The sequence below is a fragment of the Artibeus jamaicensis genome, unplaced genomic scaffold (assembly GCF_021234435.1).
Source record: "Artibeus jamaicensis isolate MK-2021 breed Jamaican fruit bat unplaced genomic scaffold, CSHL_Jam_final contig_518, whole genome shotgun sequence".
Lineage (NCBI taxonomy): Eukaryota > Metazoa > Chordata > Mammalia > Chiroptera > Phyllostomidae > Artibeus > Artibeus jamaicensis.
In genome coordinates this window covers 4,854,997-4,978,667 of record NW_026521870.1, presented here as the reverse complement: position 1 = coordinate 4,978,667, position 123,671 = coordinate 4,854,997, and the positions used below count along the sequence as shown (strand labels likewise).

At 37.4% G+C, this 123,671-nt stretch overlaps 1 protein-coding gene across 1 annotated transcript; it reads right to left on the bottom strand.

Moving 5' to 3' along the window:
- Positions 1–20,547: 20,547 nt before the first annotated feature.
- Positions 20,548–98,953, bottom strand: GNAI1 (G protein subunit alpha i1). The gene is made up of 8 exons (XM_037133293.2): positions 98,561–98,953; positions 50,544–50,586; positions 50,310–50,451; positions 40,327–40,484; positions 36,409–36,537; positions 29,269–29,398; positions 28,046–28,199; positions 20,548–20,909 (listed from the first exon to the last, which is right to left on the bottom strand). The coding sequence occupies exons 1-8, from the start codon at positions 98,676–98,678 to the stop codon at positions 20,719–20,721; spliced, it is 1,065 nt and encodes a 354-aa protein (XP_036989188.1). The 5' UTR covers positions 98,679–98,953; the 3' UTR covers positions 20,548–20,718.
- Between the last annotated feature and the right edge of the window lie 24,718 nt (positions 98,954–123,671).

The following is a 123,671-nucleotide window of genomic DNA, read 5'->3' as shown; positions in this document are numbered from 1 at the left end:
GGAACTGCTCTTGGGAGACCTCAGCATGGTGCTGTGCTGGCCTTGGGGGCAGGGAAGTGGAGTTAGCTTGTAGTCTCCTCTTACCTTTCTAACCCAGTCCACCTTGATATCTGTGGTGCAGTGGGTTGCTGCAGCATCATCCTAATGTTCTAGGACTTTCTCATTGGTGCTGTTATATCCACCAGATGCGAGAATAACTTTCGAAGACCTTTCAGGGTTTCGATCTTATTTTATTGGCCAAGCTTAACCTGCTCAGGGGCGAACTCTCGGGGTGTTCAGAGGCACGGTGCCCAAAAGGGCTGCAGATGAGAGTCGCGCTGCGCGCTTACAGCTAAGTCCTTATATAGGGCTGTTTGCTGACAGAGACCGTGCGTGGGAACAGGGTGGGGTTTCAACATTCAAAGCTAAGCAGATTACAATCAGCCCGTTTCGCTGTGGTCAGGCTATGTTCTCAATTTCCCAGATCTCAACAGTGCCTTTCCCCCAAATAGTTGTTGGTTGTTATTCTTGTGAGGGAGAGCGTAGTTGGGTGTGATCTATGCTGCCATCTCGGTGACATCAATCCTGCACTTTCAAAAATTCTTTTTCATTGGAGATTAACCACATTGTCTATAAGTGGAGCTGGGAGCTCTATTTTTCTTAAGAGGTTAAATGCCTGCCAACTGTCTTTTACAATAACTAAACAGAAAGGGCATTTTTGTGAAAGTTTTAAGAGAAGGAGAAATAACATTTAATTAGAGCATAGGGAATGTTTATGTACCTTGTTAGGTAAATTCTTGCCAAACCTGAGACAACTCGTGGGGAAGGAGCCCTGGGCTGGGGCTGCCAGCTGAGTATGTGAAATCTCCTGCTGCTCAGGAGGCAGAGTGACTATGGATTTTGATTATCAGCACACTTCTGCCAAGAGAAATCACAAGGCTAAAGGATAAAGCTGGAGTTTAAAAAATTAGGTAGCAAGGTTGATGCAGCTTCTTCTTCATGGAAAAGTACTGCTCCAATGTCAGCCATGATGTGAGTAAGTAAAGCTAGTGCATTGTACTGATCTAGTGATATGAAGGTTAGAAACGGAATCACCAGAACGAAGATAGGGCTTGTATTAGTATAAGCATGATGGTTTAATTTTAATAAATCGATCCCTTCAAAATTAGATTTTTTGATATAAAAATATGGATATCAATTTATATGACTCTTAATGCCTTTTTTGCACACAATCATTTAATCAAATGATAAGTTGATATAAAACCTAGTCTTATTCTTCATAATTGTCAGAATATCGAATCATTTAGGCTCTTCCAAACTTAAAGAAGAAATTAGGCACATTTCTAAACTGTGTCTTGATAATTTTATCTAATTACAAATGACATTATCAACATAGTTCAATATACTCAATAGTTAACCTTTATTTGGTGCACATTGTGCCAAGTAGAACATTTTCATATTTCTCATGGAAAAATTTATACATGTGTGCTCTCAGAAGAAGTACAGCAAAAATATGCACATATATAATAAGCTTTCTCAGATGGTAATATTAAACTAATGAACTCAAATCCTGAGGGAAGTTTAAGACTCTAGAAAGCTTAAATTTTACAGATAAACATGTGATTTTATTAAATCTTAAAGAACAGATGTGTTTATATTGTAGTCTTCTGTCTTTATCAAAAACCAGGAGATGAATCTAAGGCCTTGAAATATTTGTATCCTGTCCTGACTTCAGTTCTGCAAAATACAAAATTCCCATCCTCCTCCTCAGCTCCAGTGAGCTACTCTTCCTGGAAAAAGTTTGGAATCTTTTTTAATGCATGACTGCTTGGTCAGTCCTGTGGGAGGTATGGAGGAAGAACGGAATTTGGCTGGGGGAGTTGAAACATATTAGAAAACAAGATACAATACAATAACAATATTAAAGAAACAACAACTAATGTGATTTGGCTAAAGAACACTAAAAGAGATGGGTTAGTAATTTTCCAGTACACTGATGGATCTACTCTTACTTTGTGTATTGGAACTAAGAATAGAGATACAGCTAATTTAAAACCCCAGTTTTAGAGAATTTATTTTTAAAAGTATATTGCCCTCTCTTATGACAGCTGACAGACTTGAAGTGAGAATGAAACAGACCCATGCCCCCCCCCCACAGTAAAGACTAAGTGATATCAAACTGAAGCGTAAGCATTTTAGAACTAACTAGAGCAGTCGTCAAATACTAGCTTTTTACTTATGATATTTCCTTCTCTAAAACTTGGAGACTTTTCCTTTAAGTGCAAATAGAGTCATAGAAGAAAAAAAATATTGTGCTTTTCAAATAGACATATAATGAAAGATGCTTGAGTATTTTATATATTCCAGTAGGTAAAATGTAAGAAGACACAGGTGAAATTAAAAAATATATATTTAGTTTAACCCAATAAATCCAAAGTAGTAGTTTAATATGTGCATTCCTTTTTTCTATAAGTCTTTGTATCTCTGCGTGCATTTTGCACTAGCAGCAGGTCTCTGTTTGGACTGGTTAGTAACATTTCAAGTATTCTGTAATCACACATAGGTAGTGGCTGCTGTGTTAGTGCAGCTCTAGTTGGTGAGACAGTGGATTAATGCATACACACGCTTCTTTACTGAAGGACTATTCATAGCCATTGCCATGCTGATATACACCAGGCATGCTTATTAACATCTGCTTAGGCAACACCATTTGGGACCTGCTGAGCTACTCCATGTGGCACTCTTAGGCATAACTTCTGTAAGCCACTGGATTTTGAAAACAGAGCTAACAAATAATTTATAGCACTGGATCTGACTTCCATCTCTACCACCAGTTAGCTAGTAAATATTGTATCACATACTGAGCATTTCTTAATTTGTCTGCTCATCCGAAAAATGAAACTTTGATGCCTAAATGAGGGTGTTTAGTAAAATACCATGAGAAGAACCTGGCACACATAGGCACTTGGGGAATGGATTTTGTATGCACTTTCTCTATGTAGTTATGATATTAGAAGGCACACAGTGTCTGTAATATATTTGAAACTATATGTGAGTTCATGGTCTTGAAAAAAACTCAGTAAAATTTTTCAGGGGACCCAAGTGAGAACTGTGTTGTTTTATATGTGCACACAGGAGCAGAAGATCGGGGGGGTCTCAGAAAGAAGAAAGGAAGAATGGGCACTTTATACCAGCTCTATGCTTTCTTCTCTACCTGCAGTAAGAGAAAGTCTTTAATTATTAGACTTTAGATGAGCTGCCCTTTTAAGAAAAAATACACAGTTAGAATTAATTTGTAACCTACTACAATATGAAATTTAAGAATGCAATGAATTGTATACCTAAGCCTGAAAAAGTTCTATTTATTAGAGGTTAATTGCCTTATAAAGTAGATTGGTATGAGAAACAGTCCCTTATATTGAAAGGCACTTATGTTTTGTTTTTTTTTTTTAAGGGAAACATATGTTATACTCCAGTGGAGAGCTGCGAAGGCAATTCTGTATAAACAAGATATATTTTTCCTGGAAAGGGCCACATTTTACAGAATTGATGATTCAGAACTATTTATTTATTTCTTTCTTAAATGAAAACATATTTATTCATAAAAAATATAATTTTAAAGCTGAAAGGACCTCAGACATAAATCCTTCTTCCACTTTTATTTTTATTGAGATAAATTTGCATACATCATATTCATTTCAGCTGTACAACATAAAGATTTGAGATTTGTATATATTAAAAAATGATTACCAGGAAAAGTCTATTTAACATCAATCAGCATACACAGTTACAAAATTTTTTATTTATTCTTATGATGAGATCTATTAAGATTTACTCTCAGCAACGTTCAAATATGCTGTACAGTATTATTAAGTATAGTTGCCATAAGTGAGCTGCATTCCTAAGACATTTATTTTATAACTGGAAGTTTGTGCCTTTTGATTACCTTCACCCATTTTGCCCAGTCCCCATCCTCTGCCTCTGGAAACCATATTTTGTTCTCTTTATGAGCTCATTATTTTGTTATTTTTTAAGATTTCATATTCAAGTGAGATCATATGGTATTTGTCTTTTTCTGTCTAACTTACTTCACTTAGCAAAATGCCCTCAAGATCTGTGTTTTCATAAATGGAAGGATTTCCTTCTTTTACATGGTTGAATGATATCGTTATGAACTTAGACATATACATATATCACATTTTCTTTTCCCATTTATCCATTGATGGACAGTTAGCTAACTTTCAAGTGTTGGCTGTGATAATGCTGCAATGATGATTTCCACCAAGATGGAGGCATAGGTGGAAGCACTGTATCTTCTCACACAACCAAGTTTAAAAACAACAAAGTTTTAGCAATAAAAATGCAGCCAAACCACAGAAAATTGAACTATACGGAAGTCTGACAACAACGAACCCTTCAGCCAAACCGGTAAAAGGGGCAGAGCCAGCAGCAGAGCCAGCAGCAGAGCAGGATCGGGCAGGAAAGATCCACTGGACCACCCAGATGTGCGACCCAGGTGCGCCAGCAGCCGTGGGCGGATCCCAGGTGTGGGGTAGCGGGTGGACTCACTGAGGACTGACCGAGGTCACACATTTGTGCGCAGATAAACCGGCAAAGGAGTGAGCAGTGACACAGACCGTGCAGGCCCCAGAGGCGGGAAGCAGCAGAGGGGACCACTATTGTCCCTCTCTGACCCTGCCCCCACATACAGCATCACAAACCAGCGACCTGGGTGGCCCCGCCCTGGTGAACACCTAAGGCTCCGCTCCTCATACCTAACAGGCACAAACAGATCAAAACATGGCTCAAGAACAACTCAGAGCCCCAGAGCTAATAAATCTAAGCGATGAAGAAATAGCCAAACTTTCAGATGCACAGTTCAAAACACTAGTGATCAGGATGCTCACAGAACTGGTTGATTTTAGTCACAAATTAGAGGAACATATGAAGGCTAAACTAATTGAAATGAAGGGAAATACACAGGAAACCAATAGTAATGGAAAGGAAACTGGGACTTAAATCAAAGGAGTGGACCAGAAAGAGGAAAAAAATGACCAAACAGAAAAGAATGAAGAAACAAGAATTCAAAAAAATGAGGAGAGGCTAAGGAACCTCCAGACATCTTTAAATGCTCCAACATCCGAATTATAGGGGTTCCAGAAGGGAAAGAGGAACAGCCATGAGTGGAAACCTTATTTGAACAAATAATAAAGGAGAACTTCCTCATTCTGGCAAAGGAAATAGACTTCCAGGAAATCCAGGAATCTCAGAGAGTCCCAAAGAGACCTTACAGGCAAGAAGGGGCTGGAAAGAGGTATTCCAAGTCATGAAATCTAAAGACCTACAGCCGAGATTGCTCTATCCAGCAAAGCTTTCATTTGGAATGGAAGTACAGATAAAGTGCTTCTCAGATAAGATCAAATTCAAGGAGTTCATCATCACCAAGTCCTTATTATATGAAATGTTAAAGGGACTTATCTAAGAAAAAGAAGATAGAAAAGATGAACAGTGAAAGGACAGCGAACTCACACTTACTAAGAACCACACCTAAAACAAAAGCAAACTAAGAGGACAGCTAGATCAGGAGCAAACCATAGAAATGAAGATCACATGGAGGGTTAGCAACAGGGGAGTGGGAGGAGGGGAAGGGGGGAGAAGGTACAGAAAATAAGTAGCATAGACGGTAGGTAGAAAATAGATAGGGGGGAGGGCAAGAATAGTAGGGGAAATATAGAATCTAAAGAACTTGAGACACGTGGTCATAAACTAAAGGGGGGGAATGGTGGGGGAGGGGTGTGCAGGGTGGAGGGGAATGAAGGAGGGAAATAGAACAACTGTAATGGCATAATCAATAAAATATATTTAAAAAATAATGCTGCAATGAACATGAGGGTATAGGTGGTTTTCCACACAGTGTTCTGTTTCCTGCAAATACAATATTTGCAAGTGGAATTACTGGACCCTATGGTAGTTCAATTTTAAATTTTCAGAGGAACTGCCACATTTTTTTTCATGGCAGCTGCACAAATTTACATTCTCACCAACAGTGCACTGAATTTTCTTTTCTCCACATCCTCCCCAACACTTGTTATTTTTCTTTTTTTGATATAATTGCCATTTTAACAGGTATGAGGTGATAGCTCTTGTGGTTTTGATTTGCATTTCCCTGATGATTAGTGAAGCTGAGCCCCCTTTCATGAATCTGTTGGCCATTTATACATCTTTGAAAAAATGTCTATTCAGAGCTTCTGCCCATTCGTAAATCACACTGTGTGTGTTTGTTTTGTTGTTGTTTTTGCTATTGAGTTGTGTGAGTTTTTAAATATATTTTGGATATTAACCCCTTAGCAAATATATAGTTTGCAACTATTTTCTCTCATTCCATAGGCTTTTTTCATTTTGTTGTTTGTTTCTTTGTTGTGCAGAAGCCTTTAAGTGTGATGTAATCCTACTTCTTTATTTTTGCTTTTATTGCCTTTGATTTTGGTGTCATTCCAAAAAATTATCACAAAGATACTGCTGTCAAGGAGCTTACCACCTACACTTTCTTCTAGGAGTTGTAAGGTTTCAGGTTTCAGGTTTAAATTTTTGATACAATTTGAATTAATTTTTGTGTGCCATGTAAGATAGTAATTCAGTTTCATATTTTTGCACGTGGCTATTCAATTTTTTCAATAGCACGTACTGCAGAAACAGCCTTTTCTCATTGTATATTCTTGGCTCATTTGTTGTGAATTAGTTGACCTTATATACATTGGTTTATTTCTAGGCTCTTTATTCTCTTCCATTGATCTGTGTCTGTTTTTATGCCAGTACCATACTGTTTTGATTGTTATAGCTTTGTAGCACAGTTTGAAATCAGGAAGCATGATGCCTCCAGCTTTGTTCTTCCTTAAGATTTTTTTTGGTTATTCAGGGTCTTTTGTGGTTTCATACAAATTTTAAGATTGTTCTATTTCTGTGAAAAATTTCATTGGAATGTTGATAAGACTTGTATTGAATCAGTAGATTGCTTTCAGTCATATCCTTACCCAAGGATATGTTTACTGATTTTTTGAGGAGGGGAGAGATATCAATGTGAGTGAGAAACATTGATCGGTTGCCTCCCATACGCTCCCTGACTGGAATGGAACCCACAGCCTAGTTATATGGCCTGACCAGGATCAGACCTGCAACCTCTGGTATACGGGACAACGCTCCAACCAACTGAGTGACCAGGCCAGGGCATGGGTATTTTAACAATATTAATTTTTCCAATACATGAGCATAAAATAGCTTTCCATTTGTTTGTGTATTCTTCAATTTCTTTCTTTAGAGGGTCTTCTTGACAACACAGGAAAGAATTACAGATCAGCAAGTCTATTAGTGTGTAAGCAGGGTTCATTAGTGTTACATTCTCATGGAAGAACATGGGCCTTCCTGAGGTCAGGGTGGAAGGCGTAGGTAGGTTCAGGGTATAGTAAGGGCAGCAACAGCAGGGGTGGCAAGAACATCTGGTTCTTTGTTCTGAAGACTTGTACAGTTGACAGGATGGGGGTAAAAAAGTTACATATTGATTGATGGGTAAAGGTGGTACCAGCTTTCCTAGGGTGGGGGACACAAGTACGCAAACTTGGGTATGTGTTGGGGTCTATTTGCCCAAATCCTTATCTTGCTCCAGACTCTATTTATTCATCTTGTTGTAAAACACATATGTGACAGGAGGCAGTTAATTAAAGTTAGGGCAGTTACCCAAAATTATTTATGGGCTCTTCCTGTAAGCATCAGGAAAATCGTAAAACAGATAGTGGCCAGAGGCATGCAATTAACCAAAGTTGTTTTATGGGCTTTGGGCACTGGGGACCTCCTCCTCTTCCTTCTTCCAGGCCGTGGTGTGAATACAAAGCTTCAAAGGCTTTCTTTGCCACGTAGTGAAAACAATGCATAGAATTTCAAGGACTTTCCTCCTCCTTGCCTTGGTTTACTATTCATCCTACCTCAGTGATAAAAGGCATTTCCTGGCAACCAGGACACTAGATGCTGGCCAGCATAAGCAGCTCAGTCTCAGAGTTCTTCCTGTGCTGTCTCCTGCCTCAGTGGTAACCAGTCCCATGCAAGCCCTGCTGGCCACAAGAGACAGATGATCAAACAGGTGTACACTGGATGGCAACCACAAAAACTGGGACAGCTGATGCTTATACAAGCTTCCAGCCAGGAGATACTGTGACTCGAGTTCAGGAAATGGAGAGTGCAGAGAAAGAGCATGCCTTCCAAGGTCTGGAGAGGATTACAATTACCCCTTAGATATGTGTTTAATTAGAAACCTGTCCCTAAGGATACAGCAATGAAGATAAGTTAATACGCCTCTTTCACTGAAAGACATGGCACCTCAGTTTGTTCCTCTTGCTGTGCTCTGGGCGGGGTAGCAGGATAAGAGCTCTTTCTCTGTTTGTTACAGTTTTATGGAAACCATGAGTACAAACCCCACTGGCCACTGCTGCCAGGTGTTCTACATGTGTCCACTTGGTGGCAACTACAAAAATTAGGGCCCCAGATAATGTATAAGCTCCTTTCCTGGAGACGTCAGGCAGTCTGAGCAAGGCAGAGGCAGAGCATTGCTGGCCTCCCTCCATCCATGGAGAGTATTTCATATGTGTGTTAAGTTAGATGTTTACCCCTCAGGTAGATGCTTTAACATAAGTAAATAAAACTTCTTACACTGAAAGTCCAGGGGCTTTTCATCCAGCTGCTTCTGCACTGGGCCCTGGAGTGAGTCAGTGCACTTGAGCCCTTTAAAAAGTGTTTCCTGAAGGTCTCATGGAGGCAAACCCTTCTGGATTTCAGTGCTGGATGTTTGAGGGGCTCATCTCTCAGAGGAAAGTCTTAAAAGTTGGAGTGTCTGATGTGGGCTTCAAACCCTTTGTTCCTCAGGAGAAGTTCAAGGTTTTGAGTTCTCTCAGGATTGTGGGTCCCTGGGGGATATATTATGGTGAGACTGTGTCTCAGTTTCTCCTGCCCTGCTCTGTGTGGGTTTTTCCCTCATTCACCTCATGTGTACAAGGCGCTTAGCTAGTTCTTCCCCCCGCCCCTGCAAAGAAAACTGTTCCATATGTAGCTGTAAATGGTGTCCATGGGAGGAGCGGAGGTCAGCATCTTCCTACGTTGCCATCTTGAACCAGAATCCAGTGCTTCTTTATTTAATAAAAAAGTAAAGCTAAAGTTGTCTGGAAGTAACTTTGACTTCATTCCTTTTTGATTTTCAAAAGTAAGAAAGGGGTCGCAGCAAAAATTACTTTTACAGAACAGAAAGAGTTCATTTTCCTGGCACTCGCAGAGCCAAACACCAGACACTGAGAACTGCACTGGAGAACTATTGACTATTTTGTTATGAGTGGTGCCACCCAGGAGAATGGAAAGCTAGTGCCCCAAAGCCCAGACTCCCTGATGGCCTGCAGGTTACAGATTATGAAGGCAAAATCCCAGGACACTGTGAGTTAGCGTTTTGCTGGCAGCCAATTGGTGGGAGGCGAGAGAAGGGCAATGAATCATTTCTTCAGGCCTTGAGGACAGTTTAGAAGTCATTTCTAGGTCCCTCCCTGGTTTCATGGGAGAGGAGCCAGGGGGTTGTTTCTTTTTGGGGGGGGGCTCAGGAGCTTAAACAAAACTCAGGTTGAGATGTTATCCTTAGCCTGCCAGAGGCCCAGACCTTGGGACCATCAGTCAGGTCACGGCTTACTGTCTCCTGCTGCTTTGGGGATTGCTAACTGATTTTCCAGGAGAAAGGCTAAGTCTTTCTGAGGTGTACAGACACAGAGAGAGATGATTTCTAGAGAGAGAATTTAAAGGTAATTTTAATCAAAATCAGAAGGCCCTTCATTTTCATTAAAGTTTTCATAGAAAATAATTAAAATTCAAGAGTGCATAACAGAAAATTCCAGGTAATAGCCAATTTCACACTGGCTTATTTTTCAAGACTAGATTTATACTACAATTGCACAGACATCTGTCAATTTAGTAAAAATTAACTGTTGTAGATCTAAATTACATTCTTAAATCTTGGTAAGATAGAGTATACATATTTAGAGTTTGTGCAGGAATACAAATAATTTTAAGAACGCTTTCATAAATACTGCAGTGGCAAAGGAATTTCTTTGGTTTTTGTATCTTAGGCTCTGAAGAGTCCTACCTCAGGTACTTCCTGTAGGTGAAGCCCCAACATGCAATTCAGGAGAGAGCAGAACTTTCTTTTACTTGAAATGACACTCTAGCACCTGCTTTAATAATAGCTGAAATCTGCCTTAGTGGATCTTCTAAGCATGCTTGGCTCCTCACATTTTAAATCAATTAAAATGCACTCTTTGTTTAAAGAACCACTTTGCAATGGCAGTGTTCCCATTCACTCTGTTGGTATGGAGACCCAGGACGATGGCCGGTACGTCAAAGAAACTGGAAAGATCTGGACTTCCATATGGTGCCCGGGGAGGTGTGTCACATGATAGGACTGCCCCAGGCCAGGCCTCCTCAGCCCTGGTCTGCAGGATGGCAGCAAACTCATACTTGCGCATATTTGGGTGTCCCTGGACTGTGCTGAACTGTGTTTCATAACTGTGAAAGTAACTAAAAAAGTCAAAGTAAATAATAGCAGTCACAACAGACACCAAAGCAAGCAATCACTGGTTAAGAGAAAAATGCCCGGGAAATAGGCCAATGGAGTTGTGAAATATAAAACTCTTGATATAAAGGCAGTTTAAAATAGAAAGATAGACTTTAAAAAGAAACTGCAAAAGAAAATTTCCAAAACTAACTTTAAAATGGCATACATTTCCCATATTTTTGGTTATATTTAAATAACTGACAAGTGTCTTGATTATATGATACATTTTTCCCTCCTTCACATTTTCCTATATTAGTATCAATGTGAGACACTCAGAATATTTAATTGCAAGTTATGACAGATATTTTGTTTTTGAGGCATTTCATCTAAAACTCATATCAACAGTTATTTAAGGTTGCTTATGGTTTGAAAGCACCCCCCAAATTAAATAGTCTTCATAATCAAATAACAGTAAAAGTTATTGTTTACCACATGCCAGGGTCACTTCTAAGTGCTAGACATGCATTGCGAACTTACTGAATACTGACAAAAGCCCAAAGGTTAATGGTCTGGTTATTTCCTAGTTTTTGAGATGATGAGAAAAGGAGGCAGGGCAAGATTAACCAACTTGCCCGAAGTTACGCAATTGATAAGACATTGGAGTCAGAATTTGTACCCAGATTGGATGCAGAGCCTAAGCTGAGAGCACTACTTTATACTTCCGTCTGAAGTAACACGCTCACAATGACAATGCAAACATCTGTAACATCGATTACAGTGGCCATTAAACTCATTCACACAAGGCACCGCGGGTGGTTCCACACAAAACAGATTGTGTGAAAATGTTCGTGATAGTTTGTTCCTTAAGTAGCTTCAAGTCTAATGGGTGTTAAAGTAACATTAATAGCTTTGAGATAGAGCATAATAGGTATCGTGTGTCTTTTTAAAGATTTTGTATATTTTAATTAATTTATTTTCTAATTGAGATATGATTGACATAGAACATTATATTAGTTTTATATTAATCATCATTAACAATGATTCAATATTCGATATTTTGAAGTGATCCCCACCCACAGCAAGTCTAGTTAACATATGTCACCATACATGACTACAAATGTTTTTCTCTGATGATGAGAACTTTTAAGGACTTCCGCCAAGATGGAGGCGTAGGGTGGAAGCACTTCGCCTTCTCACACAACCGAGTTTAAAAACAACAAAGTTTTAGCAACAAAAACGCAGCCAAACCACAGAAAATTGAACTACATGGAAGTTGGACAACAACAAACCCTTCAGCCAAACCAGTAAGAGGGGCAGAGCCAGAAGCAGAGCGGGGTCAGGCAGGAAAGATCCACAGGACCAACCTGGGTGCACTACCCAGGTGCACCAGCAGCCGTGGGCGGATCCCAGGTGTGGAGAAGTGGGCGGACCCACTGAGGGCTGACCATGGTCACACATTCATGCGCAGATAAACCGGTGAAGGAGCTAGCGGTGGTGAGACGGACCGTGCAGGCCTCAGCGGTGGAAAGGGGAAGAGAGAACCTTCATTGCCCCTCTCTGACCCTGACCCCACATACAGCATCACAAACCAGCGACCTGGGTGGCCCCGCCCTGGTGAACAACTAAGGTTCTGCTCCTCATACATAACAGGCACAAACAGATCAAAACATGGCTCAAGAACAACTCAGAGCCCCAGAGCTAATAAATCTAAGCGATGAAGAAATAGCCAGTCTTTCAGATGCACAGTTCAAAACACTGGTAATCAGGATGCTCACAGAAACTGGTTGATTTTAGTCACAAATTAGAGGAACATATGAAGGCTAAACTAATTGAAATGAAGGGAAATACACAGGAAACCAAGTGTAATGGAAAGGAAACTGGGACTCAAATCAAAGGAGTGGACCAGAAGGAGAAAAAAAATGACCAAACAGAAAAGGATGTAGAAACAAGAATTCAAAAAAATGAGGAGAGGCTTAGGAACCTCCAGGACATCTTTAAACACTCCAACATCTGAATTATAGGGGTACCAGAAGGGGAAGAGGAACAGCCACCAGTGGAAAACTTATCTGAACAAATAATAAAGGAGAATTTCCCCAATCTGGCAAAGGAAATAGACTTCCAGGAAATCCAGGAAGCTCAGAGAGTCCCAAAGAAGTTGGACCCAAGAAGGAACACACCAAGGCACATCATCATTACATTAGCCAAGATTAAAATGAAGGAGAGAATCCTAGAAGCAGCAAGAGATAAGGGGACAGTCACCTACAAAGGAGTTCCCATCAGACTGTCAGCGGCTTTCTCAAAAGAGATCTTACAGGCAAGAAGGGGCTGGAAAGAGGTACTCCAAGTAATGAAATCCAAAGACCTACATCCAAGATTGATCTATCCAGTAAAACTTTCATTTAGAATGGAAGGACAGATAAAGTGCTTCTCAGATAAGATCAAATTCAAGGAGTTCATCATCACCAAGCCCTTATTACATGAAATGTTAAAGGGACTTATCTAAGAAAGAGAAGATAAAAAATATGAACAGTGAAAGGACAGCAAACTCGCACTTATTAAGAACCACACCTAAAACAAAAGCAAACTAAGAGGACAGCTAGATCAGGAGCAGAAACACAGAAATGAAGATCTCAAGGAGGGTTAGCAACAGAGGAGTGGGAGAAGGAGAAGAGGGAAGAAGGTACAGAAAATAAGTAGCATAGACGGTAGGTAGAAAATAGGGGGGAGGGCAAGAATAGTATGGGAAATATAGAATCTAAAGAACTTGAGGCACGTGGTCATAAACTAAAGGGGGGAAATGGTGGGGGAGGGGGTGTGCAGGGTGGAGGGGAATGAAGGGGGTAAATAGAACAACTGTAATGGCATAATTAATAAAATATATATATTTTTAAAAAGAGAGCCAACCAGAATAAAACCCCGCCATATTCCCTGCTTGGACATGACTTCTCTGGCCCCACTCTGTGGACCAGAGAACCTCGCCTGGGTGCACAAACCCCAATAAAGTTTTATACTGCCTTAAAAAAAAGAACTTTTAAAATCTACTCTCCCAGAGATCTTCAAATATGCAATACAGTATTCTTGACTGTGGCCACCATGCTGTTCTTGACATCCCTATAACTTGTTTTATAGCTGGATATTGTACCTTTTGACTACATTTACCTACTTTGCTCATCCCCAACCCCCACCCCAGCAACCACCAATCTATTCTCGGTAGGATTTTTTTTTAGATTCCACATATAAGTAGGATCATACTGTACTTAGTTTTCTGCCTTATTTCACTTAGAAAAATGTCCTTAAGATTTTCTTCTTTTTAGGCTAAATTACACACACACATACACACACATATTCTATCTGGGAAAAGTCCAGCCATTTATTAAAATTATTATTATTTTTATTGTTTTTAAAATACTGTTGTCTCCAGTTTCCCCCATCCCCTACCTCCTGGCCCCACCACCCCAATCCCCACCCTCAATCCTACCTGCCTTTGGCTTTGTTCATGGGCCCTTTACATATGCTCCTTAATGTCGAGAATGGTTTGCATGATGTAGATGTTACCTGGCACCCAAGGAGAGTAGACTGGAATGCGCATGTGGGAAAAATGATGACTTCACTGTACTAGTCAGTCGGGGGTGGTAAATGTCCTTGTGTGGCCCTTGCAGTCAAAATGACAGAGTAGAACCCTGGCTGGGTGTGGCTCAGCATATTGAGCACCAGCCTGTAAACCAAAGAGTCGCCAGTTCAATTCCCAGTCAGGACACATGCCTGGGTTGTGGGCCAGGTCCCCGGTTACGGACTTGTGAGAGGCAATTGGTTGATGTTTCCCTCACATGTCAGTGTTCTGCTCCCTTTCTCTCTCCCTCTCTTTCCATCTCTCTAGAAATAAATAAATAAAATCTTTTAAAAAAGTGTACAGCAATGAATCTGCATCAGATTTTGAATTAAACTCAAACATTCCCCCATGGAAACTTCAGATGATTCCAAAGGCTGCAGCTATGGGCAACTGGTGATTGGCAGCTTCATCATGTCATCATGCCCACTCATGCATCACATCTTGTGCAGTTTTTTGATGAAACATCAAATCACCCAGGTGACTCAGCCCCTCTACAGCCCAGATTTGGTGCCCTGAGACTCTGGCTTTTCCCAAAACTAAAATCATCTTTGAAAGGGAAGAAATTTCAGACCATAAATGAGATTCAGGAAAAAATGAGGCAGCAGCTGATGATGATTGGAAGAACTGTGTGAGGTACTAAGGTGCTCTTTGAAGGGGGCTGAGGTGTCACTGTCCCGTGTACAATGTTTCCTGTATCTTGTATCTTCTTCAATACATGTCTCAATCTTTCATGTTACATGGCTGGACACCTTCTGGACAGACCTCATATTACATGGTCGGTATCAATTCATCTGTTAATGGGCACTTAGGTTGTTTATATGCCTTGGTTATAAATAATGCTGCAATGAATGGGGGTGCAAATATTTTCTCTACATATAGTTTTTGTTTTCTTTGGATGTATTACCAGAAATGGAATTACTGGATCATATGGTACTTCAATTTAAATTTTTTTGGAGTCTCCATATTGTTTTCTGTAATCAATTGACTGATGTACATTCCCAACATACTTGCACTTATTTGTCTTTTGATAGTAGCCATTGTAACAAGTGTAAGGTGATAGTTCATTGTGGTCTTCATTTACATTATCCTAATGATTAGCAATGTTGAGTATCTCATGAACCTGTTGGACTTTTAAGTCTTTTCTGAAAGAAAATTTTATTTATTTTTAGGGAGAAGGGAAGGGAGAAAGAGAGAAAGAGAAACACCAATGTGTGGCTGTTTCTTGCATGTCCCCCACTGGGGACCTGGCTCACAACCCAGGCACATGCCCTGACTGGGAACTGAACCAGTGACCCTTTGGTTTGCAAGCCAGCACACAATCCACTGAGCCACACCAGCCAAAGCGGGACTTCTAAGTCTTTGAAAAATGTCTACTCAGATCCTCTCACTGACCATTTAAAAATCCTTGCTATGAGTTTTATGAATTATTTTCATATTTTGGATATTAACCCCATAGCAGATACATGGTTTGCAAATATTGTCTATTTTGTATTTTGCCTTTACATTTGTTGAAGATTTCCCATACTGTACAGAATTCTGTTTAATGTGGTCCTGCTGTTTATTCTGCTTTTATTGCTTTTGCTTTAAGTGTCATTCTAAGAAGAGCCATCACCAAAGCTGTCAAGGTGCTTATGACCTATGGTTTCTTCTAAGAGTTTTATGGCTTTAGGTCTCTGTTCTAATCTTTAATTCATTTGGATTAATTTTTAATCTTTTAATTTTTGTGTGTAAGATAATGGTCGTTTCCCCAATAGCATTTATTGAAGAGGCATTCCTTTCCCCATTTTATGTTGTTGACTCCTTTGTCATAAACTAATTACCATATATGTGTAGGTTTATTTCTGGGTTCTCTATTCTGTCCCATTGATGTATATGTCTGAATTTATACCAATACTGTACTGTTTTGATTACTATAGACTTGCAGTATAGTTGGAAATCAGGGAGCTTGATGCCTCCAGCTTTGTACTATCGTTACTTTTATAGTTGACCCTGAATAACATAATGCGGGGCTTCCAGTTACCTGCCCACACCACCCCCTGTGCAGTCAAGTGTCCACGTATAAATTTTGACTCTCCCAAAACTTAACTACTAAATTCCTACTTTTGACCAGAAGTCTTAATGGTAATACAAATAGGTAATTAACCCATATTTTGTATTTCATGTGTATTATACTATATTCTTACAAGAAAGTATGCTAGGGAAAATAGTAAGGAAGTCATAAGGAAAATGCACTTAATAGTATTTATTGGAAAAAAAAATCCATTAGTAGACACCTGCAGTTCAAACCCACATTGTTCAAAGGTTAACTGTACTCTAAAGAAAGTATTATGGTTCAGATAAACTGTGAAACTGGGAGCTGGGGTAGTTAAATGGCTATGTTAGACATTTCCTGGGATTAAAGTAACATTCTTTGGAGTTTTGCAACAGACAAGAAGTCACAAGCCATAGGTTTGAAACCTCGATCTTATCCTGTTCCAGCAAATTATCTCCTCTGAGCCTTTTCTGAACTATCTCACAGTTACTATTGGTTTTCAGTAAGAATATACGCATTTTAGCCAGGACTTTTCAGTAAGAGATGGACCTAGACAATGACATCAAGCATAAAAGTTTTGTAAAACCAGTACTAAAATTAAGGCAATTTTAGAAACCAGAATGGCTTTATGAACCTTAGGAATAGGAATGGAGACTATGATTGCTTCTGTGTGGGTCACTTGCCCAGTGACAAAAGTACAGGAGTGGTCAGGACCGAGCCTGTGGACAGGAAGGTGAGAACTGACAGGCAACCAGAAGTGTGCAGTTCCCAAAGGGGCAGACTAAAGGACGGATACCATTTGAGTCTAAAAAAGACATAACAGCATAGTTCAGTGGATTGAGTGCGGGCCTGCGAACCACACAATCGTGGTTCAATTCCCAGTCAGGGCACATGCCTGGGTTGCAGGCCAGTTCCCGGCAGGGGACTCACGAGAGGCAACCATATATTGATGTTTCTCTCCTTCTCTCCTTCCCTTCCTCTCTAAAGATAAATAAAATCTTAAAAAAAAAAGTTTTAAAAAAAGACATAAGAAAGTGCTAATACAAAAAATAATAATAAACAAATGTATATTCCCCCCATGTTCTGGGCATTGTTTTACTGTATCAGGTGGTATATAGTATAATGCTTGGAAGAAGGCCCAGGCTATGTGTTGGGAACCGTCCTGCCTGGTTTCAGGAGCTGCAAACTCACCAACAGGTAAAAAGGCCCCACAGCTAGGGGACCTTAGGACCATAAGCCACTAAGGATATAAAACTTACTTTCCCAGGAGGGGCACAGCCTCTGCCCCCTTTACTTCACCCTGCTTGGCCCCTGGAGGGTGGCTGGATAGTCAATGATGGGTAATATTCCTCAAGGAAGAAACAACCTAAGACAGGCACAGTCACGAAGGGGTCGTCAGTGAAGGACTTACAGGATTGTGGAGGAGGGACAAAAGACCCTCACCCCTGGGCTTTGTCATAGCCTGAGTTCTCATTCTATCTGTAAAAACTCTCCTAATCTCTTGGCTGCTGTCTCCCCTGCCTGATTCAGGCCTGAAACAATGCTGAAGGGGATGCAGTCCTGTGGTGGAATGGTGGTTCCTGGCGGGGAGGAGTGATCAGGCCTAAGAAAGAATGCATAAAGCCCTGTGAAACCTGCTTTGCTAAGAACATACTTAATTTTAATGTTAAGGGTCCCAGTACAAAAGAAGTTCGTTTCCCAAGGCTTTACAGCTGATTGGCATCACCATCTACGAGACCCTTACTCAAAAGGACCCCCATAATCCCAGAAATGTTATCTGTAAACCACACCTTTCTTTGATGTGCATCCCTAAGCAAGCTAAACTCGATAAAAACCTGAGAGAGGTTTGACACCTTTCTCCTCTGAGAGACTGGTCAGCCTTTCCTCCCCAAGCAGATCATGTCTTGGTAGACTTACTCTCATCTGTGGAGTCCAGGGGAACTCTGTGGGCAAAGCCCCCCACAGCCAAAGCACTATTTGAATGTAGGATAAGAGTGGGTATTATAGGCCCGGGTGATGAAGGGCCTTAAATGGGAGACTAAGTTAGATTTGATTTTGACAATCAGAGCCTATGCAGGTTAACACACAGAAGATACACAGGCACAATTCTGTATTAGAATAACTAACCTGGATTAGTGAAGGGAGCAATGGGAGGTGGGGCTATCCTTAGGAAGCCATTCAAGTCAAAGTTATGCAAGGACCTGAACTCAGTAGGTGGTCATGGGGATAGGAAGAAAAAAATAAACCAATCAACTAGTCAACCAGACATCAGGCAGTGGGAGAGTAGAACTGTGAGCAATGGTGGCTGATTAGAGATAGAGATGAGGGCTAAGAGATAGCGTTCCCTACAGCTAAAAAGCTCCACAGTGAGCGAATAAATGAATGATAGAAGGTATGAGCAGGTAAGATGGCAAAGTCGGGGGTGAGAAGGAGAATTCTGGCAGGCAATTCCAAATGTGACATCATGTCTCATCAAAAAAGTTGGGGCAGCAAAAAATCTTCTAGAACAGATGAAATTGCAAAAAGCAGATAAAAAACAAATGTACATATTACAGGCTGATACTTCAATCCGAATGCAAAAATGTGTGTTTAGCCAACAGGTTTATAAAATTTTAAAAATTTAAATTTATTAGGATTTATTAGTAACACAATTACACAGAATAAAGTTTAGGAATTCATCAATTATGATCACCAATATGTGCTTCTTTGTGGCTTTTCAAACTGTATTCCTCATGATTCAAATTTATTCAGTATATTTGAATTTCATACATAGCTTCACAATATGGATATTACAGTTCTCCCATTGGTAAAATTAATAAAAACATATCTTTCATGAAAGGCACATAAAGAATCTAAACTAACACACTTAAGGAACTTTGATAACTCTGAATTTCTTTACATTAGAGAGAAGAAAAACAAATTCCAAGATGAAACATATAAATGTACTTTGTGGTCACTCACCCACACACATGTACACGTAGTTCAACAAATACACTTCGACAAAATGACAGCACACAACTCAACTCAGAAACTACTTATCCACAGAGCTCACTGACAGGCTTTTTCAAGATGAGTGAAAAAAGGCAAGTAGGGTGGGGAATAATGTTCATTTTCAGAAACGAGGTCACAGGACATCATGAATAATCAAAAGAAAAATGACTACTGAAGTTCAACAGCTAGCTGATGGTAACACTTATGTGAGCATACATATAATCACTGACTTTATTAAATACTGTTACTCATCTTCTAAGTGTAATTGCCTGTTTCATTCTCAGAAATAACAGCAAAATTTAAAAAGAAATAATATCAACTCAAGCAAGGAGGAAATTTGAATAACTGAAGGAAAAAAGTAATTTTAATATAGTGTGATGATTAAATTTGAAACTAGTTACATATGAACTAAAAGCTTGCATTATATCAGCAGCAGAACATTTAAAGATCTTTCTTATTATCTTCCAAACAAAAAGCTATCATATATGCTAGGTACAAGGGAGTTCCCAAAGGAAATACACAAATGAATGTCTCAAAATTCATTATGCTGACATATTTTTTACCCAAAAATGCTCTCATTGTCCACCTAAACTTAGTTATAAATAAAAAGGTAATTATTTAAAGTGTATAAAAATTAATCTGGCACCACCTTTAAGGCAATGCCTGAATACCATCCAAATATTAAAATTCAAAGTGAAAACAAACCAACTGAATAAAAATTAGGTATTTATAAGTCTAAGATAGTATATCCTCAAAATATAAAATTTTAGTTTTTCAAACCAAATCTAACACAGAACCAGATTAGCATGCAATCTTAAAAGAAAAAAATAAAATACATACAATGTTTAAATAATCCAAAGGCAGATATATTCATCCTCTTTAAGAATATTTCAATAAAGCATTAAATTTAAGGAACAAATCATGTTATTAAAATAGTCTGTGCAGTGTTTGTACAAATAACATTTTTATGATTACAAGATTATCAAGATAAGGGCTTCAATGTTCCCTAATATTAATTACTGTATTTAAAAACTTACAGGGCATGAACATAAATAAAACCGTTTAAAACTGGAAAACACGGTAATAGTCTGTCACTGACTACAAAGTACTTAGTATTTCTGTTATTTCCAAAGCAATCACACTAGAATTGTAAGCTGCCGCTCTTACAACCTAAAAGCAATGTGGAAACCCATAATGTGGAAAACCAAAGTTATAAATACATGTATACATACATTTGCATATTTACACTTACGCAGAAATCCTCAATACACTAGAGCCCAGCGTTAACACTGCCCTTAGTTTCACACTGCAGGACCACCTTTCACACTTAAAGGTCTTTTTTTTTTTAACTGAAAGTTAAAGTTTTTTTAACTTTCAGTTAAAAAAAAACATAACAGAACAAATTTGGTCAGGTCCAGATGTGTTTGCTGTATACTAACTACACTCTGTGTTGCTGCAAGACTCTAGTCTAAAGAGATCCACATGTAAGTACTCATTTGGTTTGAAAATACGTTTAACCATTCACTGCAAAACTTAGAAGAGACCACAATCTTTTAGATTATTTTTTATGATGACATCTGTTACAGCATCAAAAACAAACTGCACATTCTTAGTATCTGTGGCACATGTGAAGTGGGTGTATATTTCTTTTGTGTCCTTTCTTTTATTGAGGTCTTCAAACTGACATTGAATATATGCAGCTGCCTCTTCGTACGTGTTTGAGCCTAAGATGAGAAGAGGAAAAAAACAAGTTAAAATTAGTATACTGCTAGGAAAAGTGGACCTTAAATATTGAACTCAGTTTCATTTGTTTAAAATATTTGGACTCTATAACTGTATTTTTCCTTGTAGATTAAGAGAAACTACTTCTTCTAAATTAAAAATACCCAATGTGAACTACCTTTAACTATGTAAGTTACCCTTAAAAAACCCCTAAATCTTCGTCCCTGCCTCAGTCTCCAAATGCCAGGTCCCCTCCTTTTTCATATTCCTAGTGCTCTACATCCCAACCACTGAGCTCCCTGACAGTGGCCTACTATTTCGGTTACAGTCTAGTAGCTGATCAAAAAATGCTGGCTGGCTGCTGATCAGTATTTTTACTCCCTTTTCTATACACACATTAATGAGCATTTCTCACTCATTCTTCTTTATTAAAAATTGTACAAGGGCCCTGGCTGGGGTAGCTCAGTGGACTGAGTATGCGCCTGTGAACCAAAGGGTCACCCGTTCAATTCCCAGCCAGGGCACATGTCTGGGTTAAAGGCCAGGTCCCCACTTGGGAGTGTGCCAGAGGCAACCACACATTGATGTTTCTCTCCCTCTTTCTCTTTCCCTTCCCCTCTCTCAAAATATTTTTATAAATTGTACAAGAGTCTACAGGGTAGTTTATGGCTATGAGGTTACAAAAAGTGAATGATATGTTCCTGCTTTCAGGTAACTGAGTAAAGACTTCTGAGTACAAAAACCGGAAATTCTCAGGCAGTATGTAAAGGTAATCACACACATGCTCTGTGACCCAGCAATCCAATCTGTAGATGTGCCCTTGACATATAACATATAAAGACTTTTAATAGCAGAACTTCTAGTTTAGGCAACAATCCAGGTAATAAATTCTAGTATATTCATAAAATGAGCTGATGTAATCAGAAATAAGAATGAAAGCACTATTGCTACACACAATAACATGGATGAGCTTCATTAACATACTGTTAATCGAGTAACACCAGGTACAAAAAGACAATACACTCTATGATTCAAATGATGATTAGAAAACAAAGTTTGATAACCATCAAAATTAATCAATGACGATAAGTCATAATAATGGTTACTGTGTGTATGTGGTGGGAGGGGCATAATGGGGCTTTGGGGAACCTCAAAATGATCTGAATGGTGAATATATCAGTATGTTTACTTCTAAAAATTCAATGAGCTTCACATTAGTGTTGAGTGTTTATGTATCTATGTTTTTTTATGTATATATGTATTACTTCATTTAAAACAAAATTGTTAAATCTCTCTTTTGCAATAATAACACATTACTGGTCTGGCTTTCAAGGTCTCTACTACCCAGCCTGCTCAAAGGATCTGCACTGAGACCCTCCCTTCCCCATCCCAGGCTCACCTCATGCCATGAGGACCCAATATTCAAACTGCCACTTGTGTGACTGCAGCCCTTTCCTCCAATTAGTTCCCTAGTTGTCTGCATATCTTAGCTACAGTAAATGTGCTGTAATAAACACAGGCATGCAGACAGCTTTTTGAACTGATGTTTTGTTTTCTTCAGATGAATACCTAAAGGTGGGCTTGGTGAATTATGTGGTACTTAATGTTTTTAAGAACATCTGTAATTTTTTCCATAGCGGAGGCACTAATTTACATTCCCACCAACATAACAGTGTACAAGGATTCCCTTTTCTCCATATTCCTGCCGACCCTTGTTATTTCTTGTCTTTTTAATGAATGGCACAGGTATAAATTGATAGTTCACTGTGGTTCTGATTTACATTTCCCTTTTGATTAGTGATGTTGAACACCTTTTCATGGACCTGTTACCCAGATGTATGTCTTTTTTGGAAAATATCTATTCAGTTTCTCTGTCCATTTTTTATTGCTTTCTAAGATTTATTTATTTACTTATTTACTTATGCTATTTAGTTGTATTGGGTTCTTTATATATTTTGGATGTTAACCCCTTGGCAGACAGATGCTTTGCAAATATTTTCTCATTCCATAGGCTGATTTTTCATTTTGTTAATGCTTTCCTTTGCTGTTTGGAAGCCTTTTGGTTTGACATAGCCCTACTTATTGCTTTTGGTGTCAATCTGAAAAATCTTCACCAAGGCTGATGTCAAGGTGCTTACTACCTGTTTTCTTCTAGGAGTTTTATAATTTCAGGTCTTATGTTCACATCTTTCATCACTTTGATTTAATTTTTGTGTATAAGATAGTGTTTCAGTTTTCCTTTGCATGTGGCTGTCCAGTTTTTCCAACACCACTTCCTGAAGAAACTGTTTTTTCCCTAGTGTATATTCTTGGCTCCTTTGTCACAAATTAATTGACTATATATGTGCTGGTTTGTTTCTAGGCTCACTATTCTGCTCCACTGATTTATGTGTCTGTTTTTATGCCAATACCACACAGTTTTGATTACTATAGCTTTGTAATACAGTCTGATATTAGGAAGCATTATGCCTCCAGCTGTGTTCTTTCTCAAGACTACTTTAGGTACTCAAAGACTCTTGTGATTTCTAATACATGTTTTAGGATTTTTTTTTATCCTCTATGAAAAATTCCACTGGGATTTTGATAGAATTGCATTGAATATGTAGATTGCTTTGGGTAGGATGAACATTTTTTAACAATGTTCTTCCAATCCATGAGCATGGTATCTTTCCATTTATCTGTGTCTTCAATTTCTTTCATCATTATCTTACAATTTTCAGTGTATAACAGCAATTTGGTTAAATTTATGCCTAGGTATTTCGTTCTGTTTGATGCAATTATAAATGGGGCTTTTGATTTCTTTGACAATTCATTACTAGTACAGAAATGCTACAAATATTTGTATATTAATTTTGTATCCTGGAACTTTACTGAATTACTTATTAGTTCTAGTAGTTTTGTAGTGGTTGTCGTAGGTGTCAGGGTAATGGTGCTCTTATAAAATGAGTTTGAAAATACTCCATCCTCTTTTTACTTTGGAAAAGCTTAAGAAGAAATGGTATCGTTTCTTCTTAAATATTTGGGAGAGTTCACCAGTGAGGCCATCTGGTCATGGACTTTTATTTGTTGGAAGGTTTCTAATTACTGATTCGATCTTTTTACTGGTGATACATCTGTCTAGATTTTCCATTTCTTTATGATTCAGTCTTCAGAGGCTGTACATTTTTAGGAATTCACCCATTTTTTTAAGATGTCAAAATACATTTTAATTATTTTAAAGTTGCTAACGACCATATATTTCTACAAATAAAATTCTAGTTTATTTTATTATATCATATTAGGGTTGGTATTCTGGAACTCTAAAAAGCACCAGTGTTTTGTTCAAACAGAAGGTAATGCAACCACATATCAAAAATACAGGGACAGGTTACAGTAAGTTTATAGCTATTCATATGGAAAATAATATAATAATAAATAATAATACAAGAATAAACTTTATGTTCTGTGTAATCGTAACTGTAAATCTCCTCTTGCCACACTCTGTTATGTGTTTGGAAAACAGCTTTCATTCCATGCCTAGCTCAATTTCATGTACACGTATGAGGCCTGCACAGAAAGTACACAGCCATGTAATGTTAAAAAAGAGACATTGAAGAAGATACAAGATACAAGAAAAATTGTACATGGACAGTGACAACTCAGTCCCCTTCAAAGTAGGCACTGTAGTACCTCACACAGTGCTCCCAGTGTCTCTTCCACTGTTCAAAACACTGCAAAATCCTTCAGCGGATTTGCCATCAGTTGCCCCCTGGTATTTTCCTGAATCTCATCGATGGTCTGAAATCTCTTCCGCAAGTTGATTTTAGTTTTGGGAAAAGCCAGAAGTCAAGAGCACCAAATGTGGGCTGTAGTGGGGCTGATGATTTGACGTTCTGCTGAAAAACTCTGCACCAGAAACGATGCATAAATGAGCACGTTGTCATGAGGAAGCTGCCCGTCACCAGTTGCCCATAGCTTGTTTTTGTCATATTGCATCTCTCAACTGATAACATTAAAGTAGTACCCCTTAGTGTTTGGCCTGGGGCGTATACTCAGGATGAACAATACCTTTCCAAACAAAACACAGTTAACATGGTCTTGATCTTGCTGTGACTCTGCCACACCTTCTTTGGTTGTGAAGAACCAGGCAACTTCCATTGGGATAACTGGGCCTTCATTTCTGGATCATAGCCATTGACCACAATTTATCTCTCCTTATGACCTTCTTGAGGAAATCTGGTTCACTGATAGCAGTTTGAATTAGGTCATTAGCAACCGTAGCACCATGTTCTTTCTGTTCTCATAGCAGAAGTGGTGGACTGAATTTTGCCAGGACATGTTTCATGCCAAGATCCTTCACCAAAATCTTGGACACAGTAGTTCTGGAATCCCCAGATCAGCTTCTAGTTCTCACACTGTCAGTCACTGATCTTTGTTGACTGCAGCCCATACACGTTCAACATTCTCAGGTGTTGTACTCGTTGCAGGCCTTCCAGAACATGGATCACTTTCAACAGATTCTCAACCATCTTTGAAGCATTTGTGCCACACTTTTCTTTGCACTGCACTCACTACATAGTCTCTGAAAGCCTTTTGAATCATACCAATAGTTTCTGTGCAGGAATGTTTAACTTAACACAAAATTTGATGCAAATTTGTTGTTCTATTTAGTCATTTTGAATGTGATGGCCACACAGTACACATGCTCACTCAATGATGTCTACCAGCCCCACTGACTAGAACAGTGAAGTCATCATTGTTCAGGCATGTGCACTCCCGTCCACTCCTTGGCTGCCAGGTTATATTGATGTTGTGCAAACTGTTCTCATTATATTAACAATGAACTGGACTTTTTCTGGACTGTTGCTCAGTGGGTTTGTCCCAAGAGCAATAAGATTTATGAATGAACTAATAAGCACATTCCTCAGTCTGACTTTAAATCTTAAGAATGGTAAGGATGAGGGTTGGGGGAGAATGTGATAAGTATTTTCTAACATGTGATAGAACTGTCCTAAATAAAGCTAAGTACAGATGATAATATGATTAAAAATGGAGTATGGGAGGTTGATGATATAATTCAAAGGGAGATAAAGAAGAAAAACAAAATATACTTAGCTTAGTTTGAGTCTCCAGTGCTAAAAAATACATGTACATGCTTAACAGAGTAGTTGGAAATGTAAGCCCGGTGCTCTAGAGAGAAACTGGAGTTGACAACAGAGTTTAACATAGTGAGAATGAATAAGACCATGGAAGAACAGAGTGTAAAAGAGTACAGATCTGCAGCTGGAATGTGGTGCACTGCCAACATACAGATAAAAAGAAGAGGAGAGAGATGCAGAAAGGAAATAAGCTGAGTGGTTGAAGGCTATATCGGGTTCTTCTACAAAAAACAAGAGTCATAAGAACTTAAGAGTTAAGGCTGAAGCAAGAGGCAATTGAGTCAATAATTAGGGCATGCAGTGAAGATTAAATTATTACACCAACACTGGGAATATAAGGGAATTACATGACATCTCTTTGTTCAAACTTCCGAGGTCACTGATTCCTATTAACTTGACAACATAAGGAAAATTCTCGCATGTAAATTTCCTTTACCAGGTGGTAAAGAAAGAGCTAACAAGTTTATTCCTTGTTGCTCTGAAATCCCTGTAGGTATGTGATATTTATGGATTCACTTGGGTACTCTGGTAATATTAGCACAAAACGGCCACTCCGTAATAGAGAGTGACAAAAATAAACTGAAAGATGAAAGTAAGGGCAAAAACTAAGCCACCTTGATTCTGGATAACTTCAATCTTGGAATTAATACTATAAATAATTTTATTCCTAATAAGCTCTAAAATGCTTCTGAACAAGGTGACTTACAACACTATGACTTTCAAAAATAAAACAAAAGTTTTAAACTAAGAAACTATGAAAACATTTAAAGTATACCTTTGCAATATACAAAGCAGGGCTGTAATAATTAATGTGCTTATATTTATTGAAGAACTACCTCCCACCCCCCAGTTCCACTGAGAACTTAATTAAAGTTAGACTGGTGGTTAATGATTTGATAGACTTAGGTCTTGTCTTAGGTCACAGGGCTGTTTTAACATCACTTATGAAAAGGCAGTAAATACTTATTGTACAATTTACTCAATACAAGACAAAATCTTTGTTTATAATCAAATTCTTGAGACTTATTTTAAAACAAGAAGGATAGAGATAACTTGTATAAACTAGCTAAATTAACCAAACTCTTCAAAATATTTAGACTTAAACATACTATAAACCAGTGGTGGTCAAACTTTTTTAAGGCACAGTTCTCTTCCTTAAAATCAAGTCTTACTCCGATGAAAGCTTAAGTTACTCTGTTTCAGTGAGAGAGAAGTTGTGTCCGTGTGTGGGGAGGAGACACGTAGCTCCATTCCTTGTTCCCACTTTCAATAACAACACTCCAGGAAATGTGCAAAAGCTAAACTAAACCACCGTAATACTTTAGTCCTCTTCTGATTTTAAAGATGGGGGGAGTGAGACCCAGGTGATTAACTGTCTTGTTCAAGATGAAGGAGCTAATCATGGAAAAGCCAGGACTGTATCTCACGTCTCTTTTTTTTTTACTGCAGACCACCTTCCATAGTAGTGAAATCAGAGTACCATTAATTAATAGAATCCCATGGATTTCCTGTGAGACATTCCCTGACTGCTCGGTTGTTAGCTAATTCACAAACTCTGTTCCATGCCCCCCTTTGTTTACTGTTCATGTTACTTTGTAGCAACATGTTGCACTGTCATTGTTTCTTTGTTTGTGAGTACGCTGGTCTTTGAGATTGGACGAGGGACAAGACATGTCTTATTTCTTGTGCATCACACAACAGAACTTGACACAAGATCTGTTACTGTTAACTAGATAAAGAAATCAATATTGTCAATTTATGAAGATACGAAGTCATCACAGAAAATTACTTAACAGCTTTTCCATAAATGTTATTTTCAGTAACCTAATCCATACCTCAAGTAATTACTTGTGCTTGAATGTAGTCTGATAAGTAATTTCTCTTAAAGGTAAGAATTATTAAGCTGGGGCATTCAAATCAACAAATGAAATCTTGCCATAGGGAAACTTTCACTTGGAAATGATTGACTTGACCAGTTGTTTACAGAAAGTTTTTTTTACCTGCATATTCTGGATAGCATATAGTGAGAGGGCTCTTTTTGATTTTTTCTTCGAAGAGATCCTTCTTGTTTAGGAAAAGTATAATAGATGTTTCTGTGAACCATTTGTTGTTACATATGCTGTCGAACAACTTCATGCTTTCATGCATTCGATTCTATAGTAGAAAAGATACAATCAGCTTGTCATAATGACAAGGATTTTGAGAAATACTACTTAAGAAATAACAAATGTTATAACAAAACAGAGCTTAATTAAAAATAGATAACATACTAGAAAAATCCACTTCTGGCATTAAAGAACAAGCACACTGTGGTTTTAGGGGAGACGGCATCTGCATCACTCGCTACTCTGGGCCTCCAGCCAGCGTTCGCCAAGCGCCCACTGTGTGTCTCTGGGCCTGGGCCTCTCCTGCTGCGGGACCTTGCAACCCAGGCACGCCAAACGTAAATATTTGAAAATATCTCAATATTAATGAATTTAATGAAACTTCCACTAATTGATAACTGGAGGTTTTAAAGGCTACTAAATAAAACTGAATAAGCTGAGGTTCAGTTAGCCCAACACCCTGAATATAAAAGTATGCTAGGGAAGGAAACTTCCACTCCTGACTCCTCCTTCTAGTATCTGTGGTTTCAAAAAGGGCACTGATGCACTTCACAGTGTCCAAATCAGAGCAGTGGATGTATGCTGATGCACTGTACCTGCTACACTGTGACTACAAATAAATGATTAAAAAAACAGAAAACTGACATTTCTATCATTTTCCCAGTTTGTACTAAATTTAAAACAACAAGAGTTTTGTATTTCTACTTCAAAGTATTTCCCGCAGATTCATGACATACTGAAATGCACCTGAAAACGACATGGATGTGCAATGTGTAACAGGGATCAGAGATGACTGAGTGGAGCTGGCAGAAGTAGTAAGAAAAGAACTTTATTTCCATTTAGTATGTAGATACTACCAGATATAGAAAATGCATAGTTAGGCACATAGGTTTGAGATGAGATTAAAACTCTTTTCTTTTTCTCAGGATCCACCTGTGCTTCTTTAGTATAATTCCCATTTAGTATGGAAACAGAAAAGTTAGAGAAAAGAGCCAAAACTTTCAAATAATTCAAACATTTAGCAAGAATTTCTCAATAATTTTTTCTCAGAAAACCCCCTGGCAACATCTTCAGCGTCTCATATTTCATGCTCAATCTTCAAAAGCGGTTGTACTTGCCATTTCTTCATCCTCGGCTAGAACCAGGTCATAGTCACTCAGCGCCACACAGAAAATGATGGCAGTCACTCCTTCAAAGCAATGGATCCACTTCTTCCGCTCAGACCTCTGTCCTCCCACATCAAACATTCTGTACGAGGAAACACAGCGAGTTGCACATTACACTGAATGTCCCAGAGCTCTGACTTCCACAATTTCAGCAAAAATTGCAGAGAGAATGTGGGATGGGAAGAAAGGATAAAAGGGCTTTATGGGAGGAAAACAATTTCAGAAATTGGCTTTCACAAATAGAAAGTCTTCTGATTTGAAATTTTTTTTTTATCAAAGAGAGAGCATCTAAAAACAAAACAAAACAAAAAAACCCCTAAAAACAACATATTAACATATAAGACTACTTAGAACAGACAACTGCATATGAATGAACTGCACTACATGTAAACGCTAGGAAGTCACACGAAGCAACTAGGAAACAGAGAGAATAAAGTGTGTCAATTTGCCAATGTCACAAAACAACAGAGGCAGAGGACACTGTCCCCTCTTCCCACTACAAAATGGGGTTTTCTCCCTGAGGCAATATGAAGGAGAAACCATTCCAGGTAAGAAACAGCTGAACGAGCAAGTCATCTTTGGTGAGGTGCGGGGGGCAAGAGGTTGCCTAAATTAACAAGTAAAACCAGGGTATAAAAGAAAATGAGAAGAAACATGAGGTAAATGGGTAGTCCTAATGAACAGTCTTAAAATTCACAGTAAAAACAATCTATTTTTACACACTATATAATAGTAGACCATTGTTGTTTAGTGTACAGGGTAGCAACATAAACAGTATAAAGACAATGATTGTTTCCTCTTTTTCTGGTAAAAGTTTAAGTTAAGCAAAAGTTGAAATGTACATAGGGTATGTTATGCAACCTAGCAATAACCACTTATATAATGGAGACACTATGCACACTGGTACATTTTTAAAGGCTCCATTTATCTAAATGGTGCACTAATTAAAATAGTCCCTATTTAAATCTCACACAGCAAAAAGAATTTTCTCTGCAGTACTGGCCTATAAACTAGTATTGTTAATTTTATCACCATTTAAGTGGCCTTCATTTTACTGGTTTAGCTACTAAATTGTTCGTTAGGTTTAAGGATGCTATATAAAAATGATTCTACCACATGATAAATAAAATGTGTAAGATACAAAAAGGACAGCTGGTAATAAAGATCAAACAAGAAATAAAATTAATTAAAGTAATTATACATTTTTAAACTGTGAAGGAACACAATCTGAAAGAACTTTACCAAAAAGATAATGTATTTTAGATAATCTCTCTGATCAGACATCATGTAGTTCCTGACCACTCAGTATAAAATAACAACCAACGACACCACCCCACGTTTTCACTCTGTGATGGTGCATTTTATGTGTCCATTTGGCTAAGCTATTACACTAGTTATTTAATCCAACATGAATCTAGGTGCTGCTGCGAAGGTGTTCTACAGTTGTAGTTAACATGTATAATCAGTTGACTTTGAGTAAAGGAGATTACGCTGGACAATGTTGGCAGACCTCGTCCAATCCCTTGAAAGGGAGGTTTAAGGTTTTTCTTAAAAGGAAAAACTAAGGTTTCCCAGAAGGAAAAGGAGTTCTGACTCAAGACTGCAGGATCCATTTCCCTCAGAGCCTGCTCTCTTATCCTGCAAATTTTGGACCTGTGAGCCCCACAGTCATGTGAGCCAAGTCCTTGAAATGAACACAATCTACTAGTTCTGTTTCTCTGGAGAACCTTGACTGATACAATTTTAATACCCCGAGTGGGGTGCTGCTATATGAGGTCTGTCAAGAAAAGTCCAGCCATCGTTCGATATAATGAGAACAGTTTGCACGACATTGATGTCACCTGACAGCCAAGGAGAGTGGACTGGAATGCGCATGTGAGAACAATGATGATTCACTGTACTAGTCAGTGGGGGTGGTAGACTGTGTTGAGTGAGCATGTGTACTGTGTGGCCATCACATCCAAAATGACTGCGTACAGCAATGAATCTGCATCAAGTTTTGCATGAAGCTTGAACATTCCTCTGTGGAAACTATTTGGATGATTCAGAAGCCCACAGCAATGGGTAACTGGTGATTGGCAGCTTCATCATGACAATGCACCTGGTCATGCACCACATCTCATGCAGAGTTTTTTGACAAAACTTCAAAATATCTATCTGACTCAGCTCCCCCACGGCCCAGGTTTGGCACCCTGTGACTTCTGGCTCCTCCCCAAACTAAAATCGCCTTTGAAAGGGAAGACATTTCAGATCATCAATGAGATTCATAAAAATATGATGGGACAGCTGATGGCAAATGGGAGAACTGTGAGAATGTTGCAAGGTGCCTACTTTGAAGGGGACTGAACATCAACATCTCTTGCATCTTCTTAAAAAAAGTCTCTATTTTTCATATTACATGGCTGGGTACTTTGGGGCAGACCTCTAACCAACACAAAAAACTGGAAGCAGCTTTGGAATTTAATAATAGGTAGAGGCTGGAAGAATTTGAGTTACTTGACAGAAAAAGCCCAGATTGCCTTGAAAAGATGATGGTTGGAAACATGGACATGAAAGGTGATTTTGACAAGACTTAGATGGAAGTGAAAAGGGTGGTAGAAAAACTTCCATCTTAGGAGAATTTAGGTATCACCATGAACACAATGTTGGGGAACGGATGAATGTTGGAGATATTTATGAGGATTCTCTGAAGGAAATGAGAAACAAGTAATTAGACACTGGACAGGAGATAATTCTTTTATTTTTTTAAAGTGGTAAAAAAAAAAAACAACCTTGCTTAACTGTTTTCTAGTTGTGGGTGTAAGGTAGAATTTGTAAGAAATGAACTTGGATATTTCACTAAGGAAACTTCCAAGCAAAGTGTTCAACCTCCAGCCTTGTTTCTCCTTGCTGCTATGGCAAAATGCAAAAGGAAAAAGAAAAACTGAAGAATAAACTATTAAGCAAAGAGGAACCAGACACACACAGAAGAGAATGTTTTGCCCTAGGTCACACGTTCTCCATGTGACAAAGGGCAAAAAATGGAGTAATATGGCTGCAAGACAAAGAATACCAAGGACTACCAACCACCAGCAGAAGCTAGGAAGAGGCAAGGGAGGTTTCTTTCCTAGAGCCTCGGAAGGAGCAGAGCCCTGCTGACACTGCCTGCAAATGTCCAGCCCTCCGCAACTGTGGAAGAATACACTCCTGCTGCTTTACGCTGCCGGCTTGGTGGTGTTTGTTACAGCAGCCTTAGGAAACTAATGCATCCCCTCACCTTGCTTTCTTTTTCACTATAGCAGTTATCATCTCCTGAATATTAAGTATTTATTTATCTCACTCCGCTTAACAACAAAGAGACAAAAAGTTTGTTTATTTCAGTCATTTTATACCACCTACACTGGGAACACACATGTACTTCATAAATATTTGTTGAGTAACTAAATGCACTGTGTCTATGGAATATTTTAAAACTTTCAAATAACAGACTAGCTTTACACCATGTTAAAGATCCAGGTCTTCCAGTTATGCTACTAGAATATTAAATATAAAAGCTTTCACTTGAAAATTAGGTCCCCGACAACTGAAGAAATCTCTTCAATTTACAGAGGTTAGAAATAAATGATGACCATTCACACGCTGGTCATAAAGAAAGAACCTGTCATCTAGGTCGGTGCCTGTCGAACTTCAGAGCACAGCAGAGTGGGCGACGCATGATGCCCACGCTGCTGCTCCGAGCACTGCACTTTGGGTCACTGGTCTAATTCTTCAGCAAGGAGCAAAAATGACTAAGAACTGATACTACAAACAATAGGGTTGTGAATACAGCATTGTTCACTGTTTCACCCATACATTACAATTATCTTCAAATTCCAAACTTCTATTTTTTTTAAAAAAATTAATCAAAACCAGAACAAAATGATAATATGTTCTTCATATGAAAGTATGAGGCTTCTGATTAGCACCCAACAGGGACTGAATTTGAGTTTCCTCAGGTGTCTCTTTTTGGAGGAGTGGGGGAAGATGGCAGGAAATACTGGAGATCTGAGATGTGCCTGCTGGCTGATGCTCAGACTGCCATCTGATGCCTCTCACTAGGACCACGACTGACTGGTACACAGCTGGTGGACCATATACGGGTATCAACCCTGTAAATACGAAACCGCACTGCAAAGCCCACCACACATTTACGTTACTACAGAAAATAAACAGATATTTATCTTACAATCATTTTATAGTAGAAGGGATGCTTTAATTCTGTATTTGGCAAAAATTTCAGAGTAAAATAAAGCTGTTAATTCTTTAAAGCAAAACAATCCATGTACGCCTGCCTAGCACAGAAGTGGTAAGATAAATTCGGAAAGAATAATGTCTTATTGCTTCATTCTGGATTTAATTCCAATCATCCCACAAAGAAGTGAAATTCAGATTTTACATGAGCAGTTAAAATTAGACAATGAATTATAACACAAAACACACACATGATAACCACATCCAAGAGTTCCCAGTAGAACTATTCCGTTTCTGCCCTCATTCTTCTGAAGCTTATTTAACATATAAAAAGCACATCTGGAACCCTATGTTAGCAATGATAGTAATTTAAAAGAATTTTCGAATCCAAAATAAGACCAAGTTTATCTGAAGTTCTGGACAAACCTATGTTTAAGTCAGCAAGTGAAAACAGTAACTAAACACACCCTGTGCCACTCTACCTCACCTGCACAGACTGAACAGACTTCTGGAGGGACTGCGGTGAGAAACGACTGATCCCAGTACCTGCCCAATACTGAAATGACAACCGAGAAACTCAGGCTAGCAGGAAGACGATGGTCCGAAGTGAGTATTTAAGGGGACTCTAACCAGCCTGAAAGTGAATTTACAGTCAGATCGCCTCAAGTACCAAATGACTGACTTAACATTTACCATCGCTGTTTCTTACCACGTATGAAGCTCTTTTACAACATGTCCTTCACAGGAAACAACTCATTTTATATTTAAACTTCTGACAATAGGCATGATGGTAACACTCTCTGTTATACGAATCTTAACCAGCCCTGGCTGGTGTGGCTCAGTGAACTGAGTACCGGCCTGTGACTCAAATGGTCACTGGTTCAATTCCCAATCAGGGCACATGCCTGGGTTGGGGGCCAGGTCCCCAGTTAGGGACACATGAGAGGCAAAAACACATTGATATTTCTCTTCCTCTCTTTCTCCCTCCCTTCCCTCCATAAAATTAAATAAATAAATAAATTTTAAGGTTTTTAAAAAGATTTTATTTATTTATCTTTAGAGGTGAAGGGAAGGAGAGAGGGAGAGAAATAGCAATGTATGGTTGCCTCTCATGCATCCCCTGCTGGGAACTGGCCTGCAACCCGGGCATGTGCCCTGACTGGGAATTGAACTGCGATCCTTTGGTTCACAAGCCCGTGCTCAATCCACTGAGCTACACCAACCAGGGCAAATAAATAAAATCTTTTAAAAAAATCTTAACCAAGCTTGCCTGCTTACATAATAGGAGCCTAGGTCTAAAATTCTTAACTTGGTAACTCAAAACCCATGCATTTTTCTCTTTGAGGTACATGGTTAGATTAAAACCATTATCTGAACATAATTTAAGTTTGCTGCAGAGCATCGTCTTTAAATTGAGATAAATAAGTAAAAAGCAAAACGATCAAAATCTAAGATGCACTAGGTTTTAAGGGGAAATAGAACTGTAATGGCATAATCAATAAAATATATTAAAAAAAAAGAAACAAACCTTAAACCTCATTCTAACAGTGTGAACTTCCTTATAATTAACATGACTTCATAATTTTAAGATAAAAGGCAATAGTTCTCAGAGAAAGCATCTCAAACTTTTAAAATGATACTTTAATATTCCTGAATTTGGTCACTTGATATTCTAGAATTAGTAAGCAAACTAAAGGAAGGTAAATGATTTCAATAAGACAATGATAGCCAATAAAAATGTCCACTGACAGCTTATAATATAGAAAAACAGAAAATAAAAGCATATACAAAACCGTACCATGTGTTAAAGCACAAAGTTTACAAGGTCAGATAAAGTAATTACGATCTGTACCTCTGCTTAAGAAGCAGGGCAATGTTTGTTTTTTGAAGAGCAGCTGCCATGGAAAGTTGAAATTAAATTTTCGTTTTCTGGAAAACTCAATTATATGAACCACTGAATGTGGTATAAATTAATGACAAATGATAATAACAAGTCTATTTAAAATATGGGAGCAAATCAAAGGAATAGTTGCATATATTTAACTATGCTTCCCACAACCTGTAATTGTCAGCTTCTTTAAGCCATGAGCTGATGATTACTGTTTTATTTATCTTTGATTTGGAGCCTTTTTATAAGATGCTTTCAGAAATTCTGCTTCATCATCATTACTTTTCAGACCATTAGAGTTAAATGAAGCAAAGTCTAGCAGTATTGGACATACTTTGAAAACTGTTATTGGAAAAAGAAAAACATAGCTCTGTAAATTTGAATGTAATGTTTACCTAAACTCCCAGGAACCTGGTTCATTATAACATGAGCAAACTAGACAAAATCAACTCCAGCATCCCACCATTTCTGAAGGCCAATACAATGCAGTGCCTCCCTGCTCAGACCTCAGTAAGTTAATAGTCAGTACACTCTAAATAAATAAGCATTTTTCATCTATCAGTTTGCATGAATAAAAATTTCCAAGAAAAATCTTTAAAGGTGCTCTTCATTTTAGTATTTCCCTAAATAAACATATATTCTACCAGTAAAACCCCATCTTTCTACCTAAAAATTGATGGCAGACATTTCCCAAAATATACAGTATCAGTATTTGCAATGTAGAACTAAAAGCCAACAACCACTTTTACTTAAATCACTGTGAAAAATATAGGCAAAAGGAATTGGCAAAGCTATTGGTTGTCAAATAAAAATATATATTCCTAAAAATGTTTCTTGCCCTCTTTCATCCCAAAACCCTTTTGTGCAATCATCGGAGAGAAAATTTTTTAAATAATTTCCAACCCAAAATTTTTAAAACTTTTATAATTAAACCTTTTTCCTAAACAATGTGTTTTATGACTTACTTATAAATCATATGCTTTGAAGTTACTCACTTAAAGTGAAGATCTTTGAAAGTAAAATGGGTTTCAACAATTCCTGTAGTTTTCACTCGAGTTCTGAGAACATCTTGTTGAGTTGGGATGTAATTTGGCTGTGCTATTCTGTCCAAGTCGTTCAAATAGCTAAAAACATAAACGATAAAACAATACGCTAGTATTAATACAGTCAATAAAGATCATCTAAATCAGAGTAAGATATTTTGATACATGCAATATTCCAAGTACTGGAAGTCTTTATATTTTATGTAATGATGTAATACAACCAACTTAAGTTTGCATCTTACATGACTCCCCACTGACTGACATGAACGTGCTTATACTTCTCCAGCCACAAAACTCTTAGAACATTTTTTAAATGTTATGTACTTTGTTCCTGGAGGACAGTAATTAGTAATTCTCCTTGTTGGCAATGAAAACAGACCAATAGTAACTTCTTCAAAAGTATCTAAATAAACTGCACACCATGTGTTTCTTTTTAAAAATTTTTTCTTTTTTTTTTGATGTAGTGCTATGGATTTAAAAAGTTAGTTTTTGAGCAGACAGTGGGGAAACCTCTGGCCAAAAGCTAAATTCAATGTTGTTCCCTTTCAACCAGCCTTCAGTTATATATAGGAAAACACTACATGTAACCCTTTACTCTGAATTTTACTGGCTTCCTAAATCAATATTCAAATTTTACTTTTTACTGATTTTAATCACTCATTCAATACTCTCTGCCAACAATGCCAAATATGTTAATATAAAAATATGGTGGTGAAATACCATGCAACTATTTTGTATAATTTGCATCAAATTATGTAGTATAATCCATGTTATAGAAAGTCCACATATGCAGAGATCAATGTGAACCTGAGTAGTTAAAGAAGGATTTGTGGCTAGTGAGGAGTATAAATAGAAATCTGAATGATGGGACAGAAAAGAGGAACACTGTTCACATCGGGACAAGCAGTAAACCGGTATGGGGGCAGGAGTAGTCACATCTTGTTTCTCAGAAAATAAGGCCACTGATAGGCTATGCGCAACCTAAAATGAGAAGTCTGGAATTAATCCTAAGGTCAGCTGAATGTGGAGAGGATCCCTGCAGTGCTCTGCAGCAACTGGGGCAGAAAGTGAAAGACAATTTAGAAAACAAGTTTAGGTACAGAGAGGCACCACCTACTGCAACTTTAATTAATGTTATCCTCCGGAACTCTTCCTTAGCCATTTAGAAGGAAGGGGTCTTTCAAACAAAAAGAGCTTTAAAAATATTTGATTCATTGGGGATAAACCTGTAAAATTACCCAAACACTGAACTAGTAACAAAAATGTTTTAGACAGTTAAGTACATGTATCTGGTGTTGATATACAAGAATACACAGAGAGATGATAGCTTGAATTATTTGTATCGCACTTAATTTAAAAGAATCTTATTATCTTTTATTGCATTGGTGATAATCCCTCAGTACTTTATCTATATTTTAAATTCAGTATTACAGCCTTACTTGTAATCGGTAATGAATATTTCTTGATATTTAATGTGTAAGACATTTGTTTATATTCAATAATTATTTTTCAAAAGCAAGAATTTTTTTAAATTCCATATATATAACATTGTACCTTATTGTAGAAAAGTCTGAATAAACAAACTAAAGTTTATGACAAGATTTTACTAACTGTCCCTATGAAATATGAAGCTACTTTATTTAAAATTTTCCTGATTGTTCCTAAGTATATTTCTTTGCTTAAAACTGCTATAATTGTAATAGTCTAAACATAATGCTCATTTCTATTTCAACAAGACAAAAACAGCACTGTGAAAAATTCCAATTGTTTTAAACGTTCAGAAATTTAAAGTGTAAATTGGTGGTGGTTAGTCTTAACAGGCAACTTTGCAGCATCCCCCACCTCCAGTCAAAAACTGAGAAATACAAATGCCACCCCCCCACTCACCACGAAGAAAAAGATTCCTATGACTCTCTTCATTCTTGAAAAACGACTCCATTATCTGAGGTCAGAACCACCAGTAATGAAATACTGGGGAGTCAAAGCAATATACAAGGTCCAGAACAAACAATGCTCCTTTTTATTACAAAACCGTAAGCGTATAACCCTGTAGCATAACAACATCACACACAAGCACACCATATGACATTTTAGGTGAAATGTTCAAATTAAAACTCTAAATTATTAAACCATATTACTACCCTACCAAACACACGCAGGCATTACTTCTGCTGGACCCTGTATTTTTCTCCTTCATGTCTAATCATGTCTAAGCATTGTACACAAGAGAGGGTCTTGGTAAATAGACTAAGGAATGAGGAATCCAGGAAGACCACCCCAGATGGGGCAACATATTTTAATCTACTGTCCCTTAAATTACCGAAATAGCTCCTCTTGCTGGCCTCAGCTCAGAGCAACCTTCTCGCCTTAATAGTGATTCTCATTTACACTGTCCTGCAGGTACTTGTGGTGCCAAAGCAATATTACGATGGTCAAAGAGTTGTGTTCTTGCTCTAAGTAATTTTCCTTCAATTTCTCTTCCAGCTCTGTAAAGTCTGGTTTATTAACTCATTCATTACTAAGCGAGGGCATACTGAGTGATGGCTGAGTCAGGCAACAGGGATAGAACACTGGACAAAATGGACTTTAATGAATTTACAGTATAGTGGCAGAGATTGAAAATAATCAAATAGTCTTAATATAAGTAAAAATTATATGAATTCAAAATAAATGCAAATCTGTGAGCATTATGAAAGAAAACATATCATGTTATGAGCACATAAAACAAGGAGTCAAGGAGCTACTCAATGAGTCAAGGACTATTTCTTAGTGGAAGTGACACTAGTTGAAGAGATGGGCTACATATTCATTCGGTAAGAAATGTTATCATTCACACTGGATCATTCACGTAACACACACTGGGCACTCTGATGTGCAATAAATGACACACTACATACTAAGCACAGTCATGTTTTTCACTGTGGCAAAAAATGTATACTTACACAGACCCTTTAATGCTTGTTACTGTCAATCTAATGCCCACCTGTGTTCCTAAGAGCCAAAAGCTCTGCCAAGAAAATGGAACAAACTTGGGAGGGTAAAGTGAATGCACAGCACATATTTTAAGGCCAATTAGACAAGATCAGGCGTGTTCAGGGTGGTATGGCCATAGATGTTTTAAGGCCAATTAATGCTATTCATATTATACCCAACATTTTTGAGTATGTGTGCCAATTATGTAAACCAATGATTTTTTATTCTACGTAGATCACTAAACAGAATGCTACCCAACTAGGTTCTGTCTCAACTTGCTCTACAAGCTTTCTGGACCACCATCTGGAAAATCAGGGCAAACTTTTCTACCAGAAAACTACTTAGGTATCTGTAAGCAACATCTAGTGCAAAAGGGTACATACAAATCACAATTTTCAAGTGGAGAGCTATTTTACTCAGTGAGAAAATATCTTGGAATCACCATGTGTCCCTTCAAAGGGGGTGCACGTTATTCAAGGGGCCTGTTACTAGACAAGTAACTCTTCTCAGGCACCATTAGTAACACAAAAATAACCCAAATCAGTTACCCTCCCCTTTGGCTAGTCCCAGGCAAAGTAGAGATACACCCACATTCAGATTGAACTACGGGAAGTTCCAATTACTTTCTTGGAAGTATACTGGCAACAGTCCCATTCTACATGTTTCAGTTAGAGTTACGCAAAGCATGAGTCTCTTGAGATACTTCTGAACACAAAAGAAATAACAACATTGCTCTCTGCAAAAATATAGAAAAGAGTTTTAAAACGCTGTCACTATGAATATCCTGAACAGTGTAAGAACGTGTCAGCCAATTCTGCAATAAAATTGACTTGGAGGTATATTTGCCTTGCAAGTAATTATTCATGATAGTTTAGTTCTGAAGATATGATTACTTACTATGCTGCAGAATCATTAAGCTGGTACTCCCGGGATCTGTTGAAACAGGCTTGTACACCAGTGTCTTTCCACAATCTCTTTATAACCCCAGCAAGTTCTGCAGTCATGAAACCTTCTTCAGCAGCTCCAGCAAGCACAAAGAGTTGACGGGCATCATCCTGAACATTCAAGGACCATTAAAAAAGAAGTAAAAAAAAAGATACTTTACAGATAAAAAGTACAAAGTGGGCATTAATAGATAACAAAAAGTGCAAATAAAGTGGATTTCCTTTTTTAACATTTTTATTTACTGATTTTTAGAGAGAGAGAGGAAAAGAGAGAGAAACATCAATTTGTAGTTACACTTATTTATGCATTTATTGGTTGATTCTTGTATGTGCCCTGATCAGGGATAAACACACAGTTTTGGTATATCGGGATGATGCTCTCACCAAATGAACCACCTAACCAAGGCAAGAATAATTTTTTTCCCGCTCTAACACACCACTTTAAAACGTGGGCTCATCCAAAAGAGCATAATCTTAAATCATGAGAGCACATTCTGTGGTTTTGTGCCAGTTATCAAGGCACTAGGGAGCTGGAAGTATGACATCCTCACAGTTATTAACCACTCACTCACTGATGGTCTGTTGTACACTAAAGATGATCACTTTTGCGCTGGCTGGTGTAGCTCAGTGGACTGAGCATGGGCTTGTGAAGCAAAGGGTTGCCGGTTCGATTCCCAGTCAGGGCACATGCCTGGGTTGCAGGCCAAGTTCCCAGTAGGGGACTCATGAGAGGCAACCACACATTGATGCTTCTCTCCCACTCTTTCACCTTCCCTTCCTCTCTATTTAAAAATAAATAAATAAAATATTTTTTAAAAAAGTATCACTTTTGAGAAAACAGAAGAATGTATGCTTTGCTACCCCTCCCAAAAAGTGTCTAAGAAATACATTCACACTGTTAGAGATTATTTTAATATGGAATCTAATTAAATGTTAGCTTTCTGATATTTACAGAAGCAAAATAAGTTCAGAGAAGGGAAAATTGGTATGGAGTCAGCAAAAATGACTTCATGGAATGACCTGAGATTTTCAGAATACATTAAAGCACGTACACAGTAGTGTCCCTCATCTGCAGTTTCAGTTACCAGGGTCAGCTGTGGCCTGCAAATACTAAATTCTTCCCATGCACTGACACTGTCACGGCTGCATGACCCAGGACCACCTGACGCAGACGATCCTCCTGAAACATCATCGGGTCAGTAGTAGCCTAAGGCTGCATCACAATGCCTGTGTCACTCACCTCACTTCTCAACACACGGGCATTTTATCTCTCACAGCATCACAAGAAGGGTGAGAACAGCACAATAAGATTTTGAGAGGTAGAGAAAGAGACCACACTCATATAACTTTTAATACAGTATACTGATATAATAATTCTATTTTGTTACTAATTATTGTTGTCAATCTCTTACTGTACCTAATATATGCTAAACTTTATCTTAAGTACATATGCATTGGAAAAACATAGTATAAACAGCGTTTGATACTATTCACAATTTCAAGTATCCACTGGGGGTCTTGAAAAGTGTCCTCATTGGATAAAAGAAGACTACCATCCATTAAAACCAATGGGCCGGGAGGTCAGGGCAGGTGTTTGCTTATGCAGGTCCAGGAAATAAGCACAGCTCTGGAATGCAAACAATCATGATGTATATAGAAACAGAATGCAAAATAATTTAAGTAAATACTATGTATACAGAGTTAATTAAATGTCCTTAAAATGCAAGATTACAAATATGTACAGTTATTCTTTGTCCACGGGTAATCAAGAACGCTGGGCCAGTGCTGTCCGAAGGAAATGTATCATGAGCCGCTGATGAAAATCCAAGTTTTCCAACAGTCACATTTAAGTGAAAAAAGTTAATTTGATATTATATTTTATTTAATCTATACGTATCATTTCAACATGTTATCAGTATAAAATTATTGAGGCACTTCATATTCTTTTCATACACATCTAGTCAATTTAGACAAGACACTTTTCAGATACTCAATAGGCAGACACGTGTGAGCAGCAGCGACAGTGTTGGATAACAGAACTCTGGTCTTTGGGACACGCCATGGTTAATCCAAAAACAGGGGAGGTGTGAAGTTACTACCTTCACAGATTCTCCTTAGCCCAAGACACACAGCTCTATGTTAACGGGGTAGAGGGTCCCTAATTTTTCTCAGAGGACATTTTTTCAGAGTATTATAGTAAATGGTTATAAAGTGATGGAGCACATTATGATAAGGTGTATAGAAGAGAATTTGGTGACACAGAGTAGCAGCGCGTACTAGCTGACAATATAAATTCATTTTGCTGCCAATTTGGGAAGTATTTTCAGATGGAACCATCATGAAAAATCATGAAGTCTCTCAGCATGGGAACATATTAGTAGAGCATGTTTCATTTTTTAGTAAATCACAAGAGAAATGAATGTAAGCAACACACGTCATGTGATACACCCTGACATAACATGGTTTCAAGTCATTCTTAGCACTATTTACTAATTCCAGTAAACAGTTATTCACTTTTCCTAATAATTACATATATATGAGAAATTTCTAAATTTGGCGATTTTTATTAAACATCAAACAATTTTTCCTTCTATTTTAGACAATTACTTTTCACTCAGTGAGTCTTTACAGGAGCTTTCATTATGACATATTTTATTCAACTGCAAGACAATTTCTTGATAGAAAAGACTAATATCCTCTGGCATGGGTTCTAAAATCACATTCTCTTCACACTTCCTAGGAAGAGGCCTAGAGAAAAGACACGAGGAACTCAGTAAGCTGTGCTGATGAGCCAGACTCCCTGTGACATTCAAAAATGTCTCTTCTTCATAAAATGTAGTCTCCTTCCCTTGACAAACTAATTATAAATATTCATTTCCATGTCATTAGCAGGACATTTAGATATTTATAGATGAGTGCTAAGGTAATAAATTTAATCAGGAAAGTACTTTAGAAATACTTATGAAGATAAACAAGAGTATACCAAAACAGTGTAACACAGGGCAGAAAAAGAATAGGGATTATTGAAGAAAAGTAGTAAAATTGAGTCAGAAGGGCTATAGGTTAGTGAAGTTGTTTATGGGGACTTATCTGTGATGTTAAAAAGACATGTTACTTGCCAGGCGACTGTGAGTAGCCACGAAACATCCTTGGATGTAGCCAAGTAAATGTTTTCAAATTACTAAGAACTAAAGGAAAATCAGGTAGTTTAGAGAATGTAAGTTCCAGTTTGTATAATGGCATACTTTGGAAATGCAGCAAAAGAAATAGAAAATGCTGGCATGTCAAGAGACATAAGATGGCCTCTATTCACACTGATGGTCAGGGAACGCTTGACACATTGTATTTAGTTAGTGACACTACGTCTTATCTGAAGCTGTTACGCACTTTATAAGAATTCAGAAGAGTCTGCCCAGGATGGGGAAGAGAGACTTTGAAGGACCGTGATGGCTGTCTTCTGACATATTAAATAAAGATCATTGAAAGTGAGAAGCAAAAGATACCAGATTTCAATTCCGTAAGAACACTGAACAAGGAAAGCTATCTGAAACAAAGGAGGGGAGGGAGAGAGCTGTTTTTAAACACAGGCCTAATGATTTTCTCTTGTAATATAGCAGACAGATTTATTAACGAGATCAAGAGTTTAAATAGAAAACACCAGAAAGCATTTCTACAACAGAAATTGAAAAATAAGATGATAGTCTTAAAAAATAGTGACACCCCTGAATTTCTGGACACAGGATGATATACTGATGTCATGATTGATATATGTGAGCGAATCATTTCTTTTAATGGCTGAACTCAATTATTTCATTGATCCTGGACAACACATAGGAAAACAGCTATCTGCTTTCTTCAAAGTTAGTGCGCCTTAAGTAAATCCTGAGAACTTTAGAGGAGTCGCCAATTCACAGTGACAATCCCAGACATTAGAGGACTACTTTGCCTAAGACATACATTAGTGTAAAATGCTTTTTTCTAAAGACACGAATGTAATCAAAACAAAAAGTGAAGCAAGGAAATAGGAAGTCATTTTCCTGCTTTCCCACAGCACTGCTTAAAAGGGGTGAAAAGCCTGAAACTAAAATAATCTAAGTTAATTTTAACTAAATTGCGGGTGGTAAAAATTCTAACTAAATTGCAGTGAGTATCAGCTTCATTATGTAAGGGAGAGAAATCACAATAAATATGTTACTCGAATACAACTTTTACGTATATATTTATGAATCTTGTAAATGTATATTTTTATTTTCCCTTAATAAAATAAATAATGTTGAAGTATTCTTTATATAGACAATTGAATCGGCTGTTAAAAGAGATACAGAAATGTGATAATCAATACATGAACTGCAGGAAATAGAAAAATAGTGTGCCCTGGCTGGTGCAGCTCAGTGGATTGAGCACGGGACTGTGAAACAAAGGGTTGCTGGTTCGATTCCCAGTCAGGGCACATGCCTGGGTTGCAGGCCAGGTTCCCAGGGGGAACCCATAGGAGGGACACATGAGAGGCAACCACACATTGATGTTTCTCTCCCTCTCTTTCTCCTTCCCTTTCCCTCTCTAAAAATAAATAAATAAAATGTTTTAAAAACAAACAAAAAAAACTTACAAAAAAAGAAAAATACTGTGTTAGAGGCACATGTTACATTTCAAATGAAAGTATCAATTTGCCACATACATAAGTCAATATTTCTGAGAATCAAAAACAATATAATCCTATGTCATCTTAGTTCTCAAATGTAAACCAGAAAACAAAATGAAATGCTCACCTGGAAGAAAAATAAGTAGAAATAACTAGAAACATTTTGAAAAAGCCTACCAAAGAAGGAGAGCTAAAATTATTAATATTAAAAGCCCATAAATAGTCTGGTGTTAATGCAGATCAACAAGGAAAAAATCCTAAATCTAAACTTACTATACGATAAGGTAAAGGTGGCAAGGTAAACTAGTAAAGAAGAACATGACTATTCAAGAACATTAATAAATAATTAGCCATCTGAAGAAAAGAGTAATGTAGAGCAGAAGTGTCAAACTCATTTTCACTGGAGCCATCAGCCTCACGGTTGCCCTCAAAGGGCTGAATGTAATTTCAACTCCTTAACACAGTTAAGGAGTAGTTACATTTATGCATTCCTAAAATTATTTTGGCCCTTTGCAGGCAACCACAAGGCTGATGTGGCCCTCGGTGAAAATGAGTTTGACACCCTGATGTAGACCCTTATTCCATACATATACCTAAGTAAATTTCAGAAGGATTAAAGAACAAATGCAAGAAATGTTAAAATTCACTCCACTAAAATACTTTTAAAACAACATGAATATCTTGTAAATCTTTGGTTCAGAGAGTTTCTAAATTTAAACATAATTCTAGAAATAATAGGGGAAGGTTTAAAAATTTAAAAAAAACACATTAAGGGCAAGCAAAATGCAAGAGAAAATATAAATTAGTGGGGAAGAGGCTAATACACATGTACTTCCAAACTAGCAAATAGATAATAGAAGCACCAAGGCTCTACTAGGTAAATGAATAAGCAATAAAATACAGCACTAACATAGAGGAACAAAGTTATAGTCAAAAAATATAAAAAACTATACAACTATACTAAAAATTGAAAATGTAAGTTAAATTGAAATAAAATTTACTAACAAATTGCATAGTACTTTTTAAACGCAACACTCCTAAATTCTGACTACTTAAGAGTGCTAAGAAAAGTCCCTGCCCTAAACTGCTTCTAGGAAGGTAAATTGCTACAACATTTCTCCAAAGCAATCTGGAAAACCTGCAGACAGACATAAACTAAGGAAAGAATTAAAGGCCAAAATCGGAGCACCAGAAAAGTGGTAATGATGCAGGAACATGCTGAGGCACTGGGGAGAATCTGCTGTTGAGCTGGGTCAACTCAAGGCAAGGTTCTTCTGCTCTGTGGAGCCTAAGTTATTCCAAGTAAGTACTTGTCAAACTACCTGTGATTATGGACAGGTCTTGTGTTTTTATTTATTTTCTTTTGTTTACAAACTATTTCAGAACTATCACTATTAGAATAATAAAATGGAAATGACATAGAGTATAAACATACTTTCTTAAACTAGCAGTTAATGTATGAATTACTTTGTCAGTGCTAGAAACCTGTGTAAATGCTTACTTTTCTGTACTCATCTTGTGCTTAAGGACAGAAACTGGTCCATGGCCCATACTCTGAGCAACACTTTTAAGCAATGCAGTGCCTTGGACACATTAATACACCCATACATAATTCTCCCCTAGTTTCACATTTATCAATACATTATCACCCAGAGATTTAATACTCTAATTCTGAGAAAGTTTTGAAAGGATATTTGGCACAAAATTTGATTGCTCTAAGCCACTCTTAAAAACAATTTTGTTTTCTCTCATTTTAAATGATGAATGTGTAATATGTTTTGCAAATCTGGTAATTGACAAATATAAAGCAAACCACAGCAAATTAGTCAGCATCTCTTAAAATTTTAATTATTTTTAGTCAATTCTCAATTAACCTACATATTAAGATGTAATTCTAATCAAGATACCAACTGGCTTTTTGTGTGTTTTGTCTCAACAAAAACGTGGGGAAGTTGATTTTCAAGTTTATCTGGAATAGAAATGTATAGTAACCTTGATATTTTGATAAAAGAACAACAATGGGATACATGCTCTTATGCTACCAAACACCAATCAATTCTGAAAAGCAATAGAAACTAATGTGATTCAGACAAAAATTATAATAGTGGTCCAGTTATTACAAGTAACCACAATAACAGCAACAAACATTTATTGAACATCTATTATGACCAAGACATGTGGTAAAAATTGATATGTCATTACTCTTCATAACCTTCCAAGGTAGATGTTATTGTTATCTCCATCTTACTATATGATAAGACCAACTTATAGAGGATAAATAATAGGTGAGTGATATAGGAAAGAAGAGAATATAATCAACAGGAAAAAACAATGAAGCCCAACTTATATACACCCAACTCAATGATAATGGTCACAATTTTCATGTCACTAAGAAATGGAGTATATATAGTATTTGTCTTTCACAATAGAAAAAGAAATGGAGTATATAATAAATGGTTATAAGGCAAGAGATGACCAGATGATCAAAATATACTTAGATCCCATAATCTCACCTACCAAGAGACACAAATAACATTTCCAAGTGGGTGAAGATAATAAATCTAAAGAAATAAAATTAAATATTCTAGAAGTATAAGAATAGTTTTAAAATAATTTTAAGTTGAAAAATATCTAGGAGATACAAAATAAAAGTCAGAATCCACTGCAAAAAAAGATTAAGAGTTCTGTAATAAAAAAAAAACTATTTCAAAAAACTAAAATGAATATACTGAGAAATATTTGCAAAATATAAGAGGGTTTAATATTTCTAATATTTAAAGAGAAACAATGTGAATAGAACAAGTAATTTAAAAGAATCAAGTGAAGAATATTAAGAGGAGTTCATAAAAAAATACAAAAAGAAGAGATTCCCTACTTCACTAAAAATCAGGAAAATAAAAACTAAGAGAGGAGTATTTTTCTCAAGAGCTTTTACAAATTACAATTTTGATAATATCTAAGTTGATGAGACTCAACAGACACTGATACACAATTTCTAGAAAAGACTATTAACACTGCTTTTCTTCTGAAAGCAAATCTGCAGAACCTATCAAAATAAAATATCAGGTTTTACTTCAATTCAGGGATAATACTCCAGGAATTAACACTTATAAAAATGGAAACATATTCACACTTTTAATATATTGTCTCTATTTCATTTTTCCCTGTTTTTATCTAGAATATTCTCACATATGTTTCATTATCAAGCTTCAATGTCCTTTCTTCCTGCCCTAGACATGTTTTATTCCTCTCTATATTTCTTAGCTCAATTTCAAAAGCCTCACAGTATTTGAAAGGATACTGTGCAGAGGCAAGTCAACAAAACAGAGAGGAAACTGTTCAAACCCAAAGTGGGAGCACAAATACATTTGCACAAAGATGTTAATAACAATGGCTACAGTACACAGAATAGGCTGAAGGTAAACAGTTACTAGGGTACAGCTACAGCCCAGAAAGAGTTATGGTTTTCCCCGTAAAAAGCAGAAAATGGCAAGTTTTGAGAGAAAAATTAAAAAATAAGACTTCATAAAAATTGCTTGTATTGACCTTTCATTACCTCCTTGAGGCTACAGAACCTCCCTTTGTAAGTGCATGTAAGATATGAAGTGGAATACTGTACATGTGAACTCGATAAAAGATTTAAACTATCATAATTGGAGTCTGTGTATTTTACAATTTATACAAATTCTGTGACTTTTATCTCTAAGGATAGCTGCATTCTGTGTAAGGCTAAGAGCACAAAAAGCATTTGTGGAATGAATATATGATAATAGTTACATACTGAATAGATAGATAAGGCAAAGTATCTGGATATGATCAAATATTATTTCATAAATGATAATTTAGAAGAATGTTATTATTAGTATTAAAATCTACTTGAAAATTTTACTTCATTATACTGAGCTTCTAAATCTTTGTTTAGAAGGAAAAGCTTAGAAAATTCATATAGCTCAGCAACCTATAAAGAAATCCTAGGTTAACTTATAAAAGCTAAACTATGTTTATTTTATAGATCAATGTATATTTTCTCATGTTGCCTTCATTCATTTTTTCCCCTATTATGAAGTAATTGAGCCCTGGCTGATGTAGCTCAGTGGATTGAGCACGGACCTGAGAACAAAAGGATTCTGGTTTGATTCCTGGTCAGGGCACATGCTTGGGTTGCAGGCCAGTTCCCAGCAGGGGACCCAGGAGAGGCAACCAAACATTGATATTTCTCTCCCTCTCTCCTTCCCTTCCCCTCTAAAGATAAATAAAATCTTTAAAAACTACCTGAAAAACAAAGAAGTAATTGAGCCCCTAAAAAAAGGTCAAGCAGACATTAAGAAGACAAAAAGGAAAAGTTACAGCCTCTGACAAAATATCTTCACAGTGTTAATAGGGAGGTGGTACACAAATGTATTAAATACATAAAAGTACAAAGGAACTATGAAAAAAGTAGTTGTGGCAACAATAATACATCCACTTTGTACAAAAAGTTAAAAATTAAGCAAGAGATTCAGTTAAAATTTTCTGAGAAGGTCAAGTTTTACACCAGTTATTAAAAAAAAATCAGTGAAGAAAAAAACTACACTGAAAAAACAAAACATGAAATAAGCAGATCAGCAAGCAAACAGGGTGGGTGAAAAGAAGAAAAGGAGGCCAGGGCCACTTCCAATCAAACGGAACACGAGCTGCGGGGCCCAGGCGCCCCCCCCCACCCCTTCACAGCACTCTCCCCATCTCCTGGGCTCCACGTCTTCACAGATAACTAGGGCGTCTCCCGAGGTCCTCGCCCTTAGCGTTGACGTTCTGACATGTATTTCCTAACAACCAATGTTTTCCTATTCTAAAGACATGCAAACTTTTCTGTTTTCATTTGAGATTAGATGGCTTTCTAGTCTGGGCACAAATACAAGTAATTAGATCATTTCAGCATTACAAATTATAAAAAGCAAATTTCAAAGAAGAGTGCCAGTACAGGCAGTTTACTAAACTCAGTAATAATGACTAAAATTGTTATGGTGATACAGAGGAACCCATTATCACATGATACATAGAAAATAAGGCAACGGTTAGAGTTGTCCAAATCATCTGATGGACACGGAGATTATTCTACCTAGAAACGGATGATTATATAATCTGTGTATTATTATTTCACTCACTTCTAAAGCTTCTGATTTCACTCACTATCCTTAAGAATCCTTTATAAAATGATCCTGAGATAGCTGATAAATCTGTTCTGTGGAATGGTATTATTATGCAAGTTGTTCTTTTTACTCATCAGGCCCACTCCAAAGAATTTAACAACTTACCGCCCGAGCTGAGTCACCGAAGTCGATCTTCAACCTCCCCATGGCCCTAATGATAGCAATGATTGACTGAATGGTGTTGCTGTAGACCACTGCTTTGTACTGCTTACATTCCTCTTCCGAATAACCAGCTTCGTGGATGATTCTAATGAGACAAAATGAAAAAGAAAATATTTCTTCTGATGGGAAGTAACATATAAACATAAAAAAACAAATATGTTTTAAAAATCTACTTACTTCATTTGCTTCACAATTGTACTTTTCCCAGATTCACCAGCACCTAAAAAAAAAGGAAAATAGTATAGAATAAGAAAATTTTAACCTCATCACATGCATATCTAACTCCCAACACAGACACACACACATTTTATTTCTCTTTTTCTGTCTCTTACAGTTCAGTTTTGTTTTATATCAAAACTATTTTTGTTTTCCAAACACATAGACAAGTTCTCAAAAATAAGTTCCATTTGTTTATTACTTCATAATACTTACATTCACTAAAACTCAACCAAAAAAAATGCTTTCATTGTTGTCCATGTATATTCTCCAAATGATTAAAATTTTCAATCTTCTATAACTTAAATTGAAGCACCATAAATTAGTTTTTTTCAAGATTCTGAGCTCCCTATTGGAAGATATTTTAACTGTTTGGCCACTTATCATACTTTAACCTTTGTATCTTGTGATGTAGATGGCAGTAATGCCAAGAAGCCACATAAAAATTTTAAAACATGTTATGTTAAAATAGCCACATATCCTGCAATGGTGTTCAACCACCACGAAACACAGCCTATGTGATCTGCTGCACCAGGGGCAATAGTATCCGCAGGACAGAAATGTCTCCCCCTATGTTTCCCCGTCTTTGTCACTCAAGTGACAAGGGTTCCTTAAGTTCATTCTCAAACTTCTCCTCTACTCTCTACACGTACAGGGACTCTGCCCAATTTGAGTTCATACCAGTATGGCATCGTAACATGGAAGTATTACTAATGAAATGTCCTTTATAAAGTAAAGTGGTCTCATCCCTCACACTTCACAGTTGCTGGTATCTTTATACGAATTTGATTATTTTTAGGCTTATCCTGATTGGCAGACATTGAGAATATCTGTGTATAGGACATAAAACAAATAAGATATGACAAGTCTACTGTTTAGCTGAGCAATTTTCAACCAATAAACCACAAGTTTTTAAAACATGCAATACCTGACTATTTAATCAGGGGCACTGACCTCTTTTTCATTAGACTGTCAAGTAAAAAAATAACAACACCCAAAACAATAGCCATCTAGTGTGAATGAATGAAAATTACACCTATTCTTTGCCATATCAACAAAAAATGTAGTATGTATTTTTGGTGTGCCCTTGAATTTTAGTAATTCGTGTATGTGTGCCATGAGAGGAATAAGATGGAAAATCACCTTTGGCTTAGTTCCACACTGTCTTTGGCCAGAGCTACATACATGGACATACTTATTCCCATTTGACAGACAGGGCTCAGGAGTTTCTTTATCTGGGCCACGTTCCCATTTTCCCACCCATTCCTACGGTGCTCTGTGCCCCCAGCATTACTGAACACAACTTGGAGTTCCAAGAACAGCTACCACTGATCACATCACAAATCTTCGCAAAGTTTCCATTGTCAAAATCTAATTTCCTCTTCTTCCTCTTGCCACCCTTGTGATCCTCTATCAACCATCAAACTTATCTCCATCGGCCTCTCCTGACTCACTGCCATGTGATCTCTGTTGCCTCCCTGCACATATTTCTATTTGAATTTTCAGCAACTAACTTCTACACACACGATCAACCAAAAATGTATCTGAATTTATTAAAGCTATTTATGAGTACGACTGAATGCCAAACTTCTGGTCTTCAATCTCTTCACCCCCTTTCCCCCCCAGCTACACAAAGACACACACACCCAAATCATCAGAGGAATCTGAGAACAGGTCATAGTTAAATGTCCTATTTGAAATTCTGGGTGAAAAATACTGCTTAGATTTTACTTTTGATTTGGTACTCAAATTTTTTCCCAAGATATCAGCACAATGAATAGAAAAGCAGGAGCTGAGTAAGCAATGAGGACATTCCTCACTCACAGTGAGGAAGCTTTGAATCCTTCAGGGCATCTGCCGATGAAAATGACTCCAAAATAAAAAACTGTTGTCTATTAATCACCCAGTGTGCCAGCTCTGTGATAAGCACAACTGCAGGCATTACAGCTCACACATCTGGGTCCTCCGAGAGGTCCACCCAAGTAACGCACCGAGGAAACACCTAGGCAGTTCCCAGCAGGGCATCTTCAAGAATGTTCTGTGGGTTTCTAGAGTACCATAAACTGAGTCAGCAGCCGCCATGCTGTGATAAGGGAACACTCTAGATCCCAGTGTCCATACACAATGGTGCTGATTCCACAGGCATCGTGAACATCAATGAACAGCCAACCACCCATGACCCACTCTGGCAATGAAACAACTCTGAGGCCTAGAGTAAGGCTTCCTGCATGAGATAAGTTGGTAAGGCTTGAGAGCCATATAAGAGGAAAAGATCGGAAACAGTTAAGAACATGATTAGTACCAGTTAAACTACATATAACACAGATGAGACTTTTTAAATCGCAATGAGAAAAAAAAAACCAGAATTTTCCTAGTGTTAGACGTTATCTTTAAATTCAAATTCACTTCATCTCTCTTAAAATAACTGGTGGCATGAGACATTTAGTTTACTTTGCAATGAGCATCTAGTTGAAGGCTTGTAGTTCAAAAAATCCTGAGATCTGTTTAATGTTAAAGCGTGGGGATACCATATTTTGCCATATATAATGTGCACCATGTTCTTGTATGCATTATATGTGGGATTATTATACCCATGGTATGTAATCATCATACCTATGTATAATGTGCATCCTTATTTTTCCCCCTAAAAATTTGGGCAAAAAGTGAGCACTGTGCATGACAAAATATGGTAGCTTTCTTATTAATCATATTTCTATCTAATTTCTTGCTAGTCACAAGGTCCTCTTTGTGGAATACATATCCTAGAGGCAGAAATGCTAAAAAAAGAAACTTTCAAAGCTTAGTGATTTATGTAATTAGTTTTCAATTCTCACTTCTATGCAGAGTCCTGGCAGGAAAATCACAAACGCTGCAGAGTTATGGTTCCACCATTCTAAACACCGGTATTCTTTGCACATAGTGCACAGGGAAGAATCAAAGGCTGTTCTCAAGTCAGCACACTGATGTTTGAGAGATTGGTAGCAAGTGATATTCTAAAAATAAAACAAAACAAAACCCCTCCTAGGTAGTAGAGAGGCAGGGAAGAGAGAAAAGGCTGAAGTTTCCTAACAACAATCTGCTAGGCAGCTATTGCTTTTCACCTAAGTCCAGAGGTGGATTTAAAACAGTGGGAGCAACCTTCTTTCAAGGAGGAATAAGGACTATATAACATATACTGGTCAGGGAGGATCAAAGCGTGTGACCACTGCAGTCACTAGGCCAGACTGGTCAAGATGACTATGTGGCCTATGGCCTATACAGTAACGGTCAGCAGCCAGACACTGTGAAATGAGTGAGACTCCAGAAGAGTAGAAAGGGAGAAAGTAACTCCCAAGGAGCCAAGAAGGTATGCAATGTCACAGTACAGCAAAGGTGAAATCACCAAGGGTCCCTCAGGCCTCTATGGAAGGAGTGACTGCTCTAAAACTCAATCTCTGAGAGCACACATTGAGCACAGTAGATGCAGAAAGTGGAGCTCAGCATCTGCTGATAAGGCATCACAGAGATGGTGGAAGGACGCAGGAGCACCCCACAGTAACACGCAGGGAACTCGCCTGCAGTTAGGGGCCACTCAACATGAAGAGGGAAAGGTATGAAGTTTGAAGGGGGTGGTGGCTAGAAGCAAGTCAAGATATGAGTAACCCTTAGCTAGTTCCTAATTCTCTAAACAGAATTATGCAATTTACCATTATAAAAATGATGATCAGATTGTACCTGCCCCTGATTTTGTTGAGGAACAATAAAGAAAATTTAAACTTTTAACTTCTGGTCTCTGAAAACAAATACTATTTCTTCTCCCTAGAAGATTCTTTACCCAACTCTCTGCTTAGGGTTATATGGATCTCATTTCTTTCCTGGTGTCAGGGTTGTGAGTTGTCCAACATCGCAGGCTGTCCAGAAGCAATTAAAATGCAGATTTAGTCACATTATGTTATGGTGAATTCCTAACACCAGTAACCCACTTTTAAGAAACTCTACTTTTTATGTAGAATGAACAGATTAAAATTTTGGCATTCAATAAAATTAAATTTTGATTTAGTTTTAATTGGAGTAAAACCAAATTACAAATGCAATTAAAGTCATTTACATTTATCACAGTGCTACTACAGAATTAACAAGATCGACGTCCTTATATTTAAGATAGAAGCAAATACAGTAACAATAAAAGGGCAAATATAAATTAAAAATAAGAAGCTTAAGTATCCCTATTTAAAGAAAAAAATTTTCCTCCTCTCCTTTAGAGCATTTATTTTAGAAAAACTGTAAGCAGTTACTGCTCTCTAAAATGTTTTTAGGTGTGTGAATTCATACACACACACACACACGTATACTTTTGGAAATAAAATAAGCCTTTTTCTGTCAGATTTATGTCCCACTCTATTCTCTAGGTCTTTCTCTAGGACCTGGGAACCATTTCTCTGAAATGAAAGCATCAACAGAGGAGATGGAGCCCCACCTCCCAATTTCTGTGATGCGGCAGATTCCTAACTTGGGTGGGCGCCTGCTTTAAGCTGCAAAACTAACCTCCTTTCATACAGATAAGAGAAGTTCTTGTCTCCTCTGGATCAGGCCAATTAGCTAACATAAGTGGTCTCCCTCTTAACAGGTAAAGTCAGGATGAACAATAGGTGGGACATACTGTGTTGTGAAGCCTCTTACTTTAGGATTAGTTATTGTGTATCTTGAAAACGTGTATATAATAGGTTCTATCACCTTGGCTATCTAAGGGGATGAGATTCCTTTCTGTAGCTGAAACCTTTAGTGAACTGTCTGAGATGCACACCACACTTTGGTTCAATGCTTATTCAATAATAAAAGTGTTTTCTTTTTCCCATACCTTTGTGAAAAGAATTTCTGGGTTGGGAGAAGATTTTGTTTCTAATTATAATTCCCAACAGGGGTAAGAATCTAAAAATCTTTTTTATTTAATTTGAAGAAGGTCTAAACTTATAATTAAATGAATAGTCAGGATGGGGCAAAAGTAGGGTTACAGCTGTTAACATGGGAAATGAAATAATAAATAATAATAGAAGAATAAACTCTGTGTTTTGTGTACTCACAACTATGAACCTACTCTTGCCCTACCCCGAATGTATAATTATAGGATATAACTGACATTCTGGGATATAAGAATAATGTAATGACTGCAAACACCAGAATACAAATCCTCCAAATGGCCTGCTTTCTCCACTCTTAACACCCCCATTTAAAAAAATGACCACCTGAGCCCTAACTGGTATAGCTCAGTGGATTGAGTGTGGGCCTGTGAAGCAAAGGGTCACTGGTTCAATTCTCAGCTAGGGCACATGCCTGGGCTGCAGGTCAGGTCCCCAGTAGGGGACACATGAGAGGCAACCACACACTGATGTTTCTCTCCCTCTTTTTCTCCTCCCCTTCCCTTCTCTCTAAAAATAAATAAAACCTTTTTTAAAAACATGACCACCTGAGCCACTTATGTCCGAGAAAGGTACCATACTATTAGACCGAGCAAAAATGGATGCACACACAGGCTACTCCAGAAAAGTCGGTTGGACAAAACAAAGGAGAATTGTGGGCTCTTCCCCGGAAGCCCAAAGAAACCACATACATCAGCTACCTAAGCAGAGAAATCAATGCTTCTACAAGTCAACTTTACAGATTCAAAAGGTGATGGTGAGGAAGGATGGAGGACTGAAGGCCTCAAGCACATTCTTTGGGGTCTACAGATTTTCTGTAAGAATTACTAATTCACTATTTTTATTTGTACAATGACAAATAATTTAAGAAATTCTGAATCACTTAAATAAATCATATGGCTGATCAGAGCCTTTCATAGCCTATACCTGAATTTGTGTTTATAGGTGCTTAAGACACTTCAGTACTAAATATTGTGGCTTGTTTGGGGACCTATCCATCCACCACTGGATCTGTTTGGGTGTCCATCACTAGACCTCTTACCACCAAAGAAGGGGTCATGTGCTTCCAGCTGGCCAATCAGAGTATGTCATAGGGAGTTAAATTCTTTATGCTTATAGATCTTATATAAGCCACCAAACAAACCATTTTACATATTTACATATAATATATACAAAACTTACAAATAATCACTTTGGATATAGTTATTCCCACCCCCGCCTCCAAAAAGGGAATGAGATCTAGACACCAATCACATATCTTCCCTGGCCTTTTGTGGGAACGAAAAATCACAGCATTAAAAGGATGACGTGAAATCTGCCCCACAGAAGCCCTTTTCCATGACCACGTCATGGAAGACCCTGTTTACGGAAGGAGCCAGAACAGAAGGAACCAGCACTGGGAGACCGACAGAAGGCTGGATGAGAGAACCCTGATGGCACTACTGGAACGTTCAGATGAAGTTATACTCAGAGAAAACACTGCAGTTTCCCATCCAAACTGGAACACTTTTTGAGAGTTAGAGGAGGCATGAGCCAAAACCAGGACTGACCTGGGCAAAGAAAGAAATATCTCTCTCTCCATAACTGGAGACAATTACACTGATTTCCAAGTGAGGAGAGCCAGTTATAAGTTTGCTTTCTGTGACATGGATCCAAAAAGAATTTTCACTAACCCCATGCCTAGCAGTATTACTTTAATTATCTTGAGCTAATGAGGGAAAAACAAAGGAGGTTAATGATGCATTTGGGCCAAGTGATGGTCCAATGACAATCACTGTATGCTTTACAAAAGTTACAGAAGTTTTAGATAGAGAAAAGAAAGGAGAAAACTTAGTCACACACAGCCCAGTGTGACAGAGATAACTAAATCCAAAACAATCATATTGCAAGTGCAATTTATTGGAGCTAATATGTCATCATTTAACATGTCAAATTAATATTTTTACTTCTAACGTGATATATATACATGGTGTGGCAAAAGTATGTTTACAGTTGTTCATATGGAAAATAATACAATAATTAAATAGTAATATAAAAATAAACTGTCTTACATACAACTGTAAATTACTTTACCTCACCCTATATATTTAGAAAGTTGTCTTATTTTATAGTTTACATAAACCCTATAAACATGAAGAATTTTGCTCCCAATGATAGCTACATGCACTTATGAAAATAATTTAGAGTCATACAATGTCCTCCTTCATTAGGGAACCAGATGCTGCTTTGTCTAAAACTTAAGTCCATTTGTTCTCATGTTTTGCTGCCCAGCTATTTATGATTTATCACTAGTAAATAATTAATATACACAAACTTTTCAACTTTCCCTGTGTTGACTTGCAATTTTCCATGGGTCTCTCACATTTCTGAACACATGTGAGCAGAGGCACTGAATGACTGCCTCTGTTCTCAATCTTCTTTTCAAGGATGTTTCAACACAGAACAGGCTTGGAGGACAGAAACCATGTCTCCCTCTGAAGCAGAGGGCAGGTCTGTTTACTGTCCAGTATAATAAAGATAATGTATCCTCTAGGACAAAGGTCAGGCAGGTTTACAGAACATTATGAAAAAACTGGGGATCCCTAAGTTCAGGGATCTATCTATTGCAACTTTATCCACTGCTTACATAGCTATCCCCTCACTCTCTATATTGCCATCAGGGAATTGGGGCTTGGTATATCACCACAATAAATGCTAATTCTCTAGAAACTGCAGTTGTTGTAATAAAGTCCTTTTTGTCTTTGAACCAGAAATCTCATGTCCTCAGACAGCAATCAAGAAAGTGTTGTAGGCTAACTTGTTAGCATGTAAGTAGGGTAAAGCCTCAGACATAGAATAGTTCTTAACATGCTGTTCTGCTCCATTTATAATCAACTCCCAAATTTCTGGTGACTAGGGACACGTCCAGCCATTGTCTCTATACCTATACCCAAACTTTTCATTTCTTCCCCCAAATGGCAGCTCAGATAGGTTTGTCCTATAAACCCAAAGAAACAGAACAGTAGTTCTCAAAGTATGATCTAAAGACCAGCAATTATCAGCAACACTTAAAAATGTACATCCCCAGGCCCCACCCAGAACTTACAGAATAAAAAGCACTTGGGAGTGGAAACCAGCAGTCTGTGCTTTAACAATCCCTCCAGGTGATTCTGATGCAAGCCTGAGATTGAGAACCACTGAGGCAGAAGAAAAGTCAACTCTTTTTTTTCTTGATTAGTGATCAGAATAATTATAATCACTTAGTTGTCAATTAGCTATAAAAAACAACAGATTACTTTTTACAAAAAAGTACACTTCCCTCCTTTCCCTCCAAAAGTGAGACAGGTAACACCCCATTTCTGCAAACTGGTTATTAAAAGCCAGCTGGACTCTCATATCTACTCTGCATTTAATATGGTGCAATGCATTACTCTGGTTAAAGTATATGAAGAAAATCCATTTTCACATAATTATGTAGTTAGGATAAGGGAGATCGTTTCAGTAGCATTTACAGATAATTCTGGATAGTGTTCTATGATTCTACAACAAAATTTGAAAAGAGTACCATAAAGTTATAATGCATTTTTATAAACTTTTCATACACTGATACTTTAATATCCATTGGTCTATCTTGTATTAGAATGAATCTTTGGACCACATTTGATATGGAAATTAGTTTACTTATTTATACAGAACTGAATGTTGGTATGATTTCAATATACAAAAACTGCCTTTTAACTTTTAATATTATCTATAATTCCATCAGAAAAGGCTTTAGGTCTTGGGAGGATGTATGCTCCCAGTGATAGAGACAAGCTCTTAAAACCTCTATTTATTTATTCATTTTTGGTGCAACAGCTCACATTTTATTATTAACAACAAATATGTTAGCTGTTTTCCTTGAAGCAACAGCCTCTCTGCCAAATTCTCAAGTTCAAAAAACCATCATTTATCTACCAGTCATTCTTTCAAGTAAATATGGTATTCCAGAAAAACAGCAACTAGTTCAATTCACAACTCAATCACAGAAGTTCTTTTCCTCAAGATAACCAGCATAGTTTCACTCGCTGGGTAACAGGGAGGGAGAGTGAGGACCATGAAGAATGGTTAAGAAAAATGTATGTGAAAATTTGTATGAACTGTGGGAGAAAGAGAATTCTGTTAGAAGACCATGAGAAATAAAGAAAAAGTGCAGTGAAAGCTTGTGATTGCCCATAACCCATAAAACAGGTTCTCTCCTTCTTCTACTGTAGTGAGAGTAGTGGCTGGGACGTGGCACCTAGAGACAGTATTTATCAACCTCCCTTCGCTGCCAGGTGTAAGCCACGTCAACTCATTTCTCATTAACCATGCATGTGTAAAAAGAAAATGCAGCCTTGGATTACCTCTCTCCTGATGCTTCGTATGAACTGCAAAAGAGGTGTGACTACGGGTTTTTTAGAAGATTGTACTTATTTGTGTTTAGAGAGGAAGAGAAGGAGAGAGAGAGAGAAATATCAGTGTGTGGTTGCCTCTAGTGCGTCCCCTGCTGGGAACTGGCCTGCAACCCAGGCATGTGCCCTGACTGGGAATTGAACCGCAATCCTTTGGTTCACAGGCCCGGGCTCAATCCACTGAGCTACACCAGCCAGGGCGTGACGATGAGAAGGCAAGAACTCAGGTCCCTGAACACCCATGTGTGGCAGAGCAGCCCTGCACTATTTCATCTCAGATTTGTTACACAGGAGAAATAAAGTTATCTTCTTTAGGCCACAGTCAGGTTAGGTTTCTTTGACACAGAGCTTGGCATTTACTCTGACATTTTAAAAATATTGTGTAAACAAAACAAACTAAAGAGTGCCTCAACCTACAAATTCTTCTTTTATTCTTTTTTTAAAATTTATTTATTTATTTATCTTTAGAAGGGAAGGGAAGGAGTGAAGGAGAGAAATATCAATGTATGGTTGCCTTTCATGAGTCCCCTGCTGGGAACTGGCCTGCAACCCAGGCATGTGCCCTGACCAGGAATTGAACCGCAATCCTTTGGTTCACAGGCCCGGGCCCAATCCACTGAGCTACACCAGCCAGGGTTCTTTTTTTTATTCTTTACTCAACCATTTTATTGTTATTACAGTTGTCCCAATTTTTCCCCTCTTGTGCTTCTCTGCCTACCCCCCACCCGCCTCCACTCCCACAGTCAACCCCCACACTGCTGTCACGTCCACGGGTCATTCATACATGTTCTTTTTCTAGTCCCTTCCCCTTCTTTCCACTATTATCACAAATGTTTTTAAAGGTCACCATAAATAAAGTGGAAAGGCAAATTACAGAAGAGTGGAAAATATTAGTTATTAATGAGTACCAAAGTGTTTGTTTAATTCATAAAGAATTAACACTAATTGACAATAAAATATCAATATTCTAAGTGGCAAAAGACACAAACACAATTTATTAAAAAAAACAAACATATACAGTGTTTTAAACTACACACACACAGGTGTTGCTCAGTGTCTATGGAGGAGTAGTTCCAGGGTCCCCCTTGGACACTAAAATCTGAGGGTGCTCAAGTCCCTATATAACATGGCACAGTGTTTCCACAGGATCTGCACTTGCATAGACTACAGCAGGTGCACCTACACAGCAGTCATTCACGTGGATTCGGCATAGTGCTCAGGCGCATGGCAAATTCAAGTTCTGCTCTCTGGAACTTTCTGGAAAAATTTTTTTAATTTGTCAAATATTTGATCCCCAGTAGTTGACTTCATAAATGTGAAACCTGCAAACACAAAGGACTGACTGTACACACATATTCATGCAAAAAACTAAATATGAAATATATTGAAAATAGTGTTTACATCTGAGTAATATAATTGTATTCCTCAAGCACTTCTGTAACTTCCAATTTTTTTCATCCTACATAAGTTTTATGTAAAATTGTACAATTTATGTACAAAACTTTGGTCTTATCTCCCCCATGATTAAAGTTAAATGAAATCATCTTTAACCTCATTTGCTCAACCCATGCTCCCATCTCATTACTCATTCTAGTCACATGCTAATCATAGCAAATTACTTTTACTCCTAAAAGTTTCAAGATCATTCCTGCCTCATTCCTCCCCCTTTACTTCTCCAGAGTAGAGCCCCCTATCAACATGGGCACTGAAAAAAAAAAGGACCACGCCACACTTAGGCAGGAGAACTCCTGGGGTTCAACTTTTTCAACCAAGGCCGTTTCATTTTTCAGGGAACTTGGAAACTAATCTGACAAACACCGGGCCTGCTCCTTGGCCCAATACAGCAGGTGGGACGAGCACCTAGACCATTACTCTACCGACACTTAGGTAGTAAGAGATTCCAGATCTGCCCTTAGAGGCAGCTCAAGCAGGATGGCGCTAAGTAAGCCATGAGATAAAACACCACAGATGTCAACTGTTATGGCAGCAGCACCCAAATGAGAGCCATCACCTCCAAGATGACAGGAGGTAGAGCGCATCACATCTAGAGGGGCTGGAGTCTGTCACTGCCACAAGGATTTCAAGCACCAAGTCATTCTTCCCTCCATTCTTCCCTCCCACGGTCCCCTGCACCAATTAGGAAGAATAGCAGTAGGAAAGAATGGCAAATGATGAAATATTTTTATTGGAATACTACATAAAAGGACTGTTTAAGTGATCAGATTGGACTGAGGCTTTAGCAATGTTTCATCATTTAGAACATTTTGTAATTTTCCCTACTAAACAGCAAAGTAGAGGCCCAGCAGGCGGTAAGTTAATTTAAGGCTACATTAAAATAAAAAGAGTGGAATTAACTCTTGTAACCCTGTTAATACATAAGCAATGATTTCTAAGCATATTTAGAAAGAGGCATGAATATTATACCTTCCCTAGCAAGCACTCCAAATTTTACATACTCTCTCCATCTCCTATTCTGAGGAATCAATCAAACCAGACTTGGACGGCTCTGCGTTTCTGAACTGATGTGAGTTGATGTTATTCTCTCACTACTTCAAACATTTTCATTCAGGAAATCTCACATATCATTGACTGATTGTGCTGTACTCCGTAACACTAGTCATTTCTTTCCCTTGCTATCTATTCTAGCTTTAAGTTAAAAACCTTAAAAAATGAAATATTATGCCAATCAACAAATACAAAATAAAAAGAGTTGGGTTTGTGTTTTGTTGTTTGTCACCCTCTCCAAAGCAAAGTTGGATGCCTTGGAAAGACTCAAAAAGCAAGCTGCTAAAAAGGCTCTTAGTGTGAGACATCGTTAAACAGAGAGGAGAAAACGTTTTAAAATTTGTAAAAATTCTTCATTCATAATTCTTTCCAGGTATCTTTAAATTCTCACTTGAAAGAAAGAGAAACTAGAAATTAGGGTCCATTATGCAAAAAAGACAACTCTGAACTACTAATACTAAAAAAAAAGCCATGATCCCACATCAAAAATTGCTAAATGAAAGTATACTTATATATGTTCAACTAAAAGAAAATATTCAAAGTATGTTTGCAATATTTCTTTTAGGATTTCTCTATTAAAACAGGTAGTTTTTGACAGATAAATTCTGATCCCATCAGTCAGAGGAAACTCACCCATGCATGTCAGCATATTCAAAACATATTCAACCTCCCAACTTTCATACTCTTCCCAAAACTATTTTTCCAGAATGTTTAAATGAGTATCGACTCTTTATTGCAAAATTTTTAGCACGGCATCCCAAAGGTTCTAGGATGTGGACCCAAAAGCTGTTCATCTCATCTCTTTTATATACCTGCAGCCATTCTCTAGCCAGATAAGTGTGCAGACTGTCTACATAATCCAACGATTTTCAACCATTTCATCTCTTGCACACATAAGCTAATTTCTAAAATTCTGCAGCATACCAAGAAGTACATTTTTCTGATCTAATAAAAACTGGTTTAATTCTGACTCATTCACAATTGCCAGCAATTGTTGTATTGGCTGTTGTCCCTCCCTCCCTCCTTCCCTCCCTCCCTCCCTCCCTCTCTCTCTCTCTCTCTCTCTCTCTTTCTTTCTTTCTTTCAAATTTGATATTCAAGGGAAAAGAGGTCAGTGCCCCGGAATAAATAGTCAGGTATTGCATGTTTTAAAAATTCTTGCTGCACACCAACCGAAAATCACTGATCTAATCCATGCAGACAGAATTCTAGCATTTCTGTATCAACAGCAATGTTATGCAATCAAGTCAAAGTTAAGTAAGACATGGGTCCTGATTCTACGAAGCAGTACCCCAAAATATAAAGAGACAGTCAAGGAAATAAACAAATACACCATTTTTTTCTGTCATTCAAAAAATATGTATGAAGTAGCCACTGTATGACAAGCACAACACTACACACTGAGGGCAGAGCGAGTGGGAGTAAGAGTCATTGCCCTTGGTGTAAGGAGGGGGAGGGGCAGGTGGCAGGAAACATTTCTGATTGGGTGGTGAGAAAATAAAACATGCATACAGTTTTCTTTAAAGTATCAACATCTGTTTGCTACTAATGTATCTTTGAAAAGTAACGTATCTAATGGAAAGGAGAAAGTGACAGTAAACTATTACAAAAAAGTTAATACAGTCACAAAAGGTATACAAGTAACATATAACTCCAGTGTTCAAGAACTACAAACCTCTTATACTTTCAGTTGGCCCCCTAACCCTGACATACCCTCTTTTCTCTTTTAGGAAGGACACTGAGAAGTGGGATTATGTCTAGAAAGGTGGCATAGAGGACTATCAACTACCCTATTTCATTTGAAGAAAGGCTAAGTGAGAGAGGAATGTTAATGAAAGAAAAAGATGAGGTGAAAAAAAGAATTTCTAATAAATACTTGAGTGTCCTCACATGGGAAGAGAGGTTATACTGTGTGACACTCAAGGCTGAATTAAGAGCCATAACAAATTACAAAGAAGCAAATTTGGCTCACCAAAAGGAAAAATCTATTAATAATATAATGCCAGAATCTATAAAACATCATCATCTGTGAATAGGATTGTTATTCCCCCAGTCCTCTACAGTAACAGGCATGTGTGTGTGCACATGTGTATTTTCACTATATCTATAGATATATATCTGTAGATATTATATACATAGTTTCAATAAATGTCATTTTTCATCAAGAAGTTAAAAAGCAACGGAGCAACTCTCTGTTTTGAACAGTTAACATATGTTACCACACAACTGACATTTTGTCAAGGGAAGATCTGATATTAGATGCCCTTACCGTAATAAAAGGGAGGGTTGAGGGAGGGAAGGGGAAGAGGGAGGGAAGGAGTCAGAGAGGGAGGAGGGGAAGGAACAGTGAGGAAGGGAGGAAGCTGGGCAAATACAGAACACTCTGGATTATGCTGCTAAAAGTCATTAAACTTATCTGCACTATCCTGATCCATGCAACTGTGTGAAAAGTAGGTTTCCTATAAACAATAATAAAAAATTGTAATGAATTTATACATTCTGGCAACAGGCAGTTTCTGTACAAGGTCAAAGTGACCCCATCAAGATCAATACAAAAACAGGTCTTCACTGTTTTTATCTTCAGCTCTCTTCACCAAACAAGAGTGAGTCCAAAAATAATAAATAATGGGCCCCTTTAACTAAACCCTGCACTGTTCATGCAAAATTCACACAGAGATGTGAAGTTTATAAATAAACAAATAGGGGGGAATTATTTACTAAAATGGGGATTAAATCATGCATCAAATCCCACATGACTGGCTAGGACATAATAAAACAGGTTGGCAAGTAATTGGCACACTCATCAGAAAAAAAAACTATGTTAAGCAAAGAGTCTTCATATCATGAGTTATTTAAAAAGAAGAGGAATTATTTGGTCTTAATTTGAGAAAACCTTAGTTTCTAGTAAAACTATTTGCTCCCCTTGATTCATCCTCACTAATGGGTCTAAATGTCAGGGCAGGATTTCCATTAGGGATTTTATATCATATACTTCAGTTTTAAAAGTTAAGAAGACTTTTGGGTTTCTTTACGTATCTTCCCAGAAGGGGAATCCCTGCGTTATACGGCAGTTCCAGTTTTAATTTTTTGAGGTAATTACAAAGTGCCTTCCACAGTGGCTACGTCAATCAGCACTCCTACCAACAGTGCCCGAGGGTGCCCCTTCTCCACATCCTGGCCAGCACTTGTTTGTTTGTTTGTTTGGTGTTTTTTTTTTTTTTTGATGACAGCCATTCTGACAGATGTGAGTGAGGTAGTATCTCACTCTGGTTCTAATTTGCATTTCTACCCAAGGACCTAATCAAAGGAATACATGCGCCCTTGTGTTCACTGCAGCACTATTTACAATAGCCAAGATCTGGAAGCAGTCCAAGTGCCCATCAGTATGAGTGGATCAAAAGATGTGGTATTTGCACAATGGAGTATTACTTGGTTGTAAAAAAGACATATTATCCTTTGTAACAACATAGATACTTCTGCAGAGCATTATGCTAAGTGAAACAAGCCAGTCAGAAAAAGAAAAATACTATATAATCTCATTCATATGTGGAATCTAATGAATAAAATAAACTAACAAACAAAATACAAACAGACTCATAGATACAGAGAACAGACAGCTGTCAGAGGGGAGTGGGGTTGGGGAACTGGGTCAAAAAGGTGAAGGGAGTCTTCTATCCAGTACCGCAACCAAAAGATTAAACAAAGAAAAAACCTTGGATATGCAGACAACAGAATGGTGACTGCCCAAGGGAAAGGGGCGTGGGAGGAGGTAGAGAAGGATAAAGGGGGGATAAATGGCGATGGAAGAAAACTTGACTTGGGGGGATGAACATACAATACAATATAAAGATAATGCATTACAGAATTATACCCCTAAAACCTATATAATTTTATTAACCAATGTTATCCCAATAAATTCAATAAAAAAGGAAGTAAGAAAGGAAGGGAAGGAGAGGTGGGGGAGAGGAGAGGGAAAGAAAGCGTTAAGAAGACTTAAAAAGCATGAAAAGCAACTCAACATCTAGTTATTGGGAAATGCAAATCAAAACAACAATAAGATACTATACTTCACACCTATTAGGAAGGCTAGAATCAGAATCTCACATATTGGGGATAAAGGGTTTTGTGGAGGTAATTAAAATGTTCTAAAGTTGATTACTGGTAATGGCTGTACTACAGTGTGAATGTACTAAAAAAACATTGAAAAGTACATTTTAAATAGGCAATTATATGGCTGGTGACATATCTCAATAAAATATCTTAAAAAGTAAATTAAAATGTGGTAATCAATAGTGTTCATTTAAAAAATAATTTAACTATGAGATTTTAAAAGCCTGGTTAGACTCTGCATTTACCCCCTTCCCATGAAATCATCCGGAAACCCTCACACTTGGTTCCTTGCTCAGACAAAACCAAACTGTTCTAAGGGAACTTTCATTCTACCTCCCCATCTATCGTGTAGAACTTCTGACTACACAGTTTGCTGAAACCCAGATTTCTACCTAAAACAGAAGTCCAAACAGTTTGTATCCAGCTGACAAACAGTGCTACGAGACAATAATATATTTCTACTCCTTTGGCGGGATTCTAGACCCTCAAATATTCCCTCAGGAGGAAATTCTAGCCTGTACAGGTCCTTAGTTGTGAAAGTTAGAAGCCTCTCTGCTGCTCACACAGTCATTTCAGGCTTCATCAAAGAGAGCCAAGAGGGTTACTGTTTTGGCAAGAGGATGGGAAAAGCCAACCCAAGTGCCAGTATAGGACATGGGATCTTCCCAACATTGTCATCTCTCAAGTCATGATTCTTGCTCCCTGTTTTAAATCCAGGAATATTCTTAAAGAGAAAAATTATTTTAAATTCTGACAAATAGTGAAAATAAGATGAAAAAAGAGGTAAAGAATCATGAAAAGAGAATAATGAGAAAACTATTATTTAAAATAGATAAGCTGGAACCAATAAACTAATACAGAATAAGGATAGAAAAAAACAATAAACAAAAATAAAGCACAAGAGCTGCCAACAAAGGCAATACAATACACAAGCCTATAAACATAAAAAAGACAGCCAATCTCACTAACCATCAAAAAAAAGGTAGTAAAATCTCTTTAGCCAGATCAGCACGGTGAATTGTGAGAATAGTGTGGGAGTGAGTGTGAGTACACTGATGTGCTGTTACCAAGGGTAGAAATGTCACAAACTTTCAGAGGGCAACAGACAATATATTTCAAAAGCCTTGAACAATACCCTAAATCCAAAAACTATGACTTTTTAAGAGATTTGTTCTACACCATTTATGCATTTTAACAGTACAAAAAGAAACTATGATATAGCCATATGAATATACTATATATAAGTAGTAAACTTGTAATGGCTCTGCATTAAACACAAGGGATGAAAGTATGAAACCCTTCGAGGAAAACACAGGAGAAAAGCTTCATGGCACTGAATTTTGCAATAATTTCTTGGATATATCACCAAAAACATAAGCAACAACTACAACAAAAAACTTAACTGGACTTCATCAAAATTTTAAACCTGTGTATCAAAAGACACAAAAAAGGGAAATGAAAGGTAATCCAAAAAATGAAAAAAATACTTTTAAATTATATATCTCATAGAAATTAACATCCAAAATATATATAGAACTCTAACTCAACAACAAAAAGCAAATATCCCAATTAAAAATTGAACAAAGAACTTGAATAGACATGTCTCAAAAGATATACAAATGATCAATAAGTACACAAAGACATATTCAACATCAATATCATTAGGAAAACGCAGATAAAAACTACCTTAAGTTACCATTTTTCATACATAAAAAAAAACCCGTATATAACATGTTGGAAAGGATTTAGAGAAATTGAAACCCATGTGCACTGTTGATAGGAATGTGAAATGGTGCCGCTACTATGAAAAACAGCACAACAGTTTAAAATAAAAAATAGCATTTTAATTCTAAAAATTAAAATTAAAAATAGAATTACCATATGATCCAAAAAGTCTAAAGCAAAGTCTGTAAGAGATATTTATATACCAATGTTCACAGCAGCCTCAGTAACAACACACAAAAGATGAAAACAACTGAAAAGTGTATCAATTGAATGAATAAACAAACTGTGGTACATATACATGCAATGGAATATTATTCAGCCTTGAAAAGGAAAGTCTGATACAAGCAACAATATGAATAAACATTGAAGACAGTAGGCTAAGCAAAATAAGCCAAGTATAACAGACAAATGTTGTATGAAGTATACAGAGTAGACAAATTTATAGAGAGAGAAAGTAGACTGGCGGTTGCCAGGCAATGGAGAGTTACTGATTATTGCACAGAGTTTCACTTTGAAAGGATGTGAAAGTTTCAATAATAGTGGTGAGGATTGAAAACAATGTGAATGTACTAATGCCATTGAACTGTAGACTATAAATGGTTAAAATGGTAAATTCTCACAATAAAAAAAGAAATAAAGTGTATCTGGTGTTTATAGGCATGGGTACTTGTTTCTGATGAATATCACAGTAATCTTAAAATAAAATTGAGTCAATTAGTGAAAAGGGATTAAATACAGGTCTAGAGCACTTTTCACATGCACAGATTTGCAGCTTTTTTGACCTAGGCTAGTTCCTAGCACTTCGAGTTGCTGGTAACGTCCCACTGGTTTGGCACAAGGGCCTGACTCTCAAAAAGGACCATGCCAGAAACCGATGAGAGCATATTTGGTTGTTGGAGTGGCTGGGTGTACTGCTGTAACACACAAAACAATCCTATCAATGAAGCCCTGTCCTGTGTTTTACACAATTTTCTAAAGACCCTCTGGACATCCCTGTTCACAGTCTGAGTCTAGAAGATCATTAATACAAAGACCTTTTCCCATGGCTTTTTTAAATATATACTGATTTTTTTCCAGGAATGCATATATGGAGAGAAGAATGTACCTTGATCGTTTAGAAATTTCAGAAAAGATGAGCTCCATTTCTGATGATCACATTCTCAGTAGGACAAGTAGTTGGCCTGTGCAACAAACTACACATTATTCTATATATTGAAACAAATATCTGATTTTCATAATGACTTGTAGCTGAGATTTTACACAATGAAAAGCATATTACAACTGCTTTCTTGTATTTTTAATACATTATATTGGTTGTTATAATGGTTGTTTTTTATTTTAATCAAAATTCTATATACTTTTACATTAAATATTATTTTGGATTAGTTTTGAGTGTACAGGATTGTTTTTACTAAACACACAAAAGTAGGTTATTATTCACAAATTTTGTGTCAGGATATTATGGAGCACATTAAAATTATTTGCTACAAAAGGGGTACTGGGTCTGATTAAGGATGGAAACCTTTGCTCTAGGGCTTGTAAAATATGGACCACTTCTCCTTTGCCAGATACCTGACTCCATCTTCAATTCAGAAGCCCAGACCTCCATCTCAAGTACAAAAAAAGAGAAGCTAACTCCATATGCTTCTTGCTGTACCTTATAGACATTTCCCACAGAATGCCAAACACTACAAATAAGAACTTTACTTTTTCTTCCTTCCATCCATGCGCAATGCTCAGAGGCTGGATGCCTACCAGTCACAGATACGGAATGACGAAGGTCACCCTTCGAGCATTAGCTATAAGGCTCGACAAGGCTCAACTCCAAGTTTCTTTCCAACTCCAAAAAGCCTGTGAAACTACCAATGGTTTTCATGTGACTTTAGATTATGGAACAACCCAGTAAACCACAATCCATTAACCCACTCACTCTCACCAGCTGTTCATAAGGATGCCACCACCTCATCAGCTCTCACAGGCAACATGACTCCCCAGGTGGTATACCCCAGTGATGACAATAAACCTGCTGTGACAAGCTTTACAGAACTCATCAACTTATAAATCTGAAGACTAAAAAGGAAAAAGCTCCCACAACCTGCTTGAGAAACGAGTGTATCCCTTTTAAGAACCACAGATACACACACATACATGCACACACGTGTGTGTATACTTACTTATTTATAAAGCATTATCTGTAGAAAAACATCCATCTCCATCAACAACCATTGACATTAGTTACAGTGAGGGGTGGGAAATGAAACTGAAAACAACTTCATAAACTTTTAAATATACTCATATATACATATAAATATATATCAAAACTCTGTAGTTTAAAAGTACTAAAATTAAATTATAATATGTAGAGTTATAGAAACAAAATTAGATTGAGAACTCAATATGAATAATCATAAAGTCAACCTAGAATAATAAATTAATATCAATATGCAAATATTCACAATGGAATTATATGAGACACTTCATTTCCTCCAACAGTGCTCTACACATAATCTTTATAGTCAAGCAAATGTAAAATGTATTTCTATTATTAACACTATGATTATAAGGATGTATCAATTCATTTAATAAAAATGATCTAAATAGCATAGCACCCACCTTTAAATAATTTGGAAGCTGTGCTTTTCCCAATGGGCAAATTACTATCCAACTCGACTCACTGAAAGACTCACATTTCTATGATCTCAAGTACTTGCTTCTACCTAATGTTCCTCTCACATATGCATGAGGGCTCCCTCTGGAGCAAGAGGTGAATATTTTCATTCGTACCTGCTCAGTATCCAGTACAACACCTAGTGAACAGCAGTAAGCACTGTATCTGCTTTTGCTAATGCATAAAATAGTTAATTTTAATAGATTTTACTATGTGACAAGCACTATGCAAAGCATTTCTCATTCATTTCTTCAACAATTTTAATAAGCATTATGCCATTACTATGTTATATAATAAATGGTAAAACTGGGCTTGCCAAACATTAAACAAATTGTCCAAGTCCACACCATTTGTAATTAGGAATAGAGAAGTCAAAGGTTTTACATTAATTTATATTCTATCTTTAATTCTCAGTAAATTATAAAGTGATAAAGGTCAAAGGGGATGACACTATTCAAATGGTGCAGTCACTGTTATAGAGATATTCGGCATATTTACTTTAATATTTTAATTATATCAGTGATTTATTTTCAAATAAGGAAAAAATTAGGTTTCCCTAATGGTGTTTGTTCTTTGGGATAGATAATAAATTTGATCTGCTTAATTATATTCTAGTTTTTAAAAAGTGCTATAGTGAAAACTACCTACAGTTATGGAATAATTTAGCTAAAAAGAATTAAGTAATAAATATTTATGAGTAATAAAATATATTTGAAAGAGAAAGTAAATGTATAGCATATTCAATTTTACAACATACATAAAAAGAACAAACATCACTGCCTAAACTACTAAACTAGAAAATGATTGGCTTTAAAAATTATTTTTCAAGTTATCTCCTACCATTAAAACTACTGAAATACTGTATGAACAATTTGTTTTATATAAACATACAGTTTCATTTTCATGCAGAATAGCATACTAAACTGCACAGTCACTTTTCCATTAGCAGATTCATGATGGAATGCTAACAGCACTTTAAAATGACAGAGAAAGAATAGGAGTAACTCTTAACACAACAGATCTGTAGATGTGAGGTGAGGTTTGTGAAAAGACAGAATTACTCAGCCGGAAAGGACTTCTAAAGGTCATCTAGTAGCCCTGGTAGCCTTTGGGAGCACTGCAAGACCATAGAAGCCATTATTGAGAGATGAAAACCTGTTATTTTTAGATTTTAGGGGGGAGGAAGAAAATCCAACTTCCTCTACAAAGTCATTCCAGAGATAACAATATTTAGAATCATAATATTCCTACTTATACTATACACAAATCCTCAAATAGTCCACTTTAAATCCATTTCATCTTGCTTGGCCTTTGTGGAATATGTGAACACTTGACTATCACGATGCAAACTCACATACTTTATAAAGTCTTCAGCTTTCTCCTTTTGGGGAACAAATGTATCTTCGGCTTTTCTCAGAAGCTATATTTTCTAACCTGTTATAAATCCTTTGTCTGATGCCTCTCCATTATTCTTGTAAGTCCAAGTGAAGAAGTAGGCGGTACTCTAATGCTCTGAAATGTCAACCAGCTATTATTAAGTCTTCATTTTTGCTTTTCCAATTGCTGGTATCTTTGTAAAGGCATCCAGTGAAAGCTGAGAGATCATGGAGAATGTTAAAGGAAAGATGAGCAAGGAAGGGTAGAAAAATTAGGTAAGCAAAAAAATCAATTTATGCAATGCTGAAGACAATTCACTAAAAGGTAAACCAAGAGCACTCAGAAAAGAAATCACTGGCATGAGGAAGTAGCACAGGTTCACTAAAAAAGGTCGATCAGGTTCTGGTAAGATTGTTAGAGGAAAAGGGGTGACTATCCCTGAGACCTAAGCTAGCTTAATTTCAGCAAGACTTTAACAATATATTTTATAACATTCTTGTGCTCAATACAAGAATGCAATGCTAGACTCCAGTTCACTTAGGTGGATTTATATCTGGTATCTATTAATGAATTACTATCAGTGTGTGAATAATGTGCTACAAAATGCATACTTTAATCAGGAAGTAGGCAAAATGACAGAAGAAAAACCATTATCTCTAAATGTCTCAAAACTCAGTAATAATGGACTAGAACAACTATCTTCATATGTTAATATAAATGTTAAGATACAGAGCTTAGACTTGAAATGTCCAGTTTCTCAATCATGTGTTACTGGTCTGCAATAAGTAGTTACATAATGAATTTCAGTGCAATAGAATTAAAAAACTCAAAACAGTGATGCAGAATCTACCCTAAACAGACCCTAACACTAAGGACATGTACAGTTCAAGCCACTGGGTACTGTGCAAATATATCTGGGTTTTGCAAATAGGTATCCGCCCACGCACAAAAGGGTTACTAGATGCTAAGGTATCTGGGGGATTATAGAACTGACATTATTTAGCTTAAAAGAGGGAAGAATTCTAGGGTAAGGACCATTCTGAACTTCAAAAACCTAAAACCCTCTCGGATGCCCTACAGAAGAGACCTGACACATATAGAGCGAAAGGGAGATGAATACAAGGACCACAGAGACAAGTACAACCAAGTTGTACCAGTCTACTGTGGGTAGTCTCAGCAAGTCACCTCTGAGTCTCCCTTGAAGCTACAGTCAGTACTTGGCCACAATCCTTAAATCCAGCTTCATAAATTATTTAAGTTCAATAAAGGTTTTGTGGGAAGACAAGGAATAAGTCTTGTATCACACCATGCAGACAGAAACCAACAATGTCAGCCCCATGCATCCATTCTTCCTCCCCCAAACGTCCCCCAACTCTCTTCCACTCACCTCCCACATGGAGTCTCAAAACCGATCGACCATGCTCAGCCACACTAAACCCTAGGGTGTAGTTGAATAGGGACCATTTATTATTTCTACCAGGTGTCCTAAACATTTCTCCCCCAAGCTCTAGGAGCTGTTCCGAGTATTCCTTCAACCCAAGAATTTCTTTCTAGGTTGAGAGACTTTCCCACTGCTACTAAGATGGTACTAGGAAAACCTGTTTGAAAACTTGAAACTAAAGAGAAGAGAGTTCTACTGTTTCTGCTTGTGCATCGCCAACTCTGGAAGATGTCGGTCTTTTTCTACTCCCTGCTGTACTGACCTAAGCATACAGGTGTATACCCTCAGTTTGAGTCTCACAGGAAGAGGACCTGTTCCCTGACGTACAAAATGAGTATAATAATACAAAACTTCCTCAGTGAGTTGCTGTAGAATTTAATAAAATACTTTAAAGAGCCAGGCAAACTACCTGGCACATAGCAGACACTTGGCAACTATTAATAAGATACTTAAAGATCCCTTAGGACAGTGCCTGGCAAATGGTAAGCACTGAATAAGTATCTGCTAATAAATAAAACAATTAAGCTCCTTTCCACAGACTTTCAACTATGGTAAACAATTCCATGATCCAGTGGGAACGTTGCAGAGATCATTTCATCTTTCTGAAAATGAAGATGGACTAGGGGACATCAAAAATCTCTTTAGACTCATCTTCCTTCAGTCTACCTGCCTTAACAAAGAATAACATTATATATTAACTTGTATTTTTTAATTTAATAAGAACCAGAGAGTTTATACTGCACAGCGATAATGCACTCCTAAATATATGACATTTAAAGAAATTCTCTCTTGTTGACAAAAACATAATTAAGGAGTGGAAAATTTCCCTAGCATGCTGAGTAGTAAATAGTCGACATTCTTAAACTTTCATTCTCTAAATCAATGTCTTCTAACAGATTTCTCTTTTATCGTCAAAACTGTACTCAATTAACTTCTCAAATACTTCTTAAAACATACTGTCACTGACTTAAGATCTAATTTCCTGGAGGTTAGGGGGTGGAATGATTGAGCGAAAAGGAAAAAGGGCTCATGGACATGGACAACAGTGTGGTGATTGCTGGGGAAGAGGGGTGTACGGGGACTAAAAGGTAATGTCAAAAATATATAATAAAGATTAAATTAAAAAAAAACATGAAATGGCAGGCTTAAGTCATAATGTATTAATAATTACATTAAGTACAAATAGCCCAAGTCCATCAATTAGTAGACAGAGACTGGCAGAGTAGATTATAAAACATAAAAAAAAAAAATCCAATTTCCTTCCCAACATGAACTAATCAAACTAGGTAGATACGTGCCTTATGAATATCATAATGCAGACACAGTTTCTCCCCCACACTCATGTGCCTGACCAGTAGTAAAACAATGCTAACAAGGGTGTAAGACTCAAATGAAGTACTAATGCAACAATGTTTCATAAACTGCGAAGACCCTCACATACGTGAATGAGGTTCTTGCAAACTATATTCTTGGAACGCTAATATTATGAAGAATGCCAAAACGCATAATTTGAATACCAAACTATGTAAGAGAATGAGGTGTGTATTATACTTTCTTCTTGAGGTTACGAAATGCGCATTAGCATATTTAAGTTTCAAATGTGCCCTAAATTTAAAAAATCTGTTAACTTTTAATTTGGCACTTATTCATTGTAATTAACTGGGGAGATATTTTACTTGATTTATAGAAATTCAGTATTCTGGAGAAAAATGTTCACAAGATATACTATACAATACCAACTATTATGTTAACTATCAAGATATTTTTCTGAAAGTAGTATTAAATTGAAAGAATATAAAAATATACATCCTGCATTCCTTGGGAAATAGTCAAATTGTCTTACCAAGATATCATCTTTACCAGATTTTTACATTGCTCTCAAAAATACAATGTGCTAAAACAATTCAATGTAACATTCTTCTTCTTAAAAGTATTAACTGGTAAAATCACTCCAGATAATACACTGACCAATAACTAGAAGCCTTGATTTACAAATGTGTACCACAAGTGTTTCTTTTTAAACTGTCATGAAAATCTCTGAGGCCCACAACGAAAGGGGCTGGGAGCTGTCTGGTCAGTTTCCGAACTGTGACTGCACTGAGTTTCTCCCGGACACTTACTATTCCATGATAGAGATAGCGGAATAAATCCTACTTATACGCAAACCACATGTCTAAAATACAAAGTTGAGCACAGATCTTGTCTCATAGAGTAAGACTTTTTTAACCTAAAAATTCTTAGAACATTGCTAGTTCATTCCTCTCATTTTTTTAAATAATCAAACTGAGGTCAGGAGAACCACAGAGAGGTTGGGCTCTGCGCACAGTTGTGTTTTTAATTTATGCCCTGCTGACTGTCACATGCTCACATCATGTGCAAACAGTTCTACTGTTCCCCCCAACATTTAAAAAAATTGTCTGCAGTAAGTTAATCTAAAAGAGAGCTGCCTATAATTTGTGAAAGTCACTTATGAGGTGCTTGTGGGATCATTTAAAAGAGAAGCAATCATCTTCCAGGAAAGCTGCAAGAAAATGATCTGCAACAGAGCTGCCTCTAAGCACAGATCTGTGAAGTAATAGATGAGATTCATTTACTTACTGATGGTTAAAGAGTGATCCCGCCAACCCAGGGAGGTCAACATTAGCTATCATGTAATGAGCATCTAGGATATGCCCAGCACTTGACACCTATCTAATCCTCACAACAATCCCTATGAGACACATGTTTTCTGCCAATTTCACAGGTAAGAAGAATCACTTCCCCAGAAATTTAGAAACAGTCTTCCATTTCGAAATGGTCTTCCCGTCAGCTAAAGTGTTGAAGTGAAATTCGAACTAAATTCTGCCTCCTGAAGACCGAAATCTTTTAGCATAGAAAAGTGAAACAGAGAAAATCTACCCAGAGATAACCACAACTAAAGACTCTTGGCTATCCAAATAGGAAACAAAACATTTTCAAAATGTTAACAGCTGAAAAAAGAAGACAGTAAATAGAAATGACTCAAGTGTCTGCTACTGAGTGGTGAACCTGAGCTGTGATCATCTAGAAGTTAGGCTTTTCTAGACATTAGAAGACACATTTCAAAAGAAATAGGAGGGTGAAAAGTAGTTAATCCACATAGTCTGGCTCAAAAACAAAGGACCAGCCTCAGAGCTATGGTTCCTAGTTAGCAGGTCAGTCAGCCAAGCCTATCTGGACTTGTGCCAAAATAGGGCACAAGGGCACTGCAATCAACAAGCAAATAAAACTTAAAAAAACTGTTTCATGAAAGTCTCTATGGGAATGTCAGACACAAGGCACAGGAGACTTGGTTAGGCCATGAGACAGACACAGCAAACTCAAGCCTCCGCACCAGCCATCCCAACATATCTGGGGTGGGCAACGAGTGGTGGCAGAAGTCCGGCCACTTCTGCCTTCGACAGCTTTGGAAGACATCACCGCTGTAACCACAGCAAGGGTGGAGGGAGGGAATGATGGACTCTGTGTGGAAGCTGTGAGCAACGACAGCTGAGAGATTCTCCCTGACAAAAATCCCAGGATGGACTGGGAGGAATTTGAAAGAGATTTCCTGAGGCTGGCAAGAGTAGCTTCATGCATACTGAGAAAATGGTGTTTCGTCATTTGCACTGTGACTTCATGTAAAGGTCACATTCTTTGGTAAAGAAAAATATAATTAAAAATCTAGAAACATTTTCAAAAATTAGCATACTGATTAAGCATGCAAATACCTCACTAAGAGTTTTAGAAAGAGAAAAAAAACATGATTTCATTTCAGTACTCAAAAGCCCTCCTTTAGAGTAAGTGTACTTTTATATACTTGGGGGTTTGTTGCCCCTTACAGAAGGATACCTTAAACCTGTCACTCACCACTGTATCTGGGGTACAAGAACCATCTCTTGTTTTTCTTTCACTTCTTCCAACAGGATGTATAGTACATGATAAGCACACAGTAAGCACTTATTGAATACAACTACTTAGTCAACAGGACAAGGGTCAAGTGTTTGGTGGAATCACGCATCCTCCACGGCAAAGACTGCTCCAACAGCCCTCCCTTTTTCACGTCATCAGGAGACACGCAGACCCGACTGCTCATGTGTACGGTAGCTTTTCTAATAGTCTGTTCGGTGACACGCTGAATTTTTTTCTTAAACATCTACCTGAATAGCTGTGTTATCATTCTTTCTGGAATGCCAGTGCTACTTAAGATTTCAAAACCTCAACTATATCACTGTTCTTTAATAATAAAGACATCAGCCTACTCACTGACTTTGACACCTTAATGACTAAGAGAGCAAAGTCTTGAAAACCAGACTATGTAAAATATATTTAAAGGAGGTAAGCACATAGGAGTTTTTGTTTAAGCATGATGAAATCACTTGATTTCAGAATAAAAATAACACCCTAAAACCAAGTCTGAAATCAGTAAAGCCCCAGAGACCTTACACACACCAAAAAACATCATTTTTATGTTTTATACATGTATTGTCTGATAGAAACACAGAATTAGAAATTACCTGAAATTTATAATGCTATCAAAGAAAAGTTTGCTTTCTTTTAAAACATTCAATTACAGTTAAAATATCCAAAACACAAAAGAATTCATTTGTTTGATTAATATTAACACTAAATGGCCTGTCTATATTCATGTAAGAATACTCTATTAAAAGCATCAAACTTCTTCTTGTACCAAGAAAAGTTCAGTAATTCGAAAGTCGCATCATCCCATTTAGTCAATAATTCCAAAAATTCCCCACACTTTAGTTAGAAATGTACATTTATAAGCAATCCACTTAAAAATGAATAAGCAAAAATTAAAGAATAACTAACCTATTATTTTATTGTTTCCATAACACGTAAAAGAAATTTTTGCTACAGTTGTATTTTTCATTAAACTTAAAACTGTACTTTATTTAAAAATAACCTATTTAAAAAAATTTTATCTGTAACCTAGTAAATTGTAAACTGAAGTCTGTCATAATTAGACCCTCCCACACAATTACACAGCACAGCGCAGAAAGCTATTTCTGAGGCCAAAAGCTCTAGTTACAATCATCGAAATCTAAGTCCTTGCAACTTGGAGCAAATACCATTTTCAAGAGATATTTATAGTTTTATCTTAAATGTAAAATGTAGCCATCATTTGCTTTACCTATAAACAAAGAAAGCAAACCTAACAGTGATTTGATAACTGAGCTGTATTATTTGTCAACCATGAACCTAAATAAAGTCACTCCAGGAAAGAATATAAATGATGGTAGATGCTTGTCAATCCAGAAATCCAAATAAAAAATAAAAGACCAAAATAACTCCAGTGTGGAATTAATGCAAACACAAGAGTTCACAGAACCAGGTTCTGTCACCTTATCCCTGTCATTCTTTCCAGGGCAAACTCTCAAAGGTTTGGGGACGATTAGAGCTTTATTTCAAAGTCCCTGTGCACCAAGTTCAATGCCAGCTTACTGTACCATATACAAAATTCACCATAATTGCACAGAAGCTTAAAAATATACCTTAATAAAACATTCACAATCCAGAACTCAAACACAAGACATTATAACTATAAAAATAACTATTAAAATAAAGGTGTGCCCCTTTGCTTCTTTCCTAAAAACATCAGTCTAGTAAGTACATAAACCTGATTTTCATAGAGACTTATATAATTGACTACCTGAAATATCTCTACAAATTATACTAAAGAAAACGAAATAGAAGTCATGAAAGATTAAGGACGTTAGACCATCTTCTAAATGAAATGCAAGAAAGGAATCTGTATTACTTTCAGCTCACTAAAATTCTTTTCCTCTCCTTCTGGCCATGGCACAAAGGATGTATCTCCTTTTGATGGTTTCTGGAGTGAAGTATCTACGGCCCTATTTCAGAATGTTAAGAACATTAACTAGTATGATCCCTCAAAATAAACTGGCCAGAAACACTTCCTTGTATGTTCACAATATTTCAGCATTTTAAGTAGAACAAGTATCCTATCCCAGGCACTCCTGACTTGGTTTGTAATCACCTCACTGTTTTTCTCATACAGTATTGAAGCAAAATAATCCCCAACATATTCTTCATTGGCCTGGAGAAATGGAAAGGGTATCAATTCCAATTCAATAATTAAGACATCAGTGTCCAATATATTTATTTATAAAGTTATTAGAAAAGTACAAGCATAAACTACAACTTACCAATTTTCAAGATAGGCATTTTATAACCAAAACCTTAAACTATGGTTGTAAAACAGTGCCTTATACCCGTTATCAAAAAAAAAAATTAAAGTCAAAATTAAAATGGATACTTTTACTCTTCTTGAAGATTACGTTAGACATGACCAGCCTGATTAATCTGCCTTCTTTATCATGTAGGCCCAGCTGGTCATCATCATGCAGGGCCAGCCAGCTTGCCGATGACAAGGATATTTTTACATTGTGGTACATTATTGAAAAGTTATTATTTTAGTTACCTTTGCTAATGAGAAAGTCATTGATACAGATAGAAAAAAGGTTTTCCCAAAATATAACTGTCCACATTTTTTCTTTGGTAAACATGGTTTAGTAAGTATAATTAACTCCTTCTTCAAAGGTCCAAGGTATTTAATTACATCAAGTTTTTTTAATAATAAATATTTTTTCATTTGAAAGACTTCAGCCCTACGTACAGAAGATATGACATGAGAATGAATCTATAATAACCCCAGATTACATATCCTGAAGTTGGTTTCTCTTACTCATTAAAAAAACAAACAAAATACTGACACTATTTTGATGTATATGTATGATTTTTGTGTCCCCTTAAAAAATCCAGTTAAAATACCTGATTATGTATAGCAGTTAAGACTGGTGTTTTAAGTTAGTTATTATTATTTTTAATACAAGATATAATTCTTCACTAATTGATTCAACCAATATTTACTGAACATCTACTGTTTACCAGAGGCTTCAATTTCAGAGGTGAAGTGGGTGACGTGCAGTACAGCATACAGGTCAAGTTCATTTGTTCAGCAACCTCAACATCACTAGGACATGGTGGGTACACTAAGGGGATCAACATACTCTTAATTTCTACAGCTAAGGTCATTATATTGAATTTCTCTTCCGAAACCAAATTTTTCCAACTATATCTCTTAAAAAGAAATGGGAGACAATCATAGGTTCTCTCTGTTTTAGTTTCTTAGCAACCAGCTTAAAATCAACATGCCAAATGCAAAACTTTGGTCTTCTTCATGCGTACTTTTGATTCTTTAAATAAAAGTTCTATATTCACAGGCTAAATTGGTAGATTGTTTCATATTTCATTGTTCCATTATTTCATTGACAGAATCACAGGTGTTTTTTTTTAATGATTCTGTTTATTTATTTTTAGAGAGAGGGGAAGGGAGGGAGAAAGAGAGGGAGAGAAACATCAATCAGTTGCCTCTCATATGCAGGCCAACCAGGAATCCAACTTGCAAGCTAAGCATGTGCCCTGACCAGGAATTGAACTGTTGTCCCTTTGCTTTGCGGGAAGACACCCAAACCAACTGAGCCCATGGCTCAGAAATAATGATTTTGGTTTTGAGAGTAAGTTAGCTTAGTTAAATTGTTAAATTTTATTTCAGGAACTGGTGATACAATATGTTCTCCCAACAGGGAAAAATACCCTTTAATTTCACAAATACAAAAGCCACATAAAACAACATAAGGATAGATACGTAGTTTAGATCTAAGCTAAGTACTGACAGGTGGTACACCAAGAGGGTTAAGAACCTGGAATTAGATGAGGAGATATAAAAGATCTAGCCTGGCCACTTACTAGTTGTAGATCCTATCCTTGGGCAAATTATGGAGTATTTCCTACTTTGTAACATGAGATTGATATTGCCTACTTCAGGTTCTAGAAAATGTAAGGAAAGAGGACCCACAAAAAAGAAATGGGAGAAGAAATGAAAGGAGAAAGAAGAACATAAATATAAAAGTAGAGAAATCAACTCAAATTAAACAGACCAACCTAATACAATATTCTTGCTTGTGCTCATGAGTAGCCAAAGGGCAGAATAGTTAACAGCTCTAAACTTGAAACTGCCTCCCTATGTAAGTTTAAATTCCACCGAGCATTTATCTTTCCCATAAATGATGATTCCTTTGCTTTATTTTGCCACTAAACTGGAGAGCAGTATGAATGCTTCATGCATATTGGACCCATACACTTGACACAGCCCATAGATTACAGTAGCTAATTTAATAATGCACTGAATGATATCTTAGATCCAGAGATGTTATTTCCACCTATAAAATCAGGCTACTTGGTGGAAACATTATTGAGCCTTATAATTCATCATATCACAAATGACGACGCCTCAGTGATGACACATTTATTCCAGTGAAGGCGGAAACCACAAAAATGAGGGTTTTGCAATAATTCAATTAGAGCAAAGGGAGGAGAGACTTGAGACATCTATGGCATTTGGTAGTATAGTATAGCCATGCCAAATACAGAAGCTGTCTATACCTGACTCATGTTACAAACACCACTGGGTAAGTGATGCTAGTGAGAACTGTATAGTTTGTAACTTCTGGCCTTCTGGTTGTCTAGGAGTACGAAATGTGATTTTTACACCTAATTATGTGTTTACATAATTGTATATATTTAAGTGATACTGCAATATAGTTATTTAAATCAATACTAGGGATCTATAGAAAGCTGTTTCCTCTTTATTAAGGATCCATGTATATTACTCAATTATGATAGAAACTGTCCAAACTCTGCTCATGAACTTACATGGGAAGGACTGAAAATAGATGAGAATGGAAAGGTATTCCTGGAAAGAGAAAGGACATGAGCAAGGGTATCATGGGAACTTCAGAAAGGCAGGGTGAAAGCCAAACCACAGAGGCTCTTGAATATCATACTAACAAACAGGGCAATGCTCTGTAAATAATGGGAACTACCGAAGATTTCCAAGCAGTTGCTGATAAGATCAGAGCTGTCATTCAAAGGATTAATTTAGAATGAGAAGCAGAAAGTGAGTAGGTAGGAAAACCAGGTAGGAGGGCACTGCAACCAACTGTGTGAAAACTGAAGAAAGGGGACAATGGACGAGGCAAGGGAAATGGGAGTAAGCAAGGCTAAGGAAATAACCGGATGTGAAAGCACAGCAAAAGATGCCAAATTGACATGAATTAGCCTATAATAACAAACCTTCTGTTTACTTATGAAATATTTTAGTTACACAAAAATATCTAGAAAGTAAGAGAATAAACATCTGTGTGTCCAGCACCCTGGTTAAAAATTAAAACATTAACCCCCTGATATCTCCCTCCCTCATCCACTTCTGTCTTCCTTCTCAGAAATAACCAGCACGTTCAATTTGATGCTTACCCTACCTATGCATTTCTTTCCACTTTTGCTATGTATGTTTGTACCTATAAATATCTGGTATAGTTTGAAGATTTTGATAATTTTATACGCATGTGTCATAGAGCATATCGTTCTGCAAACTGCATATTTAACTCAACACTGTCACTGAGATTTAGCAGGTGTTCACCTTCTCTTCTGCACATATTTCTTTTGCATGTATATTTCTTTGGCATAGTTGTATAGAGTATTGCATTTTTAATATATACTCCCATTTATTTATTCATTCTTGCTCATTTATTAACTCCTGATGATTAATGATTCAGGTATTTCCAATTTTTGCTATTATTTGCAATATTGCAGGAAACATTTGTCTTGGTATAAGTGCAACACTCTCTCTAGAGCTGGCACCTCTGAGTGGGATTACGGGGTCCAAGGGATATATATATCTTTATTAGATATGAGCAAAATATTATATAAAATAGTACCAACTGATGCTCCCACCAATATTGTATTAAAATTGTCCAAGTCAAAATTCAGACTATTTCCGATATGTGGGAAATGATAAGCCACTTTAATATGCACTTTCATGATAATAGGTAGTATGTGGGTATGCTTTTTGCCCCACTAGTTATGGTGCATATGTTAACACCAATGTTAACACGACTGACTTAATCAAACTTCTCTATTATAGTTTGCACTTGTTTTCTGGCTTAAGAAAGTCTTTTGTACTTGTGATGAAAAAATTTAGGTTGCATATCCTGAAAGCATATACAATTAAGTGAATATAAAAATATCATTTGTTAACATCACCAAAGACACAGTTATAGGGGTCAACAATTCGAACAACTGTAAATATTTAACTTGAAGTGAAACAAGTGATGTATGCCAAAAAGTAACAAGATCAAAAATCACAAGGAGGCAAAATACCATAAGACAGGTTCTGATGAATCTCAAAATGGACCAGATAAAATTTTTTAGAAGAGAAAGTCTTTATATTACCCCTTAGCAAATCCAAGGTTGTACAGTAGAATAACAATGTGAAGCCCTGGCTGGTGGAGGTCAGTGGCTTGAGCGCTGGGAACCAAAGTGGCCTGGGAACCAAAGGGTTGCTGGTTCTATTCCCAGGCTACAGCATGTGCCTAGTTGCAGGCCAGGTGCCCAGTAGGGGGTGTGCAAGAGGCAACCACATAGTGATGTTTCTCTGCCTCTCTTTCCCCCTTTAAAAATAAAATCTTAAAAAAAAAAAGAATAACAATGAGAAGTCATTTCACCCAAAAACTTAGTACAGATAACTGAATTATACGAACACTCAATGCTAATGAGAATGAGGTGAAACAGTAGCCTCACATACCACCTGTCCACGTGGAAAATTAACATTTGAGGAAAGCAATCTACCTGTACACATCCTAAACCTCAAAACGTTTCAAACCTTTCGACCCAGTAATTTAAGGAAACAATGGAATACAGGCAGTCACATATGCATACAGTATGATCATCAGAGCATTATATCAGATCGTAAACCTGGAAAAATCTCAATTTTCAACATCAGTGTGATTAAATATGGCAAATCTATAAAATAAATTATTATGTAGCCACTAAATTTGAAATTTACAGAAAATGTTTAATGACAGATAAACATTTAAGCCAAAAAAGTACAATTACATAGATTGTATCATGTCAACTATTCAAAACACAGAGAAAAAATTACTCAAAGATTTATTTTTCCAAATGTCCAAACACATTATTTATAACTAGAGAATATTTGAAAAATAATTAAATACTAGAGCAAAAGGGAGTAAATTCTATATTTTACTCCTGTAATAAAATAATGCTACATATAATTAAAGATATTCAAGTCACACTGAGATATTAGTAACTTCCTATGTATCAGTTTCAAGACTGAACAACCCAAAACATGAGACAATGAACATAGTATGTCATCACTGATGGAACAGTTAAATACAAAGCTATTTCTCTGTTGTTTAAAAGGCAATAAACTATTTTCTGAAACCAAATATATAAAGGATCTGGATGCAGCAAAAAAACCCAACGTATTTTGTGTTTGTTTGTTTTGTTCTAACAGTCTCATGGTCCTTTCCCTGGCTTTTCTAAGGAGCCAGCACAGTTACCCCGCACTACTCTCCAATCACAGCTGCTTGAACCAGACAGGAGCACTTGATGAAAAGGTAGCAAAAGGTAGTCCAATCTTCACCTGCTGAAGGCCTAGGACTCCAGAGCCTGGGGCAAAAACTGAGATGGGCAGATCAAATTTGTCTGATTTTGGAAAACTAATTAAGCATTTGAGGCAGTGAGCAGTGTGAACTGAGCTTCAATCTCATGAAGTGAGAAAACCAGAAGGCTGGATATAATCACTGCCAGCAACACCCTGCAGCTCCAAGTCTGGGTTCCCAACCCACCAGCTTCAGAGTGTCTGCTTGGGTTTCCTCTGAGCCTTCTCTGTACTAATGCCCCCTTGGCTAGACCTAGCTTGGGGAGTACCGCTTCCTAGTGGGGGAAGAGCTCTCCCTGAACACACAAGTGTCTTCACACATGTAGCATTATTTACTGTATCTTTCAGCACAGACAGCAATTTATTTTATGAGAACAATGTAAGTAAATAAAAATTAGAGAAACAGAGATAGTTAACTGGAAGAAAAACAGTCTGTGAATATTTTATGCCCAAGAAAGCTGCAAAATATGTCATTTATAAAGTTTCTATTCTTAAGTTGTAACAGTAGAGTAGGTTGCATTAAAGTATGAAACAATCTTGGATCTATGTTACATAATGATTGTTAGTAGAAGAAATAAATGTATTCAGATTACTATAACAACAAATGCTCTGGACTGAATGCTTCAATTTAGGGTGCAAACATATCAAGTTTTTTATTACTTATAGTAAACTAAACCCTGAAAATGCAGCAAATGTAAATGATATATATATTACTAAAAACCAACCCTTCCTCAATCTCAGACTACACATATGGGGTAAAAATGACAAGTAAGTCACACCTCTCTTTTTGCTTAAAATGTTCTATCAAATAAGCTGGTAATCTTGGTTGCAAATTATCCACATATTATTTATTGATCAAAACTATCAAATCTAAATACCTAATCTTAACTTCCAGGAATCCAGACATATCATTATGACAAATAAATTCTATACTACTACATGATTCTAAAATATTAAAGTCCAACTCTCAACTTACCCCCCCATGTATATGGATCCACCGTAAAAATTCCTCATGGCATTTTCTACCTTTATTCAGAAAAAAAAATTTGCTCATCTGACAGACTCATTCTAATGCCTGAATTTTCTAATGTTATATTTTGGGGTTTTTTTAAAATAACATTTACTCACTGATGAACAAAAACATACACATACACCTATGTATAAATATATAATATAAATATAAATATGTAATCTAAAATCTACACAAGTCTATGAATTATAAAGCATAAGTCTTACTGATTAACTCTGCAAAGTAGCCACTGTTAAGAGTCTGTTAAGAGTGCCATATTTTTCAGAATCACTGTTTTTATACTGGCTATTTCTATATCAGAGCTTAAGTTATTTCAAATGTGACTGCTAAAACTACAATAGACCACGTTCTTGGTTGATAAGTTTTCAGGATATTAGTTCTGAAATACTAAGCATCACCATGTGCACGGTATAAATAACTGTGCAGCTCATTACTTTTTCTTTGCTCTGGAAGGTTTTAAACAGCTTTTGGCAAAAAGTGATAAAATCATACCTGACATATAAAATGAAATCATTCAAAACAAATTTAAAATGATCTACTATAAAGGCATTCTAAGACAAATGGGAGAGAAAAGAAACCCAGAACCCATTTTTTATACTTAAACTTATAGCTAAACAAGCCAAAATAACCATATTGTTTTTATCGAATGGTTATATACTTAAAGAACATTTTTTTCTACTTTAATTAATATCAGCTTCCCAAAGACTGTTCAGTTCATTCCCAGATATCCAGATAATGCAGACCATAGGACTGGCATTACACAAATATTTGTTGAATGAATTTAAACAAGTTTCATAAGAACCAGATGTCATAACTAACTTTAAGCCCAAGTAGCAAATGATACTACAGTGGAAGCAGACATTGTAGAACACTTACGCTATATTTAATCACAAAATAAGGCACTTGTCAGTAAAAATTAATGTGAAGAAGTTTTCTAGGATTAGAAATTGTTTTAAAGGCAATGGAAATTCTGTTGTATGTGCACATAGATTAGAAATGAGATTCCATAAAAACAGCATGATCAATTATTTCAAGTCCAGTGACTACAAACTTTCTCAGAGTTCCCGATCACTTCTAGTTACTTGAAACAAAGGAATTTCATTGTGAACATTACCAGATAGAAATGTTCATAAAGACATTATTATAAGGTCATATTCAACATAACCTGAATAATTGTGTCATCAAGAGAAAGAAATTCACTTTAAAAATCCTTGCTAAATAGAAGATTCATTATTACTAATTACAGTTTTTGATCACCCTCCAGGAAGCACATGTTTCCATGCAAGATAATATCAAATAGCTTTTCTCAAAATGCACCATAAAACAAGGCTTCAGATTAACACAGAAGTTTAGTTATTTAATAATAAATGTGATGGGTATTATTTTGTGTGTACATAAATCTGAATGTATAAAACAGAATGAGTGCTTACTTTGTGCAAGACACTGTTTTAAATACTTTATTAATAAGGTTATAGGAGGCTCCACAAATGTAACAAAGATGGATAAGTCTTGAAAAATGCTCATGAAATGGATAAATGGAAAAGATCCAAGAAGACCTTTAGGAGTCCAGGACTTGGCTTCTCGAAGTACAGACTGCACTGCAGATCATCAGCAAAGATATCCCCTGAGAACTGTGACACATGCAGAATGAGACCTGCAGACCTACTGAACGAGAATCTCCACTGGAAAAGATTCCAATTATTTCTATGCATGCTAAAGTTTAGGAAGAGCTGCTTAAGAGAAGTAAGATGAGCACACATGGAACATTAAGAACATTTACTAAGGATAATTGTGAAAAAAAAAACAAAAACTAATTTCAGAGCAGGAATGTAAAGACAAGAGAGAATGTAATGCAAGGAAAAGTTTGAAAATTAATGTGTTTTTATCTGTTGAATTGACATGAATAATGGGAGAAAAGGCAGACACAGTGCATTAGTGCCACCAAGATAGAAATGGATGCTGAGTAAAACAAGCGGCCTGCTCTCCAGGTATCCCACAGTAGAGATCAACAACCTGGCAGCCCCAGGATAATCGCTCAGCTACTAGAAACTGCAGAAGGCACTAAGAGTAAGGGAGGCAGGATTCACCACTCTCCTCTCCTCTTTGTGACAATTTTCCAGGGTGAATGGTATGTCACAGAGAATGAAGAGATTGCTAAAGGCAGAGAGGCCTATTTGGGATCCCAGGAGAAAAAAAGTTACCTCGGCAGCAACACATCTAAGGAGCCTGGTGAAGTGTGGAGAAGAGGAAACACTGAGCCCATCTCTCCCCAGCACCTTGGCACCGCTGCAGTAAAGATGCAACATTTAATTTTCCACATGCTTGAAGTGAACGGAAAAGGCAGAGCACTCAAGAGAGCTGAGAGCTTGGCTGAACGTACTGTCTCTGCGGCAAAGGTCTGCCCCGGAAAGAGAGATATTGGGAGGTGAACAGCATCCACGACAGACAAAGGAGGGTCAAGCAGTGAAAGAGGTGGTTCTGACTGCAACCAAAATGAGACACAATGGACCAAGAAGGATATTTACACTTAGGCAGTGGATGTCAGCCGACAAGAAACGAGCAGGCCACAGGGACAAGGGCACGATGGAAGTCAAGTAGAGTGCGCAGAACAGTGCTGAGGAACCGCCCCCACCACCCACCCTCCCATACCTACCTCTTTCCTCTCTTCCTAAGCACAGACCTTACTTAAAGAGGGCATAAACAGTTTTGTTTGGACTTTATTATTTTTAATGCTGGGCATGATGTGAGAACGTTTATGAACCAAGACACAGGAGACTCTTAAAGAAGTGTCAAGTCGGCAGAGAAAATGAGGGTGGATGGAAAGGTCCTAGAGGCAAGAGAAGATTAACCAGTGGAGCAAGTGCGGAGTGTTGACCTTGAATGAGAGGGAGCACCATCCTATCAGTCCTGAGAACTTTACTGACCAGCATTAGGACTTTTTACAATCCCAACACATCTCTTACATACATTCCCTGATCTGGCTGATGACACTGATGCGCTCAGTTCATAAAAACTCAATGGATCGATGGATACAAATAAATGTAATTCTTGAAATTAGATCGCTTTAGAACTACTGATTAGAAGGCAGTTTTCTTCCAACTCCTATTATATTATATTATGTTGATCTTAAGTGTGGTTTACTTACAGGTTCCATACCTATTAAATACCGTGAAAGACTGTCGAAAGACATGTGTCCAACCAAGAAAAAAATACTTATATTAGATAAGTAAATTACTGAAAAAAATTCTGAATTGTTCCTTAGAAAAGCAAGGTAAACAGAAAGAAGTCTAGACAATTCAAGGCTAAGTCTTAAGGACTCCTTTAAAAAGTTATTAAAAGTCATACATACTATCACAGATTCAGTCCTTTGTTACCTGTAAAGGTTAGTACCACTCTTCAAGAGATGTTGCCTCTCTCTTAAAAGTAAATTCATGGTAGTTTTGGAGTTTTATTAGGAATCTCTTTGTGTCATTAGTACAAGGAATTTCAAAAAAGTTTTAAAATTTGAAGAAAGTAATCATAAATTCCCCTAAGAAATGGCTCATTTATTTGAATTAACTCAAATAATGTTTCAAAATTTACACTAACAGCTTTATTTTCAAGAAAGAAAAAAGAATTTGCATAAAATCATTGCATATCTTTAAAATGGATAGAGAATCACTTTTACATCATCTGCAAAGTTCTGCAGTTACTTAAAATTCACTCTCAATTGAACTGGTTACACAGCACAGATATTTACCTCATCTGATCCCAGTGAGGACACTGCTAACAGAAATCCAAGCCCCACAAGGAAGTTATGGTGGGATCAGAAACTAGTAATGAAGATGGATTTTTATTTATTTAAGCCTTAGCTGTGTAACACACTGTTTGCTAAGAAGAGCCAACAAAAGGATGTCTCTGACCATAAATGGATCAGACTGCAAGGAGACAGAGGAAGGGTTGACCCTGAACAGTCTCTAAAGTATTTATAATAACAGCCTGTATTTAGTAAGAACTTGTGTGCCATGGCCTGTTCCTCAGTACATGAGATGGACTAGCTTACTTTGTCCCCGGCCCTATGAGGTAGGTACATTCATTATATGATATTTATAGAAAAGAAAACTGAAGCTTAAAGAACTGGCATAACTTGTCCAAAGTCTCAAAGAAAACAATTTGCTGCCAGAGTTTTGGGTCAACTGCCGTTTCCTAATTGGAGAGTCTCCTTACAGAGCTAAACAAATCTTGGAGGAATAAAATTTCTTATACGTAGAGAATGTAAGAAAGTGCAATGCAGAGCTTATGGCCAATCAGGATCAAAAAGTAAGCTCAGAAATATATGAAGGAAATGACAGATTTAGAATCACAATAATTTCTGAGACGTGCAACCTCCACCACCTTCACTCCACAAAATCAACAACGAAGAGACCTCAATCTTAAAGCTCACCTCCCTAGTATCTATTATAATAACATTTTTCCTATTTGCCATTATGAGATGGCAATTATATATAATATAAAATATATATTATTTTCATGTATATATTTTATTTCCCTAAGTAGAGTGCAAACTCTCTTAATGATCTGGTAAACTGAGGCATAACCTGACACGACGGATACAAGAACACCCTTTACAAATGCCAGCGATGGTAATTCTTACAACACAGAGACAAGCAAGACATAAAGAACAGACTGTTAAGTAAGCTTCGGAGCACCCTGCTGGCTCCCAAAAGCCAAAGTGACTCACAGCATCCCATGTGACATATATGACTGTGAGAATATATTTAATGCCTCATTGTATGCATTTAAGAAAGCAGTCAAACAACATGTGAAATAGCAACAATCCTGTTGAAAGCAAAGTGTCCAGAATATTCAAATATAATAATCACATTTTCATTCTACTATTTAATTAACCAAAAGTCACAGTATTTTTCTGACCATGCAGTAAGAATTTGGTCCCCCCAATTAATTTCATTTATTAGAACTGCACTAGAAATAATGTTGTAGGCTTTAATCACTCTAACCAGTGAGATATAAAAGAACTAAATGGGAATATATTGGACCAAAATCTACTAACATTATCCAAAGCACGAGGGTTTTCCCCTTAGAGAACTACCAGTGAAAATTAATATCCAATCATTTATGAAAGGACTACTATGCATCATTCCATTAGGTGATAAACAAGTTGGACAGATTTAGGCTGTTGCGGAGCCAACTCCATAGATGCAGGAGACAATAAAAATGTAAATGTACAAGATGATTTCAAAATGGTGTAATTACGAAGGGAGAGTAAGGGAAACTTAATTTAGACTGGATGGTCAGGAAAAACTGACCGAACAAGAGGAACCAAACAAGGAAAAGTCTCATTCTTTCACACTATGTCTCAAGTGAAACATCATGGCTTCGATACAAAGCACCAGACCGGTAAACTGCTCTTACTATGACAGTCATGCAAATTACAGAGATTGAAGAATATAAAATTACAGTTATTATCCATTCTCTGAAGTTATACATGAGATATCAATAAAGATATCTGGAAGTGCACTACTGCTGCAGCAAACATAAAAAAATGTGAAAATGGCTTTGGCGTTAGGCAATGGGCAGAGGCTGAAAGAATGCTGAGGAGCATGACAGAAAAAGCCTAGAGTGAGTGCCTTGACCTACTCTTAGAGATACAGATGTTAACATCTGTCCTGGTGAGGGCTCAGAAGGAAGGGAGGGACATGCTAGAGAAAACATATTGGATCTTAGAAAGCAACTGAATTGTCATGGACAGACTGTGGATAGGTATATGAAGCTGAAATGTGCTACTGGTTAGGATCTGGATGGAAAAGAGGAACATGTGATTAGAAACTAGAGGAAAGATGACAATTATATACAGTGGAAGCAATCTTAAGTGAATTTTGTCCTGCAGTTACATGGAGCAGAACTTCTAAGCTATGAACTTGAATATTTAAACAAGGAGATTTCCAGCCCAACTGTAGAGGGTGTAACCCATTTTTTTTCTTGCAGGTTATAGTAAAATGGGAGAGAAAAAAAGATTAATTAAGAGAGAACAAAAAGAAAAAATGCTGTCAAGCTCACCATAATCCTACTTACTGGCAAGAAACGGGCTATGAAATGACTCAGTGCTACCTTTCACTGAAGAGAAAGAATGACTACCAGGGCGGAGTCCAGTGCCCAGAAAGTGAAGCAGAGAGTCACTGAGGATTATCCTTAGGCCTTGAAACTTAACGTAGTTTGGAAAGTGTACGGGACTGATGACTCCTCTTCTCTTTCCACTTTCTCCTTTTGAACAAGACTGTCTGCCTTTTGAACAAGAATGTCTATACCAATGTTCTCTACCTGTCACATCATTATACACTGGAAGCAGATAGCATATTTTCTAGTTTCATAGGGTCACAGATAAAACGGAAATTTGTCCCAGTGTGGATTATACCCAGAATCTCACCCAAATCTGAGTAAGAACATGAGATTTGGATGAGATTCTGGACATTAACATCATGCTGTAATGGGTTGAGATATGTGGTGATGTTGAGACACAGCAAATGCATTTTACATGCAGGACAGACATGAATCTTTGGGAGCCAGGAGGGCAGACTGTAGTAGGCATAATAACAGCCCTCAAAAATGCCAGGTCTCAATCTCTGAAACTTACTGCCCTACAAGGCAAAAAACACTTTGCAGATGTGATTAGAGATAAGAATCTTCAGATGAGACTGTTATCCTGGATTATCTGGGCGGGCCCAATGTAATCACAGGTTCCTCATAAGCGAATGAGGAAGGCAAAGGAGAGATGATGTTACATGAGAAAGACCCCATCAGCCACTGTTGGCACTGAAGATGGAGAAAGGTCCCATGAGCTAAGGAAAGCTGGTATAGCCTCTAATTAAGAGGCTGGAAAAGGCAAAGGGACGGATTCTCCTCTAGGACCTTCAGAAGAAAATAAACCCTGCTGGCATCCTGATTTTAACCCTGTGAAACCCATTTTGAACTTCTGGCCTCCAGAAATATAAAATTAATAAATCTGACATTGTTTTAAGCCACTAAGTTTATGGTAATGAATATTTTTTAAAATTATTTTTGCCCTATTTTTCTTAAGGTTTTTAATTAGTATTTAACACATTATGACAGGAAGCAGCCTAAGCATTACCAGATTAGGTACAATTTACCTTACTTCATATGGCTCAAATGCCATCTGGGATCTGAGCTTCTGGGAAGTCACACATTGGGTAACTGCATTCTAGAACATGTGATCAGGAAATATGTGACCTAGAAATGTGACAAATACATTCAGATCCTCCTATGTAAATCTGTGGTCTCTAGAATTTTCCAAAGCAGAGAGATGTATGACAAAATAAAAATTAAGATTGTGATTAGATATTCAATTTTTCTTTAAAAAATTTACAGCAATCTTTCGCAGGTTTAAATAATATCTCCCACTAAATGCTATAAAATAAGCATCATATTTCCTAATATCCTTCACTAAAATCTATGACATAGGCATTATATTTCCTATCACTAATAAATCCGACAAGTCTCATGCTCTTTATGTTTAAAAGAAACCAAAAAATAAAAACTAAAATGTGAGATTTACCATAACAAAAAAAATTTGTTTTTTTTTAATTTTTTAAAGATTGTATTTATTTGTTTTTAGAGGAGAAGGGAAGGAGAGAGGGAGAGAAACATCAATGTACGGTTGCCTCTTGTGTGTCCCCTGCTGGGAACTGGCCTGCAACCCAGGCATGTGCCCTGACTGGGAATTGAACCACAATCTTTTGGTTCACAAGTCCATGCTCAATCCACTGAGCTACACCAGCGAGGGCACAAAAAATAATGTTTTTAAGGAGTAACATTCCAACTGCAACAAGTAAACCCTCCTCCCCAAAATCCCCTTTTGTCATTTTATCTAATTTATTAAATAATGTAGTGACTGTTAAAGATCTTATAAATATGGATAGAAATCCGTAAACCAAACAATTTGCTTTCAGAAACCATATGCTTATTTTGTTCATAGCAAATCATTACCACTCCTTTTTTGTTTACATTGTTTGTCTGGGAAGTTTTTTACTCCCATGGCCACTGAAAATGGAAGACTAAAGAGTATACAGCGTATATTCTAGGTAAATCCTAACCCCACATAAGATATGAACTTAAAATAATTAAGACGTAATTGTGCATATGACAAAGTAAATGGGTTGTGAGGAACACAGGATGACTTATTACTAAAATTCTGTCCCTAAAGTGCTCACATTAGCGGGGAAAACAGGCAGGGCATAAGGCTAACCAACACTAAAAACCTGAGTGAAAAGATGCTTTATCACAGGCCAATCACTCCTGCTTGGAGGGGGAGACTGCACTGAGGAAAAAAGTACAAGGACAGAGGGAAGCCAGATATAGAAGAGTTTTTATTCTACAGAAGTCAACAAAGATTTCTGAGCAAAGAATTCACATGGTACCTACAGTAGGAAGAAGAGCTATAAGAAAAGACCAGAAGGAGGAAAGCCCACAGAAAAATCAATTTTTTTAAAACACTTTAAAAACCACTTGTAGCTTCTGTTAAAGTAATTGCTATTTGCTAACAAAAAGCAGGTAAGTGAGCAAGAAGCCCATAACCCAGGTTGAAATACCAGGTCCATTTATTCAAGGAAACAAGCTTTCTAACATCGAGCTCTGAGCCGGTTCTAAAGAAATAGCTAAAGTAATGCAAAATCCAAAAGTTCTGCAATACCAGAATTTCTCAACTAGGGAAGTCATAGGGCATGTTTAAAGGGAGCAAAAAGGATTAATGATGTAGCTTCTCAAACAGCTGGTTGATGGCAGCAATGGAAAATTATTCACCAAGCAGAAGAAATAAATCCAATCCCTTATGTTTTCACTCCACCTATAATACTTAAACTAAGCTAGAGAAAAAGATATGAGTATAAATTTTCATTTTGGATGTTTTTGTTTGTTTTGGGGGGTTGGGGTTTGTGTGAGTGGTGCAGTGAAACAGAACAAAACCTCAAAGCTTTATTTAGAATGAAATGACTGATGAAAAATTAATGCATGAAAATTTTAGTCATATAATCTACTCCCTTATATCTTTAAAAAATATTTAATAAGGATCCATATGTACAATATTGCCTCACTGAAATAAGTCTAGGCCTAATGATACTGCCCTTAGAAGCATGATAAATGGTTAACATGTTAACAAGTTTTCCCTGAGAAAATTAGCCATGTATAATGGAAATAAAACTGTCCTTATTAAACTAAGTTTATCTATTTAGGAGTGTTGTTCTAATACTAAAGTCTGAAAACTAAACCTGAAGATTGGAAAGAGCCAAACCCTGACCTAATTTCTTTAGGTCAATGATTACCTTAGGTCTTCTCTCTTTTAAGGCCTAATTCATTGCTCCTGATAAGAATAGTGATATACCCCTGATTTTTTAAAATTATAATAAACAGTACCAAAATCTTCTTACTAATATTGTACATCTCATGCCTGAATCTCTCAACCCAGATAGCTAAAAACACAATACACGTCTTAAGAAAATATTCAGTATAACAAACTATTTAATACACTGTTTTAAATGTACTTTGGAAGCTTTCTCCCTTAAACTGTTTTAAAAATCATTTGATGAGAGAAACAAAATAACTGAAGAGAAATAAGACCTAATGTAAATGGAATTGACATTGGTTATAGGTTACCTAGAAACCATTTTATATTTCTAGTTAATTCCATTGTTGTGCTTTACAGGGAATGATTTCACTGAGCTGCTTATACACTTTAAACATCCATAAAAGAATCAAAGGTCAACACTTCACTGCTAAAGTCAAATTAGGGGGAGGCATTTTCTAACATTCCAAGAATTAAGATTTATAAAATAAGTAAGCCATCATTCTGTTTATAGAAATCAGGGTGCTGGAATCTGGACAAAAAAAGGTAGAGTGGGAGTAAGATGGAAGGAAGGAAGGAAGGAAGGAAGGAAGGAAGGAAGGAAGGAAGGAAGGAAGGAGGGGGGGGGAGGGAGGAGGGAGGGGGGGAGGGAGGGAGGGAGGGAGGGAGGGAGGGAGGAGCACTGGGCCAACAAGACGATTTCTACTGAGAGAAGAGATGTGGGGAAAAGCAAAACATTAAAGCTAGAAAAGCCAGGTGATGGAATTCAGTTACTAAAGATTTTTAAAAATCATTTGTTTATCTTTCTAATATTACCGATATGAAGAAACAAAAATCCCATCATTTCTTTTAAAAATCATGACTCTGCCACACCTTTCTCATAATTCTCACTACAGATGGCTGTAGAGATGCAACTTTTTACTTTACATTACACATTCAACTATAGTCTAACAATCTAGAACAGCGGTTCTCTGCGGATGGTTATTTCTTGCCTACAGGGTACATTTTGGGGATAGCTGGAGACACTGTCAAGGGTCACAGGTTGAGTGGGCTGATGTTGGGATCTAATGGGGTGGAGGCCAAAGATGCTGCTAAGCTAAACAAATTACAAAGCACAAGACAGCCTGCAAAACAAAGAATTATCCTGTGCAAAATTCCCATGGTGCTAAGGTTAAGAAACACTGATCTCTTCTGAATGCAAGCAAAAACTAACTCCTTGGACCTATATCCTAGTCATCTGTCTCTAACAGACATCCAATTAAAGTATAAAACCACACCAGAGGACTCATTTTTCAACTGGTTTAAACATGGTGGATGGCTGGCTCAACTAGGAGTCACACTACAATACACTGAAACAGTATTATCAAAGCAGGAGTGCAGAAATGCAGGAACAGAACTTTTTGAACTCTTTTATTTCACTTTTGACTCAGGCACATTCAATTCATAAAACAAGCACCTAAATGGTTCCATATCAAGGTGTTTCTTTTCTATGCCCAATCCACTAAAAATACACTGACCTTGGCAAAATATAACATTTCTCATTAATGTAAAAACTTTAGTAAACAGTATTAACTGAGAAGGATTTATGTTGGGGGCGAAGGTAAAGACAGACACCCAGGTCTTTAAACTGCAAAGTTATTTCACAGCTTGCTTGCTAAATGACTCAAATCATTATTACTTTTAGTCATGCCAAGTTTGCTGCTTCCAAGATTACAAGTAATGGAGAGGAAGAAAAACACCATTTTTCCTGCAGTCATCAAACCAATGAAATAAAGCTTTCTGAAAACAGGGTTGTGCACTGTTTCTTTTTTATTATAACTTATAAAAATAATAGCAATCTCTGGGAGTGCAAATGATTCTGGGAAATCTTTCATCCTCCTAAATACCTACTGGGTTGGGGGGGGGGGGGGGGCGGGCAGACAAACAAAAGAAAACCCTAACTCAGATATTTACAAATCTTATGCTGTGCACATTTTCCTAACGTATCCCTCAGACAAAAACCTACCTTACTCTTTTTATTCTCCCTTGAAATAACCGAAAAAGACTTCCACACAACGTTTCAGCATGGGAACAATACTAAGGACAAATAAGAGCCTTCAGTGTTGTATCTAGCAATTCTCATTCATCAAAGAAGAGAATCCAGTTGCCCAGCGAGACCCTTTCGTACCTCCACATTGGGTTTTCACCAATCAAGTATCTTACTGGAGCAAATGTTACACTCAACTTGGGAGGTGTCCATGTCCCCACAGTAATAAAAATCAAGCACTCAGCGTAGCCTAATTCCTTAAGAAAATATAATCAGGTAAATATAATCAGGGCTCCTTTAAAACTTTTACTGAGTCGCCAAAGGAAGTTTCCAGGAAACACACATTTCGATCCCACGGAGGCCCCCAAAATGGTGCACAAATTTAACAAAACGTGACACTCTTAGAACGGGAAAACCACAAACGCGACACAGACACCTTGCAGGAAGGGTTTCGGGGTGGGGGGCGGGGCTCTTATTTTCTTGTCACGAATTCTCTTTCATCTTTACAAAGCTGAGCTAACTTCAAAGAAATGGGGATACTCGTGATCCGCTCCTCGGCTCCCCACAGGGTCCACACCTAGGCACGCGAGTGAAGCTCCCGCCCCATCGCCCGCGAGTTCTCACCCGCCAGGAGGAGGGAGATAGGGAGAGGACCCGGGAGAGGGGCACCCGCCTCGTCTCTGCAACGCGAAAGACGAGCACTCGCTCTGAAACCATCCGGGGCGCTACCAGGCGCGCCCTCGGACGCTCTGCAAGTCCCCTTCGGGTTTCCAACGCCGAGAGGCCCGCCACGACCACTGCGCCCAGCACAGCGGCCCGACCCCGGGCTCCCGGGGCACCCCCGCCCGCCCCGGCGTCCAGCCCGGCCCCTCACCCAGCAGCAGCAGCTTGACCTCCCGCGCTGCCTTCTCGCCATCCTCGCGGAGGTTCCGGTCTATCATCTTACTCCGCTCCACCGCCGCCTTGTCCTCGGCGCTCAGCGTACAGCCCATTGTGCCAGGAGCGAGAGCTTGCCACCGCTCCCTCCAAGTCTCAGGCGCTGTCTCGAAACAGGTGAATTTTCTCCCGGACGCGGGCGTTTGAATGCCTCCGGACGCCGGCCGCACCGCCCCCACCCACTTCCTAAACGGAGCGAGAGAAGCGAAAGAGCAGGGAGCACCGCGTGTCTCTCCCACGCGGCCGGGCTCCACTCCTGGGGTTCCTTAGCTCCCAGAAGTCCTAGGTTTCGAGGCTCTGCGTACAGCGGCTCCCACCCGTGGCCGCCCAGCAGCCTCCAGAATTCCGGCGGAGCTCGGCGTCCGCGCGCCGCCGCGGCCCCGCCTCTGCCTGCCCCTCCCTCCGCCGCGGGACCACTCCCAGAGCGCGCTCCCGCGCCCGTGCTCTCGGACATCGCCCCCTCGGCCGGGCGCGCGCCCGCGCTGCCGCGGACCCTGGGGCCGCGCAGCCCGTGGGGACCCGACCCTCGGCGGAGGGCTCGCCACCCCTGCGCGCCCCTTGGCGGCGCGCCCCTTAAGCAGCGAACTGTTCAAAGAGCTCCCTTTCCTGACTTCCTCCGCGAGAGTAGGATAATTTCCTCCCTCGTACTCACACCTAAGGGGTCTGTGTGGACCTGCCTGCCCTTTCGGGGTGCGGGTGGGAGAGTTGCCAAAGTTGGGAGCCGAAAAGAGCCAGACCTGGGCGTTTGAGCATGCCCGGCTGCGGCAGCCACACAAAGGTTTTCGCGATGTAGAAGCCCTGTCCGCTGGCCTTTAGGACTGTGGGATGTAGAGGAGCTGAGAAGGGAATGGAGCCGTGTGGAAAGCAGGGATAGGGATAGTGGGAATCAGAAAAGTCTGGAGAGGGAGTAGGAGGCCAGATACCTACCTTCCTTCCTTCCTTCTTTGCTTCCTTCCGTTTTTCTTTCCTTCCTTCCGTTTTTCTCTCCTTCCTTGTACCCTACCCTCCTTCCATCCTCACATTTCTTTTCATAATTAGATAACATGTTGAGGGATTTTCTTATAACCTAAGAAAATGTGAGACAAAGAATCAAAGAGTGTATTTTAAAATAACATGAGGGATAAAACACCCACAAAAAAATGTACTCCACACCATAACCGTCCTCCTCTGGAGCAGCATGTAAACTTCCAAGCCAAGTTTTGATACAATATTTATGACCATGTTAGTAAATCATAAGCCACTGAGTATGTCATTCCTTTTTGCTGGCCTTAGCTTCTGTGCCCATAAAATGAGCGGGACTTCACCATGCCGTCCTCCATCCTTCTAGTCCTAACCGATCTGGGGGAGATAAGCTCAAGGGGCTGCAGAGGCATTTCACCCAACAGCAAATGAATCAGCCTGAATGTAAGCTCTGGTTTCTGCCTGTTGCACTACCTCTTTCCCTTACAATCATCGTAGGAATGATTGCAATGGTGGAGAAGGTGGAGCTGGTAGTAAAGAAAAACATTTTATTTGATGAATTAAAAATTAGAAAATTGTCCTTTGGTTTACAACTGGACGTCTTACTTTCTAAAAACTGTAAGAACTGGGTTTGAGGTTTTTCCATGAAGTCTGAGTTGATGCTACAGGCAGTGGGTCATTTAAACCACAACAGTGCCCTTTTGTATTATAACAACAGAAAGAAGCAAGCTTTAAATAGTACACAACCAACTTCTACTCTGTATTTCTTGGGATTCTAAATGTTGGTGCTCATCAGAAGCTATGAATTAAAACCGATAGAATGAACTTTCAACATAGTGTTTGTGCATTAACCCTTTTCAATTGTCTGTTTTTTGTAAGTTTTTCCTATGAGCTTCAGACTGTGTAGAGTGTGGGACCGACAATTGCAGGAAACGAGGAAGCAAGCAGTTTTGACTGAGTACCGATGGAAATGTCTACAAAACATGAGTTTTGGAGGGAAGGAAGTGTAACACACTACCCTTCTTTCATGTGGAAAGCTTGTCAAGTAGGTGAGGAGTGAAAGTATAATACATGGATAAATAAATAAAAATGAACTATAAAGCTAAATTTAGCTCTATGAAGCTAAACTTCTGAGAGGAGGCAGAGTTATGGAGTGAACAGTATGGTGGGAAATTCCAACAGAAGAAAGTTTCAAAAATACTTTTGAAGAAAGTCATGACTGAGCTTTGGTGGGGAGTTTCAAGGGGTATGTGTTGGTCAGCTCTCACTGACATAACAAAAATACCACAGATTGGTTGGCTTAAACAGCAGGAATTTATTTCTCACAGTTCTAGAGGCTGGGAAGTCCTAAGTCAAAGTACTAGCCCATTCAGTTCCCAGGTGAGGATTCTCCACCTGGCTTACAGATGGCCACCTTCTTGCTGTGCCTTCACATGTGGAGAGAAAGAGCTCTGTCTAGTCTCTCATCCTTTTATTACAAGGACACTAATCCCATGATGGGGGACTGACCTTCGTGGCTTCATCTGAACCTAATTACCTCCCAAAGTCACACCTCCAAATACTGTCATATAAGGGTTATGGCTTCAATATATGAGTTGGTGGGGGACACAAGCATTCAGTCCGTAACAGGATATATTTTGTCTGAGAGAAAAAAAAACAACTACTGGGGTTAGTATACAAAGTACATGATGGAGAAAGCAATTGTTTGATCATTGAAATATAGTTTATCTGTGAAGAATGATAGAAACTATAGGATGATGTTGGGACTTTATACAATGGGTACTAAGTGATTCTCGCCTTCTCTTGAGTAAAGTAATAGCTATTTGAAAAAAATCTTACCCAACAAAACAAATGAGTTACCAGCAAGTGGGTTGTGTTAGCAACTCGGATATGAGGTGGTAAGAGTCACTCAGTTTAATACTTTACATAATTATGATATCATAAAATGTGATTCAACAACCCTATCAAGAAGGCGGAGCTCTCATCTAATTTATAGAGAGTGAAATTGAAATCCAGAGGTTAAAACAATCTACTTCAGATTACTGTTTACCAATAATTCCTTTCTAGACATCATATTTTTAAACAACTATATTGAGATATAATTCACATGCCATATAATTTATTGATTTGAAGTGTACACTTCAATGACTGTTAGCATATTTACAGAGTTGTGCAACCATGATGACAATCAATTCTAGAACATTTTCATCACCCCCCAAAAAACCCATACCTCACAGCCATTATTCCCCAGTCTTTCTACCTCCTCATCCCTGAGTCCTAGTCAACCACTAATCTACTTTGTGTCTGTCTAGACTTGCCCGTTATGGACATTTAATATGAAAGGAAGTATATAGAATGTGGTCTTGTGTGACTAACTTCTTTCACTTTGCATAATGTTTTCAAGGTTCATCCATGTCATAGCATATATTAATACTTCATATTTTTATGCTGAGTAATCTGAGAATCATATGTTAGAGAGTTAGGGACATGTGTTAAAAGACAAATTGGGACACATTCAGCTGAGAGCACCCAGGCCGTAAAGCAGCTCCAAACTGCGTCATCAGGAATATCAACAACCTGGGGACATTTAATATAGGAATAAGAAGATAGAAAGTGACATGATAGCTATTTCCAAATGACTGAAGAGATATCACGAATCAGAGAGAATACAAATTTTCTGTCTGGATTCAAGGCAGTAGATTTAGAAGTATTGGAAGAAATCTATAGCAAACAAATTTTACCTTGCTGTGAGGAAAAATGGTGTGCAAATCCTCCCAAAGGAAATAAGAAATCTCAAAAATGCATTTATTCTTGGCTAAGATATAAAAATCTGGACTGGATGACTGCATAGTGGGGAAAAATCTAGAGATGGATGAACTTTTAGAATTCCTCCCAACCTTGAGATTCTATATCATTCAGAAGTCAATGAGATAGTGTCAGAATTGAAATTCAGAAATTCCTTCTGGCTTTCAAATATATCCCTGTTCATCCTTCCATCAGACAAATAAGCACAGGTGGGAAAGGAGAGCGTATCTGAGATGTGTTAGTCTAATGTGTGGATGGTTAGTGTGGTAATAAGGAGGAACTATAGCAGTAGATAGAATCAGAACAGCCTGTCTTGTGCACACACAGAGACTGATATTTTAAGGGTAGTGTGTATTTTTGGCTGGCTCAGTGGGGAGCAAATGTGGCAGGTCTGTGGACACCTCTCCATTGTCTACATTGAGGTTTTTGCTTTCTAAAGAAGGAGAAAGTTTGGTGTGGGGAAAGCCTAGGAATAGGAGAGTAGAGGGCCTAGCATGGCATCTGTACCGTTCCATAGTTACAGATCTAAGGGCCCTAACCAAAACCATTTTGTGAGATTCTAGAAAAAGTTTGAAAAATGAAAATCCATTGAATTATTGCTGAGAGACTTTATAAGATAAGCAGCACTCTTTGAGTGGGACAGAGATAATGTAGAGGCCATCATCTCTGCATGAAACGAACCACCACTCAGGCACCAGAGCACTGGTGGACCAAAAACATCTAGAGACAGAACTTCGAAGGTAGACGCTTGCATCGTCCTGATGGGCATCAAACTCTTGACAATATTCAGTGTCCTTCCAGTAGCTTCGCAGACAGTGACCATGACTAAAAGGCAACTGGAAAAGAAGAAAAACATGAACAATATTAGGCAGTGACTTCAACTAACAGACTGGTTTGTGAACACATGTGGATTTGATGCCACATTGGTAGACCGTCAGAAATATTTGAAGAACATTTTTAAGAGGCTTAATTTCCTGCCAAGGCAGGTAATTCTTGAAGTTATTGTTGAAGAGGCTGGAGGACAATGAAGAATATAATAATATGTGAGTAAAGGAGAGAGAGGTATTAAAAAAGGGTAATATATGATTTAAAGTGCATCAAAAATATCCCCCAGTACAAGTACAATAAAAAATTGGCAATAGTGTATGAGGGGCACAAAAAAACCCAGATTTATCTTCTCCAGGGGGGCCCCTTGTAGTACAGACTTCCCCTGCTATGTGAGTGTTCTAGGAACCCATCTGTATCAGTGCACCAGCTGGCATTGTTGTGAGAGGATGTGTTCCGCTTCAATGATTTTTTTAAGGTTCTTCTAATGTATTTGTTCATTTCATGATGGGTGATTTGCAAGTGCACCTGTCCACAGTGTGGTGAGTGTTCAGCAGTTTTTTTACCCAAAACAGCATCACCCCCATGGCCTATCCCCCATTCACTCAATCTCACCCAAAGCAACTCTTTTTTGTTTCTATGGATGAAAAAAGTCCTTAAAGGGAAACTTTTTGCCCATGTGGAAGAAGTGAAATAAAAAATGGCAGAAGAACTAAAAGGCATCAAAATTGGCAAGTTCAAAAATGGTTTTGAACAGTGGAAAAGATGTGTATTGCATCAAATGGAGAGTACTTTAAAGGTGACTGAAGTTTAAACATGTAAGAATAAATACACAATTTTTTGTAAATAAATGCTAAAAATCAGATAACCTTAGAGCAATTCAAAACTCTGCTTTCATCTGCATATTTGTCACTGAAACTTCCTTAATTTCTCTATACTGCAATATCTCTACCTATAAAAGTGAGTGTGTTGTGGTACATCACCTGCAACATACCAATAATTCTAAATTCCTGTAAGCCTGTCATTTCAATGAGAAATGGTTGGCAAATACACCAAAGCACTTTGACATACTGCTGTGAATGGAAATCATGCCACATAAATGCTCAAAATGCAGAGCTTAATGAGGAAACTTTCAAGAATTATGACCATGGAGAATGGTAGCTGTATGAGCTGGTGGATGGAGAGATGAGTTTGGGACTGTTTTATGCTTTCATTTTTGCTGTGGCTCTTCTTCTCAAGCATGATGCAGGGGTAGAAAAGGGAATCATTATGAGACAAAGGGAAGAGCAAGGCTGCCCCACTTTCTGACCTCTATCTCTGATTTTCCCACCTCCTGCCCTCTGATACCTTATCAGCATTAGTTCTTCAATCCTAGAGACCTTCCATCCACTGACTATATGTCTTTTCCCTGTCATTTGCTAATCTCTCATCTTCTGCAACTAATGTTCTGTCTTCCACCAAGATAATTATTCCCTTGCTTATACCCTCAAAACACTACCATGATTGTATTTGACAGGAAAAAAATCTCAAATTTGGTTAAATCAGCTCTCGGCCTATCTGTGTCTGAATGTGTACAAGAAACTTGACTGGAGGGAAACACAGTAACTAGCAACTCTATCCTTCCATTTGCTCAGGCCAAAAACCTAGAGTCATCTTTGATTCCACCCCTTCCCTCAAACCCTACATATCCAATTTGTCAAGAAATCCTGTTAATATTGCCTTCAAATGTATCCAGAATTTGGACAAATATCGTCATCCACTGATAAGCCCTAGATCACAGTAGCTTGCTTTTTAGTCCCTCTGCTTCTATCATTAACCCCTTCTATTTTCTACCTGGCTACCAGAGTCATCATTTTAAAATGTGAATCAGATATTGTCCCTCCTCTACTCAGAACTGTCCGCTCCTTTTCTGTTTTACCCAGAGAAAATTTCCATCTAAAGTTCCTATGATGACACACAAGGACTTAACTGATCTATCAAGTCCACATCTTTCATCTCTTTCATTATTTCCTACCAACTCTCCTTCTCTGTTGTTCAGCCTCATTGACCTGCCAACTCACTCCATCACTTGGCCTTCGAACTTATGTTCTCCCTACCTGGGATACCCTTCTGCCAGGTATCTGCTTATTTCACTCACTTATTTAATTCAAATATCTGTTTAAATATTACCTTATGAGGGAGATATTATTCCCTACACCCATACTTCTCACTGTTCATCCCCTTACCATGCACTACCATTTCTTTATAACTCTTGACACGACACATATTTTTGTTGTGGTTTATTACCTGTCTTTCCTCACTTGAATATAAATTCACAGTAGCAGAGGCTGTGTCTCCTTTATTTACTGCTTTATCTTCAATCACTACAACAGTAAATACCCATAATCAATGAACAAAGGAGAGGAGCTGGATTTAGAGTATAAATCTAGTTTTCTATAAGGCCTGTCATGAGCCAACCAGGAATAAGATCTGTTTCATTTGGTTAGGGATGTGAGCAGTGGCAGGAGAGAGATGTTAAATAAAAAGGTAAGTGGATAAATTAAATAGGATACATTTGAAAATAGCTGTAAGTGTCACAAAGATAATGGAACACTATTGCAAGAGAGGGCACTAGGTCAGGGCTTCTGAAAAGCCGATAGGTACCAAGACATAATTAGACATGCAAAAGACTTATTGGGGGAAGTGCTTGTGAATGATAAAGGAGAGAGGGGAGCAGGAGGAGATGGGGAAATCCTTCAAATTGGATGCAGCTCAGACACCTGGGGGAGGAGAGAAAGAAAAAGGAAAAATTGGGTTCAAAGAGCCTCAGACTATGATGCAACTCTAAGAAAATCTTGGCTAGGCAGATAGGGACCTGGCCTTTAGAAATATGCCCATTAGAGGACTCCTACCTTGGGCAGAAACGGCCGGTCTAAAGTCCCTACCCCCCCACCCCAACCCCTTGCTCAGCCATAGACTGAGCAGCCTTGGAAGAGTAAGGCCTCAGGACTGTGTGTGAACACTCAGTGGATATAAAGGTGGGACAGTTGGAGGCAATTGGCCAACTATTCTTTGTAGCCCCAATCTGCATATTATACCTTGCCGCAATAAGAAGTTTCTCCGAGCGAAGAATTAGGGACTTTCAACTGAGTGTTCAAGGAGATCATTCTGTGGAGGAGAAGCTTTTGAGCTGAGAACTGGAAGATAAGAAGAAGCCAGATTTGGGAGAAGAGGATTCCTATCTCTCTTACTGGCAAAGTGCAAGAGCAAAGTCCCTAGGATACAACCGAGGTTGGCCTAATCAGGGAACTCAAAGTTCATTTTGACTGAAGCCTAAGAGTGAAGATGAGAGAGGTAGGACGTGAGAGAGCTGAGGGCTGCAAGGCTGGCGGGAGCCAGCTCCCACACAGCTGTGCACACCGTGCTACGGAGGTCAGAACTAGAATTTGTAAGCTCCATTGCTCCTTGAAAACTGGACCAATTGGTAGAAATGCTGTGATAACTAAGTAACATTATGCAAAACACAGTTCCTGGCCTATCGTGTGCTCACAATACACTTTTGTGACTTCTATCTGCCTTTTCTTTTTATGATTCTCAAGCTTCCTATTTTTCATTTTGAGAATAGGCTAAAGAATGCTGTTCTAATAAAGGATCAAGCAAACTTTGGCCCAAGCCTGAAGCGTGGGCTAGCTTCTCAAGGAAATAGCTACCTGGCTTTATTAAAGTCTGTGTGTTGTTTTAGTACATTGGATTAAAAGATAGCTGTGTGGACACCTCCCTGCTCAGTTTGTGCTTCCTGCTGGCTCAGCTGTTTGTCTCTCACTGTAGCTCTCTGTTTAAGCTGAGAAAGTGACATTTGTGTCACTTGCTCAGCTCAGCAGGAACTGCAACAGCAGGATTGATTGATCCAGAACTGGGGTAGGAGCCAGGCCAGAGGGATTCAGGGAAGCATTGAGTGCTTCCCTATGTTAATTGCAATTATTGACAATATTATTCTAAATAACGATAGTAATGAGTTTAGCAACTATTGACTATTAAGACTTTATTAAACTATATGGATTAAGGACTAAAAGGGGCAACATGTATTTTGTATTAAGTTCTTAAGAAGCCTGTGTAAGAGTTCAACATCATCAAATGGGGGAAAACTAACATATGAGTAGGTATGAAATTATCTGAATTTTCAATATACCGGACCACAGCAGCATGCAGTATGGAGAGTCAATCAGTCAAGTGCTGAAGATCAGATCCTAAATCTTCTGTGAGAACAGTGACTGGAGTAAAATACATGCATGGCAGAAAATCTCTGGTCATCTTTCTTTGTGCCTGGCTTATCCCTGCCCCTTATTCCAAGCTTATTGGTCTTCTCCCCATACTAATTCAGTAGTCCAGAGGCATGAACAGGCATGGGTTTTGGTACATTGATTTCCTCTGTAAGGCAAGTTCCTGGAGTCTAATCTTCATGGGGTAGGCAAATGCAGGCAGAACCTCTACAGAGTTTCTCTCTACCATTTGATGCACCAAGTTGCGTAAACGCAAGTCCCGCCTAGGGCACACTGTTTTCACCAGTAAGCCTGGGCACGTTGGCCCACAAAATTCTAATATATGTTCCCTGAGAGGTGCTGCTTAACCCTGATGCTTCAGCCACAGGTGCATCCTCATCCCTTTATAAAAGCTCTACTTCAGATGTCAGGATGCACAGCTACTGACAGAGTGGTGCCTTGATTCCCAAGGTGTTCCTGTCCCTTTGCCAAACAGCTCTTTGGGAACTCCTCATGAGGAGTGCTCGACTGTCAGGGCACTTTCCAAGCATTTCTTGGTCCTATAAAGTAAAATGTAAAACAATTACCAAAGCTTTCTCCTCTAACATTTCTCAAAGCAGAGATGGACAATTGATCTATATACTAAGTTGAACCAGTAGCAATTGCTTTCCAACAACAACTTTATTCTAAGAAGAGTAGCTGAACAGTCGGCATCTGTAAGATTATTGAGGCTCCTAAAAAAAATTCTTGAGACTCTTTTGTAACACAAAGTGGCTAACTGAAGGACATTTTGGATAACACAGGAAAACGCTGAAAAGGAAAATGTAGCAATGGAAGTACTATGATTGCGATATGGTTAATGTTCATTTTGATAGTGATTTTATTGTCCTGAATTTATACACAAGTATAAATGTAATGTGTTACGTTTTTTATAAATTGGGATATAATTCATGTTTAAAATTTATTAAAATGTATAATTCAATGGTTTTTAATATATTCGCAAGATTGTATACCCATGACCACTAATTCCAAGACATTTTTTCACTCCAGAAAAAGAAATCCCATTCACTTTAGCAGCCAAATTCTCCACTCATCCCAGCCTTTGGCAACTACTATCTACTGTCTGTATGAACTTGCCGATTTTAGACATCTCATATAAAGGGAATAATGCAATATACGGCCTTTGTGTCTGGTTTCTTTAATTTAGCGTTATGTTTTCACATTTCATCCATGTTGTAGCCTGTATCGGTGCTTTTTAAATTACTGAATAATATTATTTCATTTTATGGGTATGCCAAATTTTGTCTTTCCATTCATTAGTTGGTGGACATCTGAGTGGTTTCCACTTTGGGGCTATTGTGAATAATGCCGATATGAACATTCATGTGCAAGTATTTGTCTGAATACATGTTTTCATTTATCTTGGGCGGGCATATACCTAGGAGTGGAATTGCTGGGTCGTATGGGAAATCTACATGTCATTTTTTTCAGGTACTGCCAAGCTGTTTTCAAAAGAGGCTTTACCATTACCTTCACACCAGTGTATGAGGGTAGATGTGGTCCATTCTAGATTCTTAACTATTCAGTCTTACAGCTGAAACCAGATCAGACTTTGTGTGACATTGCGACTTCAAAGAGTACAAAAAAGAACCAAGAACACTGTGAACTGCATGGTCCTTCATTATAATTTAGTCTTTTTCTCTCACAATTTGAAGAGTTACTTTGATCACACTATTCTTACTCATAAGCAAAGCACTACCGACTTTCATACTGTTGGTTGCAGAGTAGGAATTCAACAAATACAGAGGTAGACAAAAGTTAAGTATACAGTTGTGAGTACGCGAAACACAGAGTTTATTCTTGTGTTATTATTTATTTATTATCTTTCATATGAACTCCTGTAAACCTACTCTTGCTCATGCCTGTATATGTTAAATGAATGGATGAATAAATAAAAGATAATCTTAGTGGTTTCAGTAAATGCAATTCATTAAAATAAATGTCTTGATTCCTTCAACAACATATGTTACTACCATTCTATTATTGTCATAACAGTTGAAGAAAATAAATTCAATGCAGTAACATGAGCCCAGGAGTGAGGAGACATACAGACCCTAGTTCCATTCTGAAACTAATTTTCTGGGACCTGGGGTAAGTGACTTTCTTCACTTTCCTCACCTGTCAAACGGTAATGAAGTCTGTTTTGGTTACATGACATGTTGTGGTGTGGATCGCAGACAGTAATGCATTTATTATTGAGCCAGCTGCCGCCCCCTGCCCTTGAGACCCTGGCGGGTGAATCTCTACTCTGCCTCTGCTACTGCTTTCATACAGTTTTCCTCTGTTCTGTACTCAATCAGTCCAGACAAACTCCATTCTCTCTCTGTTGCATCTCATTCACATAATCTCCACAGAGTGGACATATAACCCAAATTACTAAGAAATAACTGAAAATCACACATTGGTTATTTTCTTCTTAAAGTTTTTTTTTCTTTTTGCAGAAGGGGGTAAAGAAGACCCCCTTTTTACAAGTTCTTTACTCCATGCAGCTCTGATGGCCAGCATTTCGTGGGCTCTGCCTCCCAGTGTCCTTGCTTTCTTCTCCCATCCAATCCTCTTAGGAGCAAAAATGAAATCCCTTTCATTTTCTGAAGCAGAGTACCCTTAAGCACTTTTTTTGTCTGTGGCACCCACATTCTCAAGACCTTACTTCTCTTTTAAAAAGCTTCCTGGCTGGTGTGGTTTAGTGGATTGAGTACCGGTCTGTGAAACAAAGGGTTTCCAGTTCAATTCCCAGTCAGGGCACATGCCTGGGTTGCAGGCCAGGTCCCCAGTAGGGGGCACATGAGAAGTAACCACACACTGATGTTTCTCTCCTTCTCTTTCTCCATCCCTTCCCCTCTCTCTAGAAATAAATAAATAAATAAAATCCTTTTAAAAAGAGCTTGTCAAGGTGTTTTTCCCCTCAATCACAATAGTCTTGTCATTCAGAGAAATCCTTTGTATCTGTTAATACTTTATTTTTTAAAGATTTTATTTATTTATCTTTAGAGGGGAAGGGAAGGAGAGAGGGAGAGAAACATCCACTTAGTATCCACTTGTGGGATACTAGGAAAGGCCTTTTGTCCAAGACCTTTCCTAAGACCTTGATGTGCTTCTGGTACCAGGAGGTACTTTTATATACTTATAATGCAATTCTTTCTCACATTTTGTCCCCCTTAAGCTACTTTGAGTTAATTTCTATTGCTTGCAATCACAGGATTCCTAATAAAAGAAATATTTACAAAATGAGGGTTTGTTATTGTTATTGCTATTAAAAGTTTTCTAAACTTTTTAGAAATATCATTTTTGTTTTCAAAATATACTTATGGTTTAGCTAATTTGATTCTCATGACAGCCCTGTGACGTAGGTATTATAAAACTTATCATCCCTATATTGTATGTGAGAAAGTTGGCTCTCAGAGAGATTAATTGACGTAGCCTTGGTAAATATTTAATAACTGGAAGAGCCAGAGAGGACAGAGCATCTAAGTGCTGTGTCTATCGCTACAGAAATGATGTAGAGAGGAGTGAATTTCCAAAGTGTTTATATAAATAATGTAACTGTTAGAAATTTAACAATGCTTAGATCCACTTAGTATCCATTTAAATTGTTTGAAATTGTAAAATTTTAAAGTGGAACATAGAAGACAAAACCTTTGTTGAGGAAATGAACAAAGAAATAAGACCCAACTGTGCTGTGCTTAACTAAGAAAGTTGTATGATTTTATTTTGGAAGTAGCGCAACTGGTTTAAAATTTCAAAGGCTTTTTCTCCCCTAGAATTCCTAATGATATTTATCTTTTTTGTCCATATAATGCCATAAAAATATTCCCTCTTTTGTATTTGTATTTTCTCTCTATCGAGCTTGAAGTTGTCGCTGTCTAGGAACCTACAGTGGCCCGAGAACACCGGAATATGCAATTCACACAATGCTGAAACACTGAGCACATAGTGTACTCAAAATACTTGGAAAAGCAAGAATCCTGCTCTGTTCATTCACCCGAATCTGGAGGACTGTAAATTCTCTGGAGACAACATTATTGTAGATTTTGAACACCTGGAGTGGCTCTAACAGGGTATAGCACAGAGGATAAAGGCCTCCACGAACTGTTCTAAGAATAATCCCATTTCGAATTCCTTTGCAAACCCCTGCAGCTGGCCTAAATGGGTGAACATCAAAACAGAGATAACACACACTTTCTCAGGAGGCTGGTCCTGGCTACCTGTCCGCATGGGCTCTTTGTCTTCAGAGGCTGTCTGTACTCAGGGCATCTTCTCAGAGACGTGGACGAGAGTTTTCAGCCCTTACACCCACGACCTTGTATTCTATATTGTTAAATAAAAGCATTTCTTTTTTAAATCATAAATTACTCTCAGAAAAGTAAGATCATTATATAACATATTTTTCCAGAAAATTAGAACTAAGTTAAATATAATTTTTAAAAATTTAGTTGTTGATAGAAATCTTTACATGTTCTTTACTTTCTCTCTTAATAAAAGAAGGTATAAACACATTAGATATCTTGTATATTATCCTAAAATATCTTTCTTTTTTAATAGAAGGAGACTTCCTTTTTTTCAATTATTTTATTTATTTATTTTTAGAGAGAGGGGAAGAGGAGAAAGAGAGGAAGAGTAACATCAATGTGTGGTTGCCTCTCATGTGTCCCCTACTGGGGACCTGGCCTGCAACCCAGGCATGTGCCCTGACTGGGAATCAAACTGGCCACCCTTTGCTTCACAGGCCTGTGCTTCAATCCACTGAGCTACACCAGGGCAAAACATCCTTCTTTTACAACAATATGTGTAGGTGTTGGTTCAGAACATTTGGACCAAATGTCTTTAGACAGCTCTGAAGTTCCTGATTTGAGCCACTCTGTCTTCTGTTCATCCCCCAAAACTCTCCTTCCCCCACTGCGCCCCCTTAGAGCCCTGCTGTGACTGATTCTCCATCCAGTTCTGTTACCTCTACACACAACAGTCCATTATTGTTTTGCTTTTTATTATTCTTATTACGTTAATGATTTTATAAAAATTTTCTCAGGCCTTCTCTAATTTAAATTTTTTGCCATCAGCCTTTATAACCATTCCGTACACAAAACATATGCCTTAATGTGCTTCCCCTAGCATTTCATACAAAAGTGAAAATTTAGATACCACCTAAATGTTCAGTAATAAAGAATACATGAATATTCCTCACAGTGAAATACTGAACAATCATTCAAAAATGCTGACTATACCAAAATGTCTATCATTAATAAATTAATAAACAACCAGTGCTGGGAGGATGAGTGCATTTCCACCTAGTGCACTGTAGGTGGAAATGCAGACTGGTGCAGCCACTGTGGAAAACAGTATGAGGTTTCCTCAAAAAAAGAAAAATGTTACTGCCTTTTGACCTATCAATTCTAAGGCTCAGAATATACTCTAAGAATCCTGAAACACATATTCAAAAGTACTTATGCACCCAAATGTTCATAGCAGCACTATTTATAATAGCCAAGTGTTGGAAACAGCCCAAGTGCCCATCAGTAAATGAGTGGATTAAAAAACTGTGGTACATTTACACAACGGAATACTATACAACAGGAAGAATTCTTACCTTTTGCAACAGCAAGGCTAGAACTGGAGACTATTATGCTAAGTAAAATAAGCCAGTAGGTGAAAGACAAATACCACATGATCCCACTTATAAGAGGAATCTATGGAACAAAATACACTAATGAGTAAAATAGAACCAGAAGCACAGAATCATGGAATAGTCTCACAGCTGTAAGAGGGGAGGAGGAGAATGGGGACTCTTTAGAAGAGGGTAAAGAGATGAGCCAGGAAACATGGATGAAAGGCCCATGGACATGGACAATGGGGTGGGGATTGACTATGGAAGTGGGGGACATGCTTGGCCAAGGGAGGTGAAGGAAGAGAAATTGGGACAACTGTAACAGCATAAATAATAAAAAATGCTAGATATAGATCTGTAATTACTAAATTCAAAGGATGTTTGTATCATATCACTAATTCCAGAAGTAGTTTATAAAAGGTTATGATTTATAAGATTATGATTATGTGCATGTACTATATATGTAAGTATGTATGTGTAAGTATAGAAATGGAAATATTAGAAACATTTCTATTATATTTCTAATATAGAAATATTTCAACAAAAATAGAAATATAATATAAGCTACTTATGTGATTTAAATTTTCTGACAGCCACTTTAGAAATTTTAAAAATGAATAGATTAAATTTTAAAATGTTTTGCTTAATCCTTTACATCCAAAATATTATCATTTCAAAATGTCATGCATAAAAAAGTTATTACTGACCTTTCACATTTTTATACTATGTCTTTAAAATCTAGTGTATATTTTACACTTATAACACATCTCAATTCAGACATTATATTTTCAGTAAAGCAAAATATGGTCATATAAAACAATAAAGCAGTATTTTTAAAAATGGTGTTTTCTTTTTAAGATTTTATTTATTTATTTTTAGAGCAAGGGGAAGGAAGAGAGAAAGAGAGGGAGAGAGGGGCCTCTTGTGCGCCCCCTACTGGGGACCTGGCCCACAACCCAGGCATGTGCCCTGACTGGGAATTGAACTGACAACCCTTTGGTTCACAGGCCTGTGCTCAATCCACTGAGCTATACCAGCCAGGACTGAAAAAAATATTTTATACCACTTTAGTTTTAACTTTATTAAAAATTGATAAGTAAATAAGGAACTAAACATTCAATTCCTTATTTGCACTGGTCACAGCTCAATAACCATATGTAGATCTCATCGGAAAATTTTTTGGAAATTATGTGATAAAATATTAATTGAGGTTTATTCAGTTTATTGGATAGCAGGTAGTCTTAGATTATTTTTATATGTATTTGCTAAAATTTCTGCAATTATATACACTTTTGTTGTAACTTTTATAAAAAGGAAAAAGTGTCCCTGTAACTTACTTGTTTTATTATTATTCTCTCAGCTGTGTTGCTGCTCCATGTCTGATTGGGATGTTGACACGGTTGACTTTGAACAACGTGGGTATGAATTGCATGGGTCCACTAATAAGCAGATTTTGTTTTCAACAAATATTGTAAGTGTATTTTCTTCTCCTTATGCTTTTCTTAACATTTTGGTTTCATTATCTTACTTTGTCGTAAGAATATAGTATATAATACATATAACATACAAAATATGTGCTGATCAGCTGTTGTCAGTAAGGCTTCCGGTCAACAGCAGGTGATTAATGTTGGGAGAGTTAAAAGTAATACGTGAATTTGCAACTGAGTGGGATGTCAGCACTCCCAACCCCTGCATTGTTCAAAGGTCAGCTGTGCTTTCTGAGTTTTTTAGACAGTTAAGGGGATTGGATCACTTAGCTTGGTTAGATTGCAATGCTATCCAACTCCATAACCCTTGACCTCATTCATATAAAAATATACTTTGTAAATATTGTATTCATTTCGTCATGCATTTATTCAACAATTACCTGTTATTAAGGGCTATACAGAGCACATACAAGCCTAGGCCTAGAAAAAAATCAAAACTGATTTGCAGAGACAATGCCATGTTCTCCAGGATCTTCATTCAAATGGACATTCAAATGAATAGACTGAGAACAGGAAACTGAATAGGATAATTCAGGTGGAGACAGTGTGGGGTAAAATAAACAGAGCGAGATGATAAAGGATAGTAGGCAGAGACCACTTTAAATGATACGATGAAGGGGAGATTTCTTCAAAAAGGAGACCTTTGAACTGAACTATAAATGATGAGCATGTGCCGGGTGGAAAATCAGGTAGCTGCTGCACGTGGTATGGAGGACCCGTGTTTACCAGGGTAAATAGGAGTTTGATCATGATAAGACACAAAAGGGGAAAAATTAGAGGAGAATAACCAGAGAAGTGATATGATATTGTAAAAGATCCCTTGCTACACAATTTGTAGAATGGAAGAACTGTTCATGAGAGCAGGGATTATCATTTAAAAGTTCTCACCATATTTTAGAAAACACAGGAAAATAATTTAGAACAGAGAAGATGCAGTTCAAAATTAGAATCAACATCTTTTAGATAAATTCAAGAAATATTTTTAAATTAGACCAAGGCTTGGTAATCAATTGGATGTCAGGAATGATGGTATGGAACACAGAGGAATCAAGTGTGGTTTTTAGTCTTTTTTTTCCCTTGAGAAACAGGTAGAGTCATTACTTCAGACAGAAAAAGGGAGAGAATTAGGTGAGTGGAAAGAATAATAAGCTGCCTTTTGAACATTTCTGCTCAGATAGTCAGGTGAATATAAAAATTAAAATTCATGAGTTAAAATTCAGGCCTAGGAAAAAGGTCTGACATAGAGAAACAGATTTTGGATGTTAAGAGCAGAGGAATGCTACCTAAAGCTATCAGAAAGAAAAGATAACCTAGGGAGCTGTGGATAATAAAGAAGAGGAAGCAAACAAACCTTGGGGCAGAAGTAGCAAGAGGAATTAAATTGAAGATAAGTTAGAGGAGATAGTGAGGTAGGATCTAAAGTTCAAAACTATTAGGCCAAAGAATCTAGGAGGGAAGGTTTTCAGATCAGCATTGTCAGTGTGTTGAATACTGTCAAGAGGCCAAGCAGTTTAAACAGAAAAACTTCTGTTGAAATTGGCAACTCTGAAGCCGTTGATGAACTTGAAAAAGATATAGTTAGTGGAAAGGGGGATAAAGTCAAGTAGGTGCAGTCTGATGGATGAATTGGAGAAAAGAAGTTGGAGAGAGTAAGTAAAGCAAATAAACAAAGAACGTTTGTGCCCTGGCCAGATGTTCGACTGGTTAAGAGTGTTGTCTGCATACACCAAGGTTGCGGGTTTGATCTGTAGTCAGGGCACAAAGAAGAATCAAGCAATGAATGCATAAGTAAGTGGAACAACAAATTGATTTCTGTCTGTCTGTCTCAAAAATCAATAAATAAAAATTAAAAATGAACATTTACTTGAAAGAGCAGCAGAAAAATAAGGCAGTAGCAGTAGCTAGAGGAGATGACAGGTTAGGGGAGGGATTTAAAAATGGAAATACTCTAGTAAAGAATATCTGTATGTTGATGGAACTATTCCAGCAGAAGGGAAGAGACTGATAATGAAGAGATGAAGACATTGAGGAGGTAGGAGAGAGGAGGCAGGACCGAGGAAATGAAGTCCTTGAAAAAGCCAGAGGGGACGCACGCAGTGCATGTAAAAATAGATTTGATAGGACAGGTAGTTCCTTTGTATAAGCAGGAGTGCAGAGAAAATGAATAAATTTGCTGCTGGGAATGTGAGGGAATTCCCCTGCTGTAGTCACTTTTTAGAGGTTCGGGAAAATAAAGTCCCATGTAAATTTTAGAATTAACTTTTAAATAATAGTTCGACTTTAACTGATTTTGTTTCCATTTAGTTCATTTTTAGTGATCTGGGAAGCACTTGATTATTTACAGTTACTGACACCTATCCAGACTAAATATCTATCTTCAAATAATAATGTTTAAATACAGTCCCTCACATATGTTGAGGAGTATTGGAATTACCATGTACTCTCCTATAAAATCAGACATTATATTGTTGAAAAATTCTACATCATATTTTCCCACAGGATTTTCCAAAATATACACAGGCACACATGTAAAAATTTCTTTACAAATATTCGGATGCATAAGATAAATTAAATTATAGAATAATTTAAGGTCTTAAAGGATAGAAATCACAAAAAGATAGAATTTAGGAACCATAATAAGATTACATAAAGAACCTAGTATGTGCTAATACAGTAGCTAGTGTCTTACTAAATATGTGCAATGAATAAAATAAACCGGGTTAAAATTTAAAGGTCTTTTTTAACACTTTAAAATGTCAAATTGCCCTTGCTTTATATGTTGTATTTGTACATGTTCTCTTTTTTTAAAAATATTTTATTTATTTCTTTTTTGAGAGAGGAAGGGAGCGAGAGAAACATCAACGTGTGGTTGCCTCTCAAGCGCCCCCTACTGGGGAACCCGGCCTGCAACCCAGGCATGTGCCCTGACTGGGAATCCAACTGGCAACCCTGTGGTTTGCAGGCTGGTGCTCAGTCCACTGAACCACACCAACCAGGGCTGTATTTGTACCTTTTCAACTGGGATATTACATGGGCTATGATTTCAGTATATGTATGTGCATGTGTTTGTAGACAACAAAACAGTTATTTTTTCGTGAGTATGTAATAAAATAAATCAATAGAGTGCAAATATATTAATTTTTAATTTTCTTAGTATACCAAATTTCAATGGGTTTATTGTTTAGTTGAATTATGCTTTATGTTTACTGGGTAAATAAAATTGTAAAATTGCCTACATATTGTTTCACTGGAATTGATTTGCCTAAGTCTTACATAAAATTAATATGTGATGATAGTATTTTTCTTTCTTGCTTATTAACTTGTTGCTACTTTACCACCATTAGATGATGACGGAAGCTAGAAATATAAAGAGCAGATGTTACAAATGCGTCCCTGATTATTTTAATTTAAATATTAATACTTTAATAAAAATGAAAAAATTAGGCAAATGCTAAGGAGGGATAAATGAGACCTTTTCTGACAAAAATGGGACACACACACACACGCACATTTTGGAGCAATTGGCTCCTAATTGAACTGAACCTCCTTCCACCCACCCTTCCTTTCATTCCAAGCATTTCTCCAAAAGAAAGAAAGAAGAAAAGGAAGAATCAGAAAGGCAAATAGAAATAAAATTTCTCTTGTACTGATCAGATAAAAATTTTCTCTGAACCCAGAAAATCACACATCTATTCTGTGGGTTTACTATATTCTTATGGTAAAAAGCTATGTATTAGTTTTCAGGCTTCATAGCAGCAGCCATTATAATCATTCATCTAATGTCTGTAGCTCACAATAACTTTCTGATTATAATATTGCTTCCCACACATATTTGCCCCTGGAAGAGAATGTGCTGATCAGCAAACGTGAGAATCCTTTTTTTTTTTGATAATGTAATTCTTATTTTGAAATAACAAATTGCTCTTCTGGTTCTACGAACTGCCAAAAACACTTTGAATGTATCTTCCTTTTGGATATTTTTCTATATATTTCTGTAATAGTCTGTTCTAGGAAGAACAGTCTTTGTCTCTAATTTAGCACCAATTCATTTATTCAGTAAATCTTTGTAGAGGACTTGATACATGAAGGGAGGAAACGTAGTAATGCAGTTAGTCAATTGAGATAGAACCAAGTCCTGTGTACCTTTCACTCTATTATGGGTTCTTTAAATTTTGAAATCTTTTTGAGTCATGCAATGAAAGTGAATAGCCTGCTCAATCACTGGAATACTTCAAGATTTTTATATCTGGTTCAGTGACATAGTGAAATCATTGAAATTATGATTTTAAATGATAATGAAATTAATCAGAAAAAATATCACTAATAATCACTTGATATATATTTTCTATTTTCTTTTACTTTTTCAACCTAGAGTATTGTGCAAATAAAATCTCTTATTTCCACCCAATCCTGGACTATGCCTAAACTGACTCATTCACTTGCCATTTGTAATATATCGATTCTAAAAGAAAACCCAAGATATGAAAAAGTAAAGTTGAGTGTAGTTGATCTATGGTTCTTTCCATACCATCTAGGATTTTTAAAGCTTCCAGTATACTAGGTTTTTCGTCCTCGAATAGTTCATCTCAAATTCTAATGTGCATGCAAATTACCTGAGGATCTTGTTAAGTGAAATTATGATTCTGTAAGTCTGGGGTGGAGTCTGAGATTCTCCACTTCTGACAAGCTTCCTGGAGACATGAACACCGCTGATCCCGGGACCACATTTGAGTATAAGACTCTAGTAGACAAATCAAGGTACTAATAACCTGTGATGTTTTATAAAGAGAATTCTTACAAATAAAAGCATATGCAAATCATGATAAATAATCTTGGTAATATATACTGATGGATCCTTATTCCTAAATTACTGCAAACTAGTATGTTAATCATGCTATCTGTTATCCGAAATGAGATATGTACAACTGTGTTATTGAGTGTGATAAATTTATAGTTTATCTAGGTTTCTTAGCTGCAAACACAAAACTCAGTTTATCAACCATGCTTGTGAAAATCTTCTTAAACATGAAAAATAATCAAAATTCTAGAACAAAAGCATTAACCTCTTTTGTGTGTGCTCTTGTTCTATTACAAATGACATGACACATTACTATTAATGCTTGTTACTTTTCCTCTTGGTTTAACTAATATATATTTAAAAGAAAACTTGTATTGTTCAACATAAATGTTTAAAAATGTTTCCTCTTTTTAATGAAAAATAAATCTAATAAAGTACAAAATATAAACTATCATGAATATAATGTTTTATTATCAATTAATTATGTTGAGTGAAGTATATAAGGTCTCTCATACCGCATACTTCTTTTTCTAACTCTCAGTAAACCTTGAAATGCCTTGTTATTGCCGAGTTGTACTAAGGAAAGGGGCATTTAAGAAAAGCAGTTATTCTATCTCTATGGTAATCAGAAACCTCAATTTCTATCTGAGCTTTGAGTTACAGAAATCTTATTTACATGAACATAATAAACATTTGTAAGTACTGTTAGAAGCATTTCCATGATTCTATATTTTTATCTTCTTTAGTCTTCTTGAACCTGATATCATGCTATAATTTGCAAAGTGAAAATCCATTCAAAAATTAAAATCCTTGGTAGAAAATGTAAAAGCCAGAAAGACAGGCACCACATTTAATGCTGCTTGCTCTTTCATCATTAACTCAATGGGCAGGGAGAAAAGCCTCACAAAGTAGTTCACCATAAGGGCAGGATTGATTAATTTGCTAGGAATAGACATCATTTGCATCCACGTTTAGATTGGCTGATACTGAGTACTGTGTGATTTCACTGGGAGTGGATCCAGCTACAGTATCTATGAACCTGAGCTGACTGTGGAAATTGTACCTGTGCCATCACTCTCCCTGTTTGACTAGGATACGCCTTTAAACATAATGACAAAAGCAAAGAGAAATGTTGCAGGTATTAACAATACTAACATACATTTAAAATTTTCCTTTGAATTTGTGTACTTCAGAATATCTGTTATTTTTTCAAACAAGAGTTTATTCTGTGTCTCTTAGTATTCTAGCAAACATTTGTGTTGTGTTGAATTATGAATAGGTCAGTTTAATTGAGAGGATTGAACAAATTATATATTTAGCTGAGGAAAGCACTTTCTTTTCCACATAAGCTGATTGACATAAAATGCTTCATTAACTTACTTATCTCTATTGTACTGATTTTAAAATTTGTATCAGAAACTTTCAGCGTATGTACACTGGCTACATAGTTATATTTACCAGCGGTTTCCCCCCCTAAGATAAGGCAGTGTTACCAGATGAAATCAAATGCAATTTCCATGCGGCTTTTCTTATACCCTGAAAAACAAGCACTTAGGCAACTAAAGTAAAAGTGTGCCTCACAAAGCCACATCCTCAGTGGATGTCTTTCAGAGGAAGCACTTTTTATATTTTAAATCGAAACAGGATACTTAGAGCCTTCAGAGATAAAATAGCAGAACTTACCAGTCTCAGCATCTGAAACCACAGTCTGTACCTGTCATTTATTGTTTTGTAAAGAACTAAAAATAAAAGACTGATGGACTGTGTGAAGTCCATAATTTCTGTTAATGGCCCACTAAGAAGCCCCTGTTTAGGACACTCGACATTATTCAATGATTATCTCTCCACGTTGTTTTAGAGCACTTGTTTATTTAGTCTTTTTTCCCCTTATTTTGACTTTGAAGCAAAATAATTTTAGCATATTACACTTAGTTTATTAAATGTAAGTACACTCAGCACATGATTTTGCTTTGTAACTTCACAGGAAATCAAGAGTTCTCAATTTCCTGTCCCTTTCCACTTAACTCCCAGAAAACAAAGCTGTATTCATGTCAGTTTTTTGTTTTTGGTCTCAGGGGCAGTGTTTACCTTCATAGCTACTGCTAATCTATATCATTTTCTGGATATTAGTGCTTCCTCCTGCTCAAGAAAATATCTTCATTAGTTTCTTTCTTTCTTTCTTTCTTTCTTTCTTTCTTTCTTTCTTTCTTTCTTTCTTTCTTTCTTTCTTTCTTTCTTTCTTTCTTTCTTTCTCTCTCTCTCTCTCTCTCTCTCTCTCTCTCTCTCTTATCTAATCTATCATCTACCTATCACCCACCTATCTGTCTCTCTGCTTTTCTTTATCCCTATCTCTGTCTTACCCCCTCTTTCCTTTCAGACTCTCCTTTTTGAATCAAACACTCCTAGTCCCTTGATCTAAAAATAGCATCTGATAACTGCCCCCTGTCTTTCCCTCCTTTCAGAACCAAACTTGGTAGAGCAGAGTCCTCCCTGCTCTATTTCCTCCCCTCTCATTCAGTCCTGAGCCTGCCACAGTTTGGTTCCTGCTCAAAGAACTTATTTAGGCACCAAAGATGTCAAGAAACAGTTCCCAGCCAGTATTTTACTTGGAGTCTGTCGCATTTGATGGAGTTGACTCTTCTTTTGTTGAATGCCATCCTTCCTTGACTTATCTTTTTTGTTTCCACATCTCCTTTTATCTCTTCCCTAGTCTTGACCCCAAAATATTTAAACAAAATTATATGCAGAGCTGAAGAAATGATTAGGTATAGGAGAAAAATGAATGCCAATCTGATTATGTAGAAAAAGGCATCAAATTGCCCAGACCCTAAAATTATATCTGAAAAGGAGATATTCTCTGCAGTTTTAATTACCTAAATGCATAAAACTATGATTGTAGTTCAGTTACCAGGAAGTATATTTTGTTCTCTGCACTTATCACTGGGACAGTAAGGAGGAAGGGACAATACTGCCTTCTCTAATAGTGAGTGATTTTAGGGAGTAGGCATTAGATTCTGCACTGTATGGGGTTTTTGTTTCTGTAAAAGGAAGGTTTAAAAGATACTAATCTGAAACAAGTCTTTAAAATACGACTTCAACTTTCCTCTTCTGCTAAATTCTCACTCATTTTAGTGGAGAAAGATTTCCATTATTGATTTCCTGGGGCTGCTCTAACAAAGTACCACAAACTGGGAGAGTTATAAGAATATATTTAGTCTTTCACAGTTCTGGAGGCCAGAAGTTTAAGTCAAGCGGTCAGCAGGATCGTGCTCACTCTGAAGGCTCTAGGGAAGAATCCTGCCTCGCTTCTTATATAGCCTGCTGGTCACCAGCCATCCTTGGTGGTTCCTGGCTCTTACATGCAATGCTCCAGCTTTTGCTCCTGTCTTTACATCCCTTCTTTCTGTGTGTTTATCTCTGAAAGAAAATTTCTTCTCATATGGACACCAGCCATATTGGATTTAGAGCCCACCCTAATGCAATAATGACCTCATTTTAAATTGATCACATGACAAAGGCTGTGTTTCCAAATCAGGCCATTCACAGATTCTAAAAGGACGTGATATGACTGTAAATTTTGTGTGTGTGTGTGTTTTTAGGAATAGCCCTTGCTATTGCTAGGTGTGATTGTTTTAAACCATTTCAAGAAATAATGATATTAGGTTCCTCTGTGGCTTCTTTTTCTTTGAAGCTGGTATTTTTTGTTTACCAATAAATTTTGGATTTATTGTGGTGGCATTGGTTAATAAAATTGTATAGATTTCAGGTATACAGTTCTACGATACATCATCTGTAGATTGTATCATGTCATCTTTTATCCCCTCTTCACCCTCTTCTACCTCCTCCTACCCACCTTCCCTGTGGCAATCACCATACTGTTGTCTGTGTCCATGAGTCTTTCTTTTTTTTTCTTTGCTTAATCCCTTACCATTCTCACCAAGCTCCCAACTCCCTCCACTCTGACAGCTATCGGTCTGTTCTCTAAAATCCTCCAAGTTCATTCTGATTGGCGGAGGAGTTGCTGGGATAACCAGGTATTTATCATAAGATACACTATAGCAGCCCTGGCTGGTGTAGCTCAGTGGATTGAGCTTGGACTGTGAACCAAAGGGTTGCAGTTCTATTCCTAGTCAGGGCACATGCCTGGGTTGTGGGCTGGGTCCCCAGTGGGGGCCATGTGAGAGGCAACCACACATTGATGTTTCTCTCTCTCTCTTTCTCCTTCCCTTCCCGTCTCTCTAAAAATAAAAAATATATATTAAAGAAATTAAAAC

Coding starts and splice junctions, on each gene's coding strand:
- GNAI1 (XM_037133293.2), bottom strand. CDS start 98,678: ATGGGCTGTACGCTGAGCGCCGAGGACAAGGCGGCGGTGGAGCGGAGT. Junction 29,399..36,408: donor TTCAAAGATCTTCACTTTAA/GTGAGTAACTTC, acceptor TTCCTCGTACAG/AATGTTTGATGTGGGAGGAC. Junction 28,200..29,268: donor TAGCCGAGGATGAAGAAATG/GCAAGTACAACC, acceptor TTTCTACTATAG/AATCGAATGCATGAAAGCAT.